This window comes from Nipponia nippon, unplaced genomic scaffold (genome assembly GCF_047370975.1).
Source record: "Nipponia nippon isolate SJK-2023a ecotype South Korea unplaced genomic scaffold, ASM4737097v1 scaffold_9, whole genome shotgun sequence".
Taxonomy (NCBI): domain Eukaryota; kingdom Metazoa; phylum Chordata; class Aves; order Pelecaniformes; family Threskiornithidae; genus Nipponia; species Nipponia nippon.
This window is the reverse complement of record NW_028262413.1, coordinates 22,905,003-23,014,051: the sequence shown is the minus strand read 5'-3', so window position 1 is coordinate 23,014,051 and position 109,049 is coordinate 22,905,003. Positions and strand designations below refer to the sequence as shown.

Sequence of the window (109,049 nt, the reverse complement as noted above, 5' to 3'; positions counted from 1 at the left end):
CCTGGAATGCTGCGTTCAGCTCTGGGGCCGCCAGCCTCAGAAGGACGTGGACCTGCTGGAGCGAGTCCAGAGGAGGGCCACGGAGACAACCAGTGGGCCGGAGCACCTCTCCTATGAGGACAGGCTGAGCGAGTTGGGGTTGTTCAGCCTGGAGAAGAGAAGGCTCCGGCGAGACCTTATAGGAGCCTTCCAGTACCTGAAGGGGGCCTGCAAGAAAGCTGGAGAGGGACTTTTTACAAGGGCATATCGTGATAGGCCAAGGGGTAATGGCTTTAAACTGAAAGAGGATAGATTTAGATTAGATATAAGGAAGAACTTCTTTACTCAGAGGGTGGTGAGGCACTGGAACAGGTTGCCCAGAGAAGTTGTGGATGCCCCATCCCTGGAAGTGTTCAAGGCCAGGTTGGACGGGGCCTTTGAGCAACCTGCTCTAGTGGAAGGTGTTTCTGCCCATGGCAGAGGGGTTGGAACTAGATGATCTTTAAGGTTCCTTCCAACCCAAACCATTCTATGACTTTATGAGTCTATGAGTCTACATAACAGGAAAGACCCAGCCTGTCTCTGTGCAAAAGATGAAAGCAGAAAGGGGAAACTGGGGAGCACCCTCAGTCACCACTGAGCATGACCTGTGATGGAAGATGTGGTTCGACAAAGGGCTCTCCACGAGACCTGTGGATGTTGTCTACGTGGCCATTAGTAAAGCCTTTGGCACCGTTGCCCACAGCATTCTCCTGGTGAAACTGGCTGCTCATGGCTTGGACAGGTGTACTCATCGCTGGGTAAAATCTGGCTGGATGGCCGGGCCCAAAGAGTGGTGGTGAACGGAGTTAAATCCAGTTGGCGGCCAGTCACAAGTGCTGTTCCCCAGGGCTCAGTATTGGGGTCAGTTCTGTTTTATATCTTTATCAATGATCTGGACGAGGGGATCGAGTGCACCCTCAGTAATTGTGCAGACAACACCAAGCTGGGTGGGAGTGTTGATCTGCTGGAGGGTGGGAAGGCTCTACAGAGGGATATGGACAGTGTGGATCGATGTGCCGAGGCCAATTGGATGAGGTTGAAGAAGGCTCAGTGCCGGGTCCTGCACTTGGGTCACAACAACCCCATGCAACGCTACAGGCTTGGGGAAGAGTGGCTGGAGAGATGCCTGGCAGAAAAGGACCTGGGGGTGCTGGTTGACAACCGCCTGCACATGAGCCAGCAGTGTGCTCCGGTGGCCAAGAGGGCCAATGGCATCCTGGCTTGTATCAGGAATAGTGTGGCCAGCAGGACCAGGGAGGTCATAGTACCCCTGTACTCGGCACTGGTGAGGCCGCACCTCGAGTACTGTGTTCAGTTTTGGGCCCCTCACTCCAAGAAGGACATCGAAGTGCTGGAGCATGTCCAGAGAAGGGCAACCAAGCTGGTGAAGGGTCTAGAGCACAAGTCTTACAAGAAGCGGCTGAGGGAGCTGGGGTTGTTTAGTTTGGAGAAGAGAAGGCTGAGGGGAGACCTTATTGCTCTCTACAATTACCTGAAAGGAGGTTGTAGGAAGGTGGGAGTTGTTCTCTTCTCCCAAGTAGAAAGCAACAGGACGGGATGAAATGGCCTCAAGTTGTGCTGGGGAGATTTCAATGAGATATTAGGAAAAATTTCTTCACAGAGTGAGTGGTTAGGCATTGGAACAGACTGCCCAGGGAAGTGGTGCAATCACAGTCCCTGGAAGTGTTCAAAAAACATGTGGATGTGGTGCTTAGGGACATGGTTTAGAGGTGGACCTGGCAGGTTAATGGTTGGACTCGATCTCAGAGGTCCTTTCCAACCTTAATGATTCTATGATTCTATGAAAGACTAGCTTGTGTCAGTTATCAGCTGCACAGTTGGACCCCAGGGCACCAGGATGAGCAATGAGACCTTGGGAAGGGTGGTCAGACCACCTGAGGGATAGTCCAAGTGATCCCTCTATGTTCCAGCAACACCCAGACCTGTACAGATGATATGACCTTTCATCAGAGAGCCAGGAATCCTAGTCAGGAAGACACTGCTTATATAGTATGGAGGAAAATCCACAGCACTTAGCAACCAGCTCTAAGCTGCTACAGCAAAGATTTAAAAAAAAAAAAATCAGGTGAAGGAGGAGGTAATCATAGAGAGACAAACCAGTAGAAAACACATTAGCGGAAGAATGAGCAGATAATAGAAGGCAATGACACTAACCTAGCTCGTGGAGCTGAGATACTGTGTTCACCATTGTGAAGACATGCTTACATAAAAATAAACAGAAAATAAATGATGCTGTGGTAATGTAACTCCGCATGTTTAGCTTTAATATATCCATCTTGTTTAAATTCTGTCTTCCTTTAGCCAGGCATATCATCTGGCAAGGATGTTTTCTTTCTTTTTCTGTCAGAGGAAAAACACTGTACTAAAAAAGGAGGCTAGTTTGGAAATTATTAAAAACAACAAGAAAAAATACTTTTTTTTTCTTTTTTTTTTTTTTTAAATCTTTCTTCCAAAGCAGATGCTTGGAAGTTAACGCACATAACCTCTCCTTTTTAAATGGATGTCTTCGCAAAGGAGCAGCCAATTTTGTGAGGCAAGACAGAAATGTCTTCCATTGAAAAATGTGTTCAAGAAACTTGGGATATGAGAGAGTCAACTCTGATTGCTGTAACTAGAATGTCATGAAGTGCAAGCTCTACATTATCTAGTAAACTAATAAGAGTATTAATATGCCATCTAGGAAAAAGGCTGTGTATTGGAATTACAGGAAACAGACAAAGAGTCCAAGATGGACAAGTTTCATAGTTTGAACAGCCAAATCAAAACAGAAGGCCAAGCACAGAGAGCACAAAGGGATACTCCATTCAAAGCCTAGCAATGTAAACTGAGGAGGCCAGGCAGCTTGCTGCCGAGTATTCATTTAATAGAAGGACTGGCACTCAGAATATTAAAAAAAAAGAAAAAAGGGCGGGGGGAGTGGGAGTGAGTTGGCCTCAAAGGTTTAACTCTGCTTTTGTTACCAACATTCTCGTAGTTCCTGTGTTTGTTTTGCTACAGCATTTGTAGCCCACAGCAAGCTTCAGTCCCTTTGATCAAAATCAGCTTTAAAAGCATGCTCAGGGTTTGGGCCAGTCATTTAGATGGAAGCAGTGACTATGATTCAGCCAACAAAAGAACAGTTAGGTACAGGCCACCCATGCAGCTTTTCATATTAATGAGCACAAATCCTTTAGTCTTGCAAACTGGGGTGTCTGTGTGGGATTTTTGCACCAACAGGCTGAAGTGCAATGCTCAGGAAGTCTATACAGCACTATGGTAATCAAGAGAACACATGGTGAGACATTTGGCATCTAGTCTATAGAAGTGCCTCGACCTCTACATTTCATTAGGGGACATTACAATTTATTTCAGAGCTGCTAAGCCAGCTGGCCAAAAATTGTTCTTCTTTTCTCATCCATTGCACGCTGACAGGCAAGTCAGTTAATTGAACAGAACTTCTCCCCATTATGTCTGAGCATCAAAGCAAAGAACTAAAAAAAAAAAAATAAAAAAAAATAATTTTGTGCCCTGGCTGATATTTTTTCTAAGAGCTTTGTAAGACTGAGTCAACCACTGTTATCAACATAAATTTTAACAAATATTTTTACTTCCAGAAGTATTGTGCTAAATTAAGAGTGTCACACATTATCTGCCTTCCACAAAGTGCAGGACAGCTGCTGCTGCGCAAAGGTAGGTGCCCGGGTCAGTACTCAAAGACTGTTTACCCTTTACCTTCAAAACTGGTCCTGCCTTCCTGAGTGAGAATTTCAGAGGTTCATCTTTCAGCAGTCCTTGGAGCTTCTCTAGCTGAAACCTGGCTCTTGTCCCACATGTGGATAACTCAGCTGCTGTGGAGTGCTGGTGAGCTTTCAGCTTGGTATCATCAAACATAGTTTGCAGAATCTGCTTAGCATCTTCACAAGGCCAACAACAGAAAACCAGGCAATAGAAACCAGCTAGATGGAAAAGATAAGTTTTGGCTGTTGGAAATAAAAATGTAGGCTAAAAGCGTCTATTGCAACCAACCAACCATTCACACAATGATTCAACTAGAACAAATGATACAGGTATTAGAATAATGGCTGATGCCCACAAAGACAATCCACTGTCCTGTAGGCTCCATGAAACACACATGAAAGCAGAATGGATCCTGACTGCTTCCAAAAGCATTTCTCTGTAAGAAGCACTTGAGAAGAACTACACTAAGCAAGTGTTTTGCAAGTTACAGGGTAATGTGCAGCAGAAAAGTTGTAAAAGATGAAAGATTCTAGCAACCACAATAAAACTATTATTTTCTGCTTGTAAACATTCCTGTGAATCTCAGATGGTTCTGCGCAAAAAGAAACACATGGCAAACTTTTCGAAATACTGTTTCATAACAAAATACAACTTTCTCTGTTACTGTTTGTGTGAGAACATGAGGTTATACACTGACCACCTCACCAAGGCACACTACTAACTGCTGTGCTAGCGTGCAGATTTAACTGGCTGATCTCAGCACCCCTCTGGACCAATTATCTGGTATGGCTTACAGTCTGTGAGGTAGCTTTTTGTCTGACCTTGGTAACAACAAAAGATGATTGTCATCAATCTGTATAAAGAAAGTTCAGGCAGCCAACAGAGCTGGCTTTACAGAAGAATAAGCCAAGCAGGATCTATACCTCCCTGTCATATTTTACTACAGACAAAGGAACTAAGGCTAAGAAGTTAGGTAAATGGAGGGGTAACATTGGAGTATGGCCAAGGTCTTATAGAGTAAGAGTACAAACAGTTTTGCTGTACACGGATCTCCTTGCTAAACCTCTTCGCATTCAATCTGCCTTCCTTGATGGCAGAAATGAACAAGCTTCGGGACTATATGTCAGGGCTCCAAGTTAAAAGCTTTGTGATTAGTTGATTTTAACAGATCCATCACCAGTCTGTGGGGCTGTTGTCATGAAGAGCTCAGGTGGCTTCTTGTAAAGATCAAAATCAATGTGCTGTTTGTCCCAGCTCCATCTGTCTCGTGACAGCACTGGCTCCATGTTAGCATGCAGAGCACTCTCCTGCCATTTCTAAATGAAAATTTAATCCCCTTAAGAAGCCAGGCCAAAATCACCAGGGAGGGGTCACAAAAAATTAGTTAGCCAGATTATTGGGTAGCGGTCTAACAACTACCATAACAGGATCTCACCAAAGTCCAAACTTCACTCCACAGAACTATTTCTCTCTGTGAGTAGTCTTTCAATTTGTTACGTTTGATACACATGAATAAGAACAAAAATCCATTTCATGAGCAAGCAGCCGATACTCTAGTACTGAGCTGTTAGCTAACATACAGGCACTCACAGTATACTTGAGAAATACCTGGCAGGGGATTCAATTTCATGTTTATGTCACATTTCTCTGCAGTGATATAAGAGGTCTGATACACTTCCCTGTATTTCATACACAGCTGCTGAACTCGCAGGCAAACGTGGACCATCCCTCTCGTCCATGTGCCTCCATGCCAATATCCTCTTCCGCACAATGAGACTGTGAGAGGACAGAGCCAGTCCAAAACCTAACTAGTTATTTGTCTTATTCCAGTGGTCAGAAGTGGACTAGCTGTACAGAATTGCCAGAACAGTGAGAGCTATATATCATCTCAAGGATAATCTTAAAGCATAGTGCTTTTAGAAAGCAGAAGCTCTGCTAGTGCTTCTAAAAATACAATCATTAGTATTAAAGTCTTGGGGCCAAGAGCCCAGGTGTCCTAAGGAAGCAGACGAGAGAAGAAGCATGTGCACTGGAATCATGGCAGGAATATTCATCATCACAATTGCAAAATAGAGTTCAACTTTTTGTGGTCCTCTGACTACCCACTGCTGAAATACCCGTTAGATTTTTTCAGACAAAACTATCCTTCCTAAACTACAAATTAACTCCGATTGTTTGTTGTTAGCCCTGTAACTACGCAGTTTTAGGTAAAACAGTGAAAGTAAAGAATAGCTGAGTCAGTACAGAAACTGCATGGAGATATTTTAGGAAACCGGAAGAACTCCAAGAACTCCTTTGCCTCCCAAGGGGTGGTATTACAAAAGATGGTCAAATTCTGTGTTTGACAAGAAAACCAGAAATGGTTAAAGAAGCAACGTATCAAAACTAGGCTGCTTCAGAATGGGATCATAATAGTTTTCTGCTTTTGTTCCACCTTTCAGGTAACATGAATAGTAAATTCAGAATCAACCTCCATTATCCAATATAATTCTGGTCATGCCTGTGAGGTCCCTGCTTGAGCAGAAGGAGCCTCCTTCCTCTTTCCTCACAGCTCCATGGCTAGCATTGATGCTACACAGCTATTGGTACTGCCAGATTACACTTTGTGTCATTCGGGGTAAGACATCAGCTCTCTTTCCCCCTCTCATCCTATCAGTAGGTGCCAATGGTCAACACAACATACTAGTCAACTGCTACTCCCACACCTAATATCACAGTCCCCCATCTATTTCAGTTCAGTAACTGGTGTCAGTCATCCACTGATGCACTATAAGCCTGCTGACCCTTTTTCAGCTTGTCAGTTTTTGATCCTGCACTGCCCAGTTCCCCTCCTTTTTTACCTCTTCGGCAAAAGGCATCAGCAATTATACTGTACTGGTTGGCTTCTGTTACTCTTGGTCAGTGAATCTTCTCTGCTCCTTCATGAGAAGATACATTCTCCAGCATCATGGATCAGAAAAAAGCACTTTGTTTTCATGAATCATTTCACTTCAGCCATACTCTAACCTTTTTGAGAAACTAATTTGTATGGGAAAAAAAAGATAAATAAAGCCTGAAAATTAAATGAACATGTACACGTTCTTGCAAGATATGATACCAAGCCTCCAAGCATTCAGCCTGTTCCACTCTGTGTTGTGACTGTGTTCAATTAATTTGGTAGAATTTACTGATCCTGCACAAAAAAAAAAAAACAAAAACCTGTTCTATTCCTTTTATTTCCTCACCTTGCCAATTCTAATAACATCCAAATTTTCTTCCTAACAGCAGACCACATGTGCCTGAGTGTACAAAATGCTGAAGACTGTTCAAAACAGGGAATTGTAAACTAGTCAAGTTGATGATCCAGTAAAATGGCAGAAAACTAGAAGCTAAACAGTAAAGAACAGGAGAAGGGAGAGAGGACACAGGGTAGGAAGAAACTGACAGAAAACACAGTGGTGGAGGACAAACACCCCATAAAACTGTAACTACAAACCACAAATAAAAGATGGAGGAAAAATAAGCAGTGAGGTAATCTGGAAACATGAAGGAAGGCTACAATTAGATTGGCAACTCATGAAGGACAGCCTGGAGCCCATTCATCATGGAATGCAACATTATGATTTTTCTGACACTAGACTTGTAAATGTCTAAAGCACTCTATAGTCCATTAATAACTATTAATATCCAATTAATATTGGCAAATGGGTTTTCTCTATATGTTCAGGGTAGAATTTGTGTACCCAAGCAAAATGTCACCTGGGTGAGCTAGGTGCTGATGTACCCAAATTGCAAATATAGGTGTCACCCTCAAAAGAGACTTCCATATGCTAAAGGAATCTGCCTCTTTCAAGTCTCCCAAAATGCTTGAGTTCACTTTGGTCTGTTCATTTAAGTTTTCTGTTACCTCACTTAACTCCTCCAGACATGCCTCATCAGGCATCTGAGGGTGCATGTTGCTTTCAACGCTGCTCTTAAATCCAGGAAAAACAAATCCATCTGGTGTCAGCCACATACTCGGATTTTGCAAAGGATTCCTTACAGGCAGCAACCACATCCACTGGGTCAAATGTGGATGACAGATACTCATGACAATAAGTGAATCTGTTCATTGGTTCCTACAAAAAACATTTTTTTTTTTGTTAATGTGAATTCCCCTTTGCTGGGAGAGGAGCCCATAAGGTACAGAACCAGTATCATTTCTTTCCTTAGGACTGCAAGTAATCATAGATCAAAATTATACAAAATATATTTCATTAAATATTAAAAAAATGTTTTTTAAATTTCATTCTATTATGATCCAATGATGGGTTTAATGACAAGTGGTATAATGGGATCTCTGTAAAATAATTACAGAAAGAAATAACTTTAATATTACTTGCACAAAAAGAGAACTGTAGTTCCTATTAGGAACAGTTTTCACAGAGCTATAGTAATTTCCACTAGCTGAGAGGAAAACAGCATTTTTTATTAAGATTCAAGCCAGCCATCCAGGCAAAAGCAAATAAATGTGATTCTTCAAATGTGTTCTTAAATGTGTTCTTCAAATCACTTAATACTGCATACACCAACACTGTGATTACTCAAATTCTCCCACTTATAAATGTGTGGGACTCAGAACTGGAAGTGACCACCTAGGTTATCAAAGTCAAAATGACAGCCCAAGTCATGGAGACAAGACAACATGACTATCAAGAATGGCATTAAGAGCAGACTTTTACACCAGAGTACCTGTCAGACTGAGATCTTTTTGGATACCAACTTCCCTTCCTACGCACTAACACAGGAGTTACTACTGTAAACCTATTTAATTCATGTCTCTCTTTTCAGCACTACATACAGCAAACAAAGATCTTCCAGTTATGTGTCTCAATTCACCTTTGCCATCTCCTAGTGAAGATGGTTCTTTGCAAGTTCTGCAGAATTCAGGCTCTGAGAGCTGTAGTTAAAGACAGATTTGCCATCAACAGGAGAAATCCTGAAAGCTTCGAAATTTGGCTTTTTCATCTTTCCTTTGAGTTGGCATACAACACCAATTTTAACCTGCAAAGAGAGATTACATCTGAGTTCTGTCTGAATTGGTAATTCAGAGTGTTACAAAAAAATTATAAACAAGTAAATGATTCTCTAAACATTAAAAACCCCAACTTTAACAAAACAACAAAAAAACTTTAAAAAAATCTATATATAGATTTATTACTCAACAGCTCTTTGTTAATAAAATACTCCACAGAAGACTCTATTAAAAAAAATAGCACCATTTCACCCTTGCATATGATATTCTGCAAGACTAATGGCAGTAGACTGGAGGCAAGCACTCACTAGGGAATGACTTCTACTTACAGATCTAAATAGTTGTTCTGGAGAGCTGATGCTGATTGTCTTCAAATGAAATAAGATTAGTTCTTTAATTTTCATTTCATTTCATTTCATATTATTTCTATGATTCCATTAACACCCCAGCAAATACAGTGACATGGGAAACACCATTCATTAGGACTCTTCAAATTTCTCTACTGATACAGTATAATTAAACCCTCATACCTTTTCATTGACTTAAGAACATCATTCTACTGTGTTTATGGTAATTACGGCTTTGAATTCAGACTCTGCCATAATAGGTAATTACAGCAAGAGAGTAAAATTGCATTTTGAATGTCACTTCCCTGTGACATCCACTTCCCTTTTTTTTTTTTTTAAATCAAAAAGCCTGAAAGGTTACTTTACCTGCTATTAACAAAGAATTTCATATTTTCTTTTCTATAGAGGACTTCCTGGTTCCTCTATTATCCTCTTGATTCAAAAGCATGTATAAAATGAAAACCAGTCTTCTTTTCTAGCCATAAAATGAAAAACAGTCTTCTTTTCTAGCCTTATGTAATACTCCTTTATCAACAGACTGACTGAAAAAGGAAATACTTAGGAGTTAAATTTCTTTCAGTATCTCCAAGACAGTACCCTTACACAGGAACACAGATTTCCACATATCAGGCAAAACCTCTTTGTATTAAAATATATACAGGAAAAAACATTCAGAACTATTCACAAACTTCAAGATAGCTAGAGTCCTCAACTAAGCAATATACTCCAAAACCCAATTCAGACTCCCAGGAAACATGTGGGATACCCTTTCTTTGATGCCTATATTAACAGGAAAGGGATTACTTTCAACATGTTTTCCCTGAGGCAACAGAAGGGGCAGATGGATACTGGTAATAAGTCAAAAGAGGTTCTAAAATTCTTCACCATTTCTTAAAGCTCAGCTCAGCTCAGCTCTGTCTGCAACTGATGGTTTTTTTAGTCAAGAATACATGCCATTCTGGTTGCCCAAAGGCAAGGTCTTTCACACGGCAAGAGAAGAAAGCACAATTTTCACGTGAGCTTAGTTGGCTTGGTCCCCCGCGAGCATCTGAAGCCTGGATGACATGCTAAAGCACAATGGGGGAGCTATGGAGAAGAAAGAGACAAAGGAAAATAGGAACCAAACCCAAAAAGAAATTACAAGTCCTTTAAATAATCAGTTTCCTTACCACTCACACAATGTCTCCTCTGTTTACCTGTAAGCACTAGAATTGTTTTTCCCTTTGAGAAGCAATTACATTTGCAATTCAACTTTTGCAAAATAAAATTACCCTGCACTTTTTTATAATATTTGCACAATACCTACAAACACCTTACCAAAAGTTTTTAAGTCTAATGAGTCATTTTTTCAGGAGAAGAAGGAGGCATTGATTAAGGATATGAAGTTTTGCAGCTATTAGGCTTGCCTCTCACATATCACAAACTACTCACCCCAATATGGTTTCTCTCAAAAGACATTTTGTCTGCTATTTCTTTCTTCTGCTGTACACACATTTCATTGTAGTTATCTAACGAAGAATATACTGCCTGTTTCACTCTGCTAACTTTTCCTGGTACTGTATAATCATCAGAGGAAACTGAGAGCAAAGGAGGTTTCTGAGTGAAGAGATCCTCATCAGTTAGGGTAACTCCATACTCATGACTCAAGACTGTGATCATCTCTGCTGAGGGCAGCAGATCCCCATGAACTGGATCCCTCAACCTCTTACTGTGACAGAGGTAATTGAGCCTACAAATAGACATCAACATTTTATTAGTTTACAAAAACTTTACTGCCATCAAATCATTACAGTTAATATTACTGTGGAAGAACTATACAACTTTCTTGAAACGTCTATATATTAAGTTCAGGTCAGTTCATGTATGCTGGTACTTAGCAGCAATAAAGAAGGTTAGCAGTTTAATAAACCTACTAGGAATATTCTACGAATGCTGCTGGCACTAGGTTTAGCTGCAAGTTAATGATTAGTTGCTGAATTTCTCTAGCCTCTGGCTGGAAAGGCAATAAAGCAAAGTCCCTTCATGCACACTGGTTCTAGTGTATGACCCATATTTATGTTGAACACCCACTAAAATCCATCCTGCCTTACCTCTATTTTACGTCTCATTCTGATCAAATGTCATTCTATATGCTATTCATGACAACGCTTACCTCACTTCTGATTTTATTCACTAAATTTGGCCTGTAAAGCCTAGTGTTAACACAAAAGCGGTTCTAAATATATGACAGCTATTGAACACCATACACGGACTTTGTATACATGCACTTAAATTCAATTCTCAGCCTCTCTGGCTCAGGCCATAGCAGAGGCCACAAAATAAAGTGACTTACCTAGTATAGTATTAAGCATTACCTAGTATAGTATTATATAATAGTATTATGATTCCTTGCTAAAATTGGAAATTTGTTAACTCGTTTATCACATAACTATTCTTTATTTGGGGAGAGTAACTTTACAAAGTAGTGGAAAAGAATTCAATTGTAAAATTACTGCAACAACATTATTTTCTTATCATTACTTCTGAAGAATACATACAACTGATAAATAACATTAATTTCAAAGTTGCATCAGCATTAATGGCACAAATTGAGTTTATATTGGTATATTAAAAATTAAATTGGCCATTGTGCATATGGATCATGTGCATTAGTTTTTCTACAGTTAAAGTTAATTTTCTGGCTAATTCTAGCAGAAGGAGATATATCAGGAAGCAGCAGTTTCTGTTGTGCACACATTAAACCAGTGACTGACTACAGCAAACCAAAAACCAATAAAACAGGAGTTCTACAAGTTAGAGACTGCTCTTGAACACAGTTCATAGTCTGTATACTCCAGTGAAGAATTTATTTGTATTTCTCTGCATAATTACAGACATAGCAGAATGAGGCTATGGCAAAAAGGACTAACACCCAATGCCTGGCATACCTGATTCACTCATCTGTGATGGTGGGTTGCTGAAAAGAGCTGGTGTCTAGAAGGACTCCAGCCACTAAATTTCTCAGCCACAAAAGATGCTTTTATTGAGGTTCTCTCTGATTTTATAGCAATGAGTACTATGAAGTATAGTAATCGTTCCTGCAGCTTCCCTTCTCTCTAGTGGAAAAATAACCCCCTGCATTTAAAATTATCCCAGCCATCCCAAAACCTTCACTTTCACTGCAGGAACCTGAGCTGCAGCTATCTAGCAAGTTGTGCACAGCAGCCAACCTGCTGATTTAATTTTCCTTTTTTTAGACAGGAAATACTACAATAAAATTTCACAAGAAAATTAATTACCAAGTATCTAAAATATCTTCTTTACAAAGTATAAATTCCTGCCCAAACTAAAAATGGGCTCACCAATATCCAGTTACCACTACATCAGCAGTTAGAAAACCATGTTCTTCTGTCTTACCACACCTGATCTAAAATCTGAATTATCCATCAGGCCCACAGACTGCTTTCATCACAGAAAAGATAGCCAAGAGTATTATCTTTTGTATCAAATAGTCACTGTACTTTGCTAACATTTTATTTCTTAATTTCTTGACTATGAATCTGGATGAGTCATACCTGGACAAGGCTTGGAAACATGCCCAAGGAACCACACCTCTGACACAAAGCAGAGACTGTTTTGTCATAGTGAAGAGAAGCTTACAGAGGCGGAAATGATAAAAGGTAGCTTCCAGGTCTGTATACAGGCGTTGATAGACAGACAGTTGTGAGTTATATAGTATTTCCAGTTGTCCATCTCCATGTCTGTAATTCCTGTAAAAAAGTACCCCAATGACAAGGTTAAAACAATCAGCCCGTATCTCAGGTTTCCTCAGTTCTGCAGTACAATTACTCTCTCTTATGAAACTGCTTCGCTTTTGTCCTTTAGATGGAACCTCTTACTCTACAGCCTTCACTTCACATGAACTGTTCTAAAAAAATATTTTGGACAAAATTACAAAGAAAATATCAAAACTCTTATGACATAACTGAGTTGCATATGTTTTCTTTTTAAGTCACATGGCAAACATTTAGAAGGAAGCTCACCTCAGTTTCATTAGTGTTGTGCCCCTTACCAGCCTTATTATAGCTACAAAAGTATTATATAAATATTTCTACTACAAATACCAAAATTCATACTGCAGCAGTAAAACAAAGCTTCAATTTAGGTCACAGGTGAAAAAAATCAAACAAAACAACAAACCACCACAGAAAGTTTTAACAACATGCTACAGTGCTGGGAAAAATATCAATTATTTTTTAAGCATGAAATTTGAGGGAGACATTCACTTTGAATTTACCACATTTTCCCCTAAACTCAAAGGAAGAAACAGCTTGAAGACCATCTTTCTTGCAGTGACTATTTTTGTTTTAGATCCCATTGAGTACTTTTGGTTATTATTTAGAATTCGCAGATTATAGTGTTGTTTCTACAAACCAAGTAGCAGCTTAACAAAAAAAGTATATGTTGCCATCCTTCTCATTTTAACTTTACATGGATGATCTATGGTGTAATGTGATAAAGATGAGAAGATTATGCCACAAGTGAAGCAGCCACTGGGACTCATATCCACTAAAATCACACGGAAATCATCAGCTATGTACTTGCCCATATATCTTTGTATAGAACGGGATGGGGGAGGTATAAATCAAATTAAAATCTCTGAATCTAAGGAAATAACTGATGAAAAACCTCAAACTCTGTTACCTTTCAAAGTGTTTATCCCACAGTTTCTTGATTGCTTTGTCTTTTAATCCCTCCAAGACAAAGAGATGAGTTGCTCCATCCAAAAAGTGAAAACCAGTATCAATATCCAACTCGGAAGCTTCCTCAAGTGTGGTTTTCAGTTTTAATGCAGCAAGAGCCATTCCAATTAAGTGTACAGGATAGCAGTCCAGCTGGAGGGCTTTAGCATTGATTTCTGTAATCTCTTCCACCAAATCATGTAATAAGGATGAATTATTGTAGTCAAAAATGTAGATTATACAACCATATGGGCAATTTGTGACTTAAGCATCAGCAATTTCTGCATGCATTCTCAATGGCACAGCTATTTCCGCTCTTAATTTCAAAAGCAAGTCTGATCCTAGATAATGTCCCATAGGTAGCAGGGACTCACTGATTCTGTTATTTTCTCATTTTTATCCTTCTCACTGAAAGCAGCTGTATTTGGAGTGGAACAGTTATGGATGGGAGCACTGATAGTCAAGTACTTTTTACCTAACAATAAATCAGTTAGACTGACCTTAGCTACCCCACGCAGATGCCACACTTTGTTCTTTGAAAAAGAATTACAGATTGTGGATTTGCAAGCAAGGAAGCTCATCTTACCTGCTTCTTCATCAGCTTCATCCTCCCCAAACAAACATGGCTTTTTTGTGTTGTTTTCCATGTTTCTGTCCTGGTCATGAATTTCAATCTCCAAAGGTGGACCTCTAAGATACCTCTGTAATTCCCCAGGTTTCATTGTCCCTGTTAGAAGCACAATAAAATCCTTAAAGTAGACATGAGTTCCATGGAATTGTCCATGAGTTTGATGAGGTGGGAAGCTGTGAAATTTGTATTTGCAGTAGGTGGGAATACAGTCTCTAAAGAACAAAAACCAGGGAGAAACAGATATTTGTACGTTAACCTTTTTCCTTTTTATTTTTAACCTCACAGAACAATCAGCTTTTCTAGTAGATAAGGTATAGGAGATGTGCTTCATGGCACAAATTATGGTCTTCCAAGGCAGCAAAGTGGCCATTCTGAAAGGGGAATATACTGAATATTCTGAAGGGGAAATATTCTGGGGGAATATTCTGTCCTCTTCGTTTGCCTGTCCTCAACTTTGTTGACTTTCCGAATTCGTCAGAAAAATTCTCCTTGTTTCTAGATCATTAAAGGAGTATTCTGGGGACTGTAATGGCTCCTAGACCTTTTTTGTTTCTCCCTATGCATTCATCTGTAGTATTCGAGGCCTAAGATAAATGCCTATAGCTAGAAGTTAGGAAATTCAGGAAATTCAAAATATCCAGAGATACTGTATGGTTATTAGCCATTTGTTTACAAATCTGGGGAAGCAAACAGGGGGATTCATTCCACAATACTTGTTGCAGTTTCTCCATGTAAGTGTCCATCAGCATTACAGCAGCCTGCATGGAGTGGAGGCTACCTGTCAAGGACTGTCCTGACAATTCCAAATTTGAAACTGTTCATTATTTCATACAGTGTCCCACTTGGCAAGGGAAACAAAGTCACAACTTCTGTGGTCACTCTGCAGATTGTATTAGAAACTACAGAGTCGTTTTGCCTCCATTATTTATTATGCTGCAGTTACTGACATTCCCTCCCCTGTTTCTCTTCATAAATGCTAAGCCAATTTGCGTAGACTGTCATAAGCTCTGCAGTGTAAAGCTCCACCACGGAACTACATGCGCCATTATAAAGTTCCTGACATAATATTATTAAACTATTTTCACAAAACCAACAACAAAACATCCTACTAATGGTAAGGATCAGGCTGATGCAACTTGGACCAGATCTTTCACATACTATTCCCTTATAATTCCACCTCAGCCGAGGATCAAGAAAATATCTCCTGAAATCAAAGGTCTTTGACCTTAATTTCATTTTCACATCAACCATATATAATACTCAGAAAAGAGCCTTTTAAAATAGCGTTTCTTTAAGCCTAAAAATGCAATCATTTGACAAGAAAAAATATCTTCTAACTCATCTCTCAAAATTTACAAATATAAGACCAAAAACTTTAAACTAAATTCTCGCCAATATAGAACTTTTTTTGTGCACAGCATTTTTTAAGATGTGAAATATTTGCTGTTTGTTTAAGTTAAAAAATATTTTTAACACAGCAATAGAAATTGTTCTAATGAGCAAGTCAACCCATACCAACTTCTCAGCAAATTGTTGCAAATAATACAGCACTGTGACTGAACTAGATCTTCTCTGGCTTACCCAAGATCCACTGCTCAGAAATCAAAATGGGTTGACTATATATAAATTATTTATATAAATAATATAATATAAATTATTGCCCTCAGAAAAACCAAGGATTGTTGTTTTGCTGCCAGTGCCTATGATAAAATAGGCACTAATCTGGCTACAAGTTTTTCAAGAAATGTGTTAGTCATATTCTCCAATTCTGCTACTAATAAGGAAAGTTATCTTTAAAACCATGCCAATATTTTAAGCAAAGCTACGTGAGGGTAACAAGGAAATTCTATCAGAAAGAAGTAGCGGTATGCGTTACCTGCAGCATTTCTGTTGGTACAGGTATGTTTGGGAGGCAAGTAGCCGAATTAATCCTTATAATCAGTGGATTCAATTCATGTCTCTCTTTCTGACAGAAGAGGTGTTTCCACAGTGAAAGTGACATAATCATCTAAAACTTTAGGATTGTTTTCTGCCAGATGACTGATCACTGATTTTTCTCCTTTTTAAATATACAAGATTAAATACTGTTATAGAAGCAATCCCATCAAGGCACCCATATTTGATGCAAGTAATGACAAATATCCACTGAATTTGTATTAAAATAAAACAAAAGTATGGTTTTAACTGCTTCAAATATTATTTGTCTTTTACAGTAAGGAAGAAAATAGTCCCCCCAAAGCAGTGTCACAACCCCAAATTGGGCTAACTGCTGAAAGCACACAGAAGTTTATTTCTGTTTGAAGCTGTAAATATACAGTTCGCATAAACACAAAAATTAAAGCAGTTCAGAGACTTTTCATCATGACTAAACTCTTTGTTAAAGGTAAACAAGCACCTTTAAACAATTTTTAACATCCCACCCTTCAGAGCACACGGAGTTCTGAACATATGTCAGCCTCCCCTGGATCAAAACCAAATCCCAAATCTTCTCAACCAGCCAGCTTTTATCCAGGACATGAAATTCCCTAGGGACCTTTCAAGACAGTTTCCACCAGGCAGAGGCACCAGCACAGGTGTTTCAGAGGAGACAAGGAGCACACCCAGTGTGTTGCTCTCACCCTGCCCCTTCTGAACAGAATAATACCTGAGAGGCATGAGATCTAAACGCAGTGAAGCAATGCTATATTTTTTTGCCATAGTAGCATCAATGTTTCTTTTAGGACCAGAACCTCTTCTACCTGTTGATGGAAGGGAGGGTTGGACTGAGTAGGAAGGAGAAAACATTTTGTTGCAATTAATCAAAGAAATAATTTAAAATTTACTGCAGTAGGTGGCATAATTCAGTATCATCCTTAGAAAAATATGTCAATTATACACTTTAACACCAACTTAGGCTACTATTTCAATAAGCTCAAATTTCCATTGCACAGCCCACTATACTATATATAGAATCCCTATGTTACAAGAAAGTTAAATTTGCAACAGCAAGCATTATAAGTTCATGGAATTACCAAAAGAAAATTTATCTTTGCCACTTTACTATTCTTTCCTTGCATATATGCATTACAACACATATATGGTACTCCTTGTGATATGTGTTCTATTGTTTCCAGAAACGTGTATTTTCTAACTTCACATCTACAAAACAGGAATATCGTCATTCCTTTACCTCACAAAGATACCACGAAGATACACTCATTAATGTTTGTCATTTTCTTAGAGGCTGAGTAATTATTCCCAAAATTCCTTTTGCCCAGATTCGGTCTTCACCCAACCAGCAAAAGCACAGTCAGTCCCAGCCTCAAGTATTTAAATCCTAGCTTCAGATGCTTTGTCCGATCAGTTAATTAAGCAAGTACAGAATTTCAGCACAAGTAGTTTAATTTTGACAAAAAATGTAGCAAGTGAACACAGCAGCTTAAAAGAAGATCTGTAGAAATATTACTGCTGCTGGTCCTGGTTTATTATTCTTGCTATAATAAGAGGAATGGCAGAACGTTTAAAGGACAAATTTAACACTCAAATGGAAAGAAAGAGAGGCATGCAAAAAAGTTACTAAAGTTTTATCTTTTAATAACAATAGTAATGTGAAATGACGTACCAGTAGCAGTACCAAAATGACGCTGGGGAAAAAACAGTCCACTCTGAACTTAAGCAAAATTATAACCCACGTAGAGAACTCCCTACAAAGTGTGTAACTATTTATCAAAAAAGCAGATGTGGTTCAGGGTCAAGCTCTTCAAAAATCCCCCTGTGCTGCAACCTGAGCTGCCTACCACCATCTGCATGGACACAGTAGGGCTCCAAAATGCCTGCCTGTTTCTCTGCATGCCCTGTTTTGCATTAATGTCACTACTCTTCAAAAGGTCCGTCCATAAAAGCAGGAGCACCAAACTCTGCCACAGTGGACAGCAATAGAAAACAGTTGTCAAGTAAAGATTTAGTTAACACTATTGGTGCATTCAGTTGTTTTGACAGAATGATACTACAACTGAATGTTATCATTCATGCCTGGTGATGCTTATTGATAAGCAAATGTACTTTTCATAAGGAGTACTGGGAGCAATGTGTACTACAACCCTGTGATGCTGTGCTAGTTTTTGGTCAGACAAGCATGCTATTTAACATGGGTGAGTTAATATATACTGTAGCATCCATTGTTGCAGTGGTTATCATCTCCTCTCATCTTTCATAGGGCCTTAGTCAATTGTAAGCTACAGATGAGAGAGCAAAATATCACTCAGTGGGGCTGTGGTTTTTCATTTAACATAATGAACAAGCATTGGAAATAAAAATGGACCGTAAACCACAGATCAAAACCTGGTCTCTAGTAGAAAAAGTGATGCAAGTGATATGAAACAACAGCTTGATAATTTTGCAGTTGGAACAGTTGTTTTAGCTCCAAGATTACTCTTTAACTGTCTCACTAATTTCATCATTGTTCACCCAAGTCCCTTGCAAATATCTATCACTTCACCCCTGGAACACTCCAAGTGGTAGATAAGAACTATGGTTCACACTACTAGCCAAGGAAACGGAAAAAGAAATTTTATTAGCTGCTGAAGAAACACAGAAAGCTCATGGCAGAGCTGGGACTAAAGCACAGGTCCCATAACTCTTACTTCTTTGTTTTAACCTTGAATTCTTTAAAATAATAATAAAATAATTTTTTTAAAAAAGAAGATAACCAGAATTCCATATCTACCTTTTCAAATCTAGTCCATAATTCCATCCAGAACTTACCATCCACGATGGCTCTTTTGTCTGCTTCATATGTCAGAATTCCCACATTATGATTTGTTTTCTCATTTTCTTTTGAAGTTGAACTAAGTGGGGGACCAGCAACTGCTTTCTGCTTCAGAAGTTGGGCTTTATCCAGAAATCTGCTTTTTGCGAATATCACACTTCTGTAAACATTAAAAAGATTTGGAGTTATGTAAGAAATATGGAAAACAAAAAATAAATCCCTGCCATGTTAATGATTCCACCCAAACATTTTTTTTTTAAATTTCAAGTCGAAAAGAGCTCAACTGCCAGAATATAAATGTAAAGGAGATCAAAAAATGATGTCAACAGGATATGTGGTCTCCTGAATAAGAGACCAAGCACATACCTGAAGAGATGCATAAACTAAAACACCTTTTAGTATACACTACAATACCTTACTTACAGATTTTTCTGTACATCTGCTTTGCTTTTTGAGGAAAGAGAAATATATCTGTTCTAGTACTGTTCACATTTGGTACACACTGTGACACCATTACAGACAGACCAGAAATCTAGAATAAATACAGTTTTGCTCTATTATAGGAGCAACTGCCTTCTTAGGGGGAAAACGCAGCTAGGAATGCCATCACTTAGTTTCAGCATTAACAAGCTTCCCAAACTTCGTAATATCAGCCACTGTTGTAAATGTTTCTTCACAAGACATCACACATTTTATTCTCTAAAGTACACACATTCCTTACCAGTTTGACATATTATTGCTGCTGAAAAATGAATATTAATCAGAAATAATAGAAAATGCTGTTTAACAAAGACGAATCTCACTGCAGTTTAAATCTCCTGAATAAATGATTTTGTTGTCCCTGTCTTCAGATCCCTGTTATATATTGTACCCAGAAGGCAGCAGTACAAGACATAGCACAGAAAAACTGTTTTATCTGTGAAGAATGTATTCAGCCCTAAAGATTCCCCACAATGGGGTGACAGAATTGGTGGTAGAATTTTACATGCAGTTCAAGGAAATACAATGTCTGTCCAAGAAATTTTTACATCGATAGTCACAAAAACTGGTCACTGTTTTAGTTAGCTTTACAGGCATGATTTATAATAATAGCAGTTTGAAAATGCATTTGATCATCTTTTGAGAGGTACAATGCTTAATAATGAAATAACTATAGTTCAATATATGTAGACAGATGCATGCAGTCTACTCTTTTACACACATACTATGACATTCATTTATTTTTTTAAGACTTTAACATTTTATTGCTAATAACACAGACTACAAGAACTTCATGTCATCTAATCATCTCTGAGTGTGACGAGTATTATATGCTTGGGACACAAAACACAACTCTCCCTGACTACTGCCCCCATAGCTTCTCACAATGATTAAGGATTTCTGGTGCTGAATATTGTCTCCAGATTATCATGTTCAATCTACGGCATTTTCTTTCAGATTTATTAATATGTACAACATCTTCCCTTTATCCTTGGAATTACATCTTTCAAACATCTTTTCTTCCTCCTCCTCCCAGGAATTTTTATCTCAGAGGTCTAAGTTCTTCAGCTGCTTCACAAACATTTTAATTCAGACAGGCATCCACGCAGTGAGCAATGAATCAAGACTGTGGCTGTGAAGGTTGAAGCAATGTATGTTTACAGCACTAAAAATAATTCATTACACAGATTAAGCCAAGCATTTCCCAAATAATTCTACCCATCCTCAGAGATGTTTCAAAAAGGATCTTAGTAATAGCTGGGAGTGTGGAGAGAGAAGGTTAGTTGTGTGGTTTTGCAGCACTAGAAGTGATCAACATTAAAAATACAGCTTTCTGAGATCTTTGTATTCCTACAAAAACATACAGTCAAAACTGTTAATATATGGTTAACCAAGTAATGAATGACAGACTGTCAAAATAATTGCTTGGGGAACAAAAAATCTAAATAAAAAAAGTTTATATGCAGTTTTATAAGTAAACCACCATGCTAAGGAAAAAACCAGACCTGCTAAAACTAAAAACAAGAAGGCTGTTTTATTTGCCTCAATAAAAAAAGAAAAATCACTGCAAAAAGTCAGAGGCCCTAGAGATCATCACTATATATAAGAACCTCCAGGTGTTGGGAATAAATGAAGGAAACCGTACTGTGGACTTCAGGGAGGTAACACGGAATTTATTGGTGGATTTGTTGGAAACCTCCCCACTGCAGACTGAAAAGGCATAGAGGATATCAGACCATATGTGGGCATTTACAGCAGTATTAAGAATTTTTCCGGAACCAATTTGAGAGAAGAAATGCAGCATACAATTATTGGCTTCCTGGCTATAGACTTTTGACATAAAATGAGGGAAGAAGGAAGCTGATTCTTTAAAAAAAAGATTCTTTTCCAGGTGCACAAAGGAGCAGCAAAACTTTGCCATAATAAAATTGGTAAAATATAACTTCCTGAATCTCAGATTTGCTTTTAGAGTAAACATGTAGGCTGCTTGTCAGGTAACTCACTAGTCCTCCACAAGGAATGATCATTATGATAATAACAGTTCTTTGAACATGAAACTAGAAAAAAATATCACCACAGTCACAATACAGGTGGAATGAGAATGTTCAGGTATATGAAAGAGCAACAGTGATGTACATACTGATATAATATTAATTCATTTCATCCTGTTTGAGTTTCACTTTGAAGAGGTAAATTTTTCCAGAAGAACTAATATCCTGATAAATATTCTTACATAGCTCTTGTGTCATTAGACTGTAATACCTCTAAATACATTTCCAGTAATAATTTGGGGAATTTTTAGAAAACTATTACAATGTTTCTACCTAAAAAGGATTTATATTCCAATTAATCTGTACTGAAAGTTATGTTTGCATGAAGACTAAACACACGCTCCTAATTTTGCAAAATACTGATCTCATTTGTTCATGTTTCACCAGAATTTTGTTCCTGGCATGACAGATAGTATAAATGCATGCAAGGGAACAGCATAAGGAACTACACTTTCAGACTTAAACTAAACAAATATCCTTCAAATATCCTTATACTTCAGCAATAAAGATGCTTATGAAATGCAGAGCAAGTCCAAAGTAAGGTAATGCCCTGGAGTTCTACATTAAATCTTACACAACATGGACACCCATCTTTGATCAGAAGGGATGTGCTCAGGGGACACAGAGTAGCAACAGTTCACATTCTGAGTTACAGAGCAAGATTTCACCAGTGCTATTTTTGGAATAAAAACCCTATTTAGTTTCACCACCACCAACTCACATTTGCACCGAGTATCTCCTCCCATAAGCCATTACCAAATAAAATTCCATTCCAAAGGTTGTTTTTTCCATTTCTATTATCACAAACAGGTATGTAAGATATAATCACACTAGCCCAACTGATTCTAGCAGTTATGAAGCTTCAGAGGGTCCCATTTTATTTTATCATGCAATGACGTGGCATTTACTTTCATAGGAAATAGCTCAATTAGCAAAGGCTATGATATGGTGGATATGAACAGAAAGTGTCTATTTACCAGGAACCGAGAACTGTTAAAGACAGAACAGGCAGCAAACCAAGAATTACGCAAGATGATATAACACGACATTGATTAAACATCAAGATTCTCTCAAATCTTACAATACAGCATCTTTGTTAAAGAAGCATCCAGCCTATAGCAGCTGAAAAGAATACAGGCTAGGAACCTAAAGTCAGGTGGCTGGATTTTCTAAATGTTGGGAGAATGAGTTTGTTTTGAAGACAATTTTGCACTTAAATAAAAACTATCTGAAATAAACTAAGGATTTTGCTCCCATGTGCAATTCAACATTCTTGCTGATTTTTTTCATCTCTACAAATGCATGTTTTCTTTCTGCCACACAAAACCCATACTATTTGAACTGCCAGATTCACTTACAGATGCACTCATTAGAAACAGTAGTGTTCTCATGACGTACAAAATACTCAGAAATATCCATCTGTAAAGTTGAGTTCATATTTGTGCTGAAGGCATTAAAAGTCCTTTCATTGACTTCATTATCTTTTGAGCAAGGTAACCATCTGACTAAATCTTGTTCAGGAGAAATTCTTAAACTTACAAAACAGCATAAAATGAGAAAGCATGTCATAGAATACAGGAGTGTATTTGTTATCTTGTGCTATCAACACCAATTAGTTTTTTAGAAACAAAATGGGAACCTTGAGAAAGTAATTTAAGAGTTGATATTTTTTTAAATGACACTTTGGATGATGTATTTGAGATACACCCTATTCATGATTCATTTCTATTTCAAGTGCAAAGTTTTCCATTACGAATAATACCCAAGAAAACATTATTTTTTTAAATGTTACAGTTTCTCAAGTCTTGAACACTCTAACCTTTTCTACAATTTTAGAGAGTTACATGCTAATTGTTAGAAATTTACCACTGAAAACTATTAAAACAAATGACATCTTAAACCAAAAGAGTGAATAACTGTTCCTAAAAGCAGAACAGAACAAATAGGGAACTATGTTACTACAGCAGTATAAACTCAGGGTTACCTTAATTGCTTTAGAAAATCACCTCATGGTAATTTGACCCAATACAAATTCATAGTTCTAGAGTTGATTCCTTGAGCTCACAAGCCAGCAAAGCCTGCTCTGCTAGTGACTGTTATTGTTGACACTACCTTCAACCTTTCAAAACGAATGAGGTACCCTGAACAACAACACTCCTCACTTTTGCCACTTCCTAACACTTTCAGTTGAGCAACTAGCAGTAGAATAACTCCTAGTTCCTCCTCCATCTAGTCTCACTGACACTATCTTATCCCACAAATCTGAAGTCAAAGGGTACAAGTGAACAGAAGAAAAAACATGCACAAACAAGTAAGCCAAGCAAAAATTTTTATGTAATTATTTCATAAACAGCTACTTCACCCCAAATATACTATTAACAAACTTGATATATTAGAGGGGATCTTGATGCTTTTACTCCTTTCTATACTCAGTAGCCATGGGTGCAAAAAGCAGTAGTTAACCACTTCTGAAACTGCAGTATAATTATAAAATGTTAAAAAAACATAGATACTGAAAAACAATTACATATCTTCAACTGTATTTTTAACACATGAACATTTCCCAACGCAAGTGCAACATTCTTGCCTCACTGTGCATAAGTCATCTGTCCTTGATGGATGTGGCAAATCACAATTAAATGTTGCTAGTCCATTCAGATCAGTTTCTTCTGATGAATGAAAACATGCTCTACATGTGTTATTAAGTCTTTCTATGTTTTGGTAAATCCCATAAGACTAACAAAATGCATCTGTAAAGCTCTAGGAAAATGTGGTGAGAAGTCCTATGCAAGCTTTATTTGTAACTCAAAACCACAATCCATTTCATTTTTGTCCCCGTGTCAAGGATGAGTTTGAATAAGCCTAAAATACATAAAATATTTTTTGAGGGACTTCGAGAGATCATGCAGAGAAACTAAAATATTATGAAGTCATACTTTATTTCCTAGAAAAATAAGTTCCATGGTAATTATCATGCTGCAATTTAAAACAAAACTAGGAATTAACAAGTAACTAAAATGAAGTGAGAATACCCAAATAATATTTTAACACTGAATGTCCTATCTATACTTAAGTAGGTACTGAAGTCAATAACACATCTTAATGCATGAAAGACTGCATACATAAGAAGTAATACATTACTTTTGCTTATTTATTTTAATAAACTGTTCCAATTCCTACTCTAGTGAATACTCATTAAAAAAAGGTAATGCTAATACTGTCTAGATTTCTTACAGAATATGTAGAAATGTCCAGACATTTAGTCAATGTTTTATGTATTCCCTAAGTATGGTATACTACACCTAACCATCTTCAAATGTCATTTAATTACAGAAAAGCACTCTACAGTCACAAATTTCAGTGTTAATTACTCAACACTTAGCCTCACAATGTATCAGCCTTAATTACAGTGAGATGTAGGTCTTAATTACAGTGAGATTAGAGCAAATCAACAGTGTACGAATGGCAGGGAGAATTTGCACTTGCATAGCTGAATATGTTCCACACAATAAAGAACAAAATTTGCCATTATCTGGAAGTAGGCAAAGATGTAGCAATGCAATATTATGTTTTCATCTGGCTATAAGCAGGTTACTGACAAACTGTAACGACTTACCTGTTTTACAGAGCACAAGTACTGGTATACCCAATAGTGCACATGGTTTTTCAGAGTCAATGAAAAGAAACATAAGGAGACCTTCAGGACATTCCTTTCTTCCTTAACACAGAATGGGTTAGCATGTAGGCAAAACACTGGCATTTTTCCATTAATCTGAACTGGAAGCTGTGTTCCTGTCCTTTATGTCCTCAAGGAGTGTTCAAACACGCTTTCTACCTTTTCAGGCTTCAATATTTGGTCCATCAATCCTCTCTGGGCCCATCACTAGATGGCACTACGACCAAAACACAGATGCATTCTGCCAGCCTAATTACACCAGGAATTCACCTACTCCTACTTCTATGGTGCATGTCATTAATCATTAGAAAAAATGAAAAAATTTTAAAAGATAACCAACCGAAGCTGGTGACACAGTGCTCCCCAACATAATGTAAGCAGCCCTGCATCAGATACTAATATAGGAGGAAATCACATTATCTGCTGAATCCTCAGTACCTTACTGCAGTAACAAGGTTTCCCTTTGGATAATTCTATCTAAATATTTGGCAAGTCCAAGATTTTTGTTTGCACATCTAAATAAAATCACAGACATAACACAGAGGAAGGACCTAGCTGTTAGTTTTGTTTTCACCATAAAAATCTAAAATTAAGGAAAAAACCCAAACATTTTGTTTGCATTTTCACAAGATTACTGAAGTCAAAATATAGGGTTTCATAATAGTTACTTTCCAGTATCTTTTGGACATTTTTTGTTCATAAAAACAACTGTTAAATTGTAAGGCCAACCACATAAAAGCAGAAATTTTCAAAATATAAGGTTTATGCTGCTTGAATTCAGCCCTTTGGTACATTATGCATCTGAGACTGCAGATGATGATTAAACACCTTTTGCCATGGTCCTCTGCCCCAGGTAGCACACTATTGTTCATTGTGTTGCTCAATTAAAGAGTATTTCAAAAGTTAGCTTTTTTCTTACAGTGCAGGTCTTGGTGTCATTTCTTACAAAATATCCAAGCAGTAACCCTGCTGTAGCAAAAGAATTACCGAAGTCCTGAGAGTTCCATAACACTCATTGCTAAAGTATCTTTGTGCTTTCTCAACTTTAACACTTTCTGTAACATGTCAAATATTACCTCCATTGTGGAGACTGAAAATTGAAGTATGAAAAGAAAAAAAAAAAGACACAAGGCTTCCACTAACCTTGGTGGCCCAGCTGGAAAGCCAAGGACCTAATTTTTTAAGAATTCTCAGCATTATATATTTATTTTAATTTTCATTAATTAAGTTTTCGTTCATTTGCTATTGACTTCAGTTGCTGTTGTGAGCTCTCAACCCCCATGATCTCCAGCCAGGCACTGTAACGTGGTACCATGTGCTTTTTGAGCTCACAGCACAGCACTCCGCATGGCTGCTCCGTTCAACAGTACCCAGGTGCAGAGAAATCTCTGCTTTCCAGTGAACAGACTTGAAAAGGGCTCCAGAAGGCACAAGGAACGCTTGGTTTAAGATGCGGCTACAAACACACTGCCACTAGATGGAGAACTCATCACAACGCCAGATTTTGTTGTTATTTGTGGCAGAATTGCAGCAAATTCTCAACGGGCACAAGGCAAGGCCAGGTTACAAAACTGCATACAATTGGGATCCCACCAAAGTCAGAAACAAACTTTCATACTTCTCCATGAACTAGTAATTCAAAGGAAATGTGACATTCTGCTACTGGTTTCCAGATATTTGCCAACAGCAGAGAAATGGCAAGAATCCGGGAACTTATGTTCTAGTCATGGCTCTAGATGTTAATGCAATCACTTACAAAGATGAAGTAGCAGAAAACCCCAATGCTTTTTTCCAGCATCCCTTAAAAACATTCTGTGAGCCAGCTAAATCTCTTTTCTGTCCAATTCTACTCCAAAGCTATTAAAAACTTGTTCTAACTATAATACCCTCAGTCTTCCTGCAACACCTTTCTTTCTCAGTAGATTCCTCAGTCCTGTTCCTGCTTGCCCATTACTCAAGGTGCCATCGCACCACCACCCCCTTTTCACCCGCAAGCTGGTTCCAGTTTTCATATCGTTATACCTTCAACAGGAAGGGCTGAAGACTTCTCCTGTGCCTTGGATTCCTTTGCTGCTTTGATTTTTGTACAGCTGAGTGCTGGCTGACTCGCTTCAAAGAATTTTCTTCGCAATAGTACTGCGTATTTTACCCCATCTACCAGGAAAATAAAATAAAATAAAATAAATTCCCTGGTTTAGACTTCATTGCTTGGTCTGGTTGGGCCACTCAAATTTTGTGCAATGATTTTCCCATGGCACCTCTTCTATTTTTCCTACTATCTATAAGAAGCCACTCTCAGACTTCAATTCTGTTAGTCTGGAGATGAAAATCACCAGAGTTACCGAGATTTACCTCAAAGCCCACAGAAGAATCTAGCATAAAATGTTCTCCTCATGTAGTGTACAACAATATATATTAAGAAGAAAATATTGGGGCAGCTGAAGCTTGTGGGAACTCCCAGAATACTGAGCCTGCAGAGGAGGCAAACAGCCCTGGTAGTGAGCTGAGGGGACTTCTCTGTACAGACTCCTCTGAAAGCGTGCAACTTCAGGAGGGAAAGCTTTTAATCCTTTGATTTGCCTTCCTCCTGTTGCTAAAATGTAAGGCTGCTTTTGAGAAAATACCGAACTACAAACAAGTTTCCATTCCTCAACAACAGCTACTTAGGTGCTCAACCTATCTTAAAGAGAAAAAACAAATGCTGTCAGAAATTTCCACCAATTGCAAAGCCTATTTGCTCATAAACCCCACCATATCTGAGCAAACATTTGATTTATTCATATCAGTTCAATCAAAAGAAACCAAACCCTATATTAACTAGCATTTGAAATCTTACAACCTCACCAAATCTCTATCCACTGATGCACATGGGAAAGAGGGAACAAATACAGTATTTTACTAACAAATTATGCATATTTTAGTAGTAAAATTAAATTTAACAGTAGTTTCAGGCCATCAGAACAAAGGATACCTCATTTCCTATAGGTTTCATCTCATGCTTAGTTTTCTTGTATTTATTAAGGACCAAGATCTCATTTCGTACATGTCTATAAGAGCCCTAAAAAGGTCTCTCTCCTCTAATTAAATTAACTCAACTAGTAAAAATTAACTATAAATTATAAAATAACTGTCTTTGAAACCACTGACCTTCAAGCTAGTGTGGCCAAAATTTAGGCATAGATTCAAGTTATGGGGTTGTGGGAGACAATAAGGGGGAGAAAATGAAACAGAAGCATAACAATGTGGCTGTACAAGTTTTGCTTCCTCTCAGGACAACAAAAAGAAAAATCCATCTTCGAAAAATGAATACATTCATTACTAACGTTACTACCCAACAACCTCAAATAACTTGCTAGTTTTCAGAGGTTCAGACTACAAGCCTAATTTAATATTTTCCTGCCATCAAAATTTTCAGAAACTGACTCATGCATTCATTAAAACACAAACAAGCAGGAATTATTTCAGTGGGAATGACACACAAATGTCAAATAATCTCAACAATAACTTATCAATAGGTGCAGTCGACATTTTCAAGATGTGTTTTATAATGAGCCTGTTTGCATTAGACTTACCAACAGCCTCTGCATCCCCTTCTAGTGAAGAAATAATGTTTGGTTTACCAAGCTTCACTTCTGAGGAAACTTAGTCCTTGGTATCCCAGATTTTTAAAATTATTTTGTGATCTCTTAGTTTTGTTAGATATTCATTAGTGACACTGATATCAACACTATGGTTCCATGATATCCACATCTTGTCATTTTCAAACCACGATGTAACAGCCTGCTAAAACAAAAGATTAAAATCTTTACAGGAGCTGACCAGTACTGAACACCTTGTATTCACATGCTGACCACTATCACCACTGCTTTCAAACTGTACATTTCTTATTTCTCCAGTTTGTGCCGGGTCTTACATGGCCTTCCCCTTGCTGTGTCAAAGCAGCATATTTTGTTGGATTCGGACAAAGTAGTCCTATCAAGTCAAGGTCTGATACGAAGACCCGAGGTAAGCACAAGCAGCAATTAAGCTGCTGTTCAGCATGAGATCACGCACTGAAGACCTAACAGAATACTGTAACAGCAAATATATACACTTTAAAATGCTGAATTGGTATTTACAAAATTAAAGCACCAGCACTAAATTTCGCACGTACGTGCTGGTAAACTGTAAGAACAAAGCACTCATCAGAGCTGCCAATATAACACATTTCAATCAGCAACTTTGCAAGTGCATTTTGTTTAACAAAAACATCAAGCTGATACTCAGAAAAAGTGCAAAGCAATCAAAGAGGGCCATTAGAAAGATTGTCGTGCAAAGACAAAACCTGAGAGTATACAGGTTGCTTTAAAACCAACAGTGTCTCTCTCAAAAAAAAAATTTAATTATTTTAGCACTGACTTTTTAGAAATCACTTCTTAACAAGCCAAGGTGTATTCAAAACAATATATCCAATTTTTAGGTTCCTGGATTTAAATGCACAGGATTCAGTTAAACACGTATCTGAACAAAATAAAATTTGCAAAATTTTTCAAGTACCTTAAATATCTTTTTCTCCTCAACAAAGATCAGAGGCCAACATTTCATTTTTTTCTTCATTGTTAATCAAATGGATATTTGCCTTCAAATTATTACACTATTATCTTGGTACTTGAAAGATAAAAGTTATAATCCCAAGTAAACTGATAATCTAGAGGAAAATAAAAGTAAAATGCTCTGAAATCCACCAGCCTCTTACTACAAATGTAAGAAGTTACTGCCGATCCGGACTAGCAGAGTCAAGTTCTATCCTTGATATTTGTTCTGTTATCTGTGTGTGCAGATAAGACCTAAGCAGCTGTTAAAACAATATGCAACTACATCGCTCTGTACCTGAAAACATTCTCCCACTTTCTGTATATGACATTCTGGATTACTTAGTTTTATTATATCTTTTACCCTGGAATCAGATTCTGCAAATAGCTTTACAACCACCCCAGACAACACCAAATCCAGTTTTCTAGGTACAAGGTCATCTGGTAGAAGGAAGTCCTCAATGCAATAGCAACATTGAATTCTCGGAATAGCTCCCAATTTATCAACTTGAATTGTCTCTCCTCACATATCAGGGGGATTGGATTTATTCCGCTTTTTTCCTAGAGAGAATATTAGAATTATTTGGAAGCATTAAATGCTATCGAAGATGATATCTTCAGGGGGAATTAATGCTCTCTGCAATGACGAAATGGTAACAGGCATTCCAGTGTGACAACAGAAAAATGATTGATTGAACATAGATGACCGCTGAACAGAAACTCTTATCCCAACCCTGCAATTCTCACCCAGGTTTAACTACTGTAATGGTCCATAAAGTTCCTGGAACTTCCCCCTTCATCCTCTCTTCCTGCAGCATGATGTCCAGTGATTGCAATTCCCAATGCACATATGTCCTGTTACGCAGATAACTTCCATAAAGCAGAGTTCCACACTGCTTAGGGGAAGGCTGAATGTACCTGCTGCTGCTATACCCAAACACCCCTAGGCCACAGGAGAATCATATCTCATCTGTTGAACAGCTGCTACCTTCTCCTAAAATGACAATACCACCTTTAAAATCATAATTAGCCAAGTTGAGTATATATGCCAAAAAATTAACTTTATTTTCATTATTTACCTGTGTCAGGTACTTACCTGTAGGCAGTACAGGGACAGGTAGTGAGACTGTGAATGCGCAGGTCACAGTACGGGAGCCATCCAGTTCTACCCAATTTTTTTCAGACAGGAGGAGCCTGCTGTTTTCACCCTCTGGGGTCAGATGTCCACCACCCCCAAACACCTCTAGGTTTTCAGTTTCAAAAGTGTTTTCAGAGCAGATTGTGTTCAAGTCTGTCATCTCTTCTTTATCATCATCCTCCAGCTCCTCTTCTTCCAGTGCCTTTCAATTCTTATGCTTTTGCTTTGCCTTCTTGATGTGCAGTCAGACAACGGACTCAAAGGCTATGGAACAAGACAAACAGCTTTATTTTAGTGCTGAAATAAAAATCCCTACTAGAACAAAAGCAGGAGCAAGGAAGGATAGCATGAGGAGGTCCAAAAATTCCCATTTCAAAAATGCTTTCAAGGTACCCAACAGATTAATTTTTGGGCGCAGGGACAATCCACACAGAAGTCTCCAAGCGACAAGCCAGGGTAACAGTGAAGCAATGCGTTCAGCAAACAGCAACACAATGCTCAAAAAAGTGAAAAGGGGGGATGTCATCTGAGGCTATAAACTATCAGTTTCTTGCCTACTGCAGAGGAAAGTTGAGTTTTTGTCCTGGTTTCGGCTGCCCCTGGTGCTCGGACTGATTGTCGCTACAGCAGCGAGCTGGCCACTGATCTGCTGCCGCCTGGAGCTCCTTACAGCAGGCTTCTCACATTGGGGAGTTGGCTTTTTATAAAGCTGCACTAAAGCTGAATACGCTGTAGTGCACATGGATGTTCCAAAAGCTGGTGTGCAGCTGCTAACTCCAGTGGCATCCCACTTGAGTAGTTTGCCCTAGAAATTTAAGTGAAAAGATCTCGCCAGAGCATCTGCACCTCTCAGTGCTGACTCTTCACATGCTTCAAACATTGCAGATTTTCCTTGCCAACATGCTTACACCTTACTTTCATTTTAAAATGTTTTTCTCCATTTCTATCATTTCTGAATAGATTGCATATTGTAACAAATACGGGGAGCTACCCACTTGAACTAAACCCATGGAGAAGTAATTTCCTCCACGTCTTGCACACCCTGCCCAGCTCTGTGCCACCCACACCTGACACAGCAAGGAGGAGGGTGCGAGGATGGCGACAGCAGCGACCTTGCACCAGCAGCTCCACTGCCCAGCAGCAGGATGATGTCTTGCATCAGCATAGACAGCTGCATGATGGTCCATCTGCAGCCTAAGCAACAGCTGTTCAAATTACACCTGTACTTTTATGAATCTGAAAATTTAATAAGCATTACCACATAAACCTAGAATTAACCCCCCCCCCAAAATGCAATCACATTCCCTTTCAAACATTTGCAATATTTTTTTTCCCACTGGATAAATTTGTCGTTATTGTCTTGAACATGGATGATATTTATGGTAGAGTGGGCAAAGGAATGAGACAAGGATTGTCTACAATCGGTAATAAGTAATTAATTATGCATGCAGCTAACAAATCAAAGAAATGTCTAAGCATGTTCACTTTTCAGTAATTTCAAGAGCACGACCATCCAAATGACTCAGCAGAAATAAGAATAAACCAGACAGAAACAAATAGAGATATGTTTTTCGGAGACAGTAACACAGTATTATCTACACACCAAATCACGGAGCAGCAAACCGTAGTGTGAATTCAGGCACATTAGTTATTCTTCACCAGCTCCCTTTTCAGAGACTCCAATTGCCTAAACTATAACTAACATTCCATATATGCACAACTTACATATCAACTTCCCTCTTCCTTAGCAGCAAAACCCTTACAGGATTAGTTTGACAATTATAAACCAAATAATAAATATTTTGTCTTCTTGCACAAACCACACATCACATGAACAACTGAGTATTTAAGCCCACTTTAGTCCATTTAATTTGACAATATTTCACACAAGAGGGGTGAAAAAGGGTGGGGCAATTCATTTCACAGATTTTGATTCTCTTTGTTTTCCCACATGATTATGTCTCACAACCCATCATTAGGAACTCAGGCTGACATCTCAATTGTCTGAGAAAAAGCAGCTGAGTGAAAATTAAAATGCCAATGGAATAAAACATGATTGTCATGAAACACTTTCCTGATGGATAAAAACTTGGACATTTCAGGGAGTATGCTATGAGAGAAAAAATATACAGATTCCTGTATGCTATTCCTTTATCTGCCTTCATGCATGGGGTTTGGTAAATCTCTTTCAGACAAACCCAATGATAGCACCTAGATTTTTCATACGAAACTGAAAAGCACATAAAGCCCAGAAGGATCCAAATCTTAAAACGATTCAACAGTTTGGTGCTCCTTTCACACCTATGCTAGATCAAGACCCAAATCCTAGATGTCAGTCTTCCACTTCAGCCCTCAATTCAAAAGTGCTGTAGATATATCTGCTGAGTACCTACCAAACTGAGCTACATCCAAACTGCAACACTTCCTTTTTAAACACAACTGAGAGGAAATAAAAGGCTGTGGACAGTGTATCATACCTTTCTCAGGACCACCAGTTCCACAGCCTGCACGCATACCCTGCGGGCAGGAGACCCATGTCTACTTCTTCCCTTCCCTGAGGCCTTGCTGCACCTGCATCTTCTGACCACCAAGAGCGAGACCTAGCTAACCATCAGGGCTGTACGTTAGGCAGAGCAAGGGGACATTTTCTGCTATTTCTGCTGAAGCTGTACCACTGTAAAAGGAGTTCAAGATTTGCTGAGCTCACTAGGAAAAGATCTACTGTGGCTTACTGAGAGTGTGTGAAGAGTGTCAGCAAGCAGTGAATAGGACACACCCCCCCGCTTCCTGGGAGAGCCCAAACCATCAGGCAGAAACTCATACTCATGACTCCTCTCAGGCAAAGGCTCGGGGCTGTGAATCCTCAGCAAAGCGCATAAAACCTCAGAATAACAAGCAATAGGGGACACCCATGTTCTTTATATCATCTAACTCCATGCAGCGCTCTGTCCAGCATGCCATTTTGGGGGACTGTACGCTAAGATGTCCAACTTACCCATAAGGAAACTGATTCTGATTTTCCAGGCATTCCAGGTCCTAGATGACTTGGGAATGGCCAGACGGACACAAAATGGGTCTTAACACCAAGGCTGAAGCTTCTATCACCTTCCTTGCATCTGCTCCTTACAGTCACTGTACCTCCATTCCCTCACCTGTACACACAAGACTTCGTAATCTCTGGCATTTAGGAATATCCAGGAGAAAAGGGGCTCTAAAAAGGCTACATCTAAATAATACACATTTATCCTGAGAATCTACAGTCTAATTTACCGCAGAAATTAAGACAGCATCAATGTTTTAGAAAGAAAATACTTTTCTGGAGTAATTTAGATACACACTCTTAACAGGAAAACATTGCAGCAGAGGCTCAGATCACGTCTGCTTCCTACAGCCTACACAGGAACTGCTGGCAAACTTATCAGCTAGAGAAACAGAAAGCCAGGAGTAATATTGACTGAAGCACTACAAGCCAAATTCTGGTTTCACACTATTCTGAATTTCCAATTTTCCCTCTCCATTTACTCTAAAATTTGTTCATAAAAAAGAAACATTTACCCCATGAGCACCACTAAATAAAAGTTGAAAGCAGTAGATTTCTCTTTTCTAATTACTGTAGAAGATCCTTAAAACTGTTCCAGATGCTGAATAGCTAAGAAATGTCAAATACAACACCTGGTTATTCAGAGAGCTGCAGCTGTTTCCTCTGCAGACTACATAACACATCGTTTCTTCCCTTTAAATAGTTTATACCAAGAGAAAGACCACAATGTAATTAGTAATATCACTCAGGATAAAAACCAAATTGCAGTTAGGTAAGGTCTTCTGTTAACCCCAGAGGTTTCCCATTAGCTCCACAGCAAGACAGGCTCCAGACACCAGTTCTTGTCCATTTTTAACATAGACATTTTCCTTACATTCAGAAGCTTACTAAGGTGCCCTGTATTAGTTACTGAAACTCTTTCCTGTGTCCACTCAATATGCTCTCCATGTCGCTAAACATGCAGAACATCTTCACAACCTTTTGCACAGTTTATCAGAATTACCTACACACTCCCTGGATACATACATCTAAAATCCTGTCTGTGTAAGCACTAAATGAAAACATGCTGCAGGCAGGAGCAGAACTACATGACAGATAGGGACGTTCAGTTACATTTCTCCTTCTTTGTCTTACTGTACACACAGAGCTGTCCCAATGCGCTGGACCTAACAAACAAAAAGACAATGCCCAACATTTTTGGAGTTGCAAGTAAGCTCAAGAACATGCCAAGAACAACACTGCACCACAAATATTATTTTAACTCATCTCTGAAGTTCCTTATGAAAGCAACTGCTTCATAAACAACAATTTTAAAGTATCAGTAACACCACAGTATGACTTTGTTGGAAAGGGTTTGGAAAAAAAATTTACGTACTTAGCACTACATTTTCACTTTTCTCCTTGGTAGTAGAAAGTCTGGAAGGAATAAAATATTTTTTTTTTACTGTAATGAAGTGATCTTTTGGCAAGATGAGCATCTTCCGCAGCCCTGCAGTTCTGGCTGGCTTTGTGTACTGAATGACAACGCGCCACGCAAATGAGACCAGACTACTGATATCCCAGAACGCCAGACATACATAAATGCAAACTGTGCTGATCCTCAGTCCTGCAACACATATGAACTGTGAAATAAAACTATAGTTAACTTAAGCTCAAACCCTTTTTTTTCTATAAAGCTAGTTTACATGTCTTAACTAATCGCGCTGCTACCTAATACAATTTAAATCAGTATTCCATCAATGATGTTGGCAAGCAAGCTTAAGTCTGATCGTGGCACTTTTTAACCTCTTAAAATAAAAATATCCAGTTAAGTAATTTCAAAAGCAGTATTTTAATGTACTTCTCATTTCCAACTATTACCACCACACTGTAGAAACAGCCATTCCATTCAGATCCTGCTTTTCCATCAGTTCTTTCTACAGTTGGGACTCTTTCAAGATACTTTCATGCTGGAGTGCACTACCAGAACTGGGATCAACTTAGTAAAGAAGAAGTCCTTGAATACTTAATAAAATATTGCCATCTCTCTGAGCAGGTTTAGAGAATAAGTCAAGGAATAGGAAAACCTTGTCTGGGTCAGGAGTAAAATCTTAGTCTTAGTATAGTCGAGAGCAAATAAAAGAGTCATTGTAATTGCACTGTGACAGGCTTTTCTGCACCTCTGGTATCAGAAGCACTGCACTGGAAAAAAGGTTAAGGGTGGAGTAATGCATGGTTTAGTTCTAAAGAAGAGCAGGCTGCAAAAGGAAAGTTCACTTCTACCAAACCCAACCCCCTCGTCACAGGGAAGCTACAGTGACACTTAAGATTTCTCTGGTCCAACTGTTTTTGCAGTTGTCTAGTGTTTAAAAGTCTTGCGTCAGGTGGTTGTTTTTTAAGAAAACATGATGCAAAACCCAACTGCTCGGCAGTCAGAGCTTTTCCTGAAAAATCAAACAAAAGTCAATGGCCAAAGGTTTGGGGTATTTGGCTGGTATCAAGTATCTGCTTTGTTTCAGAGATGAAACTTTGGCGAATGTGAATTGACATCATTCTGACATTCTCATTTCCCTGTTACACTGATAACACAGAAAGCCGAAGATTTGTCATGCCGTTTGTGTCCTTCACTCTTTCAAACCAGAAGCCCAGCAGATGGGCAACGAGGAATCCAACAGAGGCCCAAATGCTCCCCAGCGCTGCTCAGCATGCCTCTCTTCTACCCAGAGACACCACCAAGAAACCCAACTGGAAGCCGTAGGTGCTAAAGTACAATTTACGCTGACAGGTTTATAGCCTGGTAAAGATTCTGTCAGCCTTTAAATCAATTATTTCCACTTGATAAATATTTTTACAATTGAAACTAGCTAGACAACACAAAGTTTAGACTGTTGCATTGTCTAACTCCAGGGCCTTGATGCTTTAATTGGTGTTTGGGGTCAGTCAGTTTGGTGTCTGTGGACAACAGATGTGGATTTACATAGTATCTGCTAAAAACATTCACGGTTTATGTTTTTGTCTTTCCTGTCTCTGTTGCTGCATTACAGGCACATTTTGACCCTAAGTCAATTTCTTGCATTAATAACATTATCAGACTAAGAAAAGCTAAAGTTTTATAGGTATACAGGGCTATGAGAGTGAATAAGGAATATATACACACATTACCCATGGAAAAAAGACTCCTCAAGTCAATTAAAAATGTTACATGTTATGTATCACTTCAAACAAGAGGAAAATGGGAGAAACACTCTTTAAGAGCGTACAAGAATACCTCAAAGAAAACAAAACAAACAAAAAACCGACAAAACCAAAACCAAACCAAACAGAAATAAATCCATGAGCTGGACAGGAGATTCCTAATGACTGCAAAATTAGAAAATATGCTACTATTTTGGATAATAAATAAACAGAAGATCACTGGTAGATAAAACTCAGCCCTTGAGAATAGGAAGGCTGATCCTGTGGAGCACTGAATACCCTGGGGGAACCTGGATCTTTTAACATAAAAGCCAAAAGGAGACCTTCAGCAACACAGCCTTGTACGCTGCCAGTCCACCACAGACATAATCAGAAATCTGATTTTTAGTAAAGGGAAGGTCAAAAGTCTTCTGAAGGATGCTTTTTCTTGATGAGGCACAACACACAGAAGTCCGTCAACATTCCTGTTCAGCTGCGGGAAGTAAAAGCAGCATCTGGGCCCTGAGCGCACCAGCAGCCCTTACCTCAGGTGGGACCCCCACCCACACCCCTGCCCAAGAGCACCATTTGCACCCAGCGCTGAGCTCCCTGTCCTTCCCTGAGCAATGCTGTAGGTGCACCTATGTGGTCCTTGCCCAGGCTACTGGATGGACCTTGGACCTGCACTGCAGCCTTTTGACCAGCCCTGTGTCTGGCCCTATCTGCTGCTGCTCTTGACAGGACTTCTTGGATGGACCCCAGACCTGGTTCACCACCTTTCCTTGTCTGGGGCTGTTAATGGAGCCTGTTACCATCACCCCAACTTTGCCACCTTGTTCAGACCTCGGGCACAGCTGGCGCCACGGTCACCTCTGGCTCATGGCACATCCCTGCTGGTGGAGCAGCCCTGCTCTTGTTGCTCCCTGACTGTAGCTGCATTCAACAAATATTGGTCGGATGCTGCGCACAGCCTCCGTCTGAAATTGGTGGGCTGCTAATGCAGGAAAGGTAGCCAGTGTTCACAGGAAAGGCTTTTAAGCACTAACTGGTTAAGGCTGGGTACTCCTTTTGAATCACACCTAATTTTCAAAGACGTCCTACCCCATAGCCAAAGAGTGACAAAAATCACCGCTTTGGAAAGCTCAGTCATTCGAACCAGTTTGACATTTATTCATCTCTATCACAGACAACAACTTACAAAATACATTCCAATACCATAAAGACATCACATCAACAGAGGTAAAAAAGCCTGAGTGAACAGAAAGATGACCAACTTTTAAGCACGTTAGTTTCATTAACTTAGCAGGACCACTCATTTGTTCACAAGCGTTACTTGTCAAACTGGATTCTCATGCTGTCGTTTTGCTGATGGTAAAAACGAACCAGAGAGTAGGTAAGAAGTTAGAAATAAACTTCGAGCTCAGGCTTGGCCGAAACCCTTTTCCTGACAAACGCACGGAGCGGGGTGGCACCTGCCTGCCTTGACCGGCGAACCCCGCAGGGCCAGGGGGCCGCCGCCGCTGAGGGGGAAGCTTAAAGTTCCGTGTCGGGAAGGGGCCGGTGGGAAAAGAGACCCTGCCGCCGGGGGCCTCGCAGCCCCTCTCCGCCCCGGGGCCACCGCCCCGTCCCGCCCCGCCCGCGGGCGCAGCCGCCGAGGCCGAGAGGGGCGGGCAGCGAGGCGGGGCGGGGGCGCAGCCGGCGGGGCGGCCGCCCCGGGCGCAGGATGGTCGGGGAGCGCGGCGGGGCAGGCGGGCGCGATGGAGCCGCCTGAGGGCTGGGACCCGTACGGGCGGCCGGCCCGGCGGACGCAGTGGCTGGTGAGCGCCCTGGCCTACCACTACGGGCTGGACCGCGGCGTGGAGAACGAGATCGTCGTCCTGGCCACCGGCCTGGACCAGTACCTGCAGGAGATCTTCCACCACCTGGACTGCGCCGGGGCGGGCAGGATCCCCGGCGAGGACTTCCGGACGCTCTGCCAGGTGCTGGGGCTGGAGGAGGCGGCGGAGGCGGCGGCCGACCCCGAGGAGTGCGCGGGGCTGTGGGAGGGCCTCTCGGCCGAGCTCACCTTCCGCCAGTTCCACGCCCGCCTCTGCGGCTACTTCAGCACCAAGGCGGGCAGCGCGCCGCGCCGCGCCGTGCCGCGCCTGCCGCTGGGCCGGGAGAGCGAGCACATCGAGACCCAGATCCGCCTGCGCAGCCCCCGCCGCCGCCGCCGCAGGGAGCCGGCCGGACCCGGCGCGGCGGGGCGGCCCGGCGGCGGCGGGGGGGAGGCGCCGGCGGCGGGGCGGCGGCCGGCCGGGCCCTGCTCGCGGGAGTGCTACGAGGAGATCGTGGCGCTGGAGCAGGCCGAGGACCGCATCGCCAAGCTGGAGGAGGAGAACGGCAGCCTGCGGGAGCTGGTGGAGGACATGCGGGCCGCCCTGCAGAGCAGCGACGCCCGCTGCCTGGCCCTGCAGGTGAGTGCGCTGCCCGGCATCGCCCCGCGGCCTCTGAGCGGGTCTTCGGAGCCTGCCTGCTGCTCGTGGCTGCGGCCTAAGTTATCCTTGAGTAACGTGTAGTTTAGAAAGGATGCTGCTCTCAGAAAATCCGGTGATAATACCCTCTCCGGCCCCAGACTGATCTATAAAAGAAGAATGGCATAGACCTAGGCGGCTCTTTTGCTTCGGCATTAAATTTTTGGCAAAGTTAGTAGAGTTACATAGAGTCTTTAAGAAGAAATGTTGTATTTTCACCAGTGTGACATTATATACATTTAAGGGATGCACTGAAAACCACCCTGCTAAAATAGTAGATGTCAGTTTAACAGACCTAAATGTATAATGCTGCTTTTTCTATTGCACATGCAGTCAGCTATATGCCAGTTATGCACTATTGCATTTTTGGGTTTTTTTCCAAAGTAAGAAAGAACTTTTGGATCCTTACCTGCACAAGCACATGCAATTACTCAGTCATGAATGTAGAAACATTCTAACGTCAGAAACACTGGAAGTGTGTTTTCTTCAGAGGGTGATCATGAGAGTTCAGAGCTGGAGCCAGTTCTGCAAACGGGTTGATGAATAGTCTCTGGCTCCTCTGCAGAGCCCCATTAATTCTGAGGCTGGTTTCTGTTTCTGCTGTATTGGCTGAAGCGAAACACGTACATACATAACAGCAGTTAAATTACTCTGGCATGAAATAGCATAGAACAGGCAAAGCACTGAAGGGCTGAGTTCACCGGTTGTTCAGGCGGGTCTGATCAGGCTGGATTTAATTCTAACACAACGCTGACAGAACTCTGCTCCATGCATAACACTTCCATTTGGCATTAGCTGGCTGTCCACCTTCACGATGTGCAGCATGGCAGGTGAAAGCCACTTTCACCATTTTCATTTGAAAGGTGAAAGGAAGTCAGAAGCAAACACGAAGTCATCAGTCAGAGGCCCCACAAAGAATGAGAAGAAGGACAAAGACTGGAGGTCCAGAACACCAGCAGCTGCCCTCTGTTCACTTCTGCTGAACACGACTTAAAAAACATAACTGGAAATACTTTTTTCAGAATACTACTCGCCTTTTGAGGACAGACTAAAGTAGTGACATTAAAGCTATATAGAAACTTGTGCAATAACCTAATGTTCTACTTTAATGAGTAGTTTTAGAATTAAATTTATAGATACATACTTAAAAACTACTTTGCAGAGATTATTTCCTTGTCTGTGTATTTCACAAAGGTAAGTAGTTGCTGATCAACTATATGTCATTAAAAAAAAACCAACAAAAAACAATTCAGCCATTTTCAGTCTTGATTAAAACTTCAGTTGCTTTAAAACGCATTAATTTCTCCCTGCTTTCTGCCTCTGTTCATTGTAGGTAGGACTGCGGAAAAGCCATGCTAACCATAAGGAAGAGGGGACCTGTTTTATAGGGAGTAAGAGGCAGTTAATGCAGAACCACTCCCAGACCAAGTGCCTTCAAAGTGTCCTGAAGGAAGTGGAACTCATCCGGAGCTCCAGGGATGGGCAAATTGAAGAAGCAATTAGGTTCAATCAAGAGTTGGAAAGAGAGCTGAAGAGCTCTCAGGAAGCTCTGGTCAATCTGGAGGACTGCAACCGTAACCTGAAGAGAGAACAAGCAGAAATGCGGAAGAAGGTTGAAGAGGCGAGACACGCCGTCCTTAACAGTCTTGGCAAAGTGAAGGAGCTCGAAGTGAAAGCTAATGAAGTGCCACATCTGCAAATGTACATTCAGCAGCTAGAATCGGAACTGCAGCACTATAGGTAAGTTTGAGTCCGTCAAAAAATGCCTATAAAATCACAGTATTTTGTGGTTGTAGCTTATTAAATGTCTCCAAATACATCTTCTAAAATGTCGCCAGAGGGAAATTAGAAGCTACTTATCAATTTTCTTGGTAGGGATCCATAACAGAACTGGGCCTGTTCAGTGGGAGGCAGGCCAAAATAAGGATGCTTGATCTACAGAGAGCTGAACTTACTTCTCAAACACACAGCAACTGGACACAACGTAGTAATACTTCAAGAAAGCCTCAAAAGAGATTGCTGACAGTCTTTCAGAATCCATTTCCAACACGCTTATTTTTTCACCTTAACTAACTAATATCAATTCAGACATTTCCTGCCAGTTAAGTCACACATACAGAGCCAGCTGTAATCAGATGGCTGATACTCCATTTCTTACAAAAGCTGTTCAACTTGTCGTACAAATTGGAGAAAAACACACAAGGCCAACTTCTGGTCAGCAGTTTTAAACTACTCTGCTGTGACTTTATCACTTCTTCACTGACAGAATATGTAATACTCCAGAAGAGAAAAGTTAAAAAACACTTTCCTAAAACCACACAATAATATAGTGGGAGTCTCAAACAAAAAATACGCCATCCAACTAAACCCCACTTTCATAATAGCATAAATAAATCAGTTTCCAAAACTCAGAAAGTTGGTCACAAATTTAATAGCTCGCTGCCTTTGTTGCTTCTTATCTCAGACAAAACTTGGACTGACTGGTGGTTACTAAGTGCCAGGCAATTCTGCCCAAGTTTCAAACTGACCTATGGAGTGAAATGTTGTTTATATTTTTACTGACTCAAAGTGAAGCTAATATTTAATATTTTTTTCCTAACTGTACTAAAACTAGCATTTGAATATATTGTCTATTCTGAACTCCTTGTCTCTTCCTAAATGTATACTTCCTCTGTTTGCTTATAAGAAGAATTCATAGGGAGTTATTTGTAGCATCATAGCTATTGTACTGTTTTATGAAGTGAGGAAATTCTAAAATAATCATTTTATCCGGTGTCTTTCTCTAAGCATTGTGTACATTAATATCTGTGTGGTGCAGAAGAGAAAAGCAAAAAGCATTTATTTAAACATCTATAGGATTTTAAAAACATTGTGAGGGCACATGATGTCCAAGATGATTGTCATTTACAGGGATATCTGGATGAATGATACAACTCTTAGTGCTGAGATGGATCACACTACTTGTCTAGGCTATCGAGGTCTCCTTGGCATGAGCACCAAAGACTTAAGATGAGTTCTTGTCCTGCAGAATTGCTTTTTCAAAGTATGATGAAGCATAAAAAAAAATCACCTTTAAGCAGACAGAGATGAACTAGTTAAAGACAATAAGAAATGTCAACTGGGCCTTGCGGACCAGGAACTTTTATGGGTTACATCAAAACAAATAGGGTGAATTTAAAAATGTAATTATATGTTCTTTGTAAGAAAATCTGTAATATTTATTTTAAAATTGCATGCTAATTTAAAGTGAGTGTAAAGCTCAGGAATGGTGCTAGACTGACCATTTGGAAACAACACTCCTTTTTTAGCTCCACGGCACATTTAGCGCAGGACCAGACCAGCTTCCACATGCAAGACCCTGTAATGGGTCTTGATTCTATGTTAGCCGTAAAGCACTTCCATCTCCCTGTCCATGTAATACAGCTCTTGGCTTAAACAGTTTAACAGCAGAGCTCCTTAATGACTATTGTGACTTGCATGCCTGTGGTCATGTTCCACAGTTCTGCAGTATGTGGAATACCATAATTCCACATATTCCACAGTGTAGCACAGAGGTGCCCAAACTGGCAGAAAATAGGTAAGTTAAGCAGTGCAGAGCTCTGTGTTACTGTGATGAAAAAGCTTAACACTAGCATGGCTCTCTTTTCCCTATGCAGTCGTTGGCATCATAGCTTGTCCCACTCACTTTACTTGCTTACACTTGTGCTACAGATGGCAGAAACTTCTTCTGCTCATAGAAAGTCTTCTTCTCCTGTTGTGCAGAAGTCCAAAACCCATGGGCATAGCTTGGGTGAGGTTGTACGAAGTACATGTTGAGGGAAAGATGATGACTTGGCCACAGCGTAGAGATGGAGGGACAGCTGTTATATCCTGCAGGTTTCTCAGTCAATTGGCAAGTGTATTACTTGTAATGCTATTTAAGTCAGTATGTATTTAAGTTAGTACTCCAGTGAGCAGTTTTCTCCATTTCCAAGTACCACAAAAAGTTTGTAAGCATGTAAGCAGGATCTAGGTTTGGCAAGAATTAATGCTGCAAGGTGGCAGTAGAAAGAAATGGGTAGGGATTTGAGTATACTGCAGAAGGCATTTAAGGTTGCGGATTTGTCTCCTGAGAATTCACTTTAACTGGCTTGGTAGGCCACTGTTTTACTTCAGCCAAAGTCTAATTTCTTCCAGAGAGGACAATATTCAATAATGGGACTGCTCTATGAGTTTTTTATGCTGCTCCTATTTATACTTTTGGATTTCTAAAGTAAGGAAGAAAATGCTTTCTTCTTTTAGGTTCAGATTTTTAAAGCTCTTTAAGCATCTAAATCCCACTTCTAGACCTTCATCTTACACCAACTTGCTATCAGTTAGGCCTGGAATCACAACAATTACCTTAAATTATAATCCCTAACTCAGGAAACAACATAGTTTGCATCTATTCAGGAAAGCGTTTAAGTACCTGCAAGTGATTAAATGTTTTCCTCAATTACGGTACCTAATTACAATTGCCTTTTCTGCCCACAGATTCATATTCCTGCAAATTTAATGCAAAATGTTGCTGTCAACATCTTTGGTAAAAGTTTGCTAACTGAAGTTTGCATGACTTAAACATGAACTTTTTCTGAGTACCCAGGTTCCTGTATCAGGGTTTGAAATGTCCCTATCACGTTATTAGGTTCTGAAGCCAACCTAGTTGACCAAATAGTTTATAGATACTTCTTGTCTCAAGGTGCACACCCTATTCTTCCTACACTGGATGCATGCGTCAGGTTTTGGTTCCCTATTTTCTCCACCATTAGAATTTTGTACTATTTTTTATTTTTTAATCCCTGTCAATTTAATGAGTCAGCTCAGATACTTTAAAGGTAAATTTCAAGAAATTCCTTACTGAAAAGCATGAGTTAAATTCATTTCTGAGGAAAAAGACGTCACAAGAAATTGTATGCTTTATCATTGCTATTATATCAAAAATGCGTAATTCATAATGTCAGTATAGGGAAGAGTTTACGAAGTTATGCAAGCCCCATTTTTTATGCAGTGCTGCCCAGAGAGTTATTCTCATTTTATACTGGTGCACTTGATTTCATTTTCCTAAGTATAGGACTTTCCATTTGTTATTACTGAAGCTCAGCTTTTGGATTTTTGGACTACTCTTCCAGTTTCTCAAGATGATATTAGGACTAACCTTCAAATTGCTGTCCTTCCCTCCCAGCTTGGTGTCAATTGCACATTTGTAATTTCTCTTTCAACAGCTGGAAGCCTAAATGAACATACTGGCTAGGTCCCAGGACAGATTCTGGTGACCTCCACTTGATGTACTAATTTTTTTTAATAAGTTTTGCTCCAGCCCAAGGTCACACCATCCATGTATTCTAATATAGTCCTATGATTTATAAGTATTGTTTATAAGGATGCCACATATAAAAATGTTACTATGATATAAATGTCACATCTACTGCTTCTCTTTATCCATTCAGCCATTGTCCCTGTCAGAGAAGGAAATTAGATTGGTTTGATGTGAATTGTTCTTGCCAAATATAAGCTGGTTCTGTTTCTATATTACATTGGAGGTGGCTTAGAAATTGATTACTTAAAAAAGCTTACAGATTTTTTTCTCTTCAATAGCATTGGAGGGAATAATAGAATTTAACAACCTTTTTTGATCCCACTGTAAAAAATAAAAAGAAAGGTCATTTAGAATTGAAACAGACTTCATAATGGAGATGTTCACAGAGGTTTTATGTTGCTGTGTTAGCCAGCAGCACAGTAATTACATAGGTCAGTGGAAGGGGTCATAAAATACCAAAAATGCTTCCCATATGCATGGTCTGTCTCCCAAATTACTTAATTATCCATCAGCATTTATATGTGTTAATGAGTAGGAATCCTTTGTGCATGGAATGCAGAGGTTTGTTTCATCCCCTCATGTTCTCTTATAAATATGAAGGTGGAGGCCTCTAGCATAACTTCCCCCATTTATTTCTTTCATAAAGTCACCAGTGTTAATTTTTCTAAAAAGTTATGCTTTAGGTTATCCTATATCAGAAGTAGTTAAATTTTTCTTTTCTTTTAGGAGGCAGTGTCCTGATCTTTTAAATAATTTCTCAGGTTAACATTTACTCTGTAAAATATAACGAGATGGACCAAACAGATCCAAATCAATAATCCAAGAACAGGAGAGGAATATGGAAATATTCCTAACTGATACAGAGTCAGCTCTGTTAGGTGAAGAAACAAAAGCCCTAGGAAGGAAACACTAATCCACAAAAGAAGTTGTATATAGTAGGTTATTTCCAATCTGAATGATAATGCATGTTTTCTATTTAGGCATTCTAGAACTGTTCTTCTATTTAAAAAATTAGACATTAAATAAAGAAAATCTGGACAACTTTCTGCTTGTCTACTGTCATCAATATCACCTACTTGCTGGTTGTAAGGTGAAGGGCACCTTGGCAATTTATTTCAGATGGCACAGAATTTGAAGGGAGACCGTGGGTGTGTATGTGCTGGACTACAGAAAAGACTGGATAGAACTGCAGATGATAAGTACGTCCTTGGACTAGAGCAACAACAGGCAGGGAGCAGTGACTGATGGCAGTCAGTAAGAACAATGACAGTCAGGGAACTGAGCTCACGGAGGGTAAAATAAAATGTTACTTTGCAGAGCCTCATCTGCAAGAGCACTCAAGCAGATTGTTCTGGATGAACTGATGTCATCTCATTTTATTTTCTAATTCTGCTTGTACCTGGTATTTTCTTCTACTTAAGACTGTAAGAAGTTATATATTACATAGAAGTCTGCCAAAAACCACAGAACTTTTAAGTTTTTCAAGAAGTTAACAGTAATAGGTGAATATGTTCCCATCATACGAAGCTTAGAATACTTTCGTGTTTCTAGTCATAGAATAATCATGAGCTAAACAAGCAAATCAGATTACTACTCATTTGAAACACTTTAAAGGAACATTTTGATTTCACAAAAAGGGATAATGGAAGGTATTGTTATATATGGTAGGGAGAATTGTACAGAGCAATTTGAATACATTAACTTGACATTGAAGAAAATGTATAGCATCTCTTTCTATGGAAGGGCTAGTTCTATTTCAAATATAAGAAGATTCTTTCAGTTCTTTTTAACATTAATAAGACTTGCTTCCCATAATAATAGCAAAACCTTTACTTCAAATCCATTCAAATTAATGCAAGTGCATTTATCCCCAAGGAAGCTTGTACTTAGGTGCTAATTCTGACATTGGAAATGTAGCCAGTTCTCTGGCCTTTTCAGTGCTGGGCTCTTAGTTACACAGTGTTTATGCTTGGGAGACTTCCCCTCGTTTCTCCCTAAATCCTCCTTTTCATCTGGCTTGCCTTATTTGCTGTGTTGGGAGTAAATCACTGTGAGCACAATAGCAATGCCACACATATGGACACTGCCCATTCACTGGGGTGGACGTGTTTTCGCCATGTCCCAGGCTTCCTCCCACAGCTCTGCAGAGGCACCATTTGTTGAACGCGCTGTAGCTGTCACTTAGCAGACCCCATCACACATACCTTCCTGGGGACGGAGAGATTCAAGTGTGCTACAAGCCCTGCTGTAGTCAGCAGTAACAAAAAGATAGTTCAAGCCAAAGGAGTTAGTTTTGTCATCTCATACACAGTATCTGACACATGCGGCTGCCTTTTAAAGCCATCTCCTGCCCTTCTGTGCATAATTTGAATCATGCTAACCCCTGCTATACCAGAGAGATTATTTTTTCCCCCAGAAGGTGTGCAGTCGGTGTTTCTGCAGCTACTCTCCCTTGAATGAGTGCCTGGAAATTCAGCAAGCAGCTTGGTGCACCCCCCCGGTGACAGCTGTGCGCCTCCCTCCCTCCCTCATCTGGCTGCCCTGAAAAGCTATATCACACTGCTCTGGCTTTATGGTCTTTCCCCCCAGAAATGGACACCTTTTACTGCCCAAACTTTCTAGGTGATGCAGCATATTATCTATCTTGTCTTACGCCAGCAAAAATCAAAGATTAATTTCATACACAAAGATAACTTTAATTTGAAAGAAAAACCTACACACACACACACACACCCCAGTTCATAAGACCGGACTCCCTATCAGAGGCTACGCCACTTTGAAAGCACGCCTCCCAGAACAAAGTCACTTGCTGTCATTGCAAGAACCAAAATCAAACAGAAATGGTCCTAGCTCATAAATAGCCCTCAGTTGCAACCCTCTGGATTACTTGGGTGAGCTCCTGTACAGCACCTTTCTATATCAAATACTAGTAGTATGTCACTTGCTGCCATAAAGGCTTCCTAGGTACCTTCTGCCTGGTGGGCCTAGCTGGCTGGTGACAGGACATCACTGCCGTGTCCTGCTGTTGTGCTCAATTTATAGACCTTAGAATTGCATTAACCTTGATATTGTCCGTCCGACAGATCCTGACACTTCAGATCCCACTGCATGCAGATACAAGCACAGAAGGCTCAGTGCATTGGGGTTATTCTGGGAATGGAGTTATCAGCTTGACAAGGCTGGGATCTATGCATCTCTCTTGACCTAAAAGCCAGCTAACATCAGTGTAGGAGAGCTGCATAAAAAGAACAATTATTTATTACCAAGAAAAACACGTCTGTAAGCCAAGAGTTTGTAGCCTCCCGTCACAAAGTGTTACAGCTCATTACGGACCTCACTGGGGAGCCAGGGGGACCGTTACGTGTTGCCTACACAGTCACGCACCTGGCCTCTCATTTGTTTCTTAAGCAAACCTGACAAGTTTGTAGCTGCTTCTATGCAAAAAAGCACCTGCAGGAAAGGATGCTTGCTGGAGAGCTCCAGTTTTCCCCGCCTCACTAGAAGGTCTCTGTGTGACTGCTCTCGTGCCACTCTCTGCTCATACCCTTGTGTGATCACACCTGTTGAATTCATTAGCAGCATGCCTTTGTTACAGGAGTAACGAGAACATAACTAGGCAATAAATCTTTTACTGAATGGAAGTTTGCCAAACCTCCCCTATAGATGCTTTGAAGAGCTAGCAGTATTTTAAAAATTTACTTTTTCTTCATGTCACTTCTGTAAGACAAAGTAGTAATATATAACCTCAAAGTGTAACCTGTGGCTTAAACATGGGGCTTCTATGTTTACCTCCCTGGATGTCAAAGATATTGACAAAAATCTGAAGCAAAAACACCAGGGGTGAGATCCTGAGAGGACCAGAGCATTGGAGAAACTGGCTGCTCAGGGCTTGGATGAGTATACTCTTCTCTGGGTAAACAACTGGCTGGATAGCCAGGCCCAAAGAGTTGTGGTGAACGGAGTTAAATCCAGTTGGCAGCCAGTGACAAGTGGTGTTCCCCAGGGCTCAGTATTGGGGCCGGTCCTGTTTAATATCTTTATCAATGATCTGGACGAGGGGATCGAGTGCACCCTCAGTAAGTTTGCAGATGACACCAAGCTGGGCGGGCGTGTTGATCTGCTGGAGGGTAGGAAGGCTCTACAGAGGGACCTGGACAGGCTGGATCGATTGGCCAAGGCCAACCATACAAGGTTCAACAAGGCTCAGTGCCGAGTCCCGCACTTGGGTCACAACAACCCCATGCAACGTTACAGGCTTGGGGAGGAGTGGCTGGAGAGCTGCCCAGCAGAAAAGGACCTGGGGGTGTTGGTCGACAGCCACCTGAACATGAGCCAGCAGTGTGCCCAGGTGGCCAAGAAGGCCAATGGCATCCTGGCTTGTATCAGAAATAGTGTGGCCAGCAGGATTAGGGTAATGATCATCCTCCTGTAATTGGCACTGGTGAGGCCGCACCTCGAATACTGTGTTCAGTTCTGGGCCTCTCACTACAAGAAGGTCATTTTGATGCCGGAGCGTGTCCAAAGAAGGGCAATGAAGCTGGTGAAGGGTCTAGAGCACAAGTCTTATGAGGAGCGGCTGAGGGAGTTGGGGTTTTTTAGTCTGGAGAAGAGGAGGCTGAGGGGAGACCTTATTGCTCTCCACAACTACCTGAAAGGAGGTTGTAGCGAGGTGGGGGTTGTTCTCTTCTCCCAAGTAACAAGCAATAGGACAAGAGGAAATGGCCTTCAAGTTGTGCCAGGGCAGGTTTAGGTTGGATATTAGGAAAAATTCCTTCACTGAAAGGGTAGTCAGGCACTGGAACAGACTGCCCAGGGAAGTGGTTGGGTCCCTATCCCTGGAGGTATTTTCAAAGACATGTAGATGTGGACATGGTTTAGTGGTGGACTTGGCAGTGCTAGGTTAACGGTTGGACTCGATGATCTTAAAGGTCTTTTCCAACCTAAATGATTCTATGATTGACAAGTGATTCAGTCAGGTACTTAAACACACATGTAGTATAAAGTACTGGATGACTCCACTGAGCCCCTCCAGAGATAAAATTAAAACAAACCAACGAAATGTATCTCAAGTGGGTTTAGCGCATGTCATTTTTGTTGTCAGTTCACGTAAGTTACTTTAAAAATCAAACACTGCTGATCATCTACACTTTGGCACAAGCAGAGAATTCCACATTCTTTTAAGCTTTTTATTCTGCTGGAGGAATAAAAAGGGAAGAAATTTTATTTTTTCTTTTCTTCATAAATCTTGAAAATTACTTCGTGAAAACGAGGAGAGGAGGAGTTCTACTAAAGCAATAAGAAGCAATTATTTACTCTCTGCTCCTCATCTCACTTTCCTTCAGGATACAAAATAGACAAGGTAGTTTGTAAGACAGATGCTAACAACCCAAGTTTTCAAACAGATTAACCTGATTTGTTCTGCTAAAATAGACTGCTCTCAGAATATGGAAGGATTAATGATCTGGAGGGGAGGAGGCCTTATCTCTTGAATACATCCCCAAACTGACAATGATACAACAAGATGAGTGAAGTCACCCTAGAATAGTTCAAGGGAAATTTGTGTATGTTATGCTTAAAAAATCAAAACAAAACTGAACAAAAAGCCTTTTTAATTTATGCACCAGAAAAAAGCATGGAATCATGAAATCTGGAAATGCTAGAGGGACCAGCCCACTTAAATCTGTCCTTTGATTTGCAAGAAATATGTTCTGTTTCAGCAGCTTTCTTCAACCAGTTGTCTATTAGAGTTAGCCATCCAGAGAAAGAAATTAATCTAGCCTTTCAACAGATGCACAGGCAACCATTCTATTTCATCATTAACTCTCAAAAAGCTCCTCTATGTAATATAAATACTAAATTGTCTGGAGACTTGGGGAAATATCTAGAAAGTAAAATTAGTTGACTCCGTGACTTCACTGGGAACTTACCATAATGCAAACCCACAGCCAAACTAAGTTCTTAAATCCCATCCTTAGGATAGCACAGGCAAGATCAGAAGTTTTTAAATACCATCACGTCACTTAGGACACTGCCAGGGATACTCGTATAGAGGTAGATAGTCAATCTGTATTTAAAACTGCCTAGACTCTAAGCAGGTTGGAGGATAAGCTAATAAATGTCACTGATGTTAGGAAATACAATATCGGCAATTTCTGTATTTTCAATTACTCGAGACAGTTATTTAGCCGTACTGCAAATATTTGCTGGAGTTTGTTCTGTTTACCCATCTTCTCACTGTAGTCAGAATTCCTGTTGAATCACTGGCCATGTTTACTGTACTGTTCTCTTCCCTTCATTCTACAGTACATTTTTTCAACTTTATCAGCATCTCATCTGCCTGTTTCACAGAGTGATTAAAATCCAGACTGATATTTGCCTCTCTAGTGCTTGGCTTAGGTTATTCTCTTTGTGATACTCAGCATATTTTCCTATATTTGCCAGATTTGCCTGGCAATCTGAATCTCGACTATTCAGAACTGTAGCCACTGAAACAACCTAAGAAAAACTGCAGTCACAACCTAAGAAAAATGCTGCCCTCAAACTAGAAAAAAAGCTAGAAAAGAATGTCCTGCACTATAAGTAAAACTTTGATTAAATGCATCTGATCTTACAGCTTCACATTCTGAGGTAATCCCAAACTGGAAACTCAAACACAGACTGAGATTTGGGTGGGGAGGGGAGGGGGAGAAGAAGGGCAAGAGGATCAGCTGGTCAAAGTATTTGCTTCAGTCCGTTATAGAGAAGAGATTTCCACAATTCCAGATGTGGAACCTATCGGAGTGCTCAAGTGAAGCAACCTGAAAGTTGTAAGATCAAGAGGCTGGTTTGAATTGTTATTTACAGAGACCATTCTTTATCTATGAAAAAAGGAATTTTTATGCAATTCTATAGCTTTTCATAATGCCCATCTGAAAATCTGGCAAATTCTGATAAAAATGAATAGATATGTGTGTCCTTAGAGGATCACAAATTTGCAGCTCAACTTCAAAGACTGAAAATGTAAAGCATGGAATGAAGCTTGATCATTATTGCAGATATCTGTATCACAGGGTGCTGACTGTATTCTCTTCACCAATGCCATTTCACATAAGAATGTACTTTATGAAAAAAAAAATGGTTGGACAGTAAATGTCAAATGTAAGCTTTGAGCATGACATCTTTAGAAATTTACTTCTGTATAACAAGTAACTTAAGCCTTCGCAGCATCGTTCTTAAAAGCACTTGAAAAATAAGGTGTAGAGGCTGTGATTGACTGTGTTTCAGTCCCTCCTTGTTTGTGGAAAAATATGTTCTCTGAAGGGCACCTGAGCTTCAAGTACTAATTGCCATTACATCACACATCATCCATTTCAAGAAAAGAGGTGCCAAGTGTTAGGAATCATATTACAGTGGAGAGACCCCAAACCATTCAATAAATCTACAGAATAAAATCAGGCCCTGTGCTTTGTTTTGTGAAGTCTCTTTTCACAGCAGAATGTTTCAGGGAAGGTTCATGATGTCACATTAATCATAACACTGAAAAATCTGGTACTGACAGCACATCTGCTCTGCTTTTATTCTCTGTACTTGACCTCATCACATGTCCTTGGCATTAGTTCACATAACATAAAAGTATCTGGAACTGCATATGGTGAGGTCAGCCAAGTTTAAAGCAGAACGTTGTCAGGTTTAAGCTGAGTTCTGAGTATAGTGTTTTCTATAGTGTTTGTCTGAGTATAGTGAAAACACACTCCTGGACCTGGTAAGTCTAAGTAGTACTCTGCTTAGCAGAAAATTACACAAACAGAAATATGAGCAATCAAAGCAAAGCTGATGCATATATGAAAATTGCAGAAAAGTAAGTTATCCTACTCATCTCTGTGTCAGCAAATATCCAAAGGTGGGATTTCTAACAGTATGTATGAAACTGGGGGTACACATATATTATGTGTTGACTCCCAGTGAGCCCGCTCTGGAGCTGAGGGTAGTGTAGCCGCATCAGCGCAACATCCTGAGCACCCCACATCTCTTGAGTGCCACAGCACAAACACCAGCTATTTGGAATTAGTTCAAGTGATTTTACACTGCACAACATAGGCATACCCCTAAAAGCACAGGTCTCGGGTATTCTCTACTGCAGAACAAAGAGACATCAAGGGGGCTGTTTATAGTGGTTTAATTTGGTGGCCTGACAGATCTGACATGAATGAAGTAAATAGATGGACCACTCCCACTCACAGCAACTGATCTGATTTAATTTAGACCCAGGAAAAGTACTGAGGCTGAATAGTTCATCCTCCAAAAATATAGTTTGGAAACAGTTTAAACTAGTTGAATAATTAGGTTACATCAGGCAAGATTTCACATAGACAAAAATAAAAGGAAAAGCAGAAAAATTGTGGTCTTTTATTTGGATGTTTTCTTGCTGGAGTGTTTTGATTTTTCCTCTCTGAATGACTTTGTATCAGTGTAGCTAAATCAAATTTCAAAATTCCATTTTAAGACATAAAAAAGAAATTAAACCAAAATGAAATATTTCATTTCATGTTGAAGAGGCAGTTTCCTTAGATGCAAAACATTTTTTTCCTCAGATTCCTAATTCAATGAAAAAAAAAAAAAAAATTGAGCAGCTAAAAGCAAAAGTTAGGAGAGAAGCTGGTCCTTAGTCTGAAAAATCTGTGTTTCCATTAATGAATGTATATAGCTCAGCTTAATTTCCAATACTATCCACAGTCCCCATGGACAATTCCTTTAGCAGAGGAAAAAGAATAAGAAAACCAAAAAAAGAATGCTCTTAGCTTATATTGTCAGAAAGACTGTGTATCTCTGTACTGCTGGAGCCCTGGCTGTGATGTGACTCATTTTGCAGGAGAAGTCTTCTGGCTGTGAAATATGAACACCACTGGCAGGATATTCCTGGGTGAATGCACTGACTTTGAATGAAAGACCTTTCAGTGTAGCCAGGGCGTTGGTATCTGTCAAAAAAGTTATGATTAATCTCTATACAGCAGAATTATATACTGGGTCTATTTTTGTGCTGCCAATATTTTTCTTCCTCTCCTGTTGTTACCTGCCTGCTTTGCTCTCTTTGGTTTGGGGTGTTTTGTTCATCATGATTTACAGTTTCCGAATGATCTTCAAATGCATTTAAAGATAGGAAACTTTAAAAAGTAAAAATAAATTTAAACCTTTTTAGGTACATACTATGCAGTATATGAATGATCTAAGCTCTGAATTCTCATCAAATAATCATGATTAAAGATCTAAAATCCTGAGAGTTTTGAGGTGTTTAGAGCTGTACTTTATATAAATCAGAGAAACTGTCAATCCCTAAGGATCGGCACTTGTGAAGTACTAAAAATCATTTATACTTAAATTGCAGTTCTCCAACCTTATCAGTTAAGGCTCTGTTTCTGCAAACAGCACTGTCTTGCATCAAACAAGTCTTTTCTTCTAGTTAGGATACAGGTTACTTATAATCTAAATTACCTCTTTATTAAATTATATTCTTTTTCGAACAGAAGATTATTAATGCTGGAAAGGTAGCAATTATTTCTTCCTCTTCCAAGCTAAGTGAGCTTTTCTGTGGCCAGCAGGCTCCCATGGACTAGCTAAATTAACAGAGCTCTGTTTCATGAACGAGCATAACGCACGGCACAGAAGTCAACAGGAAGTAATTGATGCTTTACTGCCTCATGTACTCAAGTCAAACCTTTAATTCTATTAATCTGCATTTACCTATCATTATATACAGTAAACAAACGGAAAATAACCCCTAAACAAAGCAATGACTCCATAGGCAGAGCCCACAAAAGACACCCAGAGCCCTCCAGTTTGTCTAGTCAGTCCCTGGTAGGCAAAGCTGAACTGGCAATTTCTTCCCTTCGTGTGGCTCTATAAAGAAAGAAAAGGCCATGGTGAACAGGAGCAGGGAAAGAAAGAGCAGTTCTGCTCATTACCGTGAAAAAGGAGCTGTCAAAGCATCACCTTCTTTCATCCTTCCTCCCTTGCCAGCCTTTTTTTGACCCAGGGAATGGAAGCTTAAATCAGTCAGAATGAATGATGAAACTGCATAGTTTGTGCAAAACAAAACAAGAGGCTGTTGAGAGCAGTAAAAAGGCGGCCCATCCGAAGGCAGCAGACAACACTCAGCTGTTGGTTTCCTTGATTTCATTATGACAGAGGCTGGTGCTTGAACGGCCATGGTGGGAAGACAGACCCCCTTCCTTTTACATCTATAAACACAGCCTGTAAAGCTCCTGCATGCATAAAATGAACTGTAATGCATGGATATTTATCTTTGGTCAAAGGGAACAGGATTAGCAGGACGACCAGTGTAATGAAATCTGAACTATCATCAGTCAGGCTTCAGAAAGGGTCAGAGTACTGGTTCAAAATGAAGTTTTAATACTGGCAACAAGAATGGCTATTTTTAATTAAGTTCTATGTTGGAGGGAGGATGGTAATAACAGGTCACAATAGGCGAGATGAATGTGAACTGGGAGAGCTGTTGAAATACAGAAAGAAAACCATGTCCTGTATTGTTTTTAAAAGCAGGCTGTGAATTATCCATCAATTCAACATGCAGAGGCCCCAGTTCACTTTTGGGTGTTTATTATTTTTGGTGAAGTTAAGCAAACCAATGCTTTTGAATGTTTGTTTTGTGTTTTAACCAAGCTTAAAATAAAGCAACTTTTCAAGGACAAAAATCCTCCCAGAACCCTGGGAACATATGCTTCTTTGATCATGCTTACAAAAATGATAGATTTTTTCCATCACACTATAAATGGAACTGTAAAACCATGATCTGGCCCAGAATATAATATACAAAGTGCCAGGTCAAAGGTGAGTGCTATAAAACAGGTGTAAAAAAGTTTATGTGGCTTAGATTGTGTATCCTTAAGTTTAAAGGGCTTTTTTCCCACCCTCAATTAAACAAACGCATACTGCATACATCATTAACATACTTAGTGGATGATATGCATTATAGAGTTTATATTTTTAAAAGGTTAATTTGTGTTAAAAGAAAGGGTACTCTGTCATACATTAAAAAACATGATATATCAAGATGTTTCTATCTCATTAAAAACACTGCAGAAGATACCATACTTCAGAGGTGAGTCTGAATTAATCTCTGGAATTAAAAGCAGTAAAATTCCACCTCAGTAATTTGATTCATGTCTCAACTAAAAGTGCATTTGAATCACAAAGCTTAGATTCAGGTCAAAATATCCACTGTCTGAGGGGGAGCTGGATACATAACTTCAGTTTTATCCTAATTCTAACCACGACTGGTAGTCTGCCTTGGTTAGTACTTGAAAACATGTTTTGTTTGGTCTGTATTTTAGTTAGAAAAATATGCTTTATGTATCATGTGATGAGGAAAGCTACTATAACGTGATTATCATTTGATTTTTAGAGAAAAATAATAATAAAAAAAATTTAAAAATTACTCAGTTATTCAAGACGTTAAAAACAAGGACCAACTGTGAAAAAGCAGGATGATCTTAGGATACTGAGTGACTGGATGATGGCAGGTGATACCTACCACGTTAATGAAAACTGATGCACTTTAGGGAAAAAGAACCCAACCAAACAACAGTTCCAACTTCATTGGAACAGATAGATTATAACTGCTCAGGGATGATATCTTTGAGCTTTATAACTCTATGGATGTATCTGTTGAGTTGCAGTAAGGAAAGCAAATATAATATTAAAATTTATTAGGAAAGGAATAGAGAACAAAACAAAGAAAACAATTATGCATGTTCATTGAACACCTGTATCAGAAAAAGGAAATTATGATCCTTCCACCTAAACCAGAATAAACCTGGAAAATGCATAGAAAAGGCAACAAGCATAAAAAAAGGCATAGAAACTATTTTAGCCACTTGCAGATGTGGAAAAGAGATAGCTAAGGAAAGATGTGAAAAAGGTCTATAAAATTTTCATTGAGATCAAGAAGATGAATAGGGAAAATTGTTCAGTCTCTTCCAATGCAAGAGTTATGAGTCATCACATGAAAGCAGGAGGCAGGTTGAAAGCAGACAAAAAAAAGTGGTTCTTACCCAGTGGGTAAAGCAAGCTGTGGAGTACCTTCCTGCAAGATGCTTAGCTTGATGAAAGGTTACATGGGTTAAGAAAACAACTAAAATACTAATTTAAAAAAACCCAACCAACCAACCAAACAAACAAAACCCCAAAACAAACCCTTAGCAGGTATTAAATAGAAAGATGACATCTCTACCTGAGTCACCAAGCAAATCTACACACATCCTGCAGAGTGAAAGGCCAGGGAAGGACTAAGGATAAAATAGGGTATGTGAATATGTAAGTATTCTCTTTGAACATTTAATATACATAAAATGACAAATTATAGTTTGATCGCAGGAGGTGTCATTACCTTGTCTTCATCTGCAAGAATCCTAGGTTATTGCTCTAAGAATCAAGCTTACCTCATGCACCTACAATTTAAGAGGACCCATGCTCTAACCTTAGACCTGACTCAGACTTAATACCATAGCTTTGGAAGAATCATTGAAGTTTTTCCTTCACATTAGTTTCTCCATCTAAAAAGTTAAGATTATAATCACCACAGAAGTAGGCAGCTATTACCGATAGTTAATGGTTCTACAATTACCTTTAAGATAGGAAAAGATGAACTACAAGCTTACAGATACTGTTTAATTCTTTGTGCACCTGGATGAGAGGTGGTTGCTACAAAATATCACTGATACCTGGAGATTAGCAGGATTTTAAATACATGAACTATTACTCTGGTAAGAAGAATTTCTGAGTTACAGTGATAAATATGAGCTATAATTTTGGAAAAATCTCTGAACCCTCTATTTCAGTGTGAGAGCCAAACTCTGACTCTCAGCTTTAGATGAAACAGTAGAGGTGAATCAGTCACCAACAATGCTGAAAAGGCAGAGGTTCTCAACACCTTCTTCACCTCTGTCTTTACCAACACTGTTGGATCCCAGGCATTGGGAACAAAAATCCAGGAGGATCCAAACATAGACCCACCATCAGTGATGAAGGAGTTAGTATGTGAATTATTACAGGAGCTTGACCCCTACAAATTGATGCGCCCTGATGCCATCCACCCGAGGGTGTTGAGAGAGCTGGCTGGTGTCATTGTGGGGCCACTCTCTATAATCTTCAAGAAGTTGTGGAGATCGGGGGATGTCCCAGAGGACTGGAGGAAGGCAAATGTTACCCCTATCTACAAAAAGGGCTCAAGGGAGGATCTGGGTAATTATAGGCCCATCAGTCTTACTTCAATCCCTGGGAAAGTCATGGAATGGATCCTCCTGGGGGCCATCACGAGTCAAATGAAGCACGTGATTGGGAAAAGCCAACACAGCTTCACAAATGGCAGATCGTGCCTGACAAATCTGGTGGCCTTCTATGATAAAGTGACCTGCTCGGCTGACATGGGGCGAGCAGTCAACGTTGTCTCCTTGGACTTCTCCAAGGCCTTCAGTATGGTTCTCCACGGCCTCCTCCTGGAGAAACCGATGCGTTATGGCCTGGACAAGTGGTCTGTGCAGTGGATAAGGAGTTGGCTGGCGGGCCGCACCCACAGGGTGGTGGTAAATGGCTTTTTTTCAAACTGGCAACCTGTCACAAGTGGGGTCCCCCAGGGATCGATATTGGGCCCAACGCTATTCAATATCTTCATAAGTGATCTGGATAACGGGATCAAGTGTAGCCTGATGAAGTTCGCAGATGACACTAAATTGAGTGGGGAAGTAGACACTCTGGAAGGGAGAGCCACCCTGCAGGAAGATCTGGATAGACTGGAAGAGTGGGCTAACAAGAACCTTATGAAATTTAACAAAGACAAATGTAAGGTCTTGCACCTGGGAAAACATAATCCAGGAGTGCAGGTCAGACTGGGATCCACCTGGCTAGAGAGCAGCTCTGTGGAAAGGGACCTGGGGGTCCTGGTGGACAGGAAGCTCAACATGAGTGAACAGTGTGCTGCTGCAGCCAAGAAGGCCAATAGGATGCAGGGTTGCCTCAAAAAGAGCATCAGCAGCAGAGATAAAGAAGTCATTATTCCACGCTACTCAGCGCTTGTCAGGCCACCCCTGGAATACTGTGTACAGTTCTGGTCCCCGTTATACAAAAAAGATGTGGACAGGCTGGAGGGGGTCCAGAGAAGGGCCACCAAGATGATCAAGGGTCTGGGAAGCCTGCCATATGAGGACAGGCTGAGAGAGCTGGGTTTGTTCAGCCTTGAGAAAAGAAGGCTTAGAGGTGATCTCATCACCATGTACCAGTACTTAAAGGGGAGCTACAAAGAAGATGAAGACTCCCTTTTTACAAGGGGTCACATGGTGAGGACAAGGGGTAACGGGTACAAGTTACTCCCAGGGAGATTCCCATTGGACACGAGAGGTAAATTTTTCACAATGAGAACAGTCAGTCATTGGAGTAGTCTCCCCAGGGAAGTGGTTGACTCCGCTATGCTGAACATGTTTAAGACTCAGCTGGACATGGTGCTGGGCCATCTCATCTAGATTGTGCTAGAAAGGTTAGACCAGATGATCCCTGAGGTCCCTTCCAACCTGGTATTCTATGATTCTATGAAACTTGCCCCTGTTAACAATCTATCACAGGACTTGTTGCACACTCCTCATAAGCATCTGCTTGTGGGACATAATGAGTAGGATACAGGATTAGATAGCTGAAGAGTCCAACCAAAATCTAGTATGACAAAACCCTGCACAAGTCCCTGCCTTTGGGTCATGCTTTCACATTCTAGACTCTGCTTGACAGATGCCTATTGTCCAGTCTCAAATCACTTAATTTCCATTCAAATCACCAAAGTTCCCCACTGAGCTGGAAACCAGCACACGCTATTCAATGTAGATGTCAGTTTTTGTGTAAGAGACAGCCATACTAATATTGCAAAGATCCTTTTTATCCATTCATGCCTACAGCAAAATTTAATCTGAAAAGCTAGGCTTAGAGTTTCTGACATGCTGGCACAGCAAATATTTTTCTACATAATTGAAAAAGATCATTTGTAAGAGTGTTGGCCCAGTGGTTATTGACACAGGCTGAGATCTGAGGGCAAGGAGAGCATTTTCAAAATACTGTATGTTTATCAGAAATAAAATATGTACCTTAACATTTACATTTATTTGGTCTTCATGCTGTTTGCAGCTGTCATGGACATATGCTGGTATTTCTCTGTTCACATTTTCTCACTTCACCCCAAGTTGCTTGCTATGTGCAGATATATATGCAATATTAAAGATTCTGTTCAATAATTTAGAGGGCTGTGTGATACCTTACATTCACCATGCATATGCAAGTACCTTACCTATATCTGCCCGTAAATGCATGTCTAACTTGGTTTCTCACACTCTGTCAGGGCTGTCAGGGAGAGAAAATGGTGTTCTATAACCCTGGAAAGAGGGATTTTTCTCATTTCTAGTCCAGGTAGTCCTGAGATAGAAATACAACATTATATCTCATTGAAAAAAGGAGTGAAGAGGCTCTAAAATGTATTAATGGGGAATCCTCTTTTCCTTTAAAACGCCTACAAGGGTATAAGAATAGCCTGACTATACAAATGGAAGAGAATCAGACTGAGGTAGCTGTCCTGTAAAACACAAAGCTTAAGCAGATTACATGAAACAAATTATTAAATATATGGCACACATTCAGACGACTTGCATTATTCACTTAATAATCATGAGCAAAGCAGTCATTCCAAACTTAGACCAACAGCATTGCTTAGGAGTACGAAGAATCTGATTTTAAATAGTACTGCTGCTCCCATAGCAGTAAGCTTTTATTAATAAATATACTACGATGACTCAAACTGTACTATTAGACTTATTTCAACCATTGTAATAATTCATGTCACCAGAATAATAACTATTCTGTTTTGAATGGTAAGATGAGAAAGTAATTTTGCATAATAGATCTTATTACTACTTTGTTCTGTGCAAGTGTGGCCAAGGGCCTATGTATATTTTGAACTCTGACATTAACGTTTGTTATCTCAGAAATCTACATTATAGAGGTTACTGTGCACTTGCCATAACCGAAGATATAAAATACAGGCTGTATCCTGAATACTTTAGTCCTAGATAAGCATATATGTGATAAAGGAGCATGATGAAATTACCTGTTCAGATTATTAAGAAAAATCTCATTTAAAATCTATTCACATCAATGTATGCCTTGGAGAAGACGTCATGCTGTGAATTCTAGAGAACTCCATCATGAATATCAAATACAGACAATTTAAAAAGCAAACAATAATTTAGAAGAGTTACACTTAGACTAGATGATCACTGTAGGTTCTTTCCAACTGAACTATTCTATTCTATAAGGAGAATTCATTAGTTTTGTAAACACTGCATTGTTGTTTTCCCCTTCGGGAAATGTAATTTTTAAAAATAAACCATGTTTTATCAGATTACAAAGTTGCAGGTCTAATCTCCCCAAAGTCTTCCATTATGGATTGGTTTATGCTTTTAACTTGGGGAACTTTTTTTCCATTGTTATAGGTGCTGTCCTGGCAAATAAGTATAAATACATAACAGCATATGCAGCTCTACTAAAACTTATATATGGTTTTTGGTAGGTTTTGTATAAAATGCTAAAAATTGATCTCTAGAGCACTTTTCAATTGGCCACAGACCCACAAGGAACGAAAAAGCATTTAATTAAAGTAATCTAAATTTGGATTCCAGAGTCGTTGCTTAGGAAATGAACCCATGCACTAGATGAGATTGGTTTGATGGCAGTTTGAGAACTGTACTGGCATTACACTTGAAGTCTGTAAGTTTTTATTTTGGTTTTATACATCTTGTAGAAGAAAATTCACATATGTTGCCTCAAAATGACATTACTTTGATTTTAGCATTTCTTATATAGTGATAGAGAATCTCTTAGAGAACATCAGGCATAGTTTGGAGACGTGCTAATCATCCCCAGGTCGCGCATCAGTCATGGTGATGCTTGCAGTCCACTGACAGTAGAAAGAATGAGTAAATCTCGCCTCTGCCAGCCATATCAGCCATATGAAGTGAGGCAATCCAAACGGTTCCACAGAAGGTGCAGTTGCTAGAGACAATACAATCATTATGCTTATTATTTTAAAAGAAACAAATAAAACCTAAAAACTGTGAAGAATTACAGGCACTGAATCTTTAGGAGGTTTTTAAGGAGCAGAAAGTATCTTTCAAGCTGGCATCTCATGAATGTGTTAAGATTTTTCAGCTTATATTTTCTTCTATAATAACGTAATGACATGAGAAGTCAATAATAAGAGCAGCACTGAACAGGGCAGCATGATAACTATAGTGCAAAATCCAGTTTTCCTCATAGAAACCAAAAAAACCCACTGTCAACTAATTCCATCCTTGGATAAAAGGCTATTCTGCAAGCAAAACTTTGTCTGCTCAGATGCAGTCTTTACAATTCAGTGGGACCATAGCAATAGACAGAGCTTGGAAATAGTAAACGTGATTTCTTTCTTAAATCCTATACGAGACCTTTGGGGCCTCTCGATGCACTGTACCATAAACATAGTCTGGTTTTATTATAGTGCAAGAAGTGGAGGTGTTCTGTCTACTCGGCATGAATTACTGTCAGCTGTTTGTCTACTGCTGTGGAGTCCCTTAAAGTAATAGGCTCTAACCCACGCCAGGCTTGTTTTAGAGTGTGCAAAGAGAGCCAACATTGAGAGAAAATAGGCACTCCGCACAACTTAACCACAACAGTATCATTCTCAATGGGGAGGAATAACACTGTCAAAATTAATTATATGGTTCTGTGAAATTGTGAAACTGTTTAAATATTCAGATAAGCTTTTACATGTCTATAAGGGTAAGCTTTTATATGTCCATTAAAACACCACAGAAGTCTATATGCACGCTCTGTGTGTAGAAATTTCAAAATGCTGATTATTGGAACCTGGGAAAAGATTGCTCTAGATTTCCTCTGTGCCTGTATTTCTTTTTTGAAGCATCCACTACAGCTCCCTGTCAGCGACAGGACAGTGGACAAGATGAAACTCTAAGTGTAGTGTGGTTGTTCCTAAGCTCTTATCTTCTTATATCCATTTAAAGATCAACACATTCTTGTGAGCCTTACATTTTGTTTGGATTTCTGTAACTTGTTATCATATGGAATGGTGATGTAACATCATGAATCATACTCAAATCAGGCTCTGAGAGGCTGAAATTGAGCCACTGATATAATTTTCATTATATCAAATTTGGGTTCTACATGATGAAGCTCCAACTTGTGGGCTTATCTCTGTTTAAGAAGGTATGGAAATTTGATTACCATTTTTATTACAGGAGTAATTGAAAACCCAATAATTGCGTCCTCATTCAACTTTATAAACAACCTCTGCTTCAAGTCACTTCTAAAATTCAAATCAAGTCTTTCAGAAAACTGTCTTTGCTATTTTAGAATGCAGTAAAAACCAGACCAAGGTGAATGTCATTCACTTGTCATTCACAATTCATTTGATCACTGAATTTAACTTTCACACAAGGTTGTATCTGCTTGTACAAGTTTAGGGAGTGGTTACATCACATTACAGTTGTGCCTCTGGGCTTAGAATTGTACAGGGAAATCCTCAGTCCTTCTGCAACATAGACTAACTTCCTTTGGTTTGTTTTTTTTTTTTTTTTTTTTTTTTTTTTACATAGGCAGTGTGAAATACAGGAAAACAATAAATTTCTCTGAAGTAGTAGCACTAGCAGAATGGAGATAAAACCCTATTTGTTCTCCCAAGTTTTGAGCCAGAAGAATATGACAGCAGCAGAATTCAATTACAATTTCCCAAGCACAGAGGTATCAGTTCCCCATTTGAGTTATCAAGGAAATCACATAAATCCTGTCTACACCAGTAGCACACATCTCTCAGACTGGGAAGTGCTGGCACAGCCTCAGTACTTCATGAGCGAGTGTCACTGTGGACTCTCTTCCCTGGTTTTGAAAACAAGTACAGTTAGTTGCAGAAGTAACAGACCCCAAAATTTCAAATGTGATGGCTATGGCTCTGCTGAATTACCAGATATGTACTGGGAAGGTAAGACACAGTGAACAATATGCCAATTGTCTCTATCTATAAACATGGGTTAGTCACAATCAACAGTGCGATGTGCACAAAGCAAACACATTGAACATGCAGCTCTTGTTTTAACAGCCCAGCTATCAGAGTGCTACATCTAGGTATCATTTGCAACAGAAAAGTTATAATATACATTCAACTGAATAAAAGTAGACTGTCAGTGTCAAATTGCACATGGCCAGAAAAAACTACCTCCTAGAATCTTGCACAGTCTAGGTTGGAAAATACAGCAATCGAAACATTTCCACAGAATCAAATTGCCTGGACCTGATTAAAAGGCTGCATACAAGAAACTCTTTTGAAATAAAGGAAGGCATTGAAGTTCTGCTGTAGGTCAAGATTTTCCTAAGCCCTTTACTAAACAGTAATGATAGGTTACTCTGAAGTAACCTTTGATCCTGCATGGCCTGTCTAAGATCTGAAGTAAACAGTGGTCTTAAGGGATACTGGGAACTTGTATGCATGCCATCATATCTCTCCTACACTGCTATGGACCCAAGAGCCTAAATTCCCATTATTCTGATAAGTGTATTTAAATAACAATTTTTAAAGCTGCTGCCAGAAATCTCACCACAAGATATTCTCTGTCATCACTGGTATAGATACCTGAAGGCTGCTTGAGGCAGTTGTGCATGATGTGGTTTTAAAGCCATCTGAAATAGATCTGCATGTGATATATCCTTTCTTTCTGTTACTAATGGTGTGTTTGGGTTTTAGCTAGAGATCTGGGAATGATCTGGCATTTTAAACAAATGCTTCTGCTAGAAAATGAAATTTATGCACCAGTTGGTTTTGGGTTTTGTTTTGTTTTGTTTTTTACCAGATTAGACCCTTCATCAAATCTGGAGCCTGTCACTTCTCAAACAAGCATTACTAGTGGCCCTTACATCTGAAACTAAGGTCATTTCTATTCCCAGTAGGATGGGGACCAGAAAATAAGCAGCATTTGTCCTAAATATCCCAGTTCTGGCCAGGATGAATGCAATTCAATGAGCCTTTACTAATGCAAACCAGACTTCTGCATGCTCATGGGATGCTGTCATTAATCCTGCGAGGACATAAATGTACAGCTGGCTTAGTTTACTGCCAGCATCTTTTTTTTTAATGACCCTCCAGATATATGACATTTAATGTACTCATGCCCTGTTTCAAGGAATTTACAATCAAAAATTCAGGCAGAGCATGTTAAATCCTACCTTTAGCTGTTGTTGTCAGCGTAATCACTATAGTGTATAAAAATTCACTCATAGAGGATTATTGGAGTCTCTCTCAGTTACTGAACAATATGGCACACTACAGAGCGGCAAATGATCATGTAATAAAAGATTGTGGTGAGTAATAAGTACAATCAAGATCATTTTGAGAACCATAAACTGATGTTTTGGAGGGGGAACGGGTCTCTACCGATAAATTTCAGGCTTAACGATACAACAGTGTTGCACTTTGAACAGCTTATATTGATTTTTTTTCCCCACTGTACTATCTATAGAAAACAAAATCAAGAAAAATCTACATTCGCTACGAAGACCTACTACTGTTTTTTTTAGTCTATCATCTCAGATAAAACAGTATCTTTAGATTCTGTGTGAGATATATAGACAAACTCCAGTCTATTCAATAGTTTTAACTCAAGCAACAAACAAAACCCATCAGGCGTTATTGTGGGACTAAGCTGAAAGAAACCCAGAAACACTGCGGCATCTCAGTCCTGTTTCTGCTCTGATTTCAATGGGACTACTTCAGATCTACAAAGCCTTTTACAGTTGCTCTAATGGAAACTTCAAAACGTAGAATATGCCACACCTGAAACATTTCCATGAAATTCTGGTATGTAGCTAGTACAGCTTTAAAAATTAAAATAGCAGCATTGCCAGGCAAGTAGCATGGATAAAAGGGGTTCTGTTTTACATGCTTTTGGATTGTGAGGATTTTGAATTTTTATTTCATATATCTCTTGAAACATAATGTTGCTAATTTGTAAAAACCTGGCAGTAAAACTCAGGAACATATTCTGCTTACATTTTTTAACCATTTCTGTATTGGAAATGAGCACAGAATATATTATCCCTAACATTCTCAAATACAAACAACATACTGTGAAGGCCAAATTCATGTTGCTGACATTTGGCTTTATTAAATATAGAAAGTGACGGTAAAATTGGGCTCAAATTTCTTCTTAAGGATTTACAAATTTAAGGGTTTCTTCCTTAAAAGTCATCCCACATGCTATATCCCCATTTTATAATGGGCCGCCTCCACCTACCTAAGCCTACATAGGCTAATAAGCTTCCTAATGCAGCCAGCAGTCAACTGGAACGTTTTCCTAGTGTGACTATACTTGCTTTTAAGGTGGACAGTTACAAACTTCCCCACCCCTTTTCAGCGCTTGCAGTAAAAGTTAGAACAACTTCTCCATGACATGTAGAACTTTATGGGAGCGTGAAGGTGGATCAGAAAGGAACTTCAACGTGAAATTTCTAGAAGGTTTTCATTAACAAGTATTCTGCATGTCAGACTTTATCCTAACCCGTCTTCCTTCTTCTAATACATAAATATCATTATTTGAAACTGTATTGTAGAATGTCAAAAAGCCAAGGGAAAAGATTAAGTCTCATATTGGATGCAAGAAGAATGGATCAGCATTAGAAAGTTTGGGATCTCATCCAAGGCTGAGGCAGATGAGTTTTCCAAAAGAGCTGCCCAGCGCAATAAACTGGAAACAGAAAATACTGTGTAAAAACCTAGTCGCAGAAGTTTAAATATTAGTCACCTACTGTGAACTAAAATGAAAGGCTAAATATATTTTTATTAATACCTGAGGTTTCTAATTCTACTATAGCCCTCTGATGTTAAATGTAATCATTGTTTTTACAGCAAGATAATACAACTGGTATCACCTACTGTTTCAAACAACCGCATTTATTTTAAGTCTTCCTCCTAGTGCTATGTTACAGAGAACTTCTGAGAACTGCTTCCTGTTTTTCATACAGATTTCCCTCTTTTCCTGTGGAAATCTGTTGAGGAGACTATGAAAACAAAAGGAAGTATCTGTTCCTCAGTGCCTTTAAGATTGTCCAAAAGAATCGTCTTTACCCACTGTTGAGGGTGGGGGCTGCATGTGACGTGAGTAGCGCTGTGTCCTGAGGAGGTAAACTGTAAGCCCTCACACAAGCTGCCTGCAGCTCAGATGCAGCAGGGCTGCTGCATGGAGGGGAGTCCTTTGTTAGAATAATTTAGAATAATGTTGATTGAGAAAACATGAATCCCAGTTACCCAGCCTTCCTATGCAGAATTTTCCTAGTAACAACTTCCATCTGCCCCCCTCTCCTTCATCTCATTTATTAGCTCTCCTCCTTGAGAGGAACTATAGGGCTGCACTAGAGTCTGTGATGTCCACATATGACCAGGGATTATTCAGGGAGTAAGACACTAGCACTGAGCCAGGTATCTTATCTACATAATGTACCTTTTCTAATAACCTAATGTTAGTAAGTTCTGTAATACCTTAAATATACAGCAGCTGAAACAGAATCGCTCTCAGAGGTGTTTTTTACATCAATTCAATTACCTTTAAGGTAGCTCTGATTTGCTTTAGACATCTGTTTTTAGACTTTGGAGCTAGAAAATCCAAAACAAAAGTAGAAAATGTACTTAATGTATTTCAACATAATTTAGTGTCTGTTTCTGGTTCCTGACAGTCTGCTAGGCTCCACAGAATCCAGATGAAATTTACTGCCCAAGTACTGCAGTTCTACTGGATTGGCTGAGCATTTCAAAGAGAAACTGAGCCGCAGGCATTGTTAAAGGATGGAAGGTGGTTTTGTTTCAATTTTTCATACCCTTGTTAAATAATCTATATGCAATTTCCAGGGCAGTTACTACTTGCTCAATCAAGTTTTCTGCTTGTTCAGTTAAAAGGTCGTTGAAAAAATTAGGGGTAGAGGTGGGGCAGGGGGGAGGAATGAGAGTTATTTTAAGTTACTAATAAAATCTACTAATAAAATGCTCCTTTGTCCTGCAAAAAGAAGTCCTATTATCACTTATAGTTCTTTTCAAGGGCTCCTATCAGGATTTCATTGTACCATTGTGCTAATTAATAGCGAACACACCTCACCCTGGGCGGCCCTGAAGGGTCTACGTACATGCAATTTTAGAACATTATCCCAGCCGTACAATGTCAGCGCTGGATAAATTACAACAACGCTAGGTTTTACTCTTTCTAACAGAGACCATTGTTGATCTTGTTTTTATCCCAGTAATACCTACTAATTTAAAACGGGTAAGATCATGATTCCCTTACACTGGCACAATATACCTTTATGGTAAGTTACATCATTTACATCCTACACCAACGGTCCTGTGGTCTAAAAACAGCCACACTTCATAGAAATACATTCACATGAAGAAGGTATCAGATAACTGGCCTTAATACTGCAATAATATTTCAAGAAATGGGAAACCATCGAGATCTGGTCAATAATCCATTAGTATCGAGCAACACTGTCCAGTTAATGCCAATATGACTGTGATTACATTTTTAGTCTCTGTCTGCTGGCCTGCTGTGTTACACTTCTTAAATGTCTTTTAATGTATGCTTATTCCCACAGTCTTATTTGCTTAACCATTTTAGCTTACAGTGCCTTAGCTTATACCACCTGTATACCATATTGGGTCTACTGGAAGTCATCCGTAAAACCTGCAGGTTTTATATACATTCATACATTAACCTACATTTATGGCATCCAGTTTTTCATAAAGAGACAGAAACAAGTTAGTCATACCTTTTTTTCTCCACTAAATATTTGTATTAATTTATGTTGACTTTCTATAAATGTTCAATGATGTCGCATACGGCCACCCTGCAAATTCCAGATGATTCTAACTGATAGAAGAGAGGGGGAGTACTAACGATTGCCTAAGTCCCATATGAATCACGATTTTACGCTATTGAACATCATGGAAATTATTATAGTATAATCATATTACAGAAACTGAAAAATGGCTTATAAGCAAAAGCTTAAGGAAAGCCGTTATATGAACTTGTATAAACCATAACCTGAACTTGGATCAAGTCAGTTATTTGAAAACGGTAATACTGAAATCTTTACTTAGTAAAATGTTTAAGGAGGTGTGTAGCTTTATTTAGATAAGGATTGCAACTGATACAATGAAACTGAAATGTAATTAAACTGGTTTTATGTCAATGAGACTACATATTTGGTTAAAATTATGCACCTGCTTAAGTATTCTGCTGTAGTAGGAAAGATATTATGTAAAGTTTAAACTTAGATGAAGTTTAAGTAAATTTGGTGATAAATACAATGCAAACCTGCTTGGACTGAGGCTCATGAGATAAAGAAATTGGAGGTACTGCTAAGACAAGCAGAGGTCCACCCATGGAGAAAGCAGATGAGCCAGAGTGGTAAACATACAGTGTTAGAAATCAGTTCTTACATGCAGGGAGCAGCTATGTATAGTCATGTTACATTTCTGTCATTGGCTTTTCGACCTCCAAATAATGTTTCTTATTCAACCATATAACCAATAAAAGACTAAATAGAAGCTGCTATATTTGCTGTCAAAATATACTTAGGACCTTAATAAATGCAGGAATACCAGGCAATCTTTCTGATCTCTGTGAATTGGCAAATAACTTATAAACATTTGGGAAGGAAAGTAATTCATTTGGGATTAGTATAAAGGCAGTGTTATTTTTCACAAGTCACCTACCAGAACAATAAAGGCTTCAAGAAAGCAAAGGACAGACTACTTTCAGGAAACTTAAAACTATTTCAAAAAAGCATCAGAATAGCAGGCACAGAGCTTAAATATGAAAGAGCTTGCAAAATTATACAGTATCTAATGGAGAAATAGCACTCTCTAAAGATCTAAGGATGTTTTTATAAACATCAGTGAAACAGAAAACACAACAGAATGAGGTAATTGTTATTCTTGTTTCCTGATACAGGATCTGAGGAACATGGAAGTTGCGACTTCCCCACATTCACAGCAGACAGTTGCTGGCACTGACACTTCAGGCTCAGGTCTTGCAGTAACTACGTGTTCCCTTTGCACTCCGAGCTTCTGGGCCCAGCAATAACCGCGGGACAGCTCTCATATGTGGAGCCCTTGGGAACTTGCAGGGACCAAACCACTAGACAGGCCTTTACGCAATTGTCCTGCGAGAGCTTAAGAAATATCTGACTTTGGTGCAAAACTGATGGTTGCAGCCCCTCCAAATTCTGTCACTCCAAATCCATGAGGTTCTAAATCTATGAAGTTCTGAGATAATTCCTAAAGGCATTTACATACCAGGTACTTTCAGAGTTTATACCACGTCCGGCGATATCTGCAGTTTTGCATACATCAAACAGAGAACTGAAAAACAGTGTTTTGTCAGACGTTTTAAGGTTTAAGAGTTGAAACCAGTAGGGTGGAGATCCTACTGGTAAGTACTCCCTGACTGTTTAGGAAGAACACTTTTCTTTATCTAGGAGACATTAAAAGGATCACTGGACATTTGATCTTTACTGACATACACTCTAGCATGCAGGAGATAACAGAAGGATTCCTTGGGATTAAATAGCACACATCTACGTGAAGGAATACATGAGGGGTTTTGTTTGTTATACAAGCAATGACAGAAGGAAATTATCTACATGACCACAGCTCTGCTGCTCTTCTTTATCTGGCTTATATGCCGCCTTTCAAACTATCTTGGTTATACATGTCAGTGTTTTCGAATTTCATGGTATTTTGCTTATTAGTTTTTTGGTTTAGGCTTTCAAGCACCTTTCTGTAAAATACAAGACAGGATACCAGGAGAGAGACAACTGTAAAAATAAAAGTTTGGAGATCAGGAAGGACAAACAGACTTAGGAGAATACATACACACAACTCATGCATACGTAGCTGGGGTGTTTGTCTTCACATGCCTCAGTAGCTTTTCCTTTTGGGCTGGGCTGAAAGGAGATAATAAAAAACTGTCTAGAGAGAGGTTTTGCCAATGGGACTGCCCACCTGACTAGAAGCAAGGAGGGCTGGAAATCTTGAGTGGGAACTTGTTCTTATATGAGCTTCAGCCTTATTTCAGACCCACACTTCCTGATAAGCTGGAGAAGTAAATTTTTTTGCACTGCTTCTCTGAAATGGACTTGTTAACATATTGCCAATACAGAGTCTTCAGCAAACTCCAGGCAAAAGGATCTATGTCCTGTCTTAGAGTGGGGTTGGAGGATGTTGACCTGAGGAAGGGCATCCACAAGGTGTAAAGTATCTTGTGGAAAGCAGCCTGGCTCAGACCCAAGTGCTGAAGTGGCAGCCAGCAGGCTGGATCCAGGCCACTGGCAATACCATCTGGCCCTCTCTTCTCCTGTAGCTGGGAAAGAGCTGTTACAGAAAACAGCTGAAATGGCTGTTACGGCATGGTGTGAGGACCAACAGCAGAAGTCGTCTTAACTCACCTGCACATAGCCAGGTACTCTGAATTACTGCTGCACCCACATGGCCTATTAGGAAGGTCCACCAAGGGGTATTTGGCTCTCTGGACTGAAAAGGTTTAGCCATATTGGTGTAACAGGGAAATGCTGTTATTTAACCAACAGTTAGTCAGTGGTTCAGTACGATAAAAGAATAAAGCCCTTCTGGTCCTTCAGCTGTCCCTCAGTATTGTCTCTTAAGACACAGACTGCTGTGCTGCTTAGCATTATTGTGGGGTCTGGCACCAGTCCCATGTTCACATACACTCTGTTGAGTCTTCTGGGCTTTTGGAATAATTCTGACGTTGTCAGCTTAACACAAACGTCAATTTATACTGAATTAAAATATTTGTTTCAATATGCAAGGAAGGGAAATTCAAGAGCAGAGCTGTGTTAACAGATAAGATGAGGGAGTAATGGACCTGTGACTTCCATTTCCATGACTAGGAGGAAAGCTGAATCCAGGTTTTTAATTCAGACTTCCAAGAAATCTTGTGCAAGCTTTAGCAGATAGCTTTTGTGCTCATAGTTCAATCAAGAACAAGTGATACTTAAATTTTTCTAGCTTTATTTAGGTCTGCATTTTGTGCATCCAAACTCTAGACTTTCAGTTCAAATATCTGAATTTCTAGCTAGCAGGGTGTGGCAATAGAGTTCTTTATTACAGTGGAACAACATCTGGAAATCATTTCCTTTATTTTGTCACAAAAGAATTCATTAAGAGGCAGGAATATCTGAATGACATAATTCCAAAGTGATGTATGTTTCTCCTGGATAGTGCAGTGACTGTTAACCATAAAATACCTCACACAGAGCAAAAAGCAGTCTGATTCACGAAGAATATACTCAAGAACTACTGCCATGCAATATAATCCCTTGCTAGCTACAGGATTTATAAAAGCACTATAATTACCTCATCTGTTTAGCCTAATTATCAAATGTTATCTTCCATGGAGCAGCTCAAATACAAATAGTTTATTAATAATGGTAAACTAAAGTTTCAAGGCCAAAAACAGTTAAGGAAAACACCAGTGAGACTCAAAGATCTTGAGCTGCATTTCAGAGCTGAATGTATTCTGTAATTCACAGAATGAAACCTGCCCATGTAGTTTTAATTCAGCTTCCTTATTCATTTATTTGTAATAAATTTATGTATGTATGAGTGTGTGTATCCATGCATAAGAGCACCTATTTTGTACTTAGGTGGGTCTTGCTTAATGCATTGATATTTATCTTAACTGTAAATGTGGCCTTAACTGTTACATTGGAAATGAATGATTAGGTTTTTAGTATACTCTTCATCACAGTATAATATACCAGACTAAAAAGATTACCATCAACATTTTCTGCTAATTTTAGGTGCCCACTCTGACTTATCTAAATGTTCACAGTGCCTAGTATTTCAGAGCAAACCACACATATAAGTTCCATGATCCCATGCTTCAGCTGCAGTTCTCATGCCCCATAGTCTCAAATTCCACGACAAAAAAAAAACAATCAGGACCCAATAATTATCTGTACACATGTAACACAGTAATTATGTGTAGAAAGCCTAACTAAAGTAATTTGCCTAGCATTATGCAGGGTCACTGGCAGAGACAGGAGTAGAATCTACTTCCTCAAAGGAGCATTTAGTTGCTTTAACAAGGACACTATCTGTTCTGTTCTGTGTCTCACCTGATGTGCTACTTACAGCTTCTGCGGTAGATGAGAAAGGAACCTCCTGGCAGAAGTTTCCTTCTCTCTAAAGTTGTCCATCCACAGAAATCATTCATCCCCTTCCTTGAATGAGGCAAAGGTCACGTAGGAAAAACAGACTGCAATTTTACAAATAACAACTATATTGTAATGCATGTGCTTCAGGGGTTAAGGCAACCTCCTGACATCTTGTAAGTTGAGAACCTTAAAAAACCAAATACACTTAAAACACAAGAATTTGTATCGGGTAGCATCATCGTGACATCTATGTTTTCTACCAAGAGGGTCAGATTCTCTACATTCTCTGCATAGATTTCTGCTCTGAGTTAATTGAGCAACTGACAGCACAGTAAATCATCATCCTCCATGTGGACCTCCAGTGGGGGAGGGAGGAGAAACTAGATTGTGGATGGTTTTCCCAAACATTTACTGATAGGAGAGTAATGGCAAGACTTCAAGAACTTGGATAGCATCCCAAATTTTATCAGGGAGTGTGTTTGGCTCTTAAGCACTTTTTTCTGCATATTTCATCTTCTGTCCCTTTATCTCTACCCCAATCCTGTCTCCTTTCTCCATGTTCAAGTCTGGTGTTGCTGTAATTCTCATTCTCACTTTAACCACGGTACCCATTCAGGGTGTAATTCAATCACACGTTTCCATCAGTGATAAAACCCAATCGAAAGGTCTCTCCATCTGCTCACTCCTGTCACAGCCCTGCATTTTGCCATCCCCTGAAAGATGCAATTCTTAGGGCTGTGCACTGATCCACATTTTAAACTTCGCTCCAAAAATAGTAGAGGGATGAGATATTTTAAACACACCTCATTTAATAAATCCAGTTCATAGCAGTGCAAGCACTTGTGCAACTCAGAGCATATAGGATCGAGTATGAGAAGATGCAGAATGGGAGCAAGGTATTAAAGGAGAGAGATAGTAAGAAAGAGGGAGTTTTTCTTCCAAATTTATTTGGAACTACTTTTTCAGGCCTAAAAAGCTCCTCTGGTCTTTCCTGTATGTCAAAGGCACCACTCCCTGCCCTAGTGTCCTTGCCAGGGAGAGCACTGAGAGTGCAGAAGGGAAAATCTTCCTGACCCCATTCTTGGTTGTCAGTGCCAGCTTGCCTAGCATAAACAGAGATTCCAATTGTTGGCAAAGTTTTATGTATTTCTTCGTGGCCATGGACTGGAGCATGTTCAGTACTTCAAAGCTCTTAAAAACAGTCAGTGCTCCAGACAAAGGAGACACAAGGCTTTTTAGAAATGCATTTACTTCTGTCATTCTTGCTTACCTAAAACCTAAACATCAGCATAAGAAACATTTGGATTGTGAGAAATTCAATCCAAATGGCATGGGAAAGCAATATGCAATAGAAGATCTTTGCATCTAAATCTTTAAGAATCAAAAGCATCAGGAACACCAATGTACCGCCCAGGAAATATGTTTTTTTAATCTGATCTCAGATTTTAAGAAGTGGAGTAACAACAAAGCAGTTGACAAATGAACAATAAAGACGTGTACTACCAGTAGCTAATTTCTGAAAAACAATTTCCCCCAAACAGTCTGAGCTTATAGAAGTCGCTCTTTGGAATGCGACAGTGTGGACAATAAAAGGCACATGTCTATTCTGTAATTTCACTATGTCTGCACAAAGGTTTGTGTTGTCTGAAAAATGCTCAAAATCATCATAGGAAGAGCACTGCATGACAGCAAGGCGTAACTCTGCTCTCTCTGCTATGTGTGACAGTACCATTGCAAAATTTGTCTGTTTATATACAATGTGCAGAAAGATGGAAAGATTCTGCAAGAAAACACATTGACATCAGCAAAATTATTTTTTTCTAGAGGATGGTGATTTTGGCAAGAAAATAAAAATCATCAGCCAATAACAGGAAACCTCCCAGAACTGTAACCAGTACTATAGAGGCTCTTTAGCTACAAACGTCTCCTTATTTCAGTATAAATCCAGGATATTTAGTCATCTTTATTATAACTACTAAAAATTCATACTTTAAAAATTTATATTTAATGCTTTACAGATCAAGCAATTTAAAACCTGAGATAAAGCAATTTAAAATCTGAATTGATTATAGAAAGTTTATTCATACGATTTCTGTTGGAGAGGGGTTCACAGCTTACAGCACCAACCAAAGACAGATGTATTCAGAAAACCTACACAGACACTTAGCTCCAGTGTGAAAACATACTTGATCTGAACGTTAAATGAAAAGTCATAAATAAATAAAAAATACGCACACTTTCTAAACTCTCTAATTCCCTGTAGAGGATAAGCCAAAACTGAAACGATTCTGAGTTCCCTGAACTCTGACAATTTGGGTAAAATAGTACAAAAGTAAAAATCACACCTCATCTTGATTAAAAACCGCAAGTCATACACTTCTAAAACAAAGTGTAGCTTGGTTTATATACCTATACTTAGGGCAATGTACATATTCACATGGCTCTTTGATCTGCTCCAAATACATCTCTAAGAGACTAGTTAAAGGTCTGTGAATGTGAAGCTAAGTAATTCCTCAGAGTTATTTTATGATTAGTCAGGAATTATTTAAGTTAAAGATTTGTTTAGTGCCAGAAACAGGTGGGTTTTGCTGAAGTTAGAAGTTTCCGTAACAATAACAGGAGTGCCAATTAAAAGCCAATTAGTCATGGACATTACTTTAAGGTCCAGTACTTTGCAAACTCTCCCCTCTTCAATTTTCCTTCTCTTGAGCTGCCCATTATCCTCAGTACAAAGTCTTTAAAATGAATGTGGACTGTTCCTGTCTCCATGGAAGCCTTGCCACACTGCACTGTACACAAATGCTTCCCAGGCATCTTCAGCCCTACTTTCCCCTCTGATCTTTGCCCTAAACAAATGTGCTGTTTATTCACTCTTCTTCTCATTTATGAAGACCCATTTGATGCTGTATGAATACTAATGAGAAAAGAATTAAACCTATGTTTAAGAATGAGTGAAGATTCCTCCTTTTAGCATTTGCCATGACAGCAAAAGCATACCAGTTGGCCTCTTTTCGTTATGCTCTTCTTTAAATCCTGAAACCTCTGCCAGTTCAAAATTAAGAGTGCAGATTTGGCATTAAAGTCAATTAAAAGCTCCCCGATAGGAAAAAATGACCTAGTGGTTAAATTGCATGATGAGAAATCAGGAGATCATGGTGTTCCATTTTTCTGCTACCAAAGAGCACCACCATGACTCCATTCATGCCTCCATCACCTCACTTGAGAACGAGGATGAAATGCTGTGTACTCCAACGATGTGAACTAAGGAGCATGCAGCAACCCTATGAATTAACACCTTCTGTACTGTTTGGTTGCATCTTCTCTAAAGTTCAAAAACCAGAGACAATTCAGTCAGAAATTTGAAATATTCTCTGAAGTCAATGTAGGATCCTATACCAATGGCAAAATTAAAAGAAGGAAACAGTCCCTTTCTTCCAATAGAAAGCAAAGATTCATTAGTATCCCTAATGCTATTCTTCTACTTCTGTGCAACATTTCTGATGAGAACCTTCTTCAACGCATCTCATGTTTAGTTTCTACTTATAGTTTAAAGGAATGGTAGGTGTGCCCTTGCAGCTACATGAGCAGTATTAGCAGCCCCCTTCCCCACCCTCACAATTTCTGTATAGCCAAAAAGACCTCTAGCTCTGTCTCCCAAACTTTGGCACCAGACTTGGCAGATTATTGCTTTAAAATGTTTTTGCATTACATGAATCGAAAGGAACCGTGTTTATACATCCCTTCTTTGGCCCTCTATTGCACAGGACATCCCCCCTCCCTTTACCTCTGTCACTAGGCTGTTGGTCCTGTCCTTTCCTGTCACCTTCCCTGGTCACTACTGTGGATAAAGCAGTGCCTAGCATCACATTACACTGGACTCCTGGCAAGACGTACCAAAACAACAAATTTCCAGTTTCATTATTTCCAATGGATCCTTGACATTATGTATTAGCTGATCAAATATAAAATCTCTTGGGTTTTTTTTTTTTCAGCTAGCGTATCTACTCATGCTGCTGCTTGCTTTTTTTCTTCATTTTTATCTGGCATGGACAAGCTCTGAAATTCCAGCTTGTCTGGCCACATGTTCCCTCATGCACATTTAAAATCTGCCCCTTTCCTAAACACCTAGAAATAATTTCCATGCGTGGTTCTAGAAAATAAGGCTGTTTCTCAATCACCTGTGCTGCCTTTTTATTTAGGGCATAAGGAACACTAACTTTGCTATGTTTCTTCGCTGGAGAAACTAAGGCACAATGTGATTTGATGCAAATGATAGAGCCTGTGCCAGAACCAAGATTTAAATTCTGGAGCACCTGGGTCTGAAAACCTTGTATTTCTTTCTAGTTTCCCAGATGACCATCTCCAGAGAAGACAGACATGGCTGTCTTTAATCAATATATTGGGCAGAAAGACCTAACAAAACATGCCATCTGTATGGCTCCCTTAATTTTTCCACATCAAGAGAGAGTTGATAAAGTCCTCTCAAGATAATTACTATAGAATAATCAGAGTTTGTACTTTGTATTTCATCAACTAATAGTAAGTCCCCTTACAAGAGCTACAGAGAAGTGAAAGCTGTTATTTAGGTCTGTCTTGAATCTCAACTAAGTGGAGGGAGTCTGCTATTCTAAGTCCTGAATTTTATGGGAAGGATTGTTTTTTTCCACCAAACTTCTTAATGTTCCTTTGACTACAAGCTAAATTGAAACCAGGCTACCAGATGCAAGAAGTTAATACCACCAGCAGATCTCCCATTAAACATCACAGCATTTACCCACTTTTGCTATAAAAGATTTTCATGATACTTGAATATTCTCAATGTTTTCTGGGTTAAAATCTTAACCAACTTTGAGACTACAGCGAATATTCACTGAAATGTCAATATCTCTGTATTATGTGAACTAACTCTAGAAATCTCTGAAATCCAAACAGATTTAAATTATACTGCAGATCAAAACTAAGAGAACAACCTGTGCAATACCAGCTACAGTCCTCAAGAGATTGTAAAGGATTCTTATTGAGTACCAGACCCCAAAAATTCTTTGTCTTAAAATGAAGGAAACTAGCACATTTCAAAAAAACCAAAATGTAACATTGCTGTGAAAGGAAATACTATTATATTCCACAGTAACTCTCCAGAACACCGAAGCTCTGTGATGCTTCCAGGAGCCCCTGTTTTGAATGCCCAAGCTTAATAGTGCTTGCTATTTGTGCACTACTTCATAATTATTTTTTCCAAAGCTAATGAAGCTAAATGACGAGCCAGGCTCCATTCTGGAGACTGCTATTTCCCTTGACTTTACAGGAAATCCAATTGTTGCTAAGCTAAATAATACCATAAATTGTAAGTGAAATATGTTATTAGTTTTTATGCAGTCAGCTCTTCTCAAGGGGATGAAAGAAGTGCTGGTTCCTAAGCATGGTTTACCTCAACTTCTGTCCCTACAGATATTTTGAAATACTGACTGTTGTTGTCAAATTCATGATCTGATTTACTTAGTATACTTTCACAAGCAACAAGGGAACTAATATTGGTGTGGCTCTTCAGGAACTGACAGCAGCTGTGTTAAGTTAAACAAAAGCTCTCTGCAATACTCATCTCTAACTTGGCATCAGCTTTTCTATTGCTACATCTAAAGTTCTGTTTCTAGCAGTAGTTCAATTTACGGGCAGGAAGAACTTAGAAGATTTGTACAAAAAGAGCATGTTTACAACTTGTTTCAGTAGGACCAATTTGCTAAGTGTTTTAACTCTCACTTTTTGTGAATGAATATTTAATGTGTTAAGTACAATGAATATTGAATATTCACCAGACCAAAGCTGAGAAAGAATTTGGAGGGAGCATAATTTAGTGTAAAACTCCTGAATTTGGTTTGCTTTCTTCTGCATATAGATTCTTTGTGAACTACATGACAGCTCCTACTGGGAGTATAACCAGATTATTATATGGTCTAAATAGGAAAATATCCTGATGCAACTATTGAAAGTAAACTGTTTTTTAAATAGTAAAAAAGGAAGCAATGGAAATGTACACTATATGAAATGTATAATATTGCATTACACAACATACACATGTAACATACACAAGCTTGTAATGGACTGGACTTGGTGTTCGTTTAGCTCCATACCCGGAGGTAGTTTATTCCTACCTCGGAGAATGTTTGATATAAACCTTACATATGTGGATGGATATGCCAAATTTCCATTTATCCAATGTAACTATGAGTTTCTTACTGGTAAGAGTCCCCGTGGTAAAAATGAAGCATGCTGTTAGTGGAGAAGGGAGAGTTTATGGCCAGAGTAGACTCTTTCTATATATATTTTCTAGATGTCTTTGACCTGAACTAAAAGCTGTAAGTAAGATTTAGTTCTTATTACCTAAATCTAAGAATAGCTGAAATACACCTTCCTTTGATTCTTAGTGAAGAAACCGAATGCAGCCCTTGGGGGTTCAATTTTACAGGCACTGAAGGCAGATAGCCCTGTTCTTCTATAGCAAGTCTGAACAATTTCATTTGTTCATTCATGTGCTACACTGTGCACATTCACCTTGTTTTTTCAGATTTCCTACAAGTCCACTTTATTTTGCCCTTCTTTCCAGGTCAAAAATTGTGAGATTTCAGCTTCCCTCAAGAAGCAGCCCAGAGCAGAAAGAGGGAGCCGCCTTACCAGATGGAAGATACTGCCTGTCTGTTGCGCAACAAGATCGACGATCTCCCACTGGTGGAGCTGGGATTTCCGAGAACGGTATCAAAACCACTACCCAATTACTTTATTTCCTCACTGATTTGTAAGATCCTCAGGAGAAAAACTAATATAGATATTAAACCACAAAAGCCACAAACCAATCCTAATGAATCTTGAAATCCTAGACGTAAATAAAAGGTAATATCTCAACTTTTCACTCCCCACATAATTTTATGTTTAATAAAAGACTGGATGTATCACTTAGAGCTATGATTTAAAACTGCTTTTTTCCATACGATTCACCTCACCAAAACCTTTTTCCTCGCTTAAAAGTATGAAGTTTTTATTTCTTTGTAAATAAAAACTCAGAACTTCAGCTAAAATCATTTCCAAGGAAGCCATTTGCAATTAATATTCTGTACAGGCACACTCTTTGGAAACATCCTGGCGACGTCAGTAACTCTGAAAAGGTCCAACCTGTTTAGCACACGTAGCGCTAACTACTGCCATAACATTGCATACTTGTGATTTCTCATGGGACTGCACGGGGCATTCTTTGAAAGCCGCCTAAAATCACTGGGTTTGCCAAGGCTGACTCTCACTACCAATGACCCGAACTAGGCTTTTGTAGAGCAAACAGTTACAAGGGCTCTCAAAGAGATGGCAGGTTTTTGTTTTTTTTGGGGGGGGGTCATTTAGCTGCTGTAATGATGAGACATTTATCATAGCCATCTTAGCAGCCAAAGTTCCACCCCCTGGTAGTGGTTTATATGCCAAGTAGACAGCAAATGGAAAGTTTGGTAAGTTTGACTTACCTTCAGTAACTTTTTTTTTTGGACACATCTAGTTCAAAGAAGACAAAAGCTCTCTACCTGACATTAACTGTAAGTAACAAGGCATCTCTACTGCAAACTGCAGAGCTGTATGTAGTGACAAAAAATTATATTTTAGGTATGTATTGAATGGAGCTGGCAAGCAGTTGCTTGGGAATGTGAAAAATAATGACATGTAAATACAATTAACATTCTAGCATGTTCTCCATGTGATTAGACTTATAAAATAAACCTGCTTTTACAAATATTTTTGTCAAATCAGACACTTTGCCAGCTCACAGCTTCCATGTCTAACCTACACTACCCATATTTCACGTACAAACAGCTTTCAAGCAAAAGCTTTTCAAACAAATAAATCATGTGTTTATAGATTTAAAAACATGAAAAAGTGTTCCATCAAATAAAAAAGGATTAGTTAGGCAGAAAAGAAAAAAAATTGTGTGAACATCTGGGATAAACCTAGATATACTAGATAAATAAATATAGATGCAGAATTCTTTATAATTTTTTTTATATATACTTTAATAAATATTGATTTCTTAGAGCAGAAAAGCACTTGCATCAATGGAATTGGGTAAGTTATTCTACATTAGCTAATTTACACATTAATGCCTAAATATCACAATAATAGAGTTCTCTATGATTCTGGCACAATGTTCCCTTTAAATTTTAGCTCAGTAGAAAAATTCTAATAAAATACTGGCTTTATGTTAAGAGATGCATAAGAAGTTTTGTTTTTCCTCTCTGGTTTCCAGTCCTGCTCATCATAACCTACAAGGCGGATGTAAAAGATAGTGTCTTTTGCATACACATTCAATCAGAGCAGAGGACATCCCAGGGGGGTGGGGAGGAGCGGAAAAAAAAGGCATTACAAGTGTTTTAGATATCTTAGCATGAAGACAGCTTGAGATTCACATGCCTTTTCCTCCATTTTTAAGAGCCTAATCTGAGTGTCTGCTATGCCAGATGCTGCAATTAATTTACTGGATTAAACATACCAGTTTGAAGCTCTTCAAGGAATCCATAGTGTTGGGCGTTCAGTTCTCATGGCTGCCACAACAGTTGTAAACTCTGATTGTTATCCCTTTGAACTCCTATGGGAAGAAAATAAATGATACTAGAAAAAGTTCACTGCTACTGTATCACAGACTGAAAACAGAAAGTTTTGGGTTGGGGTTTTTTTGGTTTGGGGGTGTGTGTGTGTGTTTTGGTTTTTGGGTTTGTTTGTTTTGGCCACGCGCAGCCTCATGGAAAGAAAGCATTTCTAATAAATGAATTTGTACCAGTGTAAGGATTGTCATGAAAATGCAGACATTCATTCTCTAATTAAAGAGCAATACTGCATGCAACTGATCTTTGTTCCTGCTTAGGCAATAAATTATTGAACATGATAACCTATAAATTAGGCACATTGAATGCTACCGGAATGAAAATTGCATTAACAAATATATGCCGAGTGTTAACCAAAAGAAAACCAAAAGAAAACAAACAAACAAACCAACCAGGCCATTTTTCCTTTGAAAATAGACCTGAGGGAGGATTAGACACACCGTAGGCTGGCAGTCCGGCAGGGAAGGACTTCCGCAGAGGTGTAACACGACTGCCCTCTGAAGGGGATCCTGCCAAACAGCACGGGTGTGAGTGCCCGCTCACTGCCTGCGGGCAGGGGGCTGGGGACTGCGTTAGAAGTCCTTCTAATAGTGACAACTGAAATGGTATTTTAGCTTGAGCTGCAGGTGTTTGTATCCTTGACATGAGACAGAAAAATCATTTACCTGAGAGTCTCTGCTGGATGACTCATCTCCTTGAACCCACCTTTCTTGTGCTGAATGAACTAAATATGCACAACACTTGTAATGCTAACTAAGGTCAAATGTGTTTCAATATTTGAAGAAATAACAGCACTTGACTTGATCACTCTGTTAGAATTCATTAAACCTGTTTAATTAACTAACAGTGATTAAGGTAAATAATTATAAAATTTAAAATCATGTTGACATTGGTTGAACCTGATGTCAACTCAAAATAAATGTTCAGAATAAAGATGTGCCCAGGGCTTTTCATGTACTCAATGTTTCATAAGACTCCCAGTATGTTACAAGGATCATAATAATCCTCTAAGTCCCAGTAGATATCTTTTTGTGATAAAAAGGAGTTAAATGCAATAGCTTTTATAAGATACAGCTTTAAAAGTATTGAAATATTACTGTAATGGTACATGTATATTTACATCTATTGTAGAGTTCATTTACAATTTATTTGGCATTTGAGGAGACATTAGGTTTACATGAAAAAAATATAACTAGACATTAGATAGCTATGGGTCTAATATTACATTTATTAAAATCACTGTCCCTACGAAACACAGTAAGGGAATGAATTAGAGAACATTTATATCAAATTCCTGCACTAGGAATATGTGTTCAGCTGGTACAATGACTGTGCAAAAAAATCTTACACAGTACAATGGTTTCTCATTCCTCTTGAAAAGTGCATATTCAGTTACATGCGTGAACAGTAATTACCCCCCCAATAACGCACTGATCCTTCACACTTATCCTTATATTATAGTTATTTAAAGGAAAGGAGAGAACTGGAGTGGAATAGCTACAAGTTACTTGCAAGAGAGTGCTGAAGCATTCAAGGCTCTTAAAATAATGATCTTTGCTGAGTGTCCCTTGCCTTAGCTTTAAAGCCCCCTTCCATGAGCGCTGAAGAACCCTGCCTTGTGTTTCACTGGGGTTTTTAAAATCTCACTTCTATCTGTCTCAGTCTCAGGAGTTTAGATTGCCACAGCTGCAGCACATCGGGGTTGTTGGTTTGTTGCTAAGTGGTTGTTGGTTTCTCAAGCAGAGGATCAGCTGTTCCGCTCTGTGGAGGGCCAGGCTGCCTCTGACGAAGAGGAGGAGAAGTGGCCAGGAGACCAGCCATCCCAGGTGAACCAAATGAAGAAAATACTGGCCAAGCTCCCTTGCTGTGGCAGTGGGTAGGTTTCTGAGATTAATGCTATTTGAGCCCTTTGCAAAGATTATTTTGTGACCGGAAGGCACCATGGCTTTAGTAAGCAGTAATACTACATACAAAAATCAGCAGGCCCCTTTACCCATCCTTTACAGCTCATGGGAAACAACATGCTGGATATTCCCACCTAACCCTAGTCAGTGTCAGCTAGGATACTCATTTGTGATCTGTGCTGCCAAGAGTTTTGCAGGAAAGCCGGCTTTTACAAACATAGACCTTCATCATGAGGTTTCACTAACCTTTTTTTTTTTTTTAATGTATATATAGATGTGATGAAAAAATGTGGAAAAAGCTAATGTCTTACTTGGAGACCACCAATACTGATGGCTACGAAACAGCCCCTGCAGAGCTCGCAGAGAGAATCACACAGCTAACTGAACAGCTTGAACTTAAAGGGCATGAAGTGAAAAAATTGGAAACAAATATGGAAGAGGTAACAGGTGCCAAGCAGAGTGTGAAAGAGTTATTTATGTATCTTGAAGTAGCTGCACTTATACACATATGCATTTATATTTTATTCTGGCCATTCCGCTCTCTGTTGCTGATGCTTCTCACCGTGCCATTAGTTTGTCATCTCAAACATCTCCTGCTTTCCTGTAACACCTGCATTTCTAGTCTGGTTCCTACCTGAAACTCCATTTGTTTGGAGGATGACATGTATACCAGCCACAGTCAGACACAGGCTCTTCAAATACTATCCCGTATTTAAATGGTTTAAGATGTTCACTGATGCTATGCTTGGGACCGATACCACTGCAGACCAAAATGCTACACGTTAACCATAGAGCTACTATAGGCAGCTTTCAGGGGTTCCTCAGCTGTGGATGAAACACTCCTCATGTCCTAAGACATCCAGCCCCTCTGAGAGCACAATAACTTTTCAAGAAAACCCTCCAGCTGACTGAGATGCAGGGGCTCACTGTTTTGGAATCCTTCAGAGGAAATCATCCAGTTTACTCTGGCTGGTTCTCAGGCTTAGACCAATATATTTAAAAATAATAAAAAAAAATTAGTTCTCAGGCTTAGCAGCATGTTCAACTTCCTTCAGCAGAGGTTATAACCACAGTAGTTAAAAGCCCCAGTGCAGTATCCTAGCAGTCCCATGTGATCTTACTATTTATACTGCAAACTTCAGCCATTGATGGGCATAGATTTAAATGCTAGCAATCTTTCTGTATAACAAAAATAGCGCATCATATGCATTGCTTTGGCCTGCTTTGTCTTAAGGTTCAGTTACTGCTTGTTCAGTATTTTATACCCCTTCTTTTAAAGGAGCATAAAGATTTCAGTAGTTCTGCAAGGATTATATTAATCGGTAAACTATTTAAAGAGTAAAATATCCAGCTTCTTTACATGTTGCCATCCTTTGGTTTTTATCAGTATTTCATATCATTTTCCCCCTTGACTAAATTAAATGAAGGAGTTTACTTGTGAGGAAAAAAAATTTCAAAACAGAATAAAATCATACTTGCGTCTTACACAATTTGTAGTATTCAATGACAATTTATTCCTGTAATACTCCTTAGAGCAACACAAAGCTTCCTTCTGTACTGCTTAACATCAGCCCACATAAAAAAACCTACAGTTATTCTTTTACCTACAGGGAGGAACTACTTTCCTGTAGGTAGTGCCAGTTTTCTTCTTTTTTTTCCATTCAGAGGTATTCATCTTCTTCTGCAGTATCATATTGCCTTCTTTTTAATCTCTGCTGATGGATATTAATTCTGTACACCTTGTTCAGAAAAGTACCATTATCGATAGATTAATACAAAATTCCAGGACAAAAATGGAATCTGTTGCTCTTGATTTAAGGACAAGCAGGGAGGTGAGTAAGACATAGTGCTAACTCACTGCGACATGAATTTAACTTCAGTAGGATGAATCATTTTGAGCCTGTTAGAAATTTATTCTTAAACCATCTTACTTTTATTTAGCCAGCATATGCATCTTGTGTGCAGCTATAGGTATTTTTTTTTTGATGCTACAAAACAGCCAGACAAGTAACAAGTAATTCCTTTCAAAAAGGTGACTGTACCTGTAATCAACACAAAGCAAATTGGAAGACCGAGAAATACGGTCTCCCATCTAACTTGCAAATAAATATATTGGCTTAATAAATAAACTACCAAGAACACTTTCTCTGATGACCTGACAAAACTATTGCTCTATATAATTCTATTTGGACCTGCTCAATGCTGAAAATTAGACAAATAACAACAAAGCTAACAAGTAACAAACTCAGCAGGCAAGTGAAGAGCAACACTCTCAAATACTGATTAATAATTTCTTCAGTCTAAGACTTGTAAAACCAGGGGATAAAAGAGTTCTGAAATTTGTCATGTCTAGAAAGTTCTGCTTTCCAACAACCAAACATGTAAAAATAGTTCTACTGAAGACAGGGTGATGAAGGTGTCAGGACCTAGGGATAATAGATGGAGAAAACATGAGTGAATTCTAAAAATAATCACTGCCAAGTGTAGCGTTGAAAAAAAATGCCAATTATTTTCTATAGAAGCCTGCATACAAACTGCCAGCTTAATTTGAAAGACAATTAGTTTATGACCTGCCATACAGAGTCAAATGAAAAGTTCATCCTAATATCACACGCCTGATGGCAAGCAGCAGTTGCTTAGAGAAAAGCAATGAGAAACAGTACAGAGGATTTTCCTCTCAGTATTACTCACCTGGTTCCCAATACACTGGGGGTAGACACATCTTGAACTGGATGTTGCATGGAGTATCATGTTTAATGGCCAGCATTGGAGCTATTTACCATGAATTTACCTTCCCTTTCTTTAAGCTAGTGATGCTTTTGGTATCTCAGGGCAAGGGCTCCCACATACCAGTTAGAAACAAACAAGTTTTGAAGATTTGTTTTTGTTAGCTTTTAATCTGCTGCCTGATCATCCACTGCCACCTCGTTTTTGTGCTTGGGAATCAGCAAATGATCTTTCCCTCAAAATTTTACAGACTTTTACTACGAGAAATACTGCCTCTGTTATCACCATTCCTAGTCTGCCTCAGCTCTCTTGGTATAGAAACCATTACTTACTTCTGTTATTCTATTTTATTCTTCCATGTACTTTTCAAGCTCTATTACCCTTTTTGAATGAGAAGAACTGAAAATGTGCTTAGTATTCAAATGCAAGCCCTTCATGGCATAATCATAGCTTCTGTTTTGTCCCTAGTTCCTTTCCTAATAGCTCCTAGCATGTATGCTTTTGATCTCTGCTGACCAGTGAGTTACGCTCAGATTACAGCTCTTCTAGATCTCCTTCTTGAGTGGCAGTCATCATCACTGCATACACAGAACATTGTGTACCTTTCCTACATGCCTTACTTTGCATTATTGACACTGAATTTCATCGGATCTTTTATTGCCCATAGCTATTCAATATCATGAACTCCTGCTGTAATTCTTCACAGGCAGCTTTAGTTTTGATTACCCCCAAGAAATTGTATTGAGAACAAACTTAATCACTTTGACATTCACCTTTTTTAAAAATGATTTATGAATACAGCTCAGGTCTTAACCCAGCTCCTTGTGAGACCCTAAGGATTATCTCCCTCCATTGTGAAACCTTCAGTCCTGGTCTGGTCTGTCACTCTGTGCTCTAGCGCCATCTTTTAATCAGCTGTAAGTCTTTTTTTTTTTTGAGTCTTTCGTGATGAATCTTATCGAAAACTTTTTGCAGATTCAAAATAACACTCTATATCAACTGATTCATCAACATTATTCATATATATTCATAGACCCTTTCAAAGAAATCTAATAGATCCTTCACTATGTTCATCTATGTATTCACCAAGTCCCTCCTCCATTACAGTTCCTATCAATTTGCCTGACAGAATTACTGATACTCTTGAGGTGATTTGCTGTTCCTCAGATTATCTCTGCAGCCTCTCTTAAAAACTGGTGCTCCATTTGCCACCCTCCAGTCCTTTGAGGGTGAAATGATTTAAAAGATAAATTGTACAGCACAGTTCAGCACTTCATTCTGCCATTCTGTTTCTGTTTTCTCCCCATTTTGAAGATGTTTCTCAGGTTCACTGCTTGTACAAATGCCTCTAATATGAGAGCCTCCTTAAGTTCTGTGGAAAATACAATAGAACTATTTTCTCTTACATTCCTTAAGGGATTTTTGCATATTAATTATGCATTGTCCTAGATGTATTTGTACTACTCCAGAGCTCAGATTTTCCACGCGGCATTCTTCCCCTTTTATAAGAGGGTCAGATATCAGCAGCTGACTTCTTCTCAAAACTGGTGTTTGGCAAGGTAGTATTTCCATTTCACAAAGAAGGCACAGATCCAAAAATCAGTCTCTGCTGGGGGACTTTGACAGAGCTAAGAACGAAACCCAGTCCTCTGAGCCCTGTGACTTAACCATCACTCCTCAGTATCTAGGTCTTAAAAATAGCTTATGCTTAACTATAGTCATTATCTTATTGCAAATGTTAAGGTAACAACAGGTGCTAAGTGTAACCTAGCTAGGGAAAACAATTTGGGAGAATGTTTTAATGGTACACTGAGCCACCGTCTTCAAGCACAATAAGAAGACAAAAAATGCATACCCATACGTATAAATGAAACAAAGGTATCAGGAAACTAGCATCCTTATAGACGACAAGGAGGCTGCTAAGGTATAACTGCTGTAGAAAACAGTTTACTAGCTACAGCATAGGAAATACAAGCAAAAAGAGCTTTGTAGGAGCAGTCAACATGAAGAGGAGAAAGAGGCAGCAGTAGCAACAAATGCTATGTATGTCCAAATATCACTAGTGGCACTTTTGGCTAAGCATATTGCCTGTGCTGTCTATACAAACTAAGCAGCTGGTCGTGACACTAGATGACTATGGAGAACTCAAGTGGCATGCATACTAAAGAGAAGTTTGTACTTCTCCTATTCATGTCTGTATGTGAGACCCACTGCACAGCTACAGCCTTTCAGTAACACTCAGCAGAGGACAGAGGAGTCTCTGTGCACAAGAACAGCAGTTCTGCCAGCATGGCTAAAGCAGCAGCTAAAAGCAGCAGACAAGTGATGTTAGGGGTGCAGGGGCCTGACAGGGTGCAGGACCAGGACAGGTGGGCACCCATTATGAATTTCCATGAGCATCTGTCTAATTGCATATTGGGAAAGTCTATTTTACACTTAAAAATAATGACCTTTTTACCTCTCTATTATTTGATAGGACACTGCTTCAGCTATACAGGGGAACACAACTCCTTCATGTGTTTAGTACATATCTATGCCAGGTGGTATTTACAATGTGGAGGCAATCTGCAACATAATAGTGGAAACCACATGTTTCATTCATTGAAGACCTCCCACAGCCTCTAGAGTATTTGTTGTGTCTCAGTTGGACTGCTGCCACATTGGTGGTAACAAAGTTGGCTCTCCATACAGGAAAATGTTAGTGTATTCATCTAAAAGGGGTGTTCAGGCAGGGATGCTGAAATCATTGTTTGGCAGATGGACCAGATTAAGTGATCCAAACTTGTCTAGCTGTTGCATAGCTCAGAGGAGCTGGAGTGCCTCACAGGGCAAAGCTCATGGAGAGCTAATGGAACAGGACGATTTCCATCTGATGGGGGAATAGGTGCCAACTAATACATATTATTAGCACTGTCAGAAACTAAAATGACCTTCTAGAAGACTCAGTGTGGATCAGGGATTGTTTTCTTTTTTCACTCTAATGACACTTGTGTTTTAGGGAACTGAAGTTCCTTCCCATCTATTAAAATGCATTAGAAAACAAATTTCCACAAAATATGCACACTATTTAATAGAATTTTTTTTAAGGCCTTCAGCTTTTCGAGTTCAACTATATCCTTAGCTGTTTCTAAAACTGCAATAAAGATAACAGATGACAACAAAAAGTGATTAACAGAGCCAGCAAATTCGGCATTTAGCATGATTTTTTTTTCTCACAATACCACATGATTTTGTTTTTCAGTGTAATATTAATAAATATATTTAGATTGTCTTTGCAACAAGAAATTGCAAAAAATGGTAATATTTCAGAATGCTGGGCACAGTAATGATTGAGAAATAAGTTTACTTTTATTAATAAACCTGAAATCTCTCAGTGCTCTCAAAGTTCCAAAATTAATATTTAAGTGACATATTTTCCATGGAATGTTCTTCAGGCTCTTTTTAGCAACTTGGCCATGTATCTACAACAGGCCTGGGTCTGTCACAAACAAAGATATTTACTCTTGTAAATGGTGTGGCAGCTTTGTCACATAGATTCTGCATTGAAACAAAAGTAACATTTCAAACCCTGACCATTTTTTCACAGGGAGCTCTGAGACAACTGACAGGTCAGCTCAGCTTTGGAAGGTCCAGGTCTGAGGAGACCCCTCCTGCCCAGGATTTCTGTAGTGTTCAAAAGTCTTGCTGAACCTGGACCTTTCTGTGCTTAGCTGCAAACCAGTGCTTCACCAAGCACACATGCCAGTGTTTTGCAGAACCAGAATCTTAATTTTTTTTCCTTAGGACTTTTTTTTTTTTTAACCAAAATACATAAAAGAAATTAGGTAATTACCTTCTTGTTTCACTGAATGTACAGATGATTGATATGTAGGAGTTGCAAGACAAAGATATGCTTACATTGATGAGGGCACACAAATTAGTTATGCTTTATAGAGGACAACAGGGATGCAAAAGATTAGAAAACTGAAATAGTAATGCTAGTATTCAAAATTTCTGAATGATCTGTTTGCATCCAGTGTTGAATGAACTGCCATTATGCACAAGAGCAAAGCATGCATTTCCTAGCAACTATTGATTCTTCGCTTTATGTAGTATGTTAAAGAAATGCAGTTCCTTTCAAGATAATCTTCTGGAGTCTGACATTTACTAGTAAGGGGGGAAACTTAGCTTTGCAATTATTGGGCAAGAAAGTGAAAAGCTCCAGTGCTTTTAATTTTCTGTGTCATTGTCCAGATGAAAGGCCCATTGCTAGGTGAACTGCAGCAAAAGGTGGAGGAGACCGAATTGTTGAAGATGGAGCTGCAGATGTTGGAGACTGAGAGAGTTAGGCTGTCACTGGTGGAAGAAAAGCTCATGGATGTTTTACAGCTTCTTCAACAACTTCGAGACTTGGTATGGCAAGAAAGCAGTCCAGAGACTTAAAACTGGTTTTGATAGTGTCCTTTCCAAACTAAAAAAGATGTTCATACCTTCTATTAAGTACGAAGTCCTTTACACTGGGACACATTTTTACATGTGTTTGCCCTGGAAACTGCCCAGTGATTGCAGAAAACTTTTAGACCCCTATGGCTGACTTTCTAAAAGAAGCCTAGAGGTCTCCTTGGATCTAGATCTCCAAGCTCTCATTATCCTCTAAATAAAAAATTAGAGGAAACAAGGAAAACAAAAATGCTAGTAATCAGAAAGATTCTAGAAGATTATTTTTCCTTCTAGAAAAGGACCTTTGTTTAACTGCATCCTAACATGACACTGAGTCAGTATTAAAGGGATAAAACCCTTTCCTATATACCAATAAGGTATTTTTTGTAAGAACTTTCTTACCCAATTAATAATCCAAACATGGACTTAAAAAAGCTGATGCAATAACACCCCAGAGGTACATGGCCAGTATGGCAGTTCAGTCCTTTAGAAAAGAAATGTAAATCTCCTGCTTGGGAGTGATAATGGTAAGGGCTGGCCAAAAGATGGGCAAATTGGATAATCTGCAGAACATGGAGTACGCTGGGAGCAGCACTAGACTGCTAGGAACTAATTTCTTTGATAATGACTGAGGGTTCTCCTCAATTTTCAGCAAAGCTCTGCCTAATCTGTGTGAGATGAGAATGCTTCCTCAGATGATCACTTTACTTTGTTTGAAGTATGCTCATGTTCCACTGCTGACTCTAGGGAACAAGTGCAATATCTCATAATTTGGTAACTTATTTTAGCACTTGACATGGAAATGCTACTTTCATATTGCAAGTCGGACACATGCATCAATAACAATCCAGTGAAGGATTAAACTAGTGAAGACTATGACTGGCAACAAGTATAATAACCTTTTGTGTCAAGACTTCAACATGTCATTCACTGGTCAGTTGTATTATTGCAAATCATTTCTGCTTAGGAGACAATCCATCACACAATGCGCCATATCTCAGTGATAATAGCACTTAATGCTAATCATTGCTGGAAACGTGCCACTGCGTGCTGCCAACTCCCATAGCACCAATACAGGCAACGATGCTGTCAGCTAACAAGATAATTTACAGCATTCCTAGTAGAGTTTAGGAAGGATCCCCTAAATCCCTGATGGGATATACTTCAGACAAAAGAAAGCTTATTCATCAGAAACTGTGGGTTTAGGTGTCACTTCCCTAGCATATTCACATTCATGTTTTAAATACCCCAAGCATCTCATTTGCAACAGAATCTGCTACAACCCAATGACTGTCCAAAGGCAAATGGATGCTCTGTTAGGACTATTAAAACCTCACACTGTGTTGCAAAGGTCATGTGTAATCCCAGCCTGCTGCAAACTGCTTTCCACCATGCCCCAGTCCCCACTGGGGCAGACAAGCAGAAGGTAGATAACCAGCATCAGTAAGCAAGGCCAGTATTGCCTAGGCTGCTGGCAGGTACATCATCTTTCTTCCAGAATAGCTTCCATCTATTTTCAGTTCTTGAAGTTTTAACAAGAACAACCTGTCCCTGCAGATACGGGCGCTTTAAGTGCTAATTAAACTGATTGCAAGACAATCTCCCAGGAAGTATGCATTAGTGTCTCGACAGCAAATTAAGAGAGTTTGTTTTTCCAGATACATTATGTAATGTCCCAACAGATTTCTAATATAAAACTACCACTGAAAAAGACCATCTAAATCCTAAGTAGTTTTTACAATCCTTTCACTTTGGCTAATGTTTATTACATCTCAATATATAACTAACAGTGGGCCTGCCACATGACACATACAATCTCTTCTAATTTGTTTATACCTAAAGTGGTTCCCAATGATTCCTAGAACAGCTGGGTCTGAGAAGCCTCTTTCTGAAATTACACCACAAAATCTGTCCGTTCACCTTTCAACACAGGCCTAGCAGAGGACTGAACAAGCTTTTGTTGTGCATGCCCTGCTTACACTCCTTGCCATCTAGATTTGTTCAGGCACACGCTCTGGAAAATTCTGTGGTTTTCCTCTGAATAACTGCTATTTGTCTTTCTACAAACATACTAAGGAACTGGATCCTTCCACAAACTGCTATTATTTGACTAGTATCTAAGATAAAATGCTTGAAAAATAAAGCCAATATTAGGTCTTGTGTTATCAGGATTCAGTTTCATTTTGTTTTAATTTTCAAATGCAAATACACTGCGCATAGATTTTGTTGCATACATTTAAACTGGTGAAGGACATACTTGTGCCATAATATTATTTTGTTTTTTAAAGAACATATCTAAGCGAGCCCTGGGGAAAATCTTGCTGAGCACTTTGGAATCCTGCCGTGACCCCCAACCTGGTAAGAAAATACATCGTGTATAAAGACCAAGAAGCATGAAAAGTGTCCTTTTGGGAAAAACACTACATTATGAACAGATGAGTAGGAAAAAAATATTTCAAATACTGGGGGACAGGCGAGGGAGAAAGAAGTACTATGCAAGAAGATTACCTATAGAAAGTGATGCTTTCTAGTCTGTGACACATCAGAAACAGGAACACATCCAGGGTTTTTTTTAGCCAAATTTTAATTAGAATTTGGCCTTAGGGAACAATTCAGTATCGCACTAACGTCTGTAGGGCTTCATTGGTATGAGAAAGTGGAAAACATGACCAAGTATGTAAGGCACCTATTTATCAGGTTTGCTATCCCATTGTGTGTTGTATTCCTTTGCTGCAACACAAATATACAAAACAGAATATTTCTGTAAAGAAACCAGATCAAACCTGCACTCCTCTAATAATAGCCTTTTGTGTTCCTCTTATGAAAATTAAACTTGCAAACTCCTCTCCCTTGACAATGGTCCAGCATGCCACAGCTGCCTTTGTAGGAACCATACAGGGATCACAGCCTGGAGGTTTAGATTTGATTACTTTGTTCCTATTAGCAGAGCATTTGAACTTACCTTCAAGAAATGAACATCCTGTACCAAGCCTAAGAACATGGCTTGGAGGTGCTTTTAATAGGCAGCCAGTAGTCAAAGACAAGATTATAAAAGACTAGATGTGGCCTGAGGGTTTAATTTTGGAGAATATTATTAACAGTGATTCAGGGACAATAACGTACAAACCATTCTGGGTTTTGCAGTTGCAAAGCCTTTTTGTTACTAGTGTCCAGCAATTCAGGGTTCAGGCAAGCCAGAGCCAAGCTGTGCTGTTCCAGCCTGGCTGCAGAGGAAGCAGAGAAAAGAAGGCAAAGACAGACCTTTGTTGGCTCCAGGACACCAACAAAGAGAGAAACCATATCTGAGCTATAGAATCATAGAATCATTTAGGTTGGAAAAGACCCTTACGATCATCAAGTCCAACCGTTAACCTATCACTGCCAAGTCCGCCACTGAACCATGTCCCTGAGCACCACATCTACCCGTCTTTTAAATACCTCCAGGCATGGGGACTCAACCACTTCTGTGGGCAGCCTGTTCCAACGTTTGACATAGGTCAGATATTCTCCTGGTGAGAACAAGAGGAGACTGTTAGTATCCACAGCACACAAGTGTCCAGAAGGTACTACTACTTATCCTGCAGAGGAACACTGACTCCAAGTGATGCTGCTGAAACAAAGTACCTCCCTCTGTAATGGCAGCACAGCTCAGCTTCCTAAAATGACACCAAGAAGTGAAGTAACCTTGTGAAGCTCTCTGTCCATTCTGCATCACCATTGCCATAAACAGTTCATCTTCTCTGCTTTTGATTTTCTGGCTGTGCACTTGATATGACTTAAGCAGCTTTCCTAAGTCTTTGTAATCAAACTTCTTCTTCCTCTTTGACAAGACTAAGTGGATGGTTGGATTAGCAACTCTTTATTGTGACGTGAAATAGTCTTTGTTCACACAAGTCTGCAAGAACTCAGGGAATGGGCAGTGAATGAAGCAAGAAAACCAGTAGAGAAAACAAGAGTCCTTGAACCCAGTTCTACTCTCATTTTTATAGGGACAGGAATTCATTATTTGGTCTCAAAATTTAGACATTTTATGTTAATTACCTGAAATGGCACCTATGGAGAAGAGAGCTTGTGTTATGATTGTTAAACTGCAACTTTCTGTCTTTGTTCAAATTATAATGTTTGCAATTTTCTTTTAAAAGGAAAAGCCCACCTATTTGAAGTCCTAGATACTCTTCACCATGAGCTGACAGCCTGTGAACTCTTACAAAGCCAGCCTCTGGAGAAGGCGCAGAGTTGCCAGTCCTTGTCTAATGCACTGGTCATCTCATGCTGAGCAGCAGTGCCAACTGCAGCCCGCACGACCAGCCGAACAACAGCCCTCGTTCATTCAAACACATGATGAATGAATAAGATTTGTCCAATTCAACGGAGCTCAGTAATGGAGAAGAGCAATAGAATAATTCCGCTATGAAATCAAAGGTGTGCTGCTTCTGGGAAGAGCATCAGTTCCTCAGCTAACATCAAAGCCCTCCCTTACGTGAATGAGCATTCACATGATGTGAGGATTACGTAGCAATGACTGTCTCTGATGGAAGCCTAACCATCCTTGTATGATGGCCCAGTAACTGTACCAGTTAATAAAATAAAAACTATTCCAAATACACTGACCTGAGCTATTTAGATTTACAGACCTGGTTACACACTGGCTGGGCAGTTTCTAGCTTTTGTGATAACTCAATTCAAAAGCAAAAGGCAGCCTATGTTATCACTGGCAAGTAAACTGCTTCCTTAACGTACAAGTGACAAAATGACTGTATTATAAACATACACACGAGTGTATGCCAGTAGTGCAAGTTTTAAGTGCTCATGTATAAAAAGTGTTTGTGTGTGTCCGTGATTCAATTATTCACCTTATTTAATTCTGAAGTTAGATTTGTTATTGCTCTGCTGAATTTTATATTTGCAATTATAGAGATGCCTTAGAAATCTGCAACAGTCTTTCCTGATGATAGTCTTAGATTTTACATTAAAATTTACATTAACTGCTTGAAAAAGGTACAAAGCAATCTTGTTCCCAGGTTCTCAGGGAAAGGAAGGGCTGAAAAATTCACTTTGCAACAGCTGCCGTTGTCACATTAGCAAACAACACGTGCAGTACACACCTTTGTTCTCTAATTTGATTTCCCTCAATGCAACTGTAGAGACACAAAACTAGGCCCCATTTGCAGACAAATTAATGTAAAATGCTGGGCCTAATTATGGTGCCATGTAACATTTTAATCAGTAATAAAATAATTCCTGGGGTCAAAAGTAAAAAAAATAGATTGCTTCCAAGATGCTTTTGCTGTTTCATTCAACTATCACGCACAGAAACTAAAGAAGTGGAGCTCTTAAATGATCCAACTAAATTCATGTTATTAAAAAATGCACTGTAGATCTTTTAAGAATGCAAAATGATTTTCCTGAGATAATGCCAGCAATGAAATAAGACCTTTCAATTCAGAACTGTGCATATATGAATTTTTCCCATGAAAATGGTTTTCATACAGGAATAAGGTCTGTATCACAATGCAATCTGGGGAAAAAGAAGATTTCTATTCCTTTCTGTTCATAATACACTGCATAGCTTACACACACCTCCATCCAAAATACATTACTTAGCATTTACAGCCATGTTAGTATTAAAAATTTGCAATAGATATTTTAATTTCATTTTAGAGGAGAAAAAAAAAAGGTGTTCTGCAAACAATGCAACAAACTCTGTTCAATGGTGTTTTACCTGGCATTCTTTCTCTGGTTTAACAGAGGAAGATTTTAAGAATAGATATATATTTTTAATGCAGATTTTTCATAAAGATAAATTAGCCAGGACATATATACATAGTGCAATATTCACCCTATAAGACCAAAAACTGTATACTAATACTAAATATAATACTAATGTAATACTAAGCATAACGTTATATTACTTATTATACACTAAACTGTATGCTAATACTATATACTACAAAACCTACACTTGTGCAACAGATAAAAATCAAAATGAGCAGAAGTTAGTGCCCTGCTTGGGTTCATTTTCTAAAAAAACAAGAACAAGTATCAGCTTATGTTTTGTGCAGCTCTCTTAGACTTTCCCAGGACTAGTTTATATGTATAAAAAGAGAAAATGCCAGCAAATCATTAAATAAGCATGATCTGTGTGTATAGTTAGCAGAAGAGACACTTCAGGCATAGGATTATAATGCAAGTACATACCTGATTATGGATACTCTCATGCACTCCAGGATTCTTTTATCATTTGAATTAATATTACTGTATCCACTCTCTATATATACACATATGTATGTGTATTTGAATTTTATATACTTATGTATACCTTAAGATTGCTATGCTAATTGTATACTTTTAGTATCTTTTTCACCACTAAGTTTCTACTTCACTTTCTAATATATTTCCAGAAATCTAGACTATTAAGTAAACTGATGTCCTAATGCCAAAATGGGGGAGGAGCAATATAATCTGAGTGAGTACTGCACAGCTTATACAAACAGCAGTTGAACTGTAATTAGAAACTAGAAAATGTCACTGGAAACCTAAACTGGTGTTAAGGAAGATGCAAACAGTTGAGATAAAAGGAAGTCTTCGTGAATAAATAAACAGTATTTAACTGATATAAGAAGCAGCAAAATCATATCTTGCTAAATTAGCTTCAAATACTGTAACATTTTTATTTCTTTAAGAAATGCCTATATCAGCATCATTTTTGATACATCAGCATATGCTGATTAATGTTTTAATAATAAAAGCTGATTATTTTAACTCCAAAAAGCAATTAATATGGAGCAAGTCAGACTTGCAGTATTTCCATAAATACTGCAAGTGCTTCAGGGTGGATCAAGAAACAGCCCTTGGTCAAATTCTTGCTTGAAATCAGAGGCAAAGCAAAGCACTGTACTTTGAGAGTCCTTCTTTCGTAACCTTAATTTTTTTTTTCTTGAATATTTTTACCTTTATGTTTTATACTGAGCCTGTTGGCAGTGTTGCTGAGGCTGACAAATATTTCATATGAACCTGTATAAATATGTTATTTTAAATCAATGTAATTGAGAAATTGCTAGCTGTCTCAAAAGCAAGGAGGCTTCTACAGTTTGATTTACTACGTGGAACATGTTCAAAAGAGTCTGCACAATAATCCTGGGGAGCAACCCCAAATCTCTAGGTTTTTTAAAAGACCTAGCTCCTTAAGTCAAGCGATTACTGCAGATTTCAGCTATCTTTTTTCTACAGGGAACATATATGAAGTTTAAACTGACTTTGTAAGAAAAATTTCCCTGTGTGACAAAAACTGAAAAGATAACAAAGAAATGGTAATAAGTGGCCATTTGCTTGCATGTTGACTTCTCAGTAAAGAAAAAAATCATGGTGAGAGTGCATGTGCTATAAACCTAAGTGCAATTGCCCATCTAAAATTTTGCATAAGCAGACAAAGGCCAACAGAGCGTGCCTTCTCAACATTTCTTTGTTCAGTAGGAAAACCAGTCTGGAGGAGTACACGTGACTTGTTACCAGGTGAGACCAGAGCCCTGCTGTACAGTTTCCAACTGGTAAGGGTTACTTAGGTCTTGTCTGTAGAAGGGACCTGTACTATTTTGATTTTCAGTTAGAAAGCCAATGGGCATCTATAAAAGGGCTAAAGCAACCTAATTATGCTGGCTTCGAGGCACTCTGGTTGAACTCTGGCCTTATACCATGCTTGAGATTTTGTCCCCTCCCAGCATGCTCATTCTAGTAGATATTTTTATCCAATTCTAGTAGATATTTTTTTCTCAAGAATAATTCCAGTCTCACAGAAATGACAGTTTGTTTCCTCCCAGTTGTATCTGCTGGGGACTCCCTAATGTAATTCACCCCAGCAAAAAAGTTATTCTTCATCACCTCTTCTATATGTCCTTTCCAGTTGTATCTGCTGGGGACTCCCTAATGTAATTCACCCCAGCAAAAAAGTTATTCTTCATCACCTCTTCTATATGTCCTTTCCTCCTTCATTGCTAATTGCAGAGCAATAAATCCCTCAGGCTCCTAGATTTTGTGCTTTAAGACTGGTGTCCAGTCTTTCCTTGAATGAGCTGCCTGGAGTGTTCTCAGCACTCCTAACGCTTACTCCTAACAAGTCTCAAGGAATGTGCCCTTTCTCCTGCTCACATCCCCTAAACCTGGCAGCTTAGCTCTCACAGACTTTGCTCATATACTGTGTTTGCATTTCCTTAGCCTTAATGATTCAATATTAGATCTCCACAAATTGTGGTCAAGCTCACTTTCTTAGCAGTCACCATCTTAATTTATTAATTTTCTGTTAAAATTGCAAATTGGCCCTTACAAGGAATCTGGGACATTTCCTCCACTGATCTCCTCTGTGTTTCCACAAAACAACCTTTCTGATTTGACTTCGTTCTCAAACTACTTTCTCCTCCCGATGCCCTCCTCACTTATCGTTTGGCATACTTCTCACTGAGATAACCTGAGGGTCTGCGCACTTCTAGCGCAAGTTACATTTTTCAAGAAGAGCTTCCTCCTCCCATTATTTTTTACTTTATATGAGTTATTAACTATTAGTAAATTAAAGTCCTCCTGATATATAAAGTTATTCAATAATTGTCCAATTTATTTTCATTGAAGCTCTCTGAAGTATCTGGCAGTGACCATTTGTCACAGATGTTACACTGATTCACAAAACATTTGCACCAAATCAGTGTGGCTGTCTCCAGTCAGAGCTACTCCAAGAGGTTGATGGTATTTGTACACACTTTTGGAAGAAAAAAATCCTTGGCACCAGTATGTTTAAATTTGCTGAATTTGTTGGAATTAAATCTCTTCCCTTTCATGATACTGTCCATCAATCTACTCCATGGTACATTTCAATGATGAAAGGCTGTTTAGATTTAATTCTTTGTTTCCATCTTACTGTTAAGAAGAAAGGAACACTTTCAAACAGTGCTGCATAAAATAGAATTGCTTGGTATGAGAGAATGACAATAAACATTCACAGCATGTGTGTGACACATCGCATTACCAGCCAAAGGGTTTCTCTTAGATTTATAATTTCATGGAGTTTAAGACACTGAATCCTTTAATATTTACATTATCTTATTTGCTTAATAATTTTTTGTGTAATTCCGCATAATACAAAAGCTATGGAATGTGTTTCTTAGTGTGAAATTCAATTGAAAATTGAATCATCCTTATTTCCTGAATTACACTTCACTTTCAAGGGGCCAGGATTTTCAGAGTTCCGTTTGGTTTCTATGCTACTTTTCTGGCTCTTCTGTAATACACCAGCAGAAACATCCTTACCCATTTCCCACAGTACTCTCTGTTACAGTAGTTTGGTGGCCCTAAATTGTGGCTTTTGCAGGCAACTGGTCAGACTGAATATGCATTTCTTTGGGGAGGCTGCCAGACCTTCCTGAGCCCAGCTTCCTCCCTGAAAAGAAGGAAAACAGAATCGGCATTCCCCATCTTTACCTCAAGGCAGCAGATGACACCACTGGAGCACTGCCCGTTTCGGCTACAGGTGTATATATCCTCAGCGGAGTGTCCACGGGCTGCCCGTGGGGCAGTAACTCGCTGCTCTAAATGAGTCTGCTCAACAACTGTGGAAATCCTGGGGAGATTTAGAGAAGCACTTTCCTGGCATTACCTCAGCATGCCAAAATAGCTCAACTTCGTTTTGCCCCCCTGACTTTTTTAAAATTAGTATTTGTCCTTCAGGTTGAAAGTGTTGGACACCACACCCAGACTGATGTACTCAGGTTCTTAGAAGAGCTCCCCCTTAGCAAATCTCTTTGTTTAATGCAGCTCACTCACTTCTTCGCTTAGGAGGGATGTCTGCATTAGAGCAAACCACCCTGAATTGAGACTCACATCTTAGATGACATTATTTCCTAAGATTCTTAGACTTTTCTAAACTGTAACCATTTCCGACTCTCTGGCTGAAGAACTGTCTGCTCCTAAACTAAATCCCCTACCTATTTCCAGAGTGTATTAACAGTAGAATAAAAGAAAAGAATGAAAAGGCTCAGAGGAAATTTGGGAAATCCTAGCTGGCATTTTAGAACAAGTCGCCAGTTAGACATCAAATTCAATCCACGACCAGTTTTTCTCCTGCCAATACAACTATATTTTTGTCTAATGAAACTCACAAAAGGATAGCAGAGTGTCAGAATTAGTAGACAAAGGCCTGCTTAAACTTCTACATTGCCAAAACTTGGAGCGCAGAATACAGATAGCTGTTTAAGTTAAAAAATAGCCTAGGAAATAAAAAAGAATTAACTCAGCATGATACTAATGCATGCTTCAGAGAATGCAGACTGTACCTTTGCCATTCAAATCTGTGAAGGAAATAGCCCTAACTTAGTTCAGACTTCACTAGAAAGTTTTGGTAATGAAAGTTTAACTGCTTCCACACCAGCTGCTTGTGAGCTGACAAGAGCCTGGTGCAACAGCTGGGTAGCATGTCTTCCTCAGACAAAATAAACCCTTGGTTTTCATAAGGCCACCAGCATGAAGTTAGCATAGAGGCACTCCAGCATCCATAGGGTCCCCCAATAGCGATGCACAGGTACCTTGTAGGTTAGCTATTCTTGTGTTAGCTTTTCTGTATTAGACTGACTGACTGCTGTGGGTGCCATGAAATGGAAATCCATGGTCCTGCAAGTCCATTCTTTTCATCCACTGCTACTTGGAAAATGCAGCTGAATTACAGGATTTGTCACAAACACAAGCTCACACCACAACACCGTGCCTGCTGCAATAGGGAGGTGCTGATTCTTCTGTCTATGTTGGGGGCAGGGGCAGGATATACAAGTCCTGCTCTGTGGAGACTACAGAAATAGAGACCTTTCTGAGGAAATAGCAGAGGGTAAGCAGCCTAGGGTATAAAACGAGGCTGAAAGCAGTACAGGGCTGGTCCTGCCAAAAGACAGCCTGTGCCAACTAACATAAAGCTGGCTACCATATTTTTCAGAACTCGCACCTTACTCAGTGAGCTCAGCATATGTCAGGCTTATAAAATGCTTACTTTAACACACCATGTAGTAACACACCTTTACATACTAATGAGATGAGGCCTATGAGCACTGTTCCTAGTGAGGATGTATCTTCACTACAGCCTTATTTCAGGCGATCAGCAGCACGATCCCTGCAAGCCAGACAGCTTTACTTAGGTGGGAGTGGGTAGGCTTCAAAACCCCATTGAGTCACTGTGTTTCCTGTGGTGTTTTGTATGGATAGTACTTTTGTAAGCACAACACAAATTACATTATAAATGACTGTTTTATGATTCTGCCTCAAAGAACTATGAGATAACTTATCTTTGTCAAGGAGTAAACAAGAACTGTAGGATGACATTGAAAAATTATCAGTATTCAAGTGGTTTCACCCACGTCCTCACTCCAAAGCAAAAAGGTCATAAGAGCTGAGTGTGCTATTATAGTCAGGGATAATTTCTGTACTTGAAGATGGTTATTGTTTGATAGTTCTGGTTTTGCTGATTATTTATCATTGATTTTTTCACAACTGCAAGTGGAAAAAAGTTCTCTAATAAAGGCAAGGTTGAGTATTTTGTGAGGGATTTTCTACCTCTGAAATTTGCCAAAAAATAGAAAAACATAGAAAATACATGGAGGGTGAAACAACTCAACCTAAACATACCATTTAGATTAAAAAATGTTATTTTTAAATTAAGAATATGCAATACCCATAGGAGGGTCTTTTTTGTTTTTAAACTAATCTTGGAAGTAGAATTCATTACACATTCCCAGTGCTAGTCCAGCACATGCAGCAGTACTGCTTGCTTGCTTTCTTGTCAAGCACTGCAGCTCTTACCAGCACAGATCAGCTCTGGGGACGACCGGAGAAGTCAGTACGGCTGCTAATTGCTTATGAACAAACATCTGTCATGCCCAGGGCTGAGACAAACCACTGACTCATCTACCAAAGGATTGATAGTCACCCAAAAATGTCACCAGGTTTTGAGTCATTTGAAAGTCGCTCTCGATTGTGTTCACATTTTAAACCTAGCAGCCTTCTGGGGCCTCCTCTGAGCCCTGCCATCAATAGCATGTAGCACATCCTACTGCCATAGAAACCATTTCTAGGTCACCTTTACATAACAGTGCAGAGGAAACATCACCAACTCCACCATTAAAGCACACTCCTTTTCAATGAAGATTGCAGTAACCAACTTAACATTTACTGTAATTACACATAATATGCCACAAATAAAAAGACATACTGTCTCCAGCATAAAGATGGGAATGTATATATCATTCACGAGGTCTTGGTTCAGACTCTGCTGTTATACTTCTAGTCTTCTAGCAAGGGAAGCAAAATGATTGCCTGATCCTATGCATCTATTTTGTAACTCAAGTTGTATAACAGCTTGGGTTAAACTAATTCTGTAGAGAACATGATTAACACTGGAGACACCCTACCAAGAGCGAAAACACAGCTGGAGCTGCTTTTACATATCTGGCTGGAGCTATGTATAAATAAAACTGACAGAACCAATAATTCGAGTCACAAAATCAGATTTAAGGAGCCATTGAACTGAGCAACAATATATTGAGCAGAGACAGAAAAGAGACGGGAAGCATTTCAAATCCTGAAATACAGAAATATTTCAGGACATAAGTAAGAAATAATTACATAGCAGATTCTTTTCTGTTCAGGGAACACCAAAGAATTACCAATGTGGGAGGAAGAAACTGAATTTTTACAGCAACTGTTAGTGAACACTCTAACCTAATTATTTGAAGTACGGAATCAAGATGTTCAGATCTGTGAAGGAAATGTCTTTAGCAAGATAGAATTTGGGAAAGGAACCTAAGAAGAAATATAAACAAAGTTTTTATATTACATTGATAAATCTGGAAAATTTACTTCTATGGTGATAATTTTAAAAATGAGTTGCTCTCAAGAACTTAAGTTTGAACTTATACTGCAGGACTTCTAGCTTATGTGCAGGGCACAGTTCTCCATCCCAACAGACACAAATCCTCAAGAAAGACATTAATAGTTATAGCTATCATTTGTTTTCTTTTTTGCAGCTGTTGGGTTTGTTGCTGTTTTTTTTCCCCTAATGGAGAAGCAATATATCTAGTATATCTAGCAACCACTGTTTCATAATAGGAAATCGTTGCAAGTCATGGTAGACTGACCTCAACTTATACCATTATTTCATTGATTGTACAAGTCATTCCCAAACTCTTGAGAGTTAGAGCATGACAGAGATCACAAACAATTAAGAAGTACAGGGAAAGAGGAAAAAAAATATGGCTGAGACTCTGAAATAAACCATATTTGACAATGCTGAGACTATGGAAAAGGAGAGTCTGCTGACAAGAACTGTACAAGAAAAAGCTCTCTAGAATATGTAGAAGGAGAAGGTGAAATTTCCTTGGTTTTATTTTATCTCCTGTAGGGACAAAAGGATCTCAGCAAATGTGGAACCAAGACCATGTCAACAAGGTGGAACTGAGAAAAGCTGAAGGTCAATTTTTCAAACAACTGAAAAATCCAAGCTACTTCAATACTGCATACAAATGCAGCACTATTTTATTATCACTATTATTTTAAAAGTCTAATATGAAGGATTTCATAATAGGTTAGGATAAAAACCTGCTTGTTCCTTTTCTGAGGAATGTTTCTGAAGGTACGTTACTAGAACTTGGATTAGTATTGGAAAAAGGCTTTGAAAATTCATTAAGGAGAATATATGCTAGTATCATTAAACATAAATTTAAATGTAGATTACTAACTGATAAATTATATGAGGAATAACTAAAAAGCATGCTTGTTTGTGCTGTAAAACTATCCAGGGTTACAAGGACAAATATTTGAACAACATGTTTAATTATAAATAATCAAATATTCAGTAGGCCATTGAAAGACCTACTTATCGTCAGAGAGGAACATGGAGGAATACAAAGATACAGGTTTTTGCACTCAGACTGCAGCACTGTAATGAGAGGAGACCCACCTTCACACAATCAGTCTGAATAATTCAGTAGTCAGGGTACTCATCTGGGAAAGGTGGAGCTGAAGTTCAAATTTGTGCTTTGAATCCGGAGGGACTTGAATCATGATCTCTTTCAACCTAGATGAAGGCCAATGGCATCCTGGGCTGCACTGGGCAGAGCACGGCTAGCAGCTTTAGGGAGTGATCCTTCCTCTCAGCCCAGCACTGGTGAGACATCTGGAGTGCTGGGTGTAGTGCTGGGCTCCCAGTACAAGAGAGTGCTCTCAGAAATGCTGAAGCAAGTCTGTCCAGTGTGGGGCCACAAAGATGTTTAAGGGACTGGAGCATCTGACATACAAGGGGTGGCTGAGAGACCCAAGGTTGCTCAGCCTGGAGAAGAGAAGACTCAGGCGGGAACCTTATCAATGTGTATAAATACCTGATGGGGGGAGTAATGAAGACAGAGCCAGACTCTTCTCAGATGCTCATTGACATGCAAGAGGCAACAGGCATAAATTGAAATACAAGAAAATCCATTTAAACATAAGAAGATTTTTTTTTTTTTTTACTGTGAGGGTGGTCAAACACTGCAACAGGTTTCCCAGAGAGGTTGTGGAGTCTCCAGCCTTGGACATATTCAAAGCACAACTGGACATGGGAGCAACCTGCTCCAGTTGACCCTGCTTTGAACATGGCCGTTGGACTAGACAATCTCCAGAGGTCCCCTCTAGCCTCAACTATTCTGTGATTCTCAGAGTCTCTTACATATGACAACGAAGGTCCCTACAGTTTGTGGTTTTCATTAGTAACATTATGAACAAGTAGAGTATTACAGAAAATGTACAGCAAGAAAACAGTGACAGCACAATAGCCCTTGACTATCCAAACATGGGAAATCTGTGTCCCTCACTTACCAGAAAGTCCACCCTTGACAAAACACCTTTTTACGTTCACTTGAACTCTTCCACTTCAACTGAATCTCATTTCGTGATGGAAAAAAACCAATGTCTAACCTGTTTTAGAATTCAGAGGCCTTTAAAACTGAAAAATTTGGCAATACAAAAACCTTGGTTTTCTTTATTCTTTTGCTCATGCAAGAAAACTGCAGCTCCAAGCTTACTACTCTGTTTATATTTTTTAAGGAAAAGGGAACTTAGAGCTGAAAAGTAGTAAAACTTTTTAAAGCCATTTCAAATCTTACAAGACATTTGACATTGCTTTATAAGCAGAAACAGACTTAATAACAAAAAATCAGCATATAGGCCCATACACTACTGCCACTAAAAATGGAAAGAACTAACTCCAGCAATTTGTATGAAATCTTTGGAAATTCCTTGTTATAGACTCCAGATTCACTTCATTCCTGCACAGATGAATAAACTCTGTAAATAGTTTTAAAGCTGCATCTGCTGTTGAATGATAACATTATGGAGAGCTGGTCATAACTTCTGCTGAAAATAAACAGCTGGAGATCTTTAAAGGATAGTGGAATTGTAGTTTAGCCTTTGACTGGCTCATAAATTGTCACACAAGCAAACAGAAAATGTAAGTCACATTTTCCTTTCTTTCTTCCCTATCATTCCTTGTCCAGCCAATACCACATAAAAATTTCCATCCAAATTATAGGAGGTATGGACACAGGAATGCTGACAAGTCACTTAATGGCCCTACTACAACTATGTTACAGTGCAAGAGTGCTAAACAAAGCCCCCAAAAAGGTCTTTGGAAGCATTTTACACAATTATGAGAAGAAAAATGAACCATAATGGACAAGTAATTCAGATTCAAGTTTAATTTTTCATAGTAATAAATAGCTAAGAATGATTCAGAAAACATCCTTAGCAATTGGCATGCTGTGTTTACACACACCTCCACCATAATTAAAGACAAGGTAATTTTGCTATTCAAACAATTTGAGCATTGCGTGTTCATATTTGTTCCATTTAACCATCAGTGCCAATGTAATGATAAATTCCTATTCAGCTTCACCTAGAGCACTTAGTCATTCACTTGACTCTACCCTCTCTCAGCTCCAGGTCCTCCAGTATTCATTATTTCCTTTGACCTTAGCTTTTGCATTGGGAGAATAAATGGTTCTCTGCCTGGCAGAAGGCAGATAAGGGGTATTTCCCAATAAACAGTTTCTATATTGCCTAATCAAGGGCACCTACCTGTGTCAGTGCTTTACATTCCCTGCTTGGTTCTAATAACTCTCAGTTATCTTTGTGCTCTAAAGTGCATACGGCATTTATCATGAACCAACCCATAAAACTCCCACCATCTTCACAATAAGTTACATGGGAAATCGGCTCCTCATGAGTGAAATCTCCCTGTCTAATTGTGTTTTACCAGTCCACATTCACTTATTTCTCTGACTGAAGTAAACACAAGAACAAGAGAACATTTGTTTTCATACCATGTGCAGAAACGGTATTTGATAAGCATTAACAGCAAAGATACTTGCATTTGAAAAGTCAATGCAAGATAGAGACAGCAAGCACATGCCTTTTCTTGGTAAACTGGTGGCACTGATACATACATTCAAAATTAGTAGAACTCTGTCGTCAGGTCAGTCACATCATACCAATTGTCTTGGAGTTTTAAGAATGCTGGTGAGAGGTACCAAGTGAACTGATGCCATTCATAGCCTAAAAAGCCTTGTTGAAAAGAAGAACTATTCTCTGTGCTACTGATCCAGAGCATGTTTTTACTATGCATAGATCAAAACTTCTGATTCGGCCTACTCTGAGCACTGCTGGACACACTGTGTGTGTGTTTAACTGGTTTAACACAGTGTTTAAGTTTAACCACACACACACGTCCTATCCACGTTACAGGTGTGCACAGTACCAGTAAAAAAATCCCTGGAGGGGGGGTCCTGCAGGGAGCTTTTAGGCCACAGTAATCCTCCATGACTTCTTTTGGCTGAGGTGCTCAAGAGCTTGTTTATCCCTCTAAATATCTCAGGGGAATATGGGAAAGAACTCTAAGATCATCAGTTCCCACCTGATCCAACTGGCATCCTCAGTGCACAGGGGTTAGTCCCAACTACCTCAAAACAGAAGTGAGGTTGTGAGCGTACAAGGGTGTGCATGGGGCAGGGGCTTTGGGGGCATCTGACTTCAGGGGCAGCAGGAAGTTAGGACACCCTAAGAGGTGTCTCAGCTTGGGTGAAAAGGATACCATTTGTTTGCAGTTTTAAAAAACTTTCTGGCTTGAATAATGGGGAGGGGGAAATCTGATTTCTGTTCATAAAGTTCCAACAAAACAAAAAGAGGAAAAAAAAGGCAAAGTTACCAGACAATGGAGGAGAAAATAGTGTAGCCATTTCAATAGACCTGACACTATAAAAAATCCAGTCTGGCAAGTGAGTGTGTCCTACCTAGAATGTGAAATTAGTCCTGCACATGGTAACGATTGCTAAGCACATCACTATGGAAATTGAGAGCTCACAGCAGGCATAGGGAGTCTTAGAAATGTGGAAAATCAATGCACTGTACGCTGTGGTGTACTCCAGCAGAGTGACCTTTAAACAATTTCATATATCGTAAACAAGCAGAAGAGAAGTGCAAGGGGACAAGCCAAGCACAGGAGAGCACAGCTGTGCTGCAGCCCCTTGGCCAGCAGCAGTGCCACGGGTTCCCCAACAACTCAGCCTGGCAGTGGTTCTCTGGGATGGGAGGAATAACAGTAAGGATTATTTACCCATGTTTAAGGTAAAATGGGTATCTATTTAAAAGTAATGCTACATAATAATTTGAGAGGAGAAATAGAAACTACCCCACACTATGGATACTACATAGCACATTAAGATAAAAAGTATACCATTGATGAATTTGGTCAGGACATCTACATTAACGGCTCTTCCTTCCAGAGAGTGACGAGGACCCAGTAAGTGAAGTCCTCAGGGTGGCAGAGGGAAGAGGAGATGATATATCATTCCCTTCACACAGCAGGACGA

At 39.2% G+C, this 109,049-nt stretch overlaps 2 protein-coding genes across 5 annotated transcripts; one reads left to right on the top strand and one right to left on the bottom strand.

Moving 5' to 3' along the window:
* Nucleotides 1-4,010: 4,010 nt before the first annotated feature.
* CFAP92 (cilia and flagella associated protein 92 (putative)) lies at nucleotides 4,011-39,348 on the bottom strand. Its single transcript, XM_087744757.1, is given in 14 exon segments — nucleotides 4,011-5,075; nucleotides 7,646-7,757; nucleotides 7,759-7,856; nucleotides 8,617-8,781; nucleotides 10,531-10,828; nucleotides 12,654-12,848; nucleotides 13,783-14,005; nucleotides 14,407-14,547; nucleotides 17,096-17,189; nucleotides 19,195-19,358; nucleotides 27,428-27,559; nucleotides 28,978-29,188; nucleotides 31,073-31,378; nucleotides 39,209-39,348. Coding segments are annotated over 8 exon segments (1,392 nt in total). The 5' UTR covers nucleotides 14,543-14,547; nucleotides 17,096-17,189; nucleotides 19,195-19,358; nucleotides 27,428-27,559; nucleotides 28,978-29,188; nucleotides 31,073-31,378; nucleotides 39,209-39,348; the 3' UTR covers nucleotides 4,011-4,910.
* On the top strand, nucleotides 38,911-100,272 carry EFCC1 (EF-hand and coiled-coil domain containing 1). 4 transcript variants are annotated; one of them, XM_087744747.1, is made up of 8 exons: nucleotides 38,911-39,763; nucleotides 41,154-41,560; nucleotides 80,050-80,195; nucleotides 83,819-83,954; nucleotides 84,257-84,422; nucleotides 90,943-91,101; nucleotides 93,417-93,486; nucleotides 95,271-100,272. In XM_087744747.1, exons 1-8 carry the CDS (start codon nucleotides 39,065-39,067, stop codon nucleotides 95,402-95,404), a joined length of 1,917 nt encoding a protein of 638 aa, XP_087600873.1. In that variant the 5' UTR covers nucleotides 38,911-39,064; the 3' UTR covers nucleotides 95,405-100,272. The 4 variants fall into 4 exon arrangements, with proteins under 4 accessions (XP_087600873.1, XP_087600872.1, XP_087600870.1 ...); XM_009476689.2 differs by having other exon boundaries at nucleotides 38,975-39,763; nucleotides 83,822-83,954; XM_087744744.1 differs by lacking the exon at nucleotides 90,943-91,101 and having other exon boundaries at nucleotides 38,968-39,763.
* The last annotated feature ends 8,777 nt before the right edge of the window (nucleotides 100,273-109,049 follow it).

Bases quoted from the DNA above. Each gene is read 5' to 3' on its own strand.
- EFCC1 (XM_087744747.1), top strand. From the start codon at position 39,065: ATGGAGCCGCCTGAGGGCTGGGACCCGTACGGGCGGCCGGCCCGGCGG. The intron at 39,764-41,153 runs GTGAGTGCGCTG...TGTTCATTGTAG, and splicing joins CCCGCTGCCTGGCCCTGCAG to GTAGGACTGCGGAAAAGCCA. The intron at 91,102-93,416 runs GTATGGCAAGAA...TGTTTTTTAAAG, and splicing joins TTCAACAACTTCGAGACTTG to AACATATCTAAGCGAGCCCT.